General features: G+C 38.2%; 1 protein-coding gene across 3 annotated transcripts; it reads left to right on the plus strand.

Annotated features, from left to right (window-relative positions):
• The first annotated feature begins 845 nt into the window (after positions 1 to 845).
• CEP170 (centrosomal protein 170) lies at positions 846 to 88318 on the plus strand. Of its 3 annotated transcripts, none has more exons than XM_059829763.1 (19): positions 846 to 983; positions 5954 to 6043; positions 13188 to 13266; positions 13903 to 13961; positions 14072 to 14234; positions 19508 to 19642; positions 27919 to 28395; positions 30974 to 31144; positions 31325 to 31620; positions 46675 to 46824; positions 53185 to 53311; positions 59615 to 61444; positions 67362 to 67596; positions 72438 to 72585; positions 74039 to 74206; positions 74517 to 74605; positions 81796 to 81889; positions 84224 to 84275; positions 85964 to 88318. In XM_059829763.1, exons 1-19 carry the CDS (start codon positions 879 to 881, stop codon positions 86248 to 86250), a joined length of 4755 nt encoding a protein of 1584 aa, XP_059685746.1. In that variant the 5' UTR covers positions 846 to 878; the 3' UTR covers positions 86251 to 88318. The 3 variants fall into 3 exon arrangements, with proteins under 3 accessions (XP_059685746.1, XP_059685752.1, XP_059685758.1); XM_059829769.1 differs by lacking the exon at positions 31325 to 31620 and adding an exon at positions 31654 to 31655 and having other exon boundaries at positions 30974 to 31138; XM_059829775.1 differs by lacking the exon at positions 31325 to 31620 and adding an exon at positions 31654 to 31655 and having other exon boundaries at positions 30974 to 31138; positions 67470 to 67596; positions 72438 to 72615.
• The last annotated feature ends 55861 nt before the right edge of the window (positions 88319 to 144179 follow it).

The following is a 144179-nucleotide window of genomic DNA, read 5'->3' on the forward strand; positions in this document are numbered from 1 at the left end:
TTCTTAAAGGCTTTTCCAAGTATCAAGTGAATTACTCTGGAGAGTGCTTTTAATCATATTTTTGTCTAGTGTCAAGTAGGCCATGTTAAGTGAAGTTTTCCATAAAAGATTTTATCCAGTTTTCAAGTTCTGTTTTCTTTTGTATTTTATGACATTTTAAATCGCTGTGGGTTTTTTTCTGTGTCAGTATGTATTGGAAAATTAAGGTAAAGTATTGTACCAACACTTTTCAGTTTTATTCCTTATAAATAACTTCTAAATTGTTCATTTTGCTCTACTTTGTTTATAATTCTAAATGTGCACTGTTCAATTTCCAAGATACAAGTTTTACTGAGAAAATCTGACATTAAATAAGAAGCAACACTTCCTTTAATTTAAGCTTTCACTTGGTGCTGTACAGAGGACCTGAGCTTAAAATCAAATTTTCGCAGGAAAATGTAACGACACACATGCAAGTTACGTACTGTAATTTGTGAACGTTTGCCACGTTGTTTATTTATTGTGATAGTGAAGCATTAATGTAGCAATTATCTTGATAGTAAGCAGTCAAATGTTAAAAGCTTTCTGACAACTTGATGTATGACTTTGGCATTAACTAGCTGCTTGTTCATTTTGAAGAAGCTTACCTCTGATTAAATTTGCCTAGTTGCATGAAGCCTCAGACTATGTAAATCTGAAGCCTGTCACTTCCTGTGATTGCTGGATTCAGTACATGATATTGAGAACGCCATATTTTCAGAGGCTTTATGTATTCTGCTCACAGTGTTTGCTGAGCAGGAACTGTAGCTAAAAATAACTAAAATGAATTTCTCTGTCTCTCTTTCTTTCTCGCTGCAGGATGACGTAGCTTTGCCAAGCATTTATCAGCTAAGCAGAAAATGAGCTTAACATCCTGGTTTTTGGTGAGCAGTGGAGGCACCCGCCATAGGCTGCCACGAGAAATGATTTTTGTTGGAAGAGATGACTGTGAGCTGATGTTACAGGTAATTGCATCAGCCTTCCATGTGCAACTGCTCAAATCGTGAACTAATGCACCAGTTTTATATTCCTTTTGAAAATTAAATTCCCCAGATGTTGGGGGAGCAATTGTTTTGATTAATCTTTTGTGTTCATAGAAAAAGTTAATTTAAATATATTGCCATCAATCATACAGTTACTGTTGAAGCGCAGAGTACCACATATTATTCATATAAATCGCATACTTAATGCAAGAATAGAAGATGAAATAAATTTTGCAATATGATCAGTAAAGTAAGTAGACTGTGTACTCCTTAAATGTGATAATGCTAAGTGCACTGGATGCTCTGAAAAGAGCTTTATATTTTTCTGCAACTTGTACTCTAATTTAGTCACATGATTTGATGCAGCTCTGTCCCTGTGTCCTCATCTTGTTGTACAAAGGCAAATGAAATTAGAGAAGAGTATCTCTCTATCTCTAAGGAAGTTGAATGACTCAGTCTCAGTCATGCTTTCAGTGGAACTGTAAAAATACAAGTCTTAGTCAAAATAGTCTGATACTTCAGTAGCTTCGTCAACTTTCAGGATCAGTATGCGGAACTCTTAGAGGTATGTAACTGTGTTGTTATGTAGCCATATAGCATGCGCTTTGCCCTATCAAAGCTGTAGTCCTCTGAGATACTTCTTTTTAGTATATATATTTTTGAATGGTTAATGGTAATATTTTCAGAGTTTCTTCTTGAATTCTAGTCTTCGGTTACTGTAGAACTCTTAAGAGGATTGAACTTCAAAGCTAATATTCTCAACCCTTCATACCACTCAATAAAATATTTTCTTTTGGATTTTTTGTTCCCAAGAATTGTGTATGCAGCCATTAATGGCCCAATTAGAATCTCACTTGCAAATGAAGTGCCTAGAAATCTATTTTTATGTGTATTACTCAGAATGTAATATCTCTAGTAAACTGCATTTGGCTCTCAACCTCAGAAAGCACCTGAAGGTTTTATTGGTGATGGAAATACTTTGTCCTGTTAGAATGTAGTGGAAGGTACTCTTAATTTCTCTTTGAAGACAGGCAGTATGATGTCTTGGTGATTTATGAGGGAAGTATTAAAAAAATCCCCAAACAAAACAACAAATAAACACAAAAAATCCCCGACACCCAAAACCAAAAAAAGCAAACAAAAAACCCCACACCATTGGTTCCTGCCCAGAAGATTATAATCAGAAAATGCTTTTATTTTACCACTGGCTTGTTGTAAAGGGTTGTTGTCTCTGAGTAAGTGAGCCTTTTCTTCCTTCTCTCTCCCCTATACCTTCTCCTGTCTGTGGTTGATCAGTCCTTAGAGTGAAGCTGAATACTCAAGCATTTATTATCTTGTGTTACAAAACTGCAGTCATCATCACTTTCAAATCACTTTCTGATTAATTTTGTGAATAGATACCGGTCATTTGTAAATGTTATTTGTTGTGTATTGGGTTCAGAGATAGTAAAAAGAATAAAGGGGCCTGGCAATTTTCAAGAATATTCTCTTTAGTCGGCTGTTATGTTAGGTCTACATGCCAACACGACTGTAACACCACATACTGCTGAAGGGGGAAGGAACCTACCAAAAGAGAAGCTAATAATGTGTTCTTGTTCTGTATGTATAGCTCTTTGTGTAGGCCCTTCCTTTCCACTCTTGACAACTTGGTTGTTCTCTTACTGCAAAGCATGTGGACAATGCATGATAAAGAAAGCAGAATTTAATGCTTTTATTCATAATCTCTTGACAGAAAACATGTTACAAAAGCCTTATTAAAAAGTATTTCAACTCTGTTCCATGCTTGATAGAATTAGACCTCAGAGCTGTGCCTAATCACTGTTCTTCTAACAGACTTTTTTTCATGTCTGGGAAGATGGATTTACTTTAACTGGGTTATTTCGTAAATATGTTAAACATAGTGTGCAGTCTTTGCATTTAGCTAGCTACTCCTATGCATCACCCTGCTTGTGGATAAATACCACGTTTTCCCCTTCTTCCGCCATTATGTTTAGGAAACATTTTGAAACTTGATGGGGGAATCATCTCCAAGGTGAAAAATTCTACGTTATTCATAATATCAAAATTGTTTCCAAAGAATACTCTTACTTTCTGTATTCTGAACATTTTCTTAGTGGTCTGGATTGTATTGAAGAGTCTTTGGCTAAAGTAATGCTAGTTACAAATTTATTTTAACTGAGGATGGAGTTTTCCTCTTTCTATTCATACAGCTCTTAGCACAGTTATTCTGTGATATTTATTATTTCTGTAGTCATATATAAATCTTTGTACTGGGTCTTGCTGGGACGGAGTTAAATTTCTTTATAGAAGTCCTTATGGTACTATGTTTTGGATTTGTGACCAGAACACTGTTGATAACACACCAGTATTTTAGCTGTTGTTGAGCAGTGTCTGCACAGTTTCAAGACATTCTCTCGTTCTCACTCTGCTCTTCCTACGCACCCATGGCTATGCTGGGGGTGCACAAGAAGTTGAGAGGGAACACAACCAGGCAGTTGACCCAAACTGACCAAAGGGATATTCCGTGCCATATAATGTCATGCTTAGCCATAAAAACTGGGGGAGGGGACTTTGGGGAAGGTAACCACTGCTCGAAGACTGGCTAGGCATTGGTCTGCTTGTGGGAGGTGGTGAGTGATTGCCTTTGCGTCACTTGTTTTATGTCTTCTTTCTTCTTCCTCTTTCCCTCGCTACTTAAACTATCTTTAACTGTACCCATGAGTTTTCTTGCTTTTGGTCTTCCTGGTCTCCTCCCCATCCCACTGGGACAGGGGGAAGTGAGTGAGCAGCTGTGGGGTGCTTAGCCGCCAGCCAGGGCACCACAGTCTTAGTAATCTGATAGCACTTAAATTTGAATGGAAGGCTGCAATAACAAATCAGAACTAAAAAAGGCATTTGAAAGATTTGCACAATCTTTGCACCTGTAGAGATTGTTTGCAATGAATAAAAATGTGTCCAGTTATATGCAAGTAATCTGAGCCTGAGGAGAACCTTAATGTCCTGCAGAATTTCAGGTGTTTCTCTAAAAGTCACAGACTTCAGTAATCATTCTTACCATTTCAGAAGATGTGACAAAATATCATGAACCTTTAAGGCTCTTTTGGGTCATTTCCATTTTAACTTATTTTTAATAGGAAGTAGCACATAAAGATGATAAAATAATTGATTACTAATACAATTTGTATTTGAATAACATTATTGAAAGTAGTTCAGAAATTTTTCCCATAACCTAGGTAAAGATAGGGTAATCCCTGTGCTTACATTGCTGCATCACTTGACTGTGAAAAAGTGTAATCTCTGCTTGACGTCGTAGGCTCAGCAGAAGACCCCCCATCAGTGAATTTGATTTTACTGAGAGAGCTTTTTTTCACTTGAAGAAGGGTTACTAAGTTAGTAGAAAATGAGCTATTCTGGTATATATTCATCTACCATTAAGAACACTTAACTGATGTAGCATACTAGTGCAGCTTTTATTGGCGTGGACCTTGTTGTTCATTGGTCTGTCTCTTCCTTAATTCTCCCCTCTCCTTTTATGTCCTGGTCCCCCTTCTATACCCCTCAAGACTGCAGAGCACATTGGCTCAAATGAAAAGTCTAAAAATAACATAGTAAGTATAAGCAGAAGAGGATTGATTTCACTTCTTTGAAGAGAAAGCGAAGCAGTCTTCTTAGCAAGTCTCAAGAAATCAAGAAGGAACGAGATGATAAATGTGGGATTCTGAGAAGAGAAAGCATTTCCTTAGGAGTCACGATTGCATAGTCTGATGCCTTGAACTGGCTAATACACTGGTAACCTGGGACTCCTAGAACTGGCAGGCTGCAGGTGCTGGTACAGAAATAACCACAGAAGTCTTGGACAGAAATTAACCATTCTCAGTACTATATAGTCCTCAACAATGAGTTGAGTAGGAAGGATAGAAGATGCAAACCTGAAACTGGAAAGAATACTCTTGGAAGAAATTTGCTGCTCTGCAATCATGCCAGGACACTGCACTAGCAGAATAGCCAGTGAACAGACTGAGCTCAAGTGTGCACGGCTGGGGAAGATGAGCTGTGGGCTCCATCCAGTTGGGAACTCTTCTAGATGTCAGTGCTGACCACATGCATGCGTGAAGGAAGCATACATCCAGCCCCACCTTGTCCTTGCTTGAAGTCAGCACCTCAGGCTGCAAACACTGGACCATGAGCAAGTGCTAAAAGAGGGACTTAGCTGTTAGGGAGGTGTTGTTCTCAGAGAAAATTGTAACAAAGATTGTTCCTGATCTATGGGTTGACATTTGGATGTGAAGTAAGTAAATAAATAAATAAATGCTTAAGTGCTTAAGGAAGGACTGATAAAAGGAAGAGTCAGAACTGATGGGAGTAGTAATTCAGGAACTGCTCAGACATGTAGTGAAGAAGCTAATTTGTTTAGGAAACTGAGATCAAGGACAAATTATTTGAATGCTTGTATACTATGGTAAGTATCCAAGGCAGCATAATGGAAGATTCACTGATGCATGACAGGAAACGGTATGTTTCAGAGAGAACAGCAATGCCATAGAATCGTATTCATGTTTTGAAAGATGCATATATTTAAGAAGAGAGAGAGAAATAAAGGTGAGGTTGATGATGTTAGATTAAATGTCAGTGATACTATGGTGAACTGGAAAAAAAAATATTTTTGCATAAGATATGGCTGGATCTGACTTATAATCACATCGGGGAAACATCAAGAAAATAATTTTTCTGAATTAATTTTAGGATTCTGCTGTGCGCACCCAGAACCAGAGTTGGGTATGGTTAGAGATTGATTTTTTTTTTCATATGCGGGACTAATTTTTTTATATAATTTGAAGAAATGTGTTATGTAGAGAGAAAATAATCATGCCACTCTAAGAAATAGCTATAAATGCTATCTTGATCTGTTTTTGAAATACCTTAGCTCTTTTTCTTTTTAATACACATTTTAGTCACGAAGTGTGGACAAGCAACATGCTGTACTTAATTATGATGCCTCTATGGATGAACACCTGGTGAAGGATTTGGGCAGCTTGAATGGGGTAAGTTAACATCAGAAATGGATAGCTCCCCATAGGCTTTTGTATGTTTGATTTGGGGTTTTTTTTGAGCAAGGAGAGTATGATTTAACAAGTGTACATTAATATCTTTTTTAATTCAAGAGCAGAAATGGGAGATCATTCAAAAGGAAATAGTTTTTGTGGGGGTTTTCCACTGCACATTATTTAAAGGGCTGCAGTAAATTCCATTAATAAGAGGGCCTTGGCAATAGGGAAAAAACTCTAAAGAATAAAAAGGAATATGTTATGCTTCTGTATTTCAGAAATGTTGGGGGGGGGGGGAAATCTTTATTCTACTGTAAAAAAAAAAGGCATTTCAGTCTCTAAAATGTCTTGTTAAGAAATGGATTTTTATTTCATATACGATTCCTTTTTTCTCCTTTTTCATACAGAAAAGAATGTTAAACTGTACTTCATATGTGGAAAAAAAATAACTATGCAATAACCATGGTACAAGTAAAATTACTTAGCTTATTCTATATTTGCATTTAGCTTTTTAGTATCCTTTGTGTCAAAAGGTCTATGAATAATGTGTGTCAAGTTATTACAAACTAATATAGGAAAAATGTAAAGTTATGAGCAAAATATAGTTTCTTTGTCATATTTTTGTAGCCCTTTAGATACTTCTTTATAAGCTGTCTATACACACTAGTTATGGTTGTTATTTTATGTAACTTCAAATGTTTGGCTGTGTCATGAATATGTACAGAGTAAAATGCTGAGTTCATCTGTGATAGTTATTCACTACCAGTAACTTTCTAAATATTAACTCAAATAAGCATTGTCAAATGTTTAAAAAAAAATAGAAACTGAAGAAGAAATCTCAAGTTTCTGCCTGTTAGCATTGATTTAGGTTTTGGTGTTTGATCTTGCAGTGCATTTCAAAATAAAAACCTCATTAGTCTGCCTCTATTAGCTTTTCTGTATTTTAAGGTAACTAACTCAGCCTTCCAAAGAGTCAGTCTCAACTCCGTATGAAACCAGTGTAACCTGAAGGGTTATTTCCTTTGAACAGTTGCAGACATATAGGAACTTTGCTCCTTAAATATTTAATATACCTCTGTGTTTTGAAAGTCAGTGCACTGCTTCAAGGCAGTGATCAGGAATTAATTCGGCGCATAGTAATTTTTTGCTGAGCCACTTGATTTTATACCCTAATTCTGTTATTCCTTTAGTTAATAGGCATACCTTCAGATTTTCCTTGCCTTGTCACAAAACTTGAATTTAATATGTGTTAAAAGGCCTTCATTCGACTCCTTTCTTTTCCTCTGATAAAGAGATTTCAGTTGTTTGCTTCACTTGATCTGATTCATTTTCAGGTTTGAGGTGTCAGTTGCTCTATAGCTGTTTACCCAGAGACATCAAATGAACTCTTTCTTCCCACAGTTTTGCAACAGGGAATATTAAGTCTTAGGAGTTCAGTCCTTGCTCTTTATCTTCTCAGTGCTTCCCTTACTGTTTCTTCCCAACTGTGCTTTTCTTACATACCTCTACCTACCTGGTTTCAGGTTGAAAGAGGAAACACATAATTTTGTAACAGTGTACTTAAGCCAAATTGTGTGGCAGAACAATATACGCAATGCCTCTATACCATGCGGTGTACTACTAACTAGACAACAATTCTTTTAATCTAGCTACTACGTCCACTGAGAACACCACCTCCCTAACAGCCAAGGCCCTCTTTTAGTGCTTCATGAGCTTCTACCAATTCCTATTTTGCTTTCTTCATCAGGAGCAAACATTTATTTTGGGTCTCTCCAGTTAGTTCCATTTCTTTGGAGAACAGATGTATACTTTTCTTAGTATACAGGACTACTCCATTTTTCTTTTGAGTCTCAAATACTTTCACGAGAAGAACTGTGATTGCACCTGATGCCCTAATACCTGAATATTCTTATCTGTATGGTGGATTCACACTCAGTTCAGTGAAGAAGTTGCAGCAGTCTTCATCCTGGACTTCTTACATCTAGATTTGAAAATAAAGCAAAAGGAAATTTCAAGCAGATTTACACAATGTAAAAGTTTTATTTCCAAAATAACATTTTATTTCCATTTTATTTCCATCATGACTCCTTCTGGTCATTCCTGCTTATCTTTTATTTCATACAAAAAAGATTAAGGAATTTTATCTTTTCTGTAGAAAATGTGTACAGTTGCTGAAATATAACCTATTATTTTACCAGTATCAACAGAATTCAACTGTATTTTCTCCTTTGACTTGTGACATCAAAGACATGGAGAGCAAAATAAACTCCCCGTGATCCAGGAGGAAGCAGTTAATGACCTACTATGCCACCTGGACAATCACAAGTCTATGGGGCCCGATGGCATCCACCCAAGGGTGCTGAGGGAGCTGGCAGAGGAGCTTGCCAAGCCACTCTCCATCGTTTATCAAGAGTCCTGGTTAATGGGGGAGGTCCCGGACGACTGGAGGCTTGCCAACGTGACGCCCATCTACAAGAAGGGCCGGAAGGAGGATCCGGGGAACTACAGCCTGACCTCGGTGCCAGGGAAGATTATGGACAGGTTCATCTTGAGGGTGCTCACGGGGCACGTGCAGGACAACCAGGGGATCAGGCCCAGCCAGCACGGGTTCATGAAGGGCAGGTCCTGCTTGACCAACCTGATCTCCTTCTACGAGCAGGTGACCCGCCTAGTGGGTGAGGGAAAGGCTGTTGATGTTGTCTACCGGGACTTTAGTAAAGCCTTCGACACTGTCTCCCACAGTATTCCTCTGGAAAAGCTGGTGGCTCATGGCTTAGAGAGGTGCACTCTTTGCTGGGTAAAAAACTGGCTGGATGGCCGAGCCCAGAGAGTGGTAGTGAAAGGAATGAAATCCAGTTGGTGGCCGGTCACAAGCGGTGTGCCCCAGGGCTCAGTTCTGGGGACGGTCTTGTTTAATATCTTTATCGATCTGTATGAGGGGATTGAGTGCTCCCTCAGCAAGTTTGCAGAAGACACCAAGTTGGGAGGGAGTGTTGATCTGCTCGAGGGTAGGAAGGCTCTGCAGAGGGATCTGGACAGGCTGGATCGATGGGCCAAGGCCAATTGTATGAGGTTCAACAAGGCCAAGTGCCGGGTCCTGCACTTTGGTCACAACAACCCCATGCAATGCTACAGGCTTGGGAATGAGTGGCTGGAAAGCTGCCTCGCAGAAAAGGACCTGGGGGTGTTGATTGACAGCCGGCTGAAGATGAGCCAGCAGTGTGCCCAGGTGGCCAAGAAGGCCAACAGCATCCTGGCCTGTATCAGAAATAGTGTGGCCAGCGGGAGTAGGGAAGTGATCGTGCCGCTGTACTCGGCGCTGGTGAGGCCGCACCTCGACTACTGTGTTCAGTTTTGGGCCCCTCACTACAAGAAGGACATTGAGGTGCTGGAGTGTGTCCAGAGAAGGGCGACGAAGCTAGTGAGGGGTCTGGAGCACAAGTCTTATGAGGAGCGGCTGAGGGAACTGGGGTTGTTCAGCCTGGAGAAGAGGAGGCTGAGGGGAGACCTTATTGCTCTCTACAACTACCTGAAAGGGGGTTGTAGAGAGGTGGGTGTTGGCTTCTGCTCCCAAGTGGCTAGTGATAGGACAAGAGGAAATGGCCTCAAGTTGCGCCAGGGGAGATTCAGGCTGGATATTAGGAAAAATTTCTTTCCTGAGAGAGTGGTGAAGCATTGGAACAGGCTGCCCAGGGAGGTGGTGGAGTCACCCTCACTGGAGGTGTTGAAGGAATGTGTGGATGAGGCATTGCAGGGCATGGTGGTGTTAGTTGATGGTTGGACTTGATGATCTTACAGGTCTTTTCCAACCTTAGTGATTCTGTGAACATACCAGAAAAATCATCAAGCATCTGTGGCCCTGTTGAATAACATTCTTCTCGGGGATAATGACAGAATAGTGAAGTCCTTCCACACTGATATTTTAGGGCTGGACTGAAAAATGCTCAGCAAACTTTGTGATGGCCTAAACAGAGTTGACTCTCACTATTTGAAGACTAAAGCTTTGGAAACCACGTGAATATACAAAAATGTGTATAGAGTGATTTAAAGAAGGAAAAGGTTTCCTTATTTACATAGTAACTAGCTTTTTCAAGCTACCTTTGTCTTCCATCCCAAAGCCTGTGGTGGGATTTCAAAACTCCAGTGAAAAAGTAACTGAGGCTTGGTTGTTGTATGCTATCAGTTCAGTCATGAGGATGTCTGCAGACTGCACACACTGCCTTCAGAGCTCTCTGGCTTGAGTATACTGCGTGCACATGAATTTAAGAACTCTCACCTGGGAGAAAAAATGCATCTGTACATATATACATTCATGTCCTCAAGACAGCCTAAATTTTGGTGATTCACTAAAATTCAGGCTGCCTTGAGGATATTCTTCATATGGGTTTTTGCTCTGGACTCTCACAATGTTAAATTGGAATAAATATACATGAAACACTTCATGCTTACAAACCAGTAAATAGTGGGACCTTTAATTCCTATTTCTCATGGAAAATATTGTATATAATGTAGCTAAGCAGTTTTGTAAATAATGAAATAAACATTATTTTCATTTAGAAAAACAAAATAAAACAGAAAATCCCTTTACAATTTTGGGGAAGGACATTTTTTCTGTCTTCCCAGACTTCACGTAGTAGTAATAGATTTAGATGAATAACACAAGCATTCAAAAATTCAGATTCTTGGCTTACTTAATCATTCAAGATTTTGTGTGTGTGCGTCCCTAACTTCAACGTGCTTAAGAAATGGCATATTTCAGCTGCTGCATTCCTTAGAAACATGTACATGTTGTTGTAGAATTCTTAAGTTTGAAGTAGGATGATCCTGTAGGGGTTGCAATATTTTGAGTCCCCATGGGCACAAACCCATAGTAAATGTCTTTCAGAAAGGCACCCTGGATATTTAATCTCCGATATGTAGTATTAATATGTAGTTGTTATGAAAAGTGAAAATTAGCAAGAAGCTGTAAATTCTTTAAGGTATGGGAAAATGTACAACTGATAAATAATTCATAAAATAATGCAACAGTCTCATACCAGCTAAGCCATAAATATTTTATTTGCCTTGAATGTGCCCTAAATTAAGGCTTCATTTTGGATTTTAAAAGAAGATGAAGGAAGTAACACCAAGGAACAAGAGACTGATCACATATAGCTGATGATTCGTATCTCTTACAAGGAAGATGCTGCATTCTTAGAAATTCAGATGTTACATTCTTTTCAGGTAAAAGGAGCGGGAAGATTTCAAGAAAGCCACGGGAGAACGTAGGGGAGAGGAACTTTGAGTATAAATTGTAGCTTCTTAATGCAGATTTGAATTGAACCTTGAGGAACAGTTTAAGGCAAGATGCTGTGTGGAAGTTTTTTGTCAGCTCACACTGTGGATGGATTCTTCAAGGATCTGTAACTCTGATAGTGTCTTAAATATTATGCAAAGTTACATTTACTTTTTTCTTTTTTCTTTGTAGCCTGATCTCTGCTTTTTGTAATCAAGAGCTTAATAGTCTATTCTGCTAGACAAAACATCTATTCACCCTTTTATATTTCTCTGTCACTGAGTGAATTCTGAAGATAGTGACACAATATAGAGTTTTCTCTGAAGGTAACAAATTCAGTTTAAGAAACAATTCACTTTCACAGTTAGAGGTTCAACTTAATTTGGAAAGTTCTAAGAGCAGTGGTATAACTCGGGATGAGCAGAAGGGTCAGTTTGAGAGCTGTCATTGGGAGGTGGCAGGTTCTGGAAGAAGTCTCTACCTGAAAGTTTAAGCAACCCCTCCAGTAGCAAAAGGGCAAGTTGTGAGGAGAACACTCTCAGTTCCTGACGCCCACTCCTACCTTAGTGTGTTATCATCCTTGGTTTCTGGGATCTGATGTCACCACATGAAACTTCAAATCTTGCTGATGTCAGTAACCTGGGCAGTTTGCTTGACACTGACAGCCTACCTTCCTAAAACTGTAAATTAGTCTTCAAAGATACAGATCAGTTCCAGTGAAGGAAAAAACTTGGTTTTCCCCAGGTTCCTACAAGGGCTTGTGTCTGATTTAGAATTTTGTGTAGGTGACTTTCTAGAATTTTCTTTAGGGCTTGAATAATCCAAGTTCATTGAACTTATGTTAATTTAATTTTTTTCCCACAGAGATTAAATTGTTTTCCAGCTCTTCTAAATTACATCTCTGAGATGCATTTTGATTTGAATGTATTTTATTCTTCCTCCTTGTTGCCTCTGTAATTAGTCATAGTATATATCTCAGGTGTTCTCTTGAAATTTATACCAGCATGTTTTTGGAAATTTCTTGTTATTTTTTGCTGTTAGGTTTAATCCGGACCTTGAAATTGGAGTGATTGGTAATCTGTACTGCCTCTAACAGCCAACTGATATGGCTGGTGAAATTGGGCAAACTTTCAACTACCTAAATCCTTCTCCAAATCACTGAAAGCTTGTCTGGTTTCTCCAACTATGTTTCCAACAGTGATTTCAAGGAGGAGGGGATTACTTATTGTACAATAACTGAATTTTCAAAAGGTATTGTCAAGCCTACGGAATTTGCTCTGCTTTGCTGCTAGTTGGTGTAATAATGTTATTTCTGCTTACAAATGTTGTTATACCTACTCTTTCAAGAGTCGCAATATATTGAATTCTTTATTGCTGCTATTTGGAGTTACTCATGCGCTAAATTGGTCCATTTTTCCTTTAAGTCCTTTGACAATGTTTAGAAATTATAAGTTACCTCAGAACTCTCACATCAATGCTAATTGCTGTACAAATGTGATGATAAATCAATTCTAACAGCTAATTCAGATTGAGAAAGCAACTTACAAGAAAAATAATGAGTAGAGGTGCTAATTTGAGAAAACAGTAATCAACAATTCAGTAAATACTGCTAACAAGATTAAACTTGTAAGAAACGTTTCAAGGCCAGTGTGATGTCAGCAGCCTGGTTAGTGACTGGTATTTAACCTTTCTTTTGAAATATTTTGTGGCAGGTGGCAATTTGAGCTTATAATTTAATTCCCCAGTGACTCAGCAGTAGAAAATGTGTGGTGCTGAAAACTTTCTTAGAAAATTAATTAAGTGATTTGTCATTTTATTAATTTGGAATTTAACAGTATCTCTTTCTGTCCTCATCTATTTCTGTAGACATTTGTGAATGATGTGAGGATTCCAGAACAGACATACATCACTCTGAAGTTAGAAGATAAACTGAGATTTGGATATGATATCCTTGTCATAAAAATGCATAGTGTCGGGACACGCTTTTCTTGTTAAAAGTACGGTTGTGTTAAATGAAGGGTTCTCATACTATTTGAGAAGTGACTTTGAAATATTTATTGCTCTTGTTACTACAAAAATTGCCTATATTAGAGAAAATGGCAGATTTTAAAATACTGTACCTTGGTCAGAACTATTGATAAAGTGCATTTCATTGTTTCTCACCGCAAGAAACCTCAACTTCCAATTACTGTTTAAAACTTAATGTGTAACTTCTGTGTTGCTAAGAAACATTACTTTTCTTTGAGGCAAATACGCAAATATTTGTATCGTATGAGATTGTATACAAGTAGAGAAGATAACAAGTAATTATTCAGCAAACTACCAAATGAAAAAAAAAAGAGAACTTGTATTATTACGGCATTAAGGTATCTATCTACTCAATGCTTTATTTACAAATAGTAAATAATTGTATTGTACATTTTCTTTGATGAGTACGATTGTACATGCTAGTCCTAACAGTGACACATCTGTAGATGTGTCACCATTCCAATGGCAGAATAGGCTGCAGAATTGTTGCTTTCCTGTAAAATCCTCTTGTGAATTGAGAAATCTTCCCGGTATTTTCCTTAGCATTTCCTACATACTAATCTTTTTACTGTCGTCAGGGGAGAGATGAGAGTCCCTGAAGAAGCACTTAAGGTAACAACGTGCAGTTCCTAGATACTCTTCTGTCATGGTGTAGTTATTGGTAACATAGGGGTTTTTTCCATGCTTTGAGGGTGTTTTTTTCTCTATTTAATGTCATGTAGCATGAAAAATTCACAAGCCAACTCCAGTTATCCCAAAAATCTTCAGAGGCAGAAGGATCAAAGCAAACCAGCTCCAAAAGCTCAGAGTCCAAGATAACAGACTCCACAGCTGAAGTGCACCACAAAACTACAGAAGCACTGAAATCTGAAGAGAAATCAATGGGTAAGGTTCATTTTTGCTGCAGGAGCCCACAGGCTTAGAAGGAGTATTCATTTGCTTTGGTAGGATGCTTGTGAAATTCTATAGATAGTAAAAACTCCACATACGTGAAATTTTAAACATACTTCAAGTGTAATTAATAACTTTCAGAATTTAATTTCTGCCTTTTTTACTGTAGCATCCACATGTTAAGAAAACTTGTAAAGGGACGTTTAATCAGCTTTTATCATATTTTTGCATTTCTCTTTCCCAGAATCACAAACTCCCAGCATTTGTGGGAGGAAAGTGCTATTTTTTGCAGTTTAATTGAAAATATTTGTTCAGGAACAGTTTGTACTTTTTACCACCACTATTGTCAAGTGCTCTCTTTTTTTTCTTTTTTTCCTCTTCCCTTTTCAATGGGTGGGGGTTTTGTTTGTTTGTTTTACAGATATTAGCATTCATTGTTAGTTGCATCGGGATAGAACCTAAGTGTTCTATTGTAGAAAATCTAGCTTTGGTCTTGTTTCTACATCGTCTTTCATATTTATGTAATATGTCATGGTGGCTCTGCTTCACGTGTCTTAACTTCAGTGTGAGGCTTGCTAAAGTTTCTAGTAACTTGCTGTATTACCTGTTACTACAGGAGATAACCACAAGAATGAGAAAGGAAGGTATTGTTGCTTCCTTAGTATGGAACTGACTAGGTCTGACTCCTTAGGTCACAGCTGTACAATTTTGTTTAGGTTTAATCCATCCTTCTGGAAGAGACACTTCAAAGAGTTCTCTTCCCCACTTACAGGATTCTGTGGTATAACTAATTAACCTGTTTGTTTTGTTAGCTGATCTAGCATCTTATTAACAGTACGTAAAGCCTATCCAGTATTTCAGCATTCATACTCAATATGGCTTTTCAGCATTCAAGTCCTCTTAAATTTTCGTAAAGTAGCACAGTGGGGTTTTTTTAATCCTCATCTTCCGTTTTTCTCTTCCATCTTCCAAAACGAACAGTCAAAATTTAGTGATAGGGATTTATATTTGAGTGCAATTCTCCGAAGCTTTATGGGGATTGATTCTCTCACTGTTGCTGTATATATGCATAGCTGTTTACTATTGCTAATTCAGTGCACAAGCATCAGCCATCAAGTTTTTAAAGACAAATCAGTATTGACTACAGTGTAATGCTGTTTAAAAAAAAAGTACTTAGTATCTTCAAATCATATTGAAACTTTTGGCATGGCTATGAAATTATATATCATCTTTGGAATGGCAGTGAATAAAACATTGAATAAAAATGTTGAAATGCATGATAGGCAAAGTAACAGACAAGCTACTAAGCTGGATTTGAGCAGATCATGTTATTTTATATAAAGGCTGTTTAAAGTATCTTCAGAACATCTGTATGATACTAGAATAACTAAATCTCAGTAGCGTGAAGTATTCTTCCAAGGCATTAGGTCAAAACTAACCCAGTCAATTTATCACCAACGTTGTCGTGGTTTAAGCCCAGTTGGCAACTAAGCACCACACAGCCGCTCGCTCACTCCCCCCCTGCCCCAGTGGGATGGGGGAGAGAATAGGAAAAGTAAAAGCGAGAAGGCTCATGGGTTGAGATAAAAACAGTTTATTAAGTGAAATGCAATAAAATAATAATAATGATAATAAAAATTGTAATGAAAACAACAACAAACAAGAAAGGCAAGTGATGCAAATGAAAAGAATTGCTCACCACCCTCCGACCGATGCCCAGCCCAAGCAGCGGTCCCCCGGCCAGCTTTCCCCCTAGTTTATATACTGAGCATGACATATGGTATGGACTATCTCTTTGGTCAGTTGGGGTCAGCTGTCCCGGCTGTGTCCCCTCCCAACTTCTTGTGCACCCCCAGCCTACTTGCTGGTGGGGCAGTGTGAGAAGCAGAAAAGGCCTTGACTCTGTGTAAGCACTGCTCAGCAATAACTAAAACATCCCTGTGTATCAACACTGTTTTTAGTACAAATCCGAAGCACAGCCCTATACTAGCTATTATGAAGAAAATTAACTATATCCCAGCCAAAACCATCACAAACGTAGAAATCTCAATTATAACAGTGTTTTTTTTCTTATTTAATCTTTACATTTAAATGTGTTTAATCATGTGTATACATCCTATATAAGAAATAGTATCCTTAATTGTACAATGTTGTGGTTTAGTCCCAGCTGGCAACTAAGCACCACACAGCTGCTCGCTCACTCCCCTCAGAGTGGGATGAGGGAGAGAATTGGAAGAGTAAAAGTGAGAAAGCTCGTGGGTTGAGATAAAGACAGTTTAATAGGTAAAGCAAAAGCCGCACAGGCAAGCAAAGCAAAACAAGGAATTCATTCACTACTTCCTGTTGGCAGGCAGGTGTTCAGCCATCTCCAGGAAAGCAGGGCTCCATCATGTGTAACGGTTACGCACAAATCCAAAACGCAGCCCCATACTAGCTACTATGAAGAAAATTAATGCTATCCCAGACAAAACCAGCACATTCTCCACCCCTTATTCCATACCATTTACGTCATGCTTAGGTCTCACACTATCCAATACATTCTCATTGCCTACCATCACCCTTCCCATCCTTTGATACAGTACACAGATACCATTCCTTTAGTCTATGGACCACACCTGTTAAATGTCTCTAAAATGTCCATAAATGTCCACAAAATGTCCACTGAGTTCATTTAGTCCATGACTTTGGGCTCCATCTGTTATGGTGGTCACTCAGAACAGGAGAGGTGGTGTATTGCATGGAGTTATTGGGCACCAAAGCCAGCTCAGGTTCGGTCACTGCTGCACTTGCACTGCTTCTTGTAAGGCTTGTCCTCCATTGTTTCAGGCAGTTCCTGCTATAGTAATTCCTATAACACGCAACTCCAATCATGGGTTACAACAATTTAAACGTATTTCCATTACAGTCTCCTCCCCTAGTCCCTTTGGGCCAGGTTATAGGGTTTAACATTGCAATGAACTCCTCCCCTTGCTCCTAGCCTGGCTAGCAACAAGGGGTTCTTGCTATAGTAATTCCCATAATATGCAACTCAAATCCCGGGTTACAACAATGTAAAGGTGTTTCCATTACAATCGCCACCCCTGGTCCCTTTGGACCAGACCATAGGGTTTAACATTGCAATGAACTCTTCCCCTTGCCCCTGCTTTGGCTTGGACTTGCCCACAGACTGCAGTCCCTTAGGGTTGTACCTGCTCCAAGCGGAGCCTTATCCGTGTGCCACAGTCTCTTCAGGGGTATACCTGCTGCGGCATAGAGTTATCCACAGCCACAGTCGCTTTGAGGTCCGCCCTTTCCAGCTTGGCCTTATCCATGGGTCACAATGCCTTCAGAGATATACCTGTTCCAGCGTGGCCTTACCCACAGCCACAGTCCCTTCAGAAGTAAACCTGCTCCAATATGGCCTTTCCCACGACTGCAGTCACTCCACGGGTGTACCTGCTCTCTCGTGGGCTTATCCGTGGCTTCACACTTTGAGGTGCTCCAGCATGACCTCATGCACAGCCACTGATGCTTCCAGGTGTACCTGCTGCAGCATGGACTTATCCACAGCCACAGATGCTTCAAGGTGTACCTTCTCCTGTGTGGGCTTATCCTTGGGCCACAATCCCTTCAGAGATACACCTGCTGCGACACAGACATCACCATAGCCACAGACGCTTCGAGATGTACCTGCTCTGATGTGGACTTATTCATGGCCACAGACGCTTTGGGGTGTCCTGTTCCCACATGGACTTCTCCACAGGTCACAGTCCCTTTGACTCGAGTTCATACTGGAGTTCCAGCCTGTCCAGTACAGCAGCACAGAAACAGCAGTGATGCCCTGGCCATCTGCCAGCCCAGGCGCATGGCCACTGCTCTTATCAAAATGTTCCCAGGCACAGCAGAGCAAGATGATAAGCAGTACAGCAGCACAGCAAGCAGCGAAAGCAAAAAGCGGCCACTAACGAGCACTAGACTCTAATATACAGTAAGGCAAGCAAGCCCCATGGCAAGCACAGGAGCCTGCCGATTAATAGCTAAACAGCAATAACAGCTATAAATTCGATCTAGCATATTCCAATCAAACCTGTCGTTATCTTGAACCCGTTGAGCCCCACGTTGGGCGCCAAAAAGGACAGTCGTGGTTTAGTCCCAGCTGGCAACTAAGCACCACACAGCCGCTCGCTCGTTCCCCTCAGAGTGGGATGGGGGAGAGAATTGGAAGAGTAAGAGTGAGAAAACTTGTGGGTTGAGATAAAGACAGTTTAATAGGTAAAGCAAAAGCCACGCAGGCAAGCAAAGCAAAACAAGGAATTCATTCACTACTTCCCATCGGCAGGCAGGTTTTCAGCGATCTCCAGGAAAGCAGGGCTCCATCACGCGTAACCGTTACTTGGGAAGACACGCCATTACTCCGAATGTCACCCCTTTCCTTCTTCTTCCCCCAGCTTTATATGCTGAGCATGATGTCATATAGTATGGAATATCCCTTTGGTCAGTTGGGGTCAGCTGTCCCGGCTGTGTCCCCTCCCAACTTCTTGTGCACCCCCAGCCTACTCGCTGGTGGGGCGGTGTGAGAAGCAGAAAAGGCCTTGACTCTGTGTAAGCACTGCTCAGCAGTAACTATAACAACCTGCTTTATCAACACTGTTTCCAGCACAAATCCCAAATGCAGCCCCATACTAGCTACTATGAAGAAAATTACCTCTATCCCAGACAAAACCATCACATACAGTAATTTAACTGTTGCCTTTTTAAAAAAAAAAAAGTAAAACGATTGTGCTCAGTAATGTTTCACACAAGCTAACTTTCAGCACTGTAGTAGCTGTCAGCAATTTGGAACCTTGGCAACATTGCAAAATTTGATCAGTTTTTCATGCAGCGAGGTCAGATTTCATTGAAAGGTCAGTGTGGGTAAAAGTGAGAATCTTCTCAAAGAAATAGCAACGGACAGCTTTTAGGAATAAACTGCTATGCTAATGAGTTCAAAGTGAAAGCAGAAAATAATGTTTACAGATATATCAGGGTAACAGTAAGAGATGTCAGCTGCCTTCACATAAACGTTTGTGCCAGAAGTTTTGATCAGGTCATTAGTAAGCTTTTATATTTAGAACCCAGATCAGTTATCCAGCCTCCAAGTTTGTTTTGTATTTAGGCAAACGCATGCAACTAATTCACTTCAGCTTCCAGGAGAAACAATCCAAGCAAATGACTGTTCATGTTATTTTAACATAAATATCACAACTAGACAGAAAAGTAATTTCCTCTGCTTTGGGCTGATCTTACAGATCTTTCTGCCATGCCTCGTGGGACACCTTTGTATGGACAGCCAGCCTGGTGGGGCGATGATGAAGCTGATGAAAAAAGTGGTTGTAAGCCAGAGAGCAAGCATGAAGAAAAAATGCATGAGACAGGGGCTTCAGGTAAGTCTTTTGTCTTATTTTAGTGTTTTAGTGTTTTAGTTTTAGGGTTTTTGTTCTTTAGTAAAGTACATAGATTCTTAACTAGGGAACTAAACAGATATTAACGTTTGGAAGTTTCATAGACAGTTTGCATAAATGAAAGCCTTTTAAAATTAAGTTAGTTTAAAAAAATTATTCTGTGAGAAACTATGCATTTCCAGAGACCAATTTCACATGTAATGTATCAGTTTTCTAGTATATAATACAATTTGTTATCAGTAGATATAGAAAATAATGTTACCTAAACCGGTGTGTCTTATTTATCAATTTAATCAATATCTGTCATTTTATATGCTCAAAATCAGAGGTTGCATAGGAATATTTTATCAAAATAATTTCTGAAAATAAATGGCACTGCAGTTATTTTCGTATTCGACTTATAGCTGTATAAGGTGATCTATGCTAACATTCTCTCCTGTAATTCAGTAATGGTGCATTAGTGGAAACTGCATTTCATAGTTCTTGCAGTAAAGATTTGAGTAGTCTAAAGTTAAATGGGTAATGTTTGTTTCCCCATAATACAGATTTTTTTTTTTAGTTAGCTTGTTTACACACAGTATGCATTGCCAACATTTAAATCTCAATGTCTATAATTAGGCTTCTAAATCTATTATCAGGCATATAAATAAAGTGACTGCTATTCTAATAAAGAGAATAACCTCAAAACTTACTCAAGTTAGGACAAAATTCAACCATGTTTGTGTAGCTGTTTAGATATGCATTTAAGGCCCAACAGTTTTACGTTTGCAGTTTTTTAAAGTACTTTAACCGAGGTAGGAATTTCTCTCTTCCTGTAATAGTAGTTGCCTTGCTTATAATGAATCCTATTTTGCAGGAATTGGAGTAAACTCTAAAAACATGTAAAATCAAACTAAACTAACACTTCGGTGTAATGAAGTCACCATCTTTGGAGTTAACTTCTTGTCATAGTCTTTAATGACCTTTTTCATATTAGTCTAAAGTTGTCACAACTCAGACAATAAAGCCAGTCCCTGAAGATTTGGACTAGTAGAAAGAAACCAGGTGAAGACATTTAAGTTAGTGTCAGTTTTCATGCAACTTAACTTCGTCGTGTATAAAAGAACTGTCTCATAATGCAGTACAGTTATAGAACACTTTCTTATTTGTTTGTCTTTTTGGTGAAAAATTTCTCTACCATACGCAGCATAAGTAGAGTATGCTATTGTGTGCTCCTGTGGAGGCTTTTTAAGTACAGGTTTAACGTCCTACATTAGTAATCTATAACTCCACAGTTCAAATCTTGTCTAGAAATGGGTTCTTCAGACACTTTTAAGCGTTCCTAAGGAATACAAATTTTGTTTCTAGTAGCAATAATAATGAGAGACAATGACTGTTAGATGTTTTTCCACTTCTGTTTTTCTCAACAAAAAGCAAAAGCGTGTATGTCATCAGTTACAAGGAAAAAGAACTAAGTCCTTGCCTTCAAGTCATGCCATTGATAGACTTGCTAGCCACATGATTCTCCTTGCTTTCCAGATTACAGGAAGCATTAATTATTGGCTATGAAACCTGTGACTCTGTATTTTGCTGTATATGCCAAAACAGGGATGGTAAAGTCTCTAGTACCTGTGTTTTTATTGCTTAGATGCCAATGTCTGTAGCAAACTAATGTAACAAAAATAGGAATTCATCGAGCTTTTTATACTCACGTCTATCTATCTACTTTGTTTTAATTTAAAAAAGTGTGTTATTTGCCCTCATTAAATATAGGATTATTAAAAATTAATAACCTGAAGTCTGTGGTTTTGATGCCATGCCGTTAACAAGGTATGACACAAGATTCTAGCTTCTATTTAGTAGCATGCCTATTCTTATTTTTTCATAATTTTAAATTGCTTTTTTAGAAGCAATATTGCATCAAATGGTTTACATGCGCTTGTATTTATTTTACCAAGAGATTTTTCAGAAAGTGATAGTCCCTCTGTCTTAGTTCCTGAGTTCAAAGAAAAATAACATTCCAGCTTCTTCTCAAACTAACCAAGGAGGTGCAATCTGTTTTAGTAGTAGACAAAAATAAGTTTGTTCTAGACAGAACTTCAGTGATGGGGATATTTTTGACATGCTCTGCCTTAGTGAAGTCATCATAAGGTGAATGATGAATAGAGTAGACGGACTAGTATTTTCTACAGTGTTTAACTGATTTTGTTTGTTTGTTTTCCATATACATACACTATATATAAAATAAAATCTGGGCCTGGAGGCTTCTCGGCAAATGCAACATTTCCTTTTTTTAACATGTACAACATATGTTAGAAATTTCTTTTGCTTTATGTTGTTGTTTAATCATGAATTTATCTCCTACAAATAGAATTAATTTGAGTAGAGTGTAGGAATAGCTTCTGTTTCCTCAAACTGAAAGACTAATAAATCTGCAAGAATCGAATTCAGTTTGAATAAGCTCATACTAAACAAAAGTTTTTGTGTGAAATGCTATAGGAATACACTGCTGGGGAAAAAAACAAAACCTGATATTTTTGCAGAACTATTTAATTTGGGAGGATATGGAACTAAAATCCATGTATAGGCAAGTGTTTTATTTATATAGATCACTTAATCTCTGACTAGATGTTAGTTGTACATATTACTAGTCTGGTTTTTGACTGTTGCAGATGTTTTTTAGTAGTGTTGGCAGACAGCCTGAGAAGACAGACCACAGAAGAGTTGACATTTGCCTCTATGGACACATTTCCTCAATTTCAGAACACTAACTATGTCTGTGTAGAAGTATGCAAAAAAATACCCTGAATTTTTTCATACAATTATAAAATAAACGCGTAAGCTTTTGGCCTACATTACATTCCATGAAAACATTAAGTTAATTTTCAGCAAGTTAGCATGTGTTTTCTTCATGTACTTAGGTATTATACCGTAGATTAATGTAACGATTGGAATTCAATATAAAGAAACACTTTAAGGAAGGGAAATTGGAAACTTCACATGACTGTCATGTTTGGATATTTTTAAAATAAAAAATAAGTTTCATTTAATAAAAAGCATTCAAGGTTAATGCAGTTATTTGTTCTTTCATGGGCTAAATTGTATTAAGTATCTAAAACACCAATTTGAACACACTTCTTGATATCAACTTCTTAATATAAAAGTAAGTGCATTACAGGTGAATTCACGTACGTAAGTTCTTAAACTTTCTGTTCGGTAACTCAAATTGATAAAGCCTGATATCATTTTAACAAATTAATCCTATGAAGAATCTGCTTCATGCTTTAATGATTTGGTACATGATTATTCACTGAATAGAAAAGAAGGCATGAATTATAACAGATGGGGCAAGGTTTAATGAGGAGATTGAAATAGATTTGTTTCTGCTAAGCCAACTATAAACAATTAGTCTTTACAGTCTCATGTTAATAAGATTATTTCAATGTTACTGTCTTTCTATCACAACAGAAACTCACTAATGGAAATTATTTGCAAACAGAGCAGAATAGCTTGGAAAACTTTAAGAAGAAAAAAACCTTTCTGCTTTTTTCAGACATGCATGTTGCTCTAATTTAATGATCTGTAGATCTATTAGTCCATATAAAAATGAACATTTGCATATACACTTACGGTGTGACTTTATCTATGCTGCAGCTATTAAACTTACCTGTTATTGGCAAATTTACTGGGTGTGTAATTATTATTATTGCCACATGTTACACTCTCACTTCCTGGAAAAGCAAAAACTGTTCTCTGCTGATCTTGGTAGTAGTTGTAGAATTTTACATCCTGAATGACTTTACCAGAAGTCTAAGAAAAGATAGACATCAGTTCTTAAACAGGCTTTAAGAATCTAAAGTAATTTTTTTCTATTTACAGCATTGTGTAACAATATATCAGATTAAATGTTCCTTACATGTAAAAAACAGTATCATTTTCAGGTAAAGCAGGCTGACTGTTATTTTAGAAATTCCAGTGTAATCAGTATGTGTAGGAGATTACACACACATGTTTAATCACTAGTATTAACATTAACGTTCCTAGAAGTTTGTTCTAGAATTTTGCTGAGTTTTGGCCTGGAATATGTGCAGCTGCTGCTTATGTAAGGCTTGCTTTGCAAAGCTGTAGCAGCGAATGTGCATGGTATGTCATGGGGAGCTTACAGAACTTTTTAGAGCCATCACAGCAGTATATTTAAGTAAGATTAGTTTTGCACTTTTTTTCACTTAACTCCTTCAAAGCATGCAGTTAAATGATTTATTATGAGGTGGGGATTTCTATACAGTATTATTTTATATTTTTAATTAGATAAAGCAATTTTGATATTATCTCATAAGAGAGATTATGACCACATAAAAAGACAAAGATCATCTTATTTAATACTAGGTGAATCATTACATGTATTTTTCACAATCTTGTCTTTAAATAACAAATGAAAAATATGCTTCAGCGATAAAGCAAAAGAAGAACCTAAAAGGTAGGTGGGAAATAAAAAGTAGCAATATGGAGAGAAGGAGAAAGGAAAAAAAGAAATTCTGTTAAGCATTTGGAAGTGCTAACTTCAGCTTATTTTCATTAAACGTATTGCACAGTATCAAATATAAAGCTAACTTGTAAGAAAATATTTTAAGGTATTGTGTAAATACGATATTTTGGCTGCTTCTTACACCTTCTGCAAATAAATATTTTGCTCCAGGTTTACAGACATTTTTTCAAGAAGTGCTTTGTAAATTCCAGATAATTTTCTTTTACAAGTGTTGTTCTTAAAATTGTATTTTTAAGGCAGTAAAAAAAAAAAAACATTTCTAAAAAATCTGAAGACTGAAAAATATTTCCTGAGGTTTCATCTTATCTTTGCAGATGATAATATATTCACTTAAGATTCTGACTATTTGTGTGTGTAACAGATTAAGAAATAAAACTTAAAAAACCAAAAAGTCCTAGAAAGTGTAATCAATTCTGCTAATGTCACAAAGTGAATGTTGCTTTTCTGATGATCATCTCTGAGATTATCCTAGTAAAGAATCTCCCTAAATCTCTGTTTGGCTAGGCCTATGATTTTCCAAATATTGCATAGTTTCCCTCTTAGCCTCTCTTAGACTCATTATTTCATTAATAGTCTCACTGCACCTGTGTAGCAGCCACAGTTATTGCTTCCGTACTTACCTTGTAGAAGCTGTTGAACAGTTGTCTTTTGTAGCTCTAGACCTTTGTAGAATGACAGCTCCTTCTTTACAGATACCCTGGTTCTTTTTCTGCCCCTTTCCTTTCACTCTTGCCGGTTCAGAAATCTCTTCAGTTCCTGAAGAGATTGCAGTTCACAACCCACCTGTCCCCTCGTTTTCCTAAAACATACCTTCAATTCCACGCAATTGCCTTTTTTGCTGTACAGATGCTATGCTGGTTCTGTTTAAAAGTTACACAGCTGTGATGACCACTGTCTTCAGTATTTACTTGAAGGTTTTCTCTTAAAGCTATCTGTATTTAGTCTGATATATAATTTCCTTCCTCCATCTTGGCAGATGACTTTTTATTATAGGATTTCAAAGGTAAGGCTATTTTATAGATCACTCTTTGTAATATTTACAAAGCTGTAAGGACTTGCATTTAGAATTTGGGTGGAAAATTCCAAAGGGTGGTTCAGATCAGGATCTATATTAATTTTTTGTTTCTTCATTGTTTTCAATTCCTTATTCTAATCAATACTGATATATTTCAGTCTTCTAAAAATGCAAGTACTTCGGACTGAAAAATAGGATTTTTAAGTAATTAAAATTAACTTGTACTTCAGATATTTTTTATTATGTCATTTCTAAGAATTTTTCTAGTTGTAATCCAGTTTCTAATTTCTTTTGATTAACCTCACTCTGTCATAATTTAGATTCAGATGATATTATAGCATCTGTTTAATCAAAAACATTAGCATCAAATACTGGGCATATCATTATAGTTATAAACAGTTTATTTCAAATGTTAAATCTGGTGCAGGCAAGTTTCACAGGGAAATTTTTTTTATGAAGTTGTCCATCAGTGCTGAGAAGCCAGTATTACAGATCCCCTCATCCTAGGTCTGCCATACATCTGATGCAGTTTGGCTACAGTCTTACAATTTTCAAAAGATGGTGATGAACCAGTTATTTCATATTTACTGAAAAATACTGTTTATTGTGTGGCCAGTAGATTGCTCTTGCCTGGCCCCAAAGTAGAAATATTTCTCAAAACATGCTGTATTAGTCAGGTATCTCTTGAAGGAGCATTGAACACTATATCTTGCTTAATTATTGGTTACAGGAATTGCATGAAATTGTAGGTTTAAAGCTCTGAATAGAACCATAGGGGAAAAAATAAGGTACATATAAACTGGCTCCCTGGTGGGTTACTCTCCTGTTCAATGAGTGTTGCACACTGTAAGGATCCTGGCTCTAGATTTGATCCTACTAGAGCCTGATCCATTCCAGCTTGTTAGCTGGATGAAACGAACACAGAGTGATGGTAGTTTACCTAAAATCTAGTAGCTGTAAAATGTGACTTTTGTTTCTTCCTGTACATTTTCTGTCTAAACATAGCAGCCTTTTTAATGACTTTTACATCAGTAAAATAGGTTCATTCTATATTGTTTGTCTGCTGGCATGTTTTCAGGGAGGGGAGTAGTGAGTTGCTGTTGTAGTGACTGAAAACTACCCCACAGAGATGAAGTAGCTAACAATGCAGTGAAAAACATTAGCTAGGGTATTCTTGGAATGCAACAGCACAATATAAAAACTGACTGAATTCTGAACATCTTTTGTATTTGTAACATCTGCTTTTAGATAAAATAAATTAAAACAGCTGTGTTACCTGCATCAGAGATACTTTGTCCTGTTGGTATCCAAGCATGGCAATAATAAATAATGTGTACTATTTTTGGTATCACTCCATAACATCATTCTTTTTTAACTTTTTCAGCTATTATGCTGTCCCTTAACTGGTTCTATTTCTCTGTATCAAATTACCATCCTTTTTTTAATTCATTTTTTAACCTTTTCCTAAATGTTCACAAGATGCATGTGTTTGTGAAGAACAGTATAGGCGCATTATGCAGTCCTGCATCCTTTACCCCTTAAACTCCTGACTCCAGTATAAGTGTTTCTATTGCTACCTTATTGCATAATATTTTCATCTACAATTGTTAACTGTCTCAGCTGATATAGTGTGGCTCTTTTTAGTGCCAGAAATCTCTATTGATTGCATTCTTATTCCTTTACTTGGCAACCTAAAATGATTTCTTAAATATCTTAATGTGGTTCACGATAAATCATGTAGGAACTATTCAGAATTCTTTTGCTGGAATGTAACTTGCCATTGCTGCTAACGTCTCAAGCATCTGTTGCTTATAGCACACCTCTACACCAGATATTTTGGCTAGCTTACTAGTTCATGAAATGCAAACAGAAGGTTTGTTTTCTTGAAGGCACGTTGGTAGCTTTGCTGCAACCACAAGAAGCTTTAACCTCTGTTCTGGCTATGCAGTGGGACTTTCAATTACTACCATGTGCTTTTTCCACATTCTGCTTTCTTTACCCAGTTAGAACCTGGTTTGGTAACATTCTGCATGCTTCCAGCTATTGTTGCTTTTTCTGTTCATCTACAGATGATGGAAACAAGCAAAGTAAGAGCAGATGACAGTAGGATTTAGCTCGATTCTTATGTTTCTACAAAAGATAAAACCAAAAGTCTTTGAATTCCAAAACACTTTCCAATGCTTATCAGTGTTAAACTTTTCAAGTCAGAATTAATGTTTCTCTTGCGTTAATGTGTGAATTGTTTTTCCAAAGAATTTTACCAAACAAAATTATACCAGCTATCCATTGCAGGAGATGAAAGCCAGATCACTAGCACTTGTTTTGGGGGCACCTTGATTTTATGTTTTTCCAATAGATTGGAATTGCAATAATGATCATCTCAACTATTTCTCTAATGTGATTTACCTGTTTTCCAGGTGCTAATAACTCATCTGAATAATCTAAAAATTTTTGGAATGCAAATTTCCTTTGGCAAATTCTAAGTGAGCTTTTTGCCACTTCGCACTCCTACAGCCAAAGCTCATGCTGTCTTTTCAGTAATATTTTTAATATGTAATTCTGGAATTATTTTTCCAGAACTACGTTGCTCAATCTTCTCCACAGTCTTATGGTTTATTCCAGAAATTACTCCAGTGGCCTTTACAGGACTTCAAAAACTTCTTCAAGAACCTGAAGTTCCCGAGTATTGTGAAATCTATTTTTTATTTTTCTTAATAGGATGCAGCACAGATGCCAAGCAAGCTGAGGAGCAATCTGCAGCTGCAAGTGAAGAACTTTATCCTTTCTGTAGGGAGCCAAGTTATTTTGAAATCCCTACAAAAGAATTCCAGCAACCTTCACAGGTAGCAGAGAGCACTATTCATGAAATTCCAACAAAAGACACCCAGAGCTCCCATGCAGCAGGTGCAGGGCATGCTTCCTTTACCATTGAATTTGATGACAACACTCCAGGAAAAGTAACAATCAAAGATCACGTGACAAAATTCACATCGGAACAACGTCACAAGTCAAAAAAGCCTTCTTCCTCCAGCGGTCAGGACCTGCCTGGGCTTCAAACGGTGATGATGGCCGCAGAGAGCAAAGTAGCAGATTGGCTAGCACAGAACAATCCTCCTAGAATGATATGGGAACCGACAGAGGAGGATTCCAAAAGTATTAAGAGTGACGTTCCAGTGTACTTGAAGAGGCTTAAAGGTAAAGTGAATAATTCCAGCTATGCTTATTTCTGAAAGCAACGATTCCTCACCAGTATCCAGTGAGTAGATCCCTGAGCCCTTGCGGAGTTCAGTTGAAATGACAGATACTTCACATGCGTGCAAGGATCTGTGCTGGGAAATTTTATTGCAGTATTAAGACTTAAAAAGAGGATAGAAAACCAAATCCTAAATAATCTTACAATAAGTGTACTATTTGGAGATAGTCTAGTAAGCTGAAAGCATGATCTATTTAAAACATTGATCTTGAAAGGGAAAAAGAAAAAAACAAAACCTCAGTTAAATTTTATATATTTCACTTTTTCCCATGCGTTACTTTAAAAAGCTGACTTGCTTTTTACAATCAAAGCTCTGAAGTTCAAGTTATGCTTTTAGCAACTCTTCCAATAGCATATGTTCTGTGAATATTCATGTGCTCTAAGAAAATAATTTATGGCAAAGAATACATCCTATAGTTACTCTCCTTAAATCGATCATGTATGATGAAGTCAGGTTTGAGTAAGGAATCTGAAATAGACCAAAAGCTTCAATTTTTATACTAAGCTTGCAGAATATTGTATTTATAAGAATGCTGAATGGAGTTCCATGTGATTATACGTGTTCATTTACTGCAGACAGTGACACTTCAAATAAAATTAAATCAAATTTTAAGCATTAAAAGTGTACTTGCTTTTGGATGCCACTTGGCAGAATAGAGAAGAAAGTAGTTTTGATGTTCAGATGAAGATTCCAGCAAGATTCAAACTTTCAGAATGAAAACTTCTGAAGAAATTTTTCAAGTCTCTCATTCTCTGTTTTAATTTTTTTTTTGATTCTTCAACATTATAATGTCTAGCTCTTAAACCAGCTGGGACTGGGTACAACATGCTTTGTCTTACTGATCAGAAGTCTGCTTTTTAAGGCTGCCTCTTCCAAATTAAGCTAAAAAATAAAATTTTGAAAACAGAATTATATCAATGTACTAGCATTAAGATAATAGCATAATATTTCTTCTAGAGTATATCACAGAGCATTCTTCGGTCTTCATGAAACCCTATTATATTCATGAACATTCTTTAAAATGATTAGCCATGTCACTTTGATAAATAGGAAGGGCTCTGTTTACAAGGCCTTAGCCTTTTCCTGGCAGAAATTCCTCGAAGTATGATGAATTTTCATCTGAGAGAGGTGTAAGTTATGGGGTGCATATAGCCATAATAAATATCTGAATTTTGTAATCTTCTAGGATCTGTTTGAATTCTTACTCATTACTTGTACTTTTTCAAATCAGAAAGGTAGAGAATATACCTACCTGCTTTGAAAATTTGTTTTAAAAAAAAAAAATTAAAAATTTTAACATGTTCTCCTCAGCTTTTTTTTCCAATATCCTGTACTGAAGTCACACTGCTAAAATTATGTTATATGACTTTCACTGTGGTGTTGATATTTATTGTTACTATTTGGAAGTATATGAACCATCACATCACTTTCTTAGGCACTGTACAAATAAATAGCAAACAGGAATGTAAGTTGGGATTTCAGCTGTGTATTCTGTGCTATTAGTCTGATAAGTAAGGTTTCCCAATATGTGATTACTATTTAACCGAATAGTAGCTGCCTATCCTAACTGTGTGAGAAAACCTTAAAAAAGCTATCCTTTTGAGAATTAAAAAAAAATAAATTATACATTCTATGTATACATGAGTAAGACTTGATCCAAAAGAGTTCAAAGAAGGTAAAACTGTTACTTCCCAGGAACTGAGCTAAAACTTAAAAGTGTAGACACTGTCATTGTACATGAAGTTGCTCTGTGTTAAATGTGTGTGAGTATCCAGCCTTCCATGCATTTTCAGGTATCATTACAAAGTATATTTATAGGCATGTATATGATTTATTAAATGTGTAATACTTATTCATAGATCTCATAGTGGTTATTGGAATGAATAACAGTCATTTTACGTGTATACATCAGATGCTGAGGGGAGTGAATGATGGAAAAAGTCATTGTAGTTCTTGGAAAGAGTAATAAAGAATTCATTCCAATTTTCAGTAGACATTTCTCGTGATAAACTGTTGTAAATGTTTGAGGAATCCAACAATATGAACTGTGGCTCTCAATGGGTATTTTCAGCTACCGGGAGGACTATTTTAGGGTTTTCTTTTTCCTCTTAACCCTGCCTAGAGCATTTCAGTAGTCATTTGTAATCAACTGGCTGTGTAACAAAACTAATATAATTAGGGAACATACTATAGTACAGCTGGTAAAATACTGGCTTTTGTAAGATGTTGATAAGTATTCACAGATGAGAATATTGGTGAAAAAGGTAATTAAAATGCACTGCTGTTACTGATCAGCTTATAAAGTGTTTCGTTGTTTGACTCATAGCAAGTTGAATGCATTGCAAGGAGCTGTACAAAATTTGCAGAGCCAGGTACTGAAAGCTGTTGGAGTCTAAACAGAAAACCAATTTAAAATTCTTTTCTTCATTAGTTTGCCAGTTTCTTTTGTATGTGTTGGGTTGGGGTTTTTTTTGTTTGTTTGTTTCATTGTGCTATTTATTCTTTTGCTTTGATTGTAGGGAATAAGCATGATGATGGTACACAAAGTGATTCAGAAAATGCTAGTGCACACCGGCATTACAGTAAGCGGGCAGTACTTGAAGAACACTTAAGGCATCATCATACAGAGCTGAAAAAGTCGTATCAGAAAGTCCATTCCACAGAAAAAAAGCAAGAGCAAGCTGGTTTGAGTCAGACTGCCTTTATGATTGAGTTTTTTGATGAAGACCATCCTCGAAAGAGGCGTTCTTACTCTTTTTCTCAGAATGTAGGAGCTCTGTGCCCAGAATCTCCATCTCCAGCACCTCATGTGCGAGCTGAAAGAGTGAAACCTGCGTCAGGAGAGAAGGCTGCCCCTTCCTCAGTGCAAGCTAGCTCATCACATCACAAAGCAGTACATGGCGTTCATGCAAAACTTCTAAAACAAAAATCGGAAGAACCCTCTGCTGCATTACCTGTCTTACAAGCTGCATTGTTAAGGAGTTCAGGAAGCCTTGGCCATAGGCCTAGTCAGAACCAGGAGGTGGATAAAAAGTTGAAAAGCCAACATATTTCTGCTGCTACTGAAAAGGACAATGAGGATGACCAGAGTGACAAAGGTACTTACACTATTGAGTTGGAAAATCCCAATTCTGAAGAAATGGAAGCCCGTAAAATGATTGACAAGGTGAGAAACCTAAAACGTATACTGATATTAAAGTGGTATGAGATGTGTGGGCAACAGTCTACCACTTCAATTCTACTTATTAAAGCTGCTGCAATAATACAGGTTTTTAAACCCGTCTATAATGATGAAATATGGAATGTTATAAAAGCAGCAGCAGGCATTTGGCTAAAAATTATTCCTGTTTGATACCGCCATTTTTTTAGTTTGGTAATTTTAATGCGTTTTCAAAAGATTTAAGTACTGTAAGAATACTAGGCAAGAGAATTCAATTAACTGATATTTTTATGAGAGTTGTTAGATTTGAATTTTTATGTCCCTTTGGAAATACTCACCTGTTCTTAAAACCCTATGGTCTCTGTAGTTTTCGGTATACAAATTGGTTCCATCCAAGTTATCATATAGAAATAGATTGCAAATCTTTTCTATACTTATTAAAAAGTATATTCAATAACAGTAACTTAAATTTCAGCATCCATTATAAAGAGTAAGTATAAGAATGCTTTCATTTTCCAGAAGTGTTTCTATGACAGCAATGTCATTTCCCTAGTCTGAATATAGGTATATGCTTTGTTAGGCTTAGGCATCTTATGATGACCAAGTAACTTTTGCTTCTTGGTAGCAATATAAATAACGATACAAATCGTATTTGCAGTTAAATAACTGCAAATAAATCTTTCTTTGGATTCAACAGGAAGATATGGGTAGGAGAAGCTGTGTTTAATGATTTGGCTTAACAGACTCTTGAAGAGGATTTTTTTTCTGTTATTGTTGTGTTTTCCTAAACAACCTATTGTGGTAGAATGCTGGCATCCAATTCTAGGCAATTTTTTGGACTATTTAACAGGAAATTCATTGCTTACTTACAGAATTATCTAAGGATTGGTTTTGTGTGTCTAAAACTCTTTCAGAGCTGAACAAATACTTTAATACATTTAGAATGAATTTTGGCTAAACGTTGAAAAATATTTTTTGAAAGACAAACTATCTTCACTGCTTTTATTTTGTAGAAAAATGCTGGCATAGTGGGGAAATGGGAAATTTTATTACAGATGGTTTTATTTTATAAAAGGTGTTTATGGAGCATTTGGGAGGGAGGGATTAAAATAAAGAGAATTGCCTTCAATAAAATCATAAAGATGATGGTTGCACCTTTTACGGATTCTGAAGAGGAGACTTGACTTCTTTGAGTCAGTACCCAAAGAACTTCTGAGAACTAAAAGCATTCCAAATGAAGCAAGTGAATATTAAAGAACATCATTGCTTTGACTTAGTGATTACAAATATCTACATTTAATTCTCAAGTTATAAATCTTCAATTAAATTGCGTCAGAAAATGTGTAGGTCCTGTTTTTGCTAAGTATAGTTGTGCAACAGGGTTTATTTGGAAACCAGAAAAAATAGTAACATTTAGAAATAGACTATTTATGTACTTTGTAAGAATGTTAATACTGTCTAATGTTTAATAAGATTTCAAATTATTTGTGGTCTTCAATGTCCATTCAGGATATCTGCAGTGAGTTTTTTGTTTGAAACAAATCTCTTCTGTTACAGGAGAGATTAGGGAACAGGAGGTGCATGTAAGCATTAGGGATGGTAGTAAAGTATTGGTTAATATTCTTAATTTTGTATAAAAAGCTTTTGGATATCATAAATACCCCTTACTGCTAACCCAGAAAGTGTCACCACTAGACATTAAAGATTTACTAAGGAGTAAAGCAGAGATGTTTTTTTCTTTGAGGTCTTCTGTATCTTTTCACTTAGTATCTGTACTGAAGTATTATGAACAGTATATTTTACATCCAGTTCAAAGAATCCTGCTGTACAATTCTTATTTGATTTGGTAATATGAAAGTAGTATGATATTATTTTTATGAAGTGCAGAAAAACAGCCAGTGAGGAAAATCAAAACCAAACGGAAATCAAAATTTCTTCTTCCAGCAGAGCTCAGGTTTGCTTCCTTCCTATTTTAAATTGCTAATGCTGTGAATTCTGTTACTTTGCTGAAGGTGGATAAGTGAGGAATAACACAAGAACTTTTGTTAGTCTGTTGACTGCTGTGCTGCTTTATTGAGGATTTAAGAGAATTACTGGTATATGTTTTATCAGTAATTCCAGTATAACCTCTCTTTCTTTGCAAGTCAGTCATTTTTCTGAGCTGTTATGATGCCTGCTCAGTTGAGTCTCATTTAAGAGTGTCTGTTGGCTCAAAAGATTAACTGAAATTCAAGAGTTGCATTTGCTAGGATGGGGGTGAAAATGCACTGCAAATAGCAAAGATAACTTTCTAAAACATTTGCACAAATAATGCAGTCTTGTCAGTAACAATTTACATTGGAATGGTGCTAAGATTCGTGTCTGCTTTACCTGAAGAATTTCCTATGGAATGAAATACTTCTGGTTTGGGTATTTTTTCCTTTTTACTGGAAGAAAGGATGAGAATGACCAAAATATCCGAAGATTACTTTCAGTGTGACTCATTCACTTCGGAAACCTTAGCCTTAGCCTTACTCCTGTAGGCAGTCTCTACTCTTTTCTCTGGCAAGGAACATAAGAGCAAACCACAAATGCAACAGTGGCATTAACTTGTCAAAAATCAAGGCATGATTAATAATGCTTCTTTGAGTTGAGAATCTGAGAGGTGTGCAGGAAATCAAAGTTAAAATTGTCAGAAAAATAGGAAAAAACATCTATCTGTATAATTTTTTAAAAAGGGGGGGAAAGACCTTAACGTTGAGCTGTATTGTTTCCTTCAAAAGTACCATTTTTGCTTAATGTAGCCTTTTACTAAAGATTCTAGGAAATAGACTCACGGAAAATAGATACTTATGTGAAATGATTTAAAAATCCAAAAAGGATGCTGTCCTGCTTATCCAACATCTTGATTTCATTTAGATTGCTAAGGATCTAATTCTTCCTCTGCTACTCTTTCAGTCTCAAAGAAAAAAGTATTGTGTCTACAGCAGAAAAGGAGTAGAATAACAAACAACATATTCTCTTTTTCTTGACCATTTTAAAGCCTGGCTTTTGAAAAAAGAATTTGAGAAAGGTACAAAAAGAATCAGAAGGAAAGAGGAAGTAATTTTCAAAGTAACAGAAAAAAGCTTTTTAGTGAGATACTTTTCCCTAAGAGAGAGGTATAATCATTTATCTACGGTGATGACTGTCTCGGAGTGAATGTCTTGCCACTTACCTAAAATGAAAGATTCCAAAAACATTGAGGCTTGTGTCTTACACAACTTTCAACACCTAGATAATTTGCTGAGCCAATGAAATTAAAATCAGGCAAGATATCAAGATCTGACAGGCAAAGTCAGTGGATTAAAATCAATTTCTATAAATGCCTGCAGAGACTGAACTGAGCAGGAAAAGAGAAATTTGTTTAATTGTTCGCAAATTTCCAAGATTAAAAAAAAATAGATTTTATTATAGGGCAAAAAAATAAAATACATCATAAAAATAGTAAGCAGATAGTTTTCAGTTGTAAACATAAAAAAAGATGCAAGACCTGTACACGCCTGGAGTCCTCCAAAGTTTGTTCCTGTTTCACTTGTATGTCAGTTAATAATTTGGATTGATTGTATTTTACAATCTTCTATGCTTAGATCGGCCGTGATAGGAAGTGATGTAATTACTTAGTATTTCAGGAATACTAATAGTTATTTCTTCTGTGTTGTTATTTGAATTTTATTCATAAATATTAAATATGTCAGAGGAAGTAAATATCACTGCATTGTGTCCAGCTTTGAACAGGTTACTTATGCTTAGAATTGGTGTGTCATGTCTCTTAGAACAAAACTAACATTTTGGAAAATAACTAAAAAAATAAATTTTAAAAATCAAATAAGCAAAAAAAAATCAAAAACAACATCAAATTTTGTAGACATTAGGAGAAATTTCCAGCTATATTACTAAGCAAAGACAGAAGCAGTCATCATAAGAAGATTTCATAGTTGTTTCTGTTTTAAAATATAATAAATATACATATACATGTCCAGGACAAATGTCAAAACATGAAACTATTAGAGAAGGAAAATGGGAATGGCTTAGGGGTATTTTTGTTTGGGTTTGCATAAGCAAATTGAGTTTCATGATATTTCTGAATAGAAAGATTGGTCAGAGTTCCCATTGGAGAGAATAGCACTTATAATTTGCAAACAGTTGCAATCTTCAGCAGTTACCCACTGTAACTGCCTTCTCTCTTTAGTCAATCAACTGGTGAGAATGCTATCTCCGCAATATTCCTGTGCTTACCTAGGATCCGGCTGTGCTTTTCACAAGTAACACAAACCCATGTGCACAAACTCCATGTTGTATTATTGACATTTTCTCAGAAACACATGTTCTAGGACTTCTGACTCATTTTAGTTTTTAGTAACTTGACATTATTACTATTTCTTTCAAATCCTGTTGTTTTTTTGATATATAGAGACTGAGTGAATACTGCCAGTATTACTGGTATGGAAATGTGTGTACATTTCCCTCTTCTGTCACTAGTTTACTTGCATTTTTATTGTATTATGGGTTTCCATATGGTCCTCTGTTACCTTTAGTTTACAAAATATAAATGGTAAGCAAGATTAGTGCTGTTCCTCAGAAGCTCGTGCTCTTTTCACTTGTTCTCTGCAGTATAAATGTATGGTTGTGTCTTAATGTTGTTTATAAATAGAAAACACTTGAAAAATTGCAATAAACCTTGCTTGCTAAAAGTCTTTTCATTAGCCAATGATATCTCTGCATCCAGGTGTTCAAATGTCACTATGAGTGACATTAGAGAAGTACAAATTGGTTAGTAGGCAAACACGTTTAGAAAATAAATACATTAATAATGTGAAAGAAAGTTATGATTGAATAATAGATGCTGTCTGTCTTTTTATACTTGTAGAGCTCTTTTTAAAATTACCATTGAGAGCAATTTCACCAATGTGTAAAGAAGAAAAGCTACTCTTACATACTACAAAGACCACCTTGAACATACCGGGCATCCAGTATTCTCTACTCATATAGCTTCAGAAAGCCACAACTCTTTGTAGCAGAATGCTACTCTTATTGTTGCAGCTAATGGCTAAGTACAAAATAAAACAAATTCAGTGCCTTGATTTGATTTAGAACTTGTTTTCAGTGTTACTATTAACACATAAAATACACGAGTAAATGGGGCACAGTTGTAGGATTTGTTTTTCCTTTACACCCACCCGTTCTGACCTTTAGATAGGTTCAGTGCTTTCTGTTAACACTCAGCAATTGGTCTCTATTTTGCATTGAGTTATAAATTTTCTATATGTTTCACATTTTTTTAAATAATCAAATTTGTTCTATTAGAAGGAAGTTGTTCTCAGCAGTCATATCAGGTTAAAAAGTGTTCCTAGGCCACCAAAAAGGTAAGTCTGTCAGTGGGTGAAAGAATTCAAAATTATGTTTCTGCAGTTCATATTCCTATTTGTTGATATAAAAAGACTGCATATTGTCAGGCTAATGGGTTTCCTTTTTTCAATAAAGCAAAATACCACCAGTAATAAATTTTAATAAATGAATGTGCAAATAATTCTGGATGTGTTTGGAATATTAAATACTTTGAGGCTATTGCAATAAATAAAAAGCAACTCAATCAGTTTTTTACAAGCTTTTGGGGGGTTCCTTTTTTTTTGTTCTGTGTATGTTTTTTTTTTTTTTTGTTCTTCAGCCAATTTCATTTCAGGGTATTTCTGAATGGAAATACTTTGTAGAACTTATTATATCAGAGTTAAACTCTTCTATGCATGTGTGGGAGGGGAAGGAATAGAATAGAAGTTGTATGTATGTTTCAATTCTCATCAGCCTACCTAACCAGGAAATCTAGAATGTCATAGCAGCTCATATTCATATAGAAACATTGGGCTTAGATAAAGTTTTCTTTGGTCCCAAAATTGGTTTCTTCAATTATGTTTTATTTATTTAAATTTCCTGATAAATAATTGATTTTTTTATCAGCAAAGTAATTTTAGATCTCAAATTCAACATACTAATTACCAGCTAGAAATAAAACTTGCAAAAAAAGTACGAAAATGAAACCTCGATCCACCCTTCGGCCATTTTAAAAAATAATTATTGTGCCCATTTAATGATTTTGTTTTCATTGCAAAGTTCATATTTTAGATCATGTTCCAATTTATTTTAAATTGGAAAAGGATGCTGGTTTAAGGTTTTTGTTTGTATAGATAGGCCATAATAGTGATGACTTTGTTTTTAATGTACATGCTATCATCTTTAATTTTACTTGATTATATACTATGCAAAAAGTATACATAAAATATTATTCTATTGCCACAGTCTTGAGAGAGACTCTTTTTTTCCTCTTTAAAAATTTGGAATGCTAATAATTTTGAAGGGAAAGTTGTGTTGGTATTCTTATAGATGCCAGGTTTTCCATTCTCATTTTCTACATCTTTCTGCTCACGATGATACTTACTTCAGGGGTTTTTTTACTCTCTTTTTTTTTTTTTTTGAGTATGTGTATAAATGGGAATCTATTCTGAAAGGCAATTACAGTAAAATGTAATCTCTTTACTCTTCTTGCTCCCAGGGTATGTCTGTTCATACCATATTATGTTACAGGCTAATGTGTTCTTCAAGGACTGTGTACTTTTGAATTATTTGTTGTTTTTGCTTTAAGTGTTCATAAAGCTTTTTTACCAGATCTTGTCTTCTCTGTTGCAAACCGTAAAGTTTTATCAATAATCTTGCGGATAGCGTAAAACATTGTATTAAGCATAAAATAACTGCTAAATGAAGAATTCTGGACTGACAAATTTAAGATTAATGTTCTAAATATTTTGAAAGTAAGAGTGACAAAATCGTAAATAGGTATGTTATTACATTGTTACATTTGTATATATCAATCTAGTTCTGTGAGAAGTATAGACTAATTCAGATGTTTTCCATCATCTGTAAATAGTGTGCAATGCACAGCAGGGATTGATTTTAAAACATGGAGCCATATAGCAAATCAAACCATTTTTTAAGATCTGCAAGGTTTATTAGAAAACGTATATTCTTTTACTAAAACTATGTTGATCCAAAAACTTATATTTACAGTGCAAGTGGCACAGGGAGGTCAAAATGTTTTTCATTACAATACTTAACATACATGTTATTATAACTGCTCTTGTTATGGACTTAACACACACGTTATGGAACTCCTCTTGGCAAATTTTTGCAGTATTATAAATGTCAAACTACCTGAAAAGAATCAACGGGCAGGGAGTAAGTTAGGAGAGAAAAAAAAAAAACCTCAGCCTGTTTCAATGACTGACTAAGGAACCAAGACAGATGTATTTTCAGAAAATGACTTTTAGGTCTTCTGTCTTTCCACAGCCTCTGGGTTTAATTGCTTTTACCATTGCTTCAGCAATTTCTTCTAGAAAGAGTGCCTTTTAGCCCCACAGAGTGTCTTGGTTGCAGAATGACTGTATTTTATGAATACAGTGCTGAAAAAGCAGTAGAACAATTGAAGCCTATCAAATCATCTGAGCATATAAATTTTGTCAAGAGGATCAGAGGATGTTTGTAATCTTTTTTCTTCTGAGGGGAGGGGAGGAGTCTTACAGTCTCTAAACTTATCGTTTCCTTTTGAATTTGGAATTCTACAGAAAATTAATCCTTCACTGCAGCAAACAGGTACCAAATATGTATGCATGTAAATATGTTGGAGTCTGGTAAGAGGAGGTTATTAGACTTGGCACGTTGATCCTTTTCATTTGCTTATGCAGCTTTTTTTATACCAGAATGTCTTGCATCTGATTCTATGTCTTCAATATATAGTTAAAATGACATAAACGGCTTCTGTGAAAATCCATGGCTATTCATGAGATATGCCCTGCACAGAACACAGTCTCTTTGCCTGGGATGGCTAGAACAAGCAAAAACTATTAAAATCAGACTTCTCAGAAGCCGCTTGGTTAAACACAGTTCATGCAGTAACTAAACACAAAATGAGCTTAGGTGTTGTACTCTGGCACATCACACTTTCTCAAAGGTGAGAAGAAAATGTTTGCCTTTTGTCTTTTCTGTCTGATCAGTAACTCTTACTTTTAACAACCAATTTACTGTATATTATGAATGTCTGGACTGCCTTCTTTGGGAGAATTACGAGGACCTCAGTCTGAACACTAAGCACAGCATTGCCAAGATGATCTGCGATATGGATCTGAAGCCATTTCTACTTCCCTGCCCTCTGGAATCCTCTCTTCCCGTCAATCAAGCATCCTCTGAGTGTGGCATATTTACATTTTCTTCTTCTTGCTTAGTACATCCAAACTGTGTTCAAATCCTGCTTGTGTTTCCAAATTCATGTCTCTTCCATCTTCTTTTTTTTTTTTCTTTCTTGCTGGTCTGACTGTATCAGTTCACAGCTCAGTTACTGAAATTTACTTTTATTTTACTTCCTTGACAATCAAATATACTTATCATCTTCCTTTCCCCTAAAAAGTTATGAAACATAACTGCTATTATAATTTACATTCCCATCACTTTACAATGGCAAATACCTTATTTCAAATTTAATCACTTGATCCTTGTTTTATTTTGCCATGGTCCTGCCTTTAACGCACTGTATAGTACAGCCCCTTGTCCTTTACCTGTGCTCCACTTTGATTTAGTTTGCTTTTTTAACTGTTGATTTTTTAATTCCCTTTTACACAATTTTTTCTTTGGGTTTTGTTCTGCTCCTTGTATACAGATTGCCTGCACTGAAATGAGTATCATTTAAATCATCATCCTTTTCAAATTTGTCTCCAGATTGAGGCTGTAATTGTTGTTAGGATCTGAAAGAATAAAAGGAGAATTATTCAAATACTTTTAGTTTACAAATACCGTCATTAATGGATAGGTTTCCAGTTACAGCTTTCTGAATTGCAGCTAGAATCCTTATTATTTATTTGTTTGTTTTCTCTTAATCTTATTATTAGTAATTGCTCCATATCCTTTATAGTTAAGACTGCAGTGGTAAGACTATTGGGGAAACTTTAGAAACTCAAAATTTTAAAACTAGATAGAATTCTTCATATTTCTATATTGAATAAAATGTATGCTCCTAGTTTGTGTTTAGTGCTCTTAGAAATGCTTTCTAATGCTTTGTGTAGCAAGTATGTATGCAGAACAATAGAATCCCTGTTCTAATATATATAATTGTGTATACATAACTGAGTGAACATATCTATTAGGAGTCTCAAATAAGACCTTTTTTTCCATTGATACCAGTATCTAATGATTTGGATGAGGAACTAGATCTGTGGACATTAAGTACTGAATAATTATAATATTGTAGAACTGCAGTGTGAACTTCATAAACCATGAAATAGTTTAAAAAAAAAGTCCTGAAATTAAATAAAAGTAAGTATAAAGTCCCAACATTAGGAACTCTGAAAGGCATGTAAATGAGATACAACTGGAAAAAAAAAATTCTTACTCAAGAACTTTAAAGTTTGTAAAAAGCATGTAAGGAAAACATCAAGTGGGATGTGGGGGTTTTTTTAGCTAACCTGTTTTCTTCCTTTTGAGTCAGAAAAATGGTTCCTATTGCCATTAATTTTTCTGACCATATTTTATTTTAATTTCTAGAAGGTCTCACACATATATATATAAAAAAATAAAGAAAAACGACTTCTGTGGTTTTAAAGATTCATCACTTCTGATCATCCTAAAGTCACTATACTGACCTCTAGTGCAGTTCATCTGTGGTACAAAAGATATTATTTCATCTGCTGGGGGGCAGGGGAGAGGGGAAAGGAGAGTGAACAAGACCAATTCACCATCACTAAAGCTAGCTTGTGTTGAAGCTGTGTTTCAGCTATAGTGACAAGCAGGTGTGCTGTGAGTCATGAGCTGTTTTCACAGGGAAATGCATATGGCCTGCCAAAACAGAGTACTCTGCTTTCTACAGAATTAGCCCTTGCAGAAGAGGACAAGGCACGTGCTCAGACTTGGTCCTGTAACTCATGCTGTCTCCAAAAATACGCAAGATTGCATCTTGCTTGTATTGTGTTACATATTCTGTTGATTTTTGTTTATTGGATAAAGAATTTTTTAAATTACTGTTTCTGTAGATAAAGTTATATTCTCAGTTACAATACTGGAAAAACTGTTGCTGAGATAAAATGATGGAATTTATTAATATCTACGTCAAGGTGCAATTGTTTGGCCATCAGTTATTTTATACTTCGCCTCTGTAGTTTTCAGGCTGAGTTTGCATTCCAGCAAGTAACCGCATGATGCTTTGGGACTTAGAGCTATATTTTTAGCCTGCTGTTTTGTCCCTTTGTTTTACTGGTGGAACCACAGAATGTAAATGGAATATCACAGGGGGATATTTGGAGAACTTGCCAATCATTGCTTTGAAATTGAAAAGTATGTTTCAGGAACTCACTTTTTCCCCTGCTGATTTAGGAGACTTCATTATATGTCAGCCATAGTGTTAGCAGTTCCACAATTGAGAAATTACTGGATTCCCCTTTGGGCTTTCTCAAGACTGACTCTTTGAGCTGGAAGGCTGATCTGAGATGCTAAGTTATTATCTAGGATCACTGTTACTAAGAATCATAGGATCACATAAGCTGGAAAGGACCTTAGGAGGTCTCTAGTCCAACCCCCTGCTCAAAGCAGGGTCATCTTTGAGGTCAGACAGGTTACCCAGCACTTTATCCATTTGGGTCTTCACAGCCTACAAGGACAGTGACTGGGCAACCTTGCTTGGCTGTCATCAGAGTAAAAAAGCTTTTCTTTATATCCTGTCTAAACCTCTCTTGTTTCAACTTATGCAAGTTATCCCTTGTCCTCCTGCCATGCAGCACTGTGAAGAGCCTGGCTTTCATTTTGATACATTCACCATAGGTACTGGGAGCTGCTGTTAGGCACCTGCAAAGCCTTCCCTTCTCCAAACTGATCAAGCCCAGCTTCCGGAGACTCTCCCCACAGGGAAAGTGCTCCAGCCTTGACCACCTTGGTGGCACTTGCTGAGCTCCCTTCAGTTAGACAATGTCTCTTCTGTCCTGGGGAGACCAAAACTGGATGCAGCCTGTCTATCACCTGTTAATCCATTTGTTTAAGAGGTCAACTGGATTGTAGGTTAAACAAAATTATGTTGACTACATCTCATAAATGGGGCTTGACTTTCTACAGCAATGTTGTTGTTGTTGTTCCCTTGCCATTGAAAATGTCCTGATTTGCAATGGAAATAGTTTCATGCTTCATAACAATAGTTATTTTTAAACACCACCACCACAGTTTATACAATGTTGCTGACAGTTCCACCATTACAGTCCTGTGGCAGAGACCCTGCAGGTTGGTGCAGTGCCTAGATTTTTCCCCATCAGTCAGGTTTCAGGGATTCTGTGAAAATTATTATCCTGGTTTTTGTTTTGTAACTTTATGAAACTTGAAGCATTCAGGATGAAATAAGCTAGTCTTTCTGCTAAAATATAATTTCATAAAAATAAACAATAATAGGACAGAGCAGGGCAAAAAACTTAACTTTCCAGAACAATTGCTTATAGGAAGCTGTTAGCTTGGAAATACGTTTCTCTGGTAGTTTCATTTTTAAATTACATCTGTTTTAAAAACAGCATTAATAACTGTGGGGTTTTTTTAAAAAAAAAATAAAATTCTAGGAATTGTTTTCTTCATGATACATACAGCTACCTAAGTTAAAAAATAAACGCATTACTCCCCATTCCCGAGACTCTCCAAAAATGCAAGATCGTGATTTTCATAGAATCAAAGAATCCTAGAATACCAGGTTGGAAGGGACCTCAAGGATCATCTGGTCTAACCTTTCATGGCAAAATTTTGTGAAAGTCCTTATTGTTTACAGTGATATTAAAAAGTCTAAATTATTTAGGAAACTTCTTTTTTTCGTTGACAGCTGTGTGCTGGATACCTGCGATTTGAGATGGTTAGGAAAGTTCTTGAAATCATAAACGAGTGCATAGACTCCCTTTACCTCCTTTATCAAAAATAAAACAAAAAAAGGCATTCTTAATTTTCAGAGAGCTTACTGTGTCCAAACCTGTATCTTGGAACCTGGCTTCATCTTTTTCTTCCCCAAAATGCAGTTAATCAAAATACAGACCATAGTTGCTTCTGTTTAAAGTTGTAACTGCTGCTTCTGACACATACAAGCTTTACAGAAAAAACTTTAGTTTTCTTGTATAAATAGATAAGAGGCGGAGCAATGAATGTCATCAGCATTTCCTGGGTTGTTTTTTTTTTTTGTTTGGTTAAGTTATCTCCTAGACTTCCCTTAAATGACTTTGAAACCATGAAGATATTTAAAAAACAGAAAATTCTGAAGAATTGGAAGCCTTGAAGAATGTCATTCAGTCTTTGTAGGAAAGTACAGGTCTCTGCTCAGGCTTCAATCACAGCAACCCACTGTTTGCACACATAGCTCATCATAGCAACCCATAAAGTACCAATCACATTTTTCTAAATGGTAGAGACATGATTTCCAGCAGAAACCTTCAGGTTATTCCATGGCTGTTTCTGTTGAGGGTATATTCTCATTATTTGGTGAACAGTGTAAGAGGATCGGTTAATCCTGAAATTCTGATAATATTTTTTGCGGATGTGTGACAAGTCTATAAGTGATGTTCTAAATTTTGTCAAATATTAAACATGAGTCGTTTTGCATATTTTTCATATTTAAAGTCTTGATTATGTATTGATGGCTTTGTTTTCAAAGGGGTTTTATATATCACAGTTCTGAAATTTAGTCTTTGGGCTAGTTCACACTTGTGTGAATCTCTTCTTTCTTGCTGAGAAGAGGAGCTTTGCAGTTGTGTAGCAATGGAACTTCAACAGGACAGGTGCATGCACATGCCAGTGCTCCTAGATGTAGAATGAATGTGTAGTGCAAAAATACACATTTATTGAAGAAGATACTTTCCCTCTCTTTCTACTAATAGTGTACCCAAATATTTTGCTTATCATTTCTGGCCTATGATATCCCCTCTATATATACAGAGGAATCATGAGGAGTAGTATTAGGAGGTAAATCTATTACTTGAGTCTTATTGCTACCCATATTACCTTTCACAGAAAAAATAGGCCATATTCAAGTTTGGTTTTGCAGTAATTTCAGTAGTAGTAGAAGAACAAAATTTGCTTAAATAGGACTTCAGTACTAGAAAAGGTAAGACTGAAAGAAAGAAGCCTTAGGTGCTGTTGTTTGTGGTACGAGTAAAGAAATTTGACACGGTAAATGAATGTGCCACCAGATAGTATGAAGCAATTTACAGGCAGCAATTTAATTCTGTAGTCCTGATTAGATATGGAAGTGTTGAATTCATATTTTCCTTCAGGTGCTTATGTGATAAAATGAGAATTTCCTTTCATTTAAAGGAACACATAAAACTCTGTAATCAATGAAACTACATTAAACAAGGGGAAAAGTGGCTGCAGAATAGCAATATATTCAAAGAAAGGAGGCAATGGATGATAAGTGATTTGTATCTTCAAAAATTGCTTCAACTGTACAAATCAGAAGTATATCATTAAAGAGAAAACATACGACTTTTTAAAAAGAAAATATTTATGAAATACTCCTAAGAAACTGGCGCATAGATGTATCTAGACAAGAATTATGTTTTAATTGAAAATTGGGGAGCATTGTCTGAGTTTTAGAATTGCAGAAAGCAGGCTTTTTGCACAAGAGCAAAATATAAATCCAACGCATTTGAAAAAACTTCCTCAGTTAGGAATATATGAATGCTATAGCAACATCTTTCTGGACATGCAGAAGAGCATAAGCAGGAGTTGAATGACAGGGTGGATTTTTGTTTTTTGGAGTTTTTTTAATCTGCTTCTCAGATTCTAAAAAACGTTATGGTTTGTGGCCATCTAGTGGTGAATCCATTTTAAATACATGAACCTTGTCCAGAATTTTAATAAACCAGTCCTCTAGCTTTACTTTGCAAAACAGTTTAGGGGAAAAAAATAATTCCATATATCTTTTTCTCTTTTGCACTAATAAATTTTTTTACAGGGTGATAACATCTGTGAAGGTCATTTCCTTCTTTCCTTTTCTTTGTCTTTCTCTAAGACAAAATAATTTTTGATGTTACAGTTTCTTTTCAGCAGCTGATTTTAATGTATGTGTGCTTTTTCCATTTTTATTCTGTATTTTTTTTTAATATTCAAGTCCTTAGTAGTAGTGAATTTGTCATTTCTTAGGCAGAAATTTATACATTTTATAAATTATATGTTTCCAAGTTACAAAATAGTCTCTAAAATAGCTTTGAAGTATTCTGAAAGCAATTCATATTCCTTAATTTGACAGACAATATGCTGTCTCTCTTGCTTAAGTCCTTATTACTGCCTTATTACTAAATTGCCTTGATAATAATATTTTTCTAGTATTTTTCTCTATAACCAATGGTTTTAAATGTCATGGGGTAAATTATTCTATCACAAGTGGAAGGGATTAATGTAAACATCAGTAAGAAACAGTGTATGTAGTAGAACAACTATGGCAAGTCACATCTTGAATGAGATGAGGCTACATGGTTTGTGAGAGCTGATGGACTTCTAAAATCTACCAAGTCCCTGACAAATGAAAAACTGAAATTTTTTTTGTATTACAGAAATAATTCAATAAGTGTGTTAGTAGCAGATGTAAGCATTTGTATTTCTTGTTTTCACTAGGTAATGGCAAAAATCTGAAAATTTGATGGTTCCAGTAATTTTTTTTTCCCTTAATTGGGAAATGGACTGTAAAATGGTTTTCATAATGATTTTGGCTTTACCTTTTGTTTCTTTCATCAAAGTGTCATTTTTTCATATCTGACCATTCCAACTAGCAGTTCCTTGAATTTTCAGTGTTGGCATAGACTTCTGCTCTTTTTTTAATTGCTGTAGATATTTTTTCTATTTAATTTGTAGATTTCACAAAGATGACAGATAAGCATAATACAACAAAAATTATTTAAACTCACTATGCAGCATGCCACCATCCATCCATTAACATTGAACATTGTATCAGGATGGTATTGGGTTAATGTGTGTAATGGTTTGTTTCATTTTCAGGTATTTGGAGTGGATGACAGCCAGGATTATAATAGGCCTGTAATCAACGAGAACCAGAAAGATTTAGTAAAAGATTGGGCTATAAATTCTGCTGCAGTAGTGCTGGAAGAAAAAAGACCACTGAGTACAACTGGATTTCTTGACACAGAGGTAGAATTTAACTTTTGATGGTCTTCTTTTTTCTTCCAATAAGAGAGAGCACTAATAACTGACCAGTGTTAAACAGCAAACAAAACCTTGCTTAGAAAATATTAACTCAGATCTGTAAGTATTTTATTTTTCTTAGGCCTTTATTGCATTATCAAAACTTCTCTGTTAGAGATAGGCACATAATATTGTGAAGGTGTTTTAAACTTCGCTACCTTTCTATGTGCACGAACACCAGTGTATTGGAAATGTAGCAGGAGCTTCCTTGTAACATTATATTTGCAACACACATTGGCACAGTACACACTTCTTGTAAGTTATGCAGCAGAACTGAGGAAAAGCTGGTTATGTTTTATAGCCCAAAGCAAGTAACTATATTAAAATTCAGAAACAAGGTGTATGCATTTAATGTGCAATACAAGGTCAGCTAGGAAGAAAAAATGGTGGATAATACATTTCAGGTTTTGTTCTGAAGGCAGAGGACTTCAGTTTTTTACATTCACGGTGTGAGTTTTCAAGTGAGATGCCACTCACAAGAAGTCACTTATGTTAGTTGCTTCAGAAGTAGTATAATTTAATCAGTCAGTGAAAGATTAGGCAAAGGAAAATGCCTGTTCTTTGTCTATGACTCAGAATATACACACAAGCTAGATGTTAATCGTACGTCATTGAAATCTTGGGAGACATTGTGATATCGTTGTGATGGATAAACTAGAACTTGAAATATTTTGGGAAGAGAACGGCCTCACACTGGTACAGAATTAATCTGGTAATAGTAACGAAGCACCTCACACTTCTGCTTGCCATGGAAAACTGTTTCTGAAGTATGATCCTGTAAATTAGCAAACTTTATAAATAAGCAAATTTTCTGGAATATATCAAAAGCTTAAAGTACGACTTTCTTTACCTGCCATGCAAATACATTGGTTTTAGTATCTAGGAATCTGTTTCTCCTAGAGAAGGTGTTCTTTACATGGTTGTATTTTAGCTACTGTGCAGTCTTGATACAGTAAATATGTTACTGTATCTAGATTAGTATCTTTGAATAGTTTCTCTAAGGTTACTGCTTCAAGTAAATTATTGCCATACAGCATGGGCATATTGTGTGGAAGAATTCAACAAACTTTGCCTTTTACCTTGCTTCTTTGCATGAATCTATAACCACAATCTTTCTCTCTCTTCTTTTTCATGCCTTTTGCAGCATTCAGCTCTTTTCAAGATTATTTAAAGTATGGATATTTTTCCATTTCTATAAATTCATAAGCAGCAGAATAATATATGATTTATTTTATTAACATAATTGAGCTTTCCGTGTGTCGTATTTTGAAAATAACAGGGTTTGGTTTTAGAAGACTGAGATTTCTGCAATCATAGGGCAGCTTTAAGAATCCTTCTGGCAATGGCATACCAAAGGTTGAAATTACAAGAATAATGCCTTTTTATTATTGCAGATGATTTGTTGAACAAAAAGGTCTTAATATATTGGGAAGAGAATGGGTTATTTGGTATAGTCTTAATTTACAGATTATTGCGAGGCATGATAGGGGAAGGTAGGTAAAGGAACAAAACTGACATAGCAGTGTGGATATAGCAAGAATTGTGTAAGAAGAGATGAGGACAGATGAAGATGAAAAAAAGATTGCCAGAGAAAGTTAAAAATAGAAGTTGGTTAATACATATGTAGAAGTAAAAGAGAAGCTAATTCAGAAAAACAGAGGTGTGTTTTGTACTATCGTAATAGGAAAACAATCATGAGGATAACTATTGAGAGAAGATGGTAATATTTAAAGCCTTACTACCAAAACTTACACTCAGTTTGTTTTATCATTAGGAAAGGGAGAGGCAAATGTGTTTGATTTGCAGCGTACGTGGGTATCATGTTCTCATGATATACAAACTTTTCTGCTTGTGGTTTTTGGAAGACTTACCACATTACTGAGCTGCAGATCATAAGTTAATAAACCTGATTGAAGATCTTGGCTGAATAGTCAGGTAGCCTCAGGGTAGCTCAGTGTTCCAGGCTTGCATCCACTCAGATTGTGCAAGGACCTTGTTCCAGCTGCCCATCACAGTTGTACCTATAGATGATTTAGAAGAGTGAGGCGAATTCAGAACATGATTGACATAGAAAAAGCAGAGAATAAAAATTTAAGAGATTTTAATTAAGGAAGATGGAAAAGACGGCTTGGCAAATAATGAAGATTTTATTAGAAGTTATAGATATCTATCTTTTATACATAAGATTTTGGGGTTGAAATATTATTCTGAACTTAAATATCTTAACTTTACAGGGCTTCTGAAGTATCGTGAATAACATGCTTGGAAAGGACCTAAAAATTGTTTTTCTTATAAAGAAATTCTCAGCTTTTCCTTTGATGTGACAAACTTTGGTACTTTAAAGTAGCGTTATGTCATGAGACTAAATAAAATGCGGAGTGTATGTCTGACATAGTTGGATTGAGCCTGCATGCCCTGGTTCTTGCCTTTTCACTGATTACAGATTAGGCAGTAGAAGTACTAAATCCATCTATTTAAAATATTTAAATGTTTTTATTTTCTGTATTATAAGCTGCCACTTGCCAACCAAGGTAAGTGTGATTTAAGAACAAAAATTAAGTAAGATAGAGAACAAAGAGAATATTATTGTTGCTGCTGTCATTATTATTCTTACTATGTGAGCTTGATTAATAAAAATACTGCAGACATTTTGGCTATGATTTATCCATCCAGCTTCCATTTAATTTTCAGTGGCCAGTTATCACATGCTGACCACAGTTCTTAAATCATGTGCACGGTTTATCAACATTGTCTTTGATGTGCTTCTTAGGGACATACCTGGTTTTTGTTTGTTTTGTGGGTTTTTAAAAATTTTTTGTTAAGACTGCAGCGCAGTTAGAAACCATGTTCTGCATCTGCAGGGTCATCAGTGCCATTGTCTACAATGTTCTTTTCCCTGTTTTGAATGCCCATTTTATGTCTTTCCCACTGAAGATAAAAAATACTACTGACATTCTGAATACTGAATAACTTTATTCATGTAAATACTTACTGTCTTGCTGTATTGCTTCTTAGAAGTGGAGAACTGCTGTGTGTATTTAGAGACTGTATTTCCTTTTGTTTGTCCGCTCTAATTACACTAATTTCTTACCCTTCTGTAGAGCAAACCATTCAGTCTGAAGTTTAATACTTCCTCTTTGTTTGAACTTAGATGCTATGCTAAAACATAGGATGATTGTGTCACCAATGTCATACGGCTGTGAAAAAGCAAATATGACCCTTGGATACCCTGGAAAATGTATTGTCAGTAAGAAAAGGACAGTGTTGTTGCCATGGTAGAAAGTGTTGGTGAAACTTCCTCTGAAATATTGGCACTAGAATTGTTACCGTTCTTGGTTAAGAAGGGTGAATACAAGACTAAAGAAGACTACTCAGTCTGCTAAGGGAACGGAGATTTGCCTTACAAGAACAGATTGGTACAATTCATTTAGTCTAGCAAAGTAGTAGCTGAGATGGGTACAGTTGCTGGGTTTTGCTGTGTAAGTGGTGTAAATGCAACAGAAGGAAAAAAACCTATTTGAGATAGAGGTCAATGTTGTTCCAGGAACAAATGTGAAGACATTGGCTGTAAATAAAGTGAGTATGGAAATTTGAGAAAAAAATCATCACACCTGGAGGAATATGGAGGAAGCATATAGAGGGGGGAGGGACTATAAGAACTGCTTTCAAGTCAGCACTTCAGTTTATGAAAGGATGGCATAATACGATTTTTACAACATCAGATGACTGGAGTATATGTCTGAAAAGACTTTTTTTTTTTTTAATTGTTGAAGTTTATTTTAAAAAGATATTATTCTGCTCTGAAATGCCAAGTATTGGAGATGCTTCCAGGTGTTGTGTGTGTGCTGTGGGTTTTTTTCTGATGTAGAGCCTGAAGCCCTAAGTCCACAGAAATCTGTTGGTACATTTTCTGAAGATCTGTTACTCCAGTTTAGTTTGAATACACGATAAGCATAAGGGAAAGCAGATTTAACACAAAATTAAAAGGCTGGTGTCTTATGTAAACCCAGATTTTCTGAAAGACTAGGAAATTCCTTTTGATATTCAATAGAAGATTTGGAGGATTGCTTACTTGAGAGCCTGTAAGATGCAAATTGATATGGATTATAGGAAGAACATGAAGATAACTGAATGTGACTTTTTTTAATGCGTGTTTTATAAACCTTTCTCCTTTTGGATGTGCTTAAACTTCTATCAAAAGAAACTGCTTTTCATAGCTTTGTTGTTTTGTGCTTGTACATACAGAGAGTTGGCAAAACACACTTTTACATCCACTGCTATGTAGAAAGCATTTTTTTGGCAGTGTAATTACTTTCAGAGAAAAGTAATTTATCACGTAGCTTTACTACAGTTAATCTGCAAAGTCGTAATATATTTCTTTATTGTGAAGTGGAGTTCAGATTTCTGATACATCTGATATCTGTATCTCTGGAATTGGTTAGGTGGTACACAAGGAACTGGTTGGAGTTTTCTATAGCAAAGATAATTGGGACTTCTATCATGTTTGGTTTTGGTTGTAATTGTTTTATTAAAGGTGGAAGTTCACTAGCACAGACAGGAAATAGAGAAAATAATTTTTAGAGATACAGAAGGAAAATGAGGCTTCAGCAGTAGTTGTCAATGCATAAATGCACATTTTTTGCATGAGGTTTTTGTAATATTCTTTCTGGCACCCTTTTCCTTGCATTGTGTTCAAAAATGCCTGTAAATAACAGAAATGTTTCATTGCCTTCCTTTGCTGTTGTTAGACTTGAATTTTAAAACATTTTGATTCTAAGAAATGAATTCACAATGTGGAAATTTGTATCATAGTTCAAACAAATGACTTGGTGCATCTCTGACTTCTACATTCGTAATACTCTGAAAGATTCATGATGTTGCACTCGTCTGCATTAATTAGGGTCATTCATTTGATCAGGAGGAATTCAAGATCATCATAAATTCAAGTCTTCTCAAATGTCTAGGTAACTTTTAATTTGAAAGAAGTCATGATACACTAGATGACATTGTTCACCATTCCATTTCTGCTAAATAAATTTTATAAAATTTATAGAGTTGGTTCCTGGTCAAAGACTAGAATCCCAGAGTAGCCAAGTCATTAGGCAAAAATCAGCATTTTGAATAGAAGTGCCAAGATTTGAACAGACAGCAGAGCTTCACCTAACCTTTGAAATAGCTCCTACAAATTTCCTTATTAAGCAAGTTACTGGTATTTCCATGTCCTTCCCATCTCTTTTGTTGATCTTGAATTGTGATTTCTCGTTTGACTTGCCTAGGGTTATGTAACTCCTTTGGAACTGTAGTCAATGACTTCTGTCATTTGCAGTGCTTTGTCTTTTGAGTCCAATAAATTAGACTATGTAAACTTCTATAAAGCCTTTGATAGTGTACAGCCCATGTGTGTGTGTATATGTGCACATACATATGCATCGAGAGTTGCCTGTTGCCTTTTTTGGGGATGTGAGTGAGAAAGACTATAATATATTGGATAAAACAGTAATGTTGCATTATATTTAAAAATCAGTTTTTGAAAAAAGAATACTTAAGATACTATAGCAACACAACAAAAGGAGAAGGTTAATTTTATATTTACTTTTTTAAAATTTAAAAAATTTTCAAGGTTTCTGAAGGCTTACTGTCAAGAAAGTAAATTAATTTCCTTTCTAGGTCAGTTGCAAAAAATGATCAGATACTGATTACATTGACTTCACTATTACCCAGTAGGATGGTTTAAAACTTACCTTTCTTTCTTTTTTTGTTTAGGCCAAACAAATGATCTGATCTTCCTTTCCTTTCCATCATAATTATCTTATCATCATTATCTTACTCTTTCAGTCCTTAAGGTAGTCTTTCTGTAATGAAGCAAATACAATATTTCATCTGGACAAGAGGGTCTTCTAAACTGGTAAAATGTCACTTTCTTGTCTCCCTGAAGCACTTTTTTAATTTTTGAAAACACACCCACACACATCCCATGTTTTTTTCCTGCTCTTCTGAGCTGAGGACTGCAATAATGGGGTTTTCAAACTAGCACATGTTCTAATATATTTTATATAGGTTCTAATGTTTAAAACTTCACTGCACTAGGAAATGCTGTTTATTCTGTACTGATTCTGGCACTATATAGATGTTGTTTGTTTGATTGATTGCCATTCTAGAGCTGGTAACTTTAATTTATTGAGGTAAACTTTTTCAACTTCCTCCAGGAAAATAGTGTCTGATATGTCTATTCAGGAAAAACCTGGAAAGAGGACATGCTTTTTATCAAACAGTTGTAATTTTTCTTCTGCTTTTTTTCTTCCTTAGGAAGGTTCTACTGCTCCTGGAAGTAAACGTTGGGTATCACAGTGGGCCAGTTTGGCTGCTAATCATACACGTCATGACCAAGATGACATCAGATTGGAATCATCTGTGCCTGCTCCATTAGAAAACGGTATTAAAAGCTGTTCTTGTCATAACTTCTGCTGAAGAAACCTATGAAAGGGAGAAAAGTGATTATGTACCTACACAAGCAGCTTTCTTATTCTTAGTACCTCATCTTCACCTGAAATTGTTTCATGTCATTGAGAAGAAACAGCGTAAAAATGAACTTGTTTGGCATGGCAGAAGAGTGCCATTATTAAACTGAATTTTACTAAAACAAAAAATATAAAAACTGTTTAATATTAAAGAAACTTTCCTTGAATGCAGCGTGTGTTGGTCTGCATAGTATGTTTCTTTTCTTACTTCTTTCTCAGTACTGGCCCGAAATTGGACTTTAATGGATTGATTGTTAAACAGTCCAACCTCAGACTTCAATATTTAGTCATTATTGAGCTGAAGCATTGCATACTTCCTTACCTTGGAAACATAGAAAACCTTCTATGTTTCTTGAAAAGCACAGAAGCCTTCTCCTCAGCAATGAACAACTTTATCTCCCTTTCTCGTGAGTGCCAGATATTCAGGCTATGTCTCTCCTTAGTTAAACTATTCACATTTCTTATTTTAAATGGTTTGTTCTTGAAGATCTACACTCTTGACTATAAAGTAGTTGCTTACCTTGCTTCACTTTTCCTCTGCTGTTTTCTTCCTCTCAATTTCACCTTAGAGATGATGATTTAACACAGAATTCTAGTGTAATTTTTATGCTGATACTTGTGTATTGAGGTGGGGTCAATGTAGCTCTTCATTATGAAATTGACTGGTGACTACAAAGGGATGTCACATATGCTTCATATTCTGAAAGTGATAGGCTGTTCAGTGATCAAGAAGTAGCTAATTATCAGTCTACTACCTGACAAAAGGTTTTGTCCCGCAATTCCAGCATTTCCTCTTATTCCAGCTGACTTTGAAATTTTCAGCATCAAAGCAACGTTTAAAAGATTTTTTAATTAGGGGAAAAAAATGTGGTTTAAAAGTAGAAATGCTTTTCTGTGTACAACACTTCTGAAGATTTACTACCATCTACAGAACATGTCCAATAACCTCTTGTTAGATGTTGGTGAGTAGAATAAATTATTTTTTTCTATAGTTCTGAGCATCTTTTTAGTAATGTGTGTTCTCTACTTTTTTGTTATAGCTGCTGGCTTTCTTCAGATTTTCAAGAATCCATGTCTGTTACAATTTCAGAGCAAGCTACATCTTGCTATATGTAAGACCTATAAGTTAGTCTCTCAGAAGACTGCATTTTCAACTGATAAAATTGATAAAAAGTCTTTACTGCTTTCAGAGTGGAATCCTGTGATTCTCTCCCTGCTTCTACTGCAAATGTGCAGAAAAAAATGCCTATTACTAAGTTCTTTGGTTTTTCACTGTTTGCCCCCACCTTCAGTCCTCAGACCACAGTAAAAGTGTAGTGACAGAGATTTCTCTAAAGTGTTTATCTATTCCACATGACATATTAAAAAAGGGGGCGGGGGGGGGGGCAAAACCCAATAATGTCCATATTTTTCTGCCCAAATTTTAGGTTTCTTGTTAAGTTTAGATAACTCCCTTTGTTCCTGGCCCAGATTAGATGAACTGAACCATTGTCTAAACTGCTCAATCTTGAATCCCATAGGTGGTAATTATTTTTTTTTTCTTTCAAATTCCCTCTGTTTCTCCTACACCTTAACTTAGACGTAACTAATATATAAATTTCCTAAGTGGATTTGTGATAGATTTATTTTACTGTCCTCAGATTTTACATAACACTAATAAATCAATTCAGATACTTTCTATGTTCTTTACAGAGCTCTTACCTGTACAATTTATTCTTTACTAGAAAAAAGCCAGTTAGCTTCTTCACAAGAGTTAGCTTGTAATTCTGTGTATTGTTCTGGCACAATGAAAGGAAGAGAAAGAACATGACTTTTAATACTAAAGTTGAATAAATAACTGGACTACTTTAAAAAAAAAAGAAAGGTAAAACTGAAATATTATTGAGAATTTCTTCCAAAATGAAGCTGCTGTTATGTATTGATTAGTAACTGAATTTCTATTCAGGTTTGTATTCAGCAGATGAAAGTATATGTAAGCATGTTTAATTAACCGGTTCATCAAATACGGTTATTTTTCTGATAATTTACTTTTTGAAGTAAGCTCACACGGTTTTAAAATCATAGAAGGTGAGGCTGTTTATTAAAGCAAGCAATAAAATACATTCCAACTTCATATCTTCATCTTACTTTTTGGGGAAGTTTACAAAGAAATTTTGCTTTTGATGTTGTATAATGCAAACTTCTGTATCAATACATGGAAGAGTTCTTACCAGTAACTGCTGCTTCTATAGTAGCTTTTCCACCCCTCGTAGCAGTTGAACTTTGCATAGGATACTAAAAGTCAGAGAAGATGGAAAGGGGAAAAATTTACTTATCTGATATACCTTGTACATAGAATAATGGAAATCAAGAGCAAATTTTGCACTACTTGGAAGAATGAGGTATACATATAAGGCACTTAAAATCATAGCTCTTGACACTGATCCGTTGGTAGTTAATCAGGGGCTTTGGTGGTCTTTTGTTTTTTGTGTTGTTTTAAGTTGTCACTTTCAGATGGAACACTAACTAGGATCTTCTTCAGAGAGATGAATGCTTCTCTTACCATTGTAAGAACTTCATGATTTAAGTGAAGCAACTACTACGTAGTGCATACCCGTACTGCAAGAATTCTAAAATACTTAAGGAGAAATCTAGAAAGCATCAAGCACCGAAGATGTAATGAAAATACGATTTGATATGTATGTCCAAAGACCAATTCACAAAATCTGTCTTGTTGGCTCAGACACCTGTATTTTCCCTACAAATCTTAGAAGTTAAACTTCACATAATATGTATATAGACAAAGACAATGCTGAACAGCTCCATACCTTTCTTCTACTAAAGACTGTTTGAAATTCACCAAGAAGCAAGTTACGTGCCTAAATGTATATAAAAGATTTGCTCTGATAGGTATGACTGACTGAAGTCAATCTTCACAGATAGCAATCATATTGATTTTCATTGAACCTCCAATTTTTTTATAATTTTCAAGAAAAATAGTCCAGGAATTAGAAAACCTTGCTTAGATTTCAGAGATACATCATGCTTCTCAAATGAGTGTCCTAACACGGACTATACAAAAAGAGGTGTGAGTGATTTTGCATTCTTCATCAAAGGTGTGACACTGTGCAAAGAGAAAAGAAAGATTGAACAGCTCAGATAGAAAGTAGCAGATATGTACCATTGTACAATATGTATACATACATACAGTATGATTGCTGCTATTCAATTAAGTGCTTAGAGAATTCTTGCAGAGGGGGAAGCCCTATACACCAGTTTATATTCCTGGAACAACCAATGTTGGTGGCAAGCCTTGATAGAAAGATCCCAACAGGGTATGCAGAGTAGTTGTTTATAGATTTCTCCTCGTGAAAATCAAATTGACAGATGTGTGTTAGTAAGCATGTCACTTTATGATCTGGATGAGGGAATTGAGTGCTCCCTCAGTAAGTCTGCAGATGACACCAAGTTGGGTGGGAGCGTTGATCTGCTCAAGGGTAGGAGGGCTCTGCAGAGGGATCTGGACAGGCTGGATCGATGGGCCGAGGCCAATTGTATGAGGTTCAACAAGGCCAAGTGCCGGGTCCTGCACTTGGGTCGCAACAACCCCATGCAACGCTACAGGCTTGGGGATGAGTGGCTGGAAAGCTGCCCTGCAGAAAAGGACCTGGGGGTGCTGGTTGACAGCCGGCTGAATATGAGCCAGCAGTGTGCCCAGGTGGCCAAAAAGGCCAACAGCATCCTGGCCTGTATCAGAAACAGTGTGGCCAGCAGGAGTAGGGAGGTGATGGTGCCCCTGTACTCGGCGCTGGTGAGGCCGCACCTCGAATCCTGTGTTCAGTTTTGGGCCCCTCACTACAAGAAGGACATTGAGGTGCTGGAGTGTGTCCAGAGAAGGACAACAAAGCTGGTGAGGGGTCTGGATCACAAGTCTTATGAGGAGTGGCTGAGAGAACTGGGGTTGTTCAGCCTGGAGAAGAGGAGGCTGAGGGGAGACCTCATTGCTCTCTACAATTACCTGAAAGGGGGTTGTAGAGAGGTGGGTGTTGGCTTCTGCTCCCAAGTGACTAGTGATAGGACAAGAGGAAATGGCCTCAAGTTGCGCCAGGGGAGGTTCAGGCTGGATATTAGGAAAAATTTCTTTCCTGAGAGAGTGGTGAAGCATTGGAATAGGCTGCCCAGGGAAGTGGTGGAGTCACCCTCACTGGAGGTGTTCAAGTAACGTGCGGATGAGGCATTGCGGGACATGGTTTAGTGGGCATGGTGGTGTTGGGTTGATGGTTGGACTTGATGATCTTACAGGTCTCTTCCAACCTTAATGATTTTGTGATTCTGGATTATATTGCAACAAGTGGCAAATTAACTTGCAAAAAGAATTATTTTCTACCCAAACATTCAAATTCAGAGCAATTAATAGAGCAATTCATATTATCTCTGAGTAATAAAGGCTTATTTCTGACAGCACAGCTGCTATGTTTGTTAAATGGGCAAGGAGGGCACAGTCATCACTGTGGAAAAATAAAGTTTGGTTGCTGAAATGGGGGTATTCAGCATCAATTATTCCTTGCAACAGTTCATGGGATGGCCATATTTTTCTGTCTAAAGAGCATTCTATATCCACTAAGAATTCAAGGAAAGTGCTTTCTTTTGATGCTTTTTATACATTTTCTATATATTTCTACACTACAGTGTCTTGTTTGGGTTAAAAGCATTCTTTTTGCTCTCTCAACCATACTAAGTTCCTTCTTCATGAGTAGGGCTTTTCAATACTGCTGAAAGAGTGTCTCCCAGCACTGCAGCCTTTTCCTTGAGGGGAGGTCTTGCAGGGAGAGGCTGTAGCCCCTTGGTGAGACAAGACCTTGAGCTGTGGAACAGGCAAGTAGGGAAGAAGGAGGTGGATCTTACTCTATTCAGTAGCTTTGAAATCTGGTGCTGAATGTGTTTAGGAATGTAAGACTTGCTTTCCATTCCCTGTTGTAATGATGTGCTGATATAACAGTGATTTGTTGTGTACCTATTTTAACCTACTGTGAGACCACAAAAACTTTAGGTTCATATATACAGTCCCAGTGTACACAGCAGGCTAAAAGGGTTTGACTTCAAAGAGAGCATACCTTGTGTAACTCAAATTTTTTATAACTATGAAAACTTCCCTTTTTATATGAGAGCGATCCTAGCCGATATTATGCAACATATGTCTTGAAATTACAATGAAGCAGGAAAAAATACTATAGTCCCTCTGCAAGAATGACACAAATGTTCATGAAGTGTTCCCTTTTCCAGTATGCAGTCACAAGAGTGTCAGCAAGGTAGTAATTAGCCCAAGATGCCACACAAACAGGTGATTGTTTAATCACAAGCAAAATTATCCTTGTTTGGGAAGAAATTGTGCCTGTTTGTTGCAGAGCAGGAGGAAGGGATGTTTTTCTGTCTTTGCACTCTTACCCTGCTTCTGAAATGACTCCTTTCCTTTTCCTGCAATATGCTAGTTTTAGGAAGTACACTTTTGGAAGATGGCTTTTTCTGTCCTGGGCACATCTCTGTGATAAACCAGATTGCAGTAATTCCATTGCAACCTTTTAGACATTGCTTTGATAGACATATGCTTTGTATCAGCAATTTGGATTCTGTAGATTGAACTGTTCTTTTGCATGACACTCTTAACATTCTACTTCTAGTAATACAGAAATATTTTTTTGATACATGTAATCTGTTTAATCAGGAGATAACCTGCTATAAATTATGTTAGCACATGATTTTGTTCGGGTTTAATTACAAAATGTATTGTAACAATGAAATTAAATAATACAGCTAGTTATGTACAACTTACTTGTTATAGTTTGAAGGCAGTTAATGTAATTCACAAACAGAGTTTCCACTCTATAATAAGAGGAGTGTTTCCACTCTTCCCTGTAAAGAGGAAATGATGCCTAATAAGGATAGGACAAGCAGTGATGGGCTAAATTGGAGAAAGTACAGCTCATTTTAAAGAATAAGAAAATTATTTTAAGAGTTATCTACCCAAATAGCTGAGATTTTTAAGAACTTGTTAAATGTTTTTAAACATATATTTGTCTAAGTGTAATTATCCTGCCGTAGAACAGAGGGATGGAGTAATGACTTTTTTCAGTTCTGTTTTACATTGTTTTATTAGTCTTGCGCAGTCTTAAGAATTTAATGTTTCTATTTACCTTGCTATTGAATGACTTCTCAGCTATTTTTTTCTTTTTCATTTTTAGACACAGACATCAGTGAGTCTGGTATTTCCATTAGAAGCACTGGTTCAGCTGCTTCTATGACCACCCAAGGTGAGCGAAAGAGGAGGACGCTTCCACAGCTTCCCAAAGAGGAAAAAGTGAATGAAAGCTCAAAAGCAAAAACTACATCTCATCAGAGGTCAGAAATAGGTGAAAAGCAAGACACTGAACTTCAGGAGAAAGAAACTCCAGCTCATGCCTCAGAAGCTGACAGCAGAAGTATAGCTAAGTCAAGCAGAACAATGAATGGTCTTTCACCCAAAGCTACTGGAGACAAAGTTTTTTCTTTGCCCAGCTCTTCCAGTAAAGAGAGAGTTGAAACTGGTAGAGAAACTTCTGTGGTGAAACAAGCTTTAGCAAAAATTCAACAACAAGAAAGAAAGGAGCAAGGACACTGGACACCCACAAAATTATCCTCTACAAAACCTGCTGCAAACCAGGTTGAGAAAGGTAGGGAGGAGATTGCTACGTCACCCAAAACTTTGGATAATCAAGACAAAGCTCCTGGACATGTTACAGGTAAAGCAGAAATTAAGTTGGCACAGACTGAGGGAAAAAGAAGAAAAAATGAGGACACTATTAAAGGACAAAGTCCTAAAGCATCCGGAGGAGAAAAAAAGGAATCTTCAAAACCATTAGTGAGGCAAGGTAGCTTTACTATAGATAAGCCTAGCACAAATATACCTATAGAACTTATTCCTCACATTAATAAGCAAAGTGGATCTGCTGCCCCTTTAGCATCTGCAAACAGGATACGTGACAGAAGTGATTCAATGGAGACTGATTCCAGCCTAGATACAACACTCATTTTAAAAGACACAGAAGCTGTAATGGCTTTCCTTGAAGCTAAATTGCGTGAAGAAAATAAAACTGATGAAGGTCCTGAGACTCCTAGCTATAACAGAGATAATTCCATATCACCAGAATCAGATGTAGATACAGCCAGCACAATCAGTCTCGTTACTGGTGACACTGAAAGAAAATCCACGCAGAAGCGGAAGAGCTTTACAACCTTGTATAAAGATAGATGTTCCTCTGGTTCCCCTTCAAAGGATGTTTTAAAATCTTCTGCAACAAGTGCCAGAGAAAAGATGGAAAAGAAAACTAAAAGTCGATCTTCAGATGGTGGGTCTAGAGCTGATGCTCGCAAAACTGTGCAATCCAGTGGACGAATGAGACAACCATCAGTAGATTTGACAGATGATGACCAAACATCTAGTGTACCTCATTCTGCTATTTCTGATATCTTATCATCTGACCAGGAAACGTACTCTGGCAAATCACATGGAAGAGTTCCTTTTGCCTCAGCAGATGAACTTTTACATTCCAAAATGGAAGGAAAGTCAGCTAAATCAAAAACCTCTCCTGTTGCACTTGGGCAATCTAGTAAATCTACCACTCTTCCAAGACCTCGTCCTACAAGGACTTCTCTCTTGCGCAGAGCACGGCTTGGTGAAGCCTCGGATAGCGAGCTTGCTGATGCTGATAAGGCTTCAGTGGCTTCCGAAGTGTCCACTACAAGTTCTACGTCAAAACCTCCATCAGGGAGGAGAAGTATTTCCAGAATAGACTTACTTGCTCAACCTCGCAGAACTCGACTTGGCTCTTTATCAGCACGTAGTGATTCTGAAGCAACAATAACTAGAAGCACTGCCACATCTCGTACCCCAGAAGCTATTATCAGAAGTGGTGCAAGGTTAACATCAGCAGGAGATAGTAGTAAAGTTTCTGCTAGAACTCGGGCCAATAGCATTTCTCGACTTTCAGATTCAAAATCCAAATCTTTGGCTTCAGCTCATAATTCTCCTTCAGGTATGTGAAATTATTTGAACTAGTCTTATACAATACTACATGTTTTTCATCTGTGGAAATTTTTTTTTATTTATTTATTTTTTTAAGGAACCGTTTTTATGAAACATTCGTTGAGTTTTACTTGATGCAGTCTTTCTCTTTGGAGGAGGAAGAGGATTCCTTGGCAGGGCTTGTGGATGTTTCTCACTTAAAATCACAGAGACAAGAAATTGTGATCCTTTAACTGTTTGGATATTTTTTTAACTGGAAACCAGTAACAAAGAATTGCATTGAGGCATTCAGATGTGGCAGCACTGATTTGCATTAGTACAAAAACAGAGCAGAGATCTCTGCTCAAGTCATAGTAGTAGAAGTTCAGAAAGTCAGCAGCACTTTTTACTACATAGACAATGGAATATTTATTTGTAAGGTAGGCTTGTAAATATTTTGAACAGCAAGTGTTCCCTGAGGTATACCCTGAGCATCTGTAGGGTAATTATAATTTAAGATTAGCTTCCACAACTACAAAAGTGAGATTTATTTGGTAAGAATAATAACAATGAAGTAACAAATGGAAAAATTAAACACAAACTCTACCTAACTAAATATCGTAAAGTTAAGTAATTAATATTAAAATGTTTGCCTTGCCTTGCAGGAAGTTTCTGTTGTCTGTTCCAAATCATGACGATTTATGATTTCGTCATGATTTCCAAATCATGTTGATCTTTTTTTTGTGTGGTAATTCCTTTGCTCTAATATTATTTTACGTATGGAAGGAAAAATCTGTACAATTGATTAATTTTAACCTACTATTCTGTTACAAGTTTACATAACACTTTAAGTGCAAGCAGTGTGAAAGGCTGCTAGTTTTTTTTTCCAACAGCAATGTTAAATCAACCAAATTAAAATGTGGTAGTTCTAAATAAGTCGACTTTCATGTGGAATGAATATCTAAAATTTATCTCCTCTTGCTTTTTGAATTGTCATGCTACCAGCGTGACGTTATTTGAAGCCGATCCACAATCTAAGAAAAAATAAATGGAATAGCTGCCAGTGTTGTGTGTTGCTACTGAGATTATATATTCTCCTTTACTGCTTCCCATTCAGAGTTGATACAAACATCTGTGATACTTAAAAGGGCAGTAGGACTGTGGGAAATTTGTTGCTTGTATATCATAAATGTACCTTCTTAGGATTCTTAGCAGTGTTTATTCTGCAGACAGGTATCTTTTGGGTGCATCATTTATTAGCTGAACAGAAATTTCTGTAGAGATACAAATCAGGTGTTCATTGAACTACAAAGTTGCATCTGTTTAATATTATGACAGGTGTCTACAAAGATACAAAAAAAAGGTGAAACTTCAGAGAAAACCTCAGTCTTTCTTTGTAAGATATCATTGGAAAAGTAGCATGTTTTAATTCTTAATCAAAGTTTTAAATTGATGTGTGCAGCCTGAAAGGTGGCAACATTAGGTCAGGGAAGAGTGTTAATTAAGACTGCTTCTATATGTTTACTTTTATAATTAACACTAGTTTACATCGTGATATTGCTGATTTTTGAAAAGGTAAACCCCAGTTGTTACTCGTCACTACGCTTCCTCTTGTGTTTTTCACAAAACTATGTACGGATTTTGAGTTTTGTATCTGTGTGAACTATTGCATGCTTCCTGAACTTTTCCCAGGGTGATGGATTGAAGTGGTTTGCTCCATCTGTTCAAGGGAGCGGGTGTATTTTTCTCTTCCCAGTCTACTAGTCTATCATAGTCATCTTTGTTTAATGTTCATTTCATTTACCTGCATTACACAGTCAAAGTTTACTGTAGCTTGTATATAATACTCCGTTTTCAAGAGAGAAAAGGTGCCATCTTCTCATGAGCTACCCCAACATAATCTAGATATTTTAAAAATATAGTTGTTAGAAAAATCTACAGTAGAAATAGCTTTTGTCATAAAACGCTTTATCAGTTTATATATCAAAATCAAGGAGAATCCTGTATCAATGTAAAGGTAGAAATCTGAAAGCAATTAATAAAACAGTCAGATACTTTCAAAACAAAATCACGGCTTAATAAATCAATCAAGTCTTGTTACTATGTAAGTAACGAATATTATTGCTACTGTTTAGGATTTAGAGTTCAGGATTTTGTCTGTATTGGTAAGCTTATTGTGTAATTTTTTTACTGGACTATTGAGAGTATACTTTAGGAAAATCTGAATTGCTTTAAAAGTGCAAATAATCTCTCTTATTATATATAGGCCACTACTCAGTACATCCCCATTTTCCCATTAGCATCTTATAAAATGATGCTAATAACTACCCAATACATCAAGTTATTAATAATACGATTTAGTATTTTATGCATAGATAAATGTATTTAAAACATCTTTGACTAGAATGTGTTACTTGTATGCAATATATAAAAATGTAATGTAGCAGAAGTTTTTAGATCCAAAGCATGTAATTCCTGAATTTAATTTTGTTTCTAGAAAAGTCAACAATTTGCTTAATTTTAGCATTTTTGGAAATTACTAATGAAGTGCCTGACAGAAGTGCCTCCACTGTTTGAACATGTTTTACTTCAGGCACATTTAATCAAGGCATAACAGTGATGTATTTTCTTATCTCCCTGGACTTAGAAAGACTGGAAAATGAATGATCATTACTACTATAGGGTTTTTTTTTCCTTGTGCCAGAAGACTGGTTGCTATTGAAGTGTTAAAAATGTTCCATGGGTCTTCTCATCAGAGTTCAGTTAATGTTACCACATTGTAGATCACTAAACATTGGCAGCAGAATCTTGCTTCTTAAATCCAGTCTACCAAAAAGAAAATTATTTCCACATTTCCCAAATGTTTTTGAATGTTCAGACATACATGCCTGTAAAAAGGGGGCAAAAAAAAGCTGTAGTCACTGGATTTTTTTATTGTCTTGTACTTCACGTGGATGAATTGCAATGTAATAGCGTTAAAATTGTCAGAGCTGTCAGCAAGTCCATGATTTCAAGAATCTTTTTTAAGCCTTGATACAGTTAAGTATTGCTTACTTTTAAATGAAAGAGCAAGCAGATAAATGGAATGTCTTGGATGAGAAGTACCAGCATTAAAAGTAATTACCAGGGTGTTTCTGTGGTAGGAGGCTTGATAACTGACAACACTGTGAAGACGTGTGAAGCAGAATTAGTAATTTATAGTACAAGCAATGGAAGATTTAATCAAGGCACTGAATCATCAAGCAGTAGAACGTGATCAATAAAAACAGAGAAGACCAAAGACCTTTTTTCACAATTGCAGAGGAAAATTGAAGATCATGTTATAGAAGGAGCTATGTATTGGGAAAACAAACAACAGGATCAGACCTAGTGCAAAAGTGCTAAGCTGCACCTGTAAAATTAAGCATTGAGTCAGAACAGAGAGACCTTGAGTTGTGGTCGGCAGCTCTGCTGGCTTACTGACCTAGCTGTCATGGCAGATAACTAGCAGATGGGTTGATCAAAGCTGTTGAGGTATCTCTGGGGAAAAAGAAAAACAAAAAAAGGTTTGAGCATGGAGAGAAAACAACCCTTATTAAATGCACTTTAGCATTATTGCACTACTGAGCACCAAATTTTAGGATCTTTGAAATGGATGAACCTTGGGAAGGCAATGCATCAGTGACAGTAGAGTATTTTATAAGGGATATGCTTAATAAGTCTGTCCTCAGATCCTAAAAGTGAGATTATGGTGTCCAAGTCATTAAACTTGCCAGCTTAAGGTGTTGTCAACACATTGTACTTCTCACAGAGTAGTCACCAATGAGGTTTTTCGTCTGATTATTTTAGCGAGGGTTTTGGAGGATTTTCTAGTTATTGGTGCTGATATTCACAGTCTTCGGTATCTGAGATAACTAATTGCACGATAGCTTTCAGAAATCTACATAAACTACAATGACATTTTGGGGCTGCATAATTTATAAATAGTAATAAAAGCATATATGTGCAAATATATAGCTAGCTTAATGGGAAACATGCTTGGATATTGCTTGTCATGAATCATACAACTTTGAGATTTTTACTGTTAAACCTACAATAACATATTAATGAGAAACCTGTTGATAATATATAAATAAGCAATGTTATAAGGCCTTAAAATTTAATGGTCTTAAAAAATGTAGGGGGGGTTTATGGTACTATGTTATTGATGTCATTTCAGTTAGTATCTCTGAAATGTTTAAGCTTTTACAAAATTCATTATTTTTGATTGAATGTATGATTTAAGAATCTTTTCCTAAAAAGTGTGGGTGGAAAAGAGGCCCTAAGATTAATCTCATCAATATATTTTATTTAAGCAAATGCTTCTAATCTGAATGTTTTAATACGAATTAACATGATAAAACACTATTTTGTACACAGAGAAATCCAAGCTTCTCCCAGACCCAGATCCTGATGTTGAAACTTACAGTGGTAGAGTACTAGAAATCAAATCTGTTTCTGATATTTCACTTCTCATTCAATTTTTAGTTTTTAAATATATGACTACATATGCTCATTGTACAGTGCTGAGCTGCTGGACTAGCTCACTTGAGAGATTTTAAGATAAATTTTATATTTATTTTAATGCATATAATTTGAACCAGGACAAAGAATGTAAACAAAAATTGATGATAAAATGTGGGCCCAACTCATAAAGCTCTTTGGACTTCGGTCACACATTGCTTGCATGCTATTGGTGGGGAAATGTGCTTTTTCTGCTTATGTTCTACTTCCCTAAGATCAAAACAAGTTTGAAACCTCCAAAAAGCGTATATTTGTTTTCAGTGATTAAAAATGCATTATTTATATGAGGGAAGGGATGTAAGCTTATACACCAATGTCATATTCTACATACCGTAATCTTTGAGAGCATTACACAAATCTTTTCTCAACTAAAAATTACTTTCATTATTTGTTACTTAAATCCATATTAATGTATACCTAATTTGTATTTTTTTTTTTAAACGTTTCAGGAGAAATCATTCTTACGTCTTGCATTTCTTATACTAAACCAATATACATTACTTGAATCTATTATTTTTTAAATTACCAAGAGGCGATCACGCACTTCTAAAAATTTCTACAGTAATTATAGAACCTCATGAATGTCAGTGAGTTTGGGGAACTAAATCCTCTGCAAGAATTTAGCAGGTTGTCGTGATGAGCATTCCTTTACACTTAGTGATATCTCTTCCTGCTGGGAATGTTTGAGGACAGCATATCTGAAATGCTTTTTCTAGACTTTAGGAATTCATAGAGGGATGAGAGCCTGCTACTTAAGTTTCAGTTCTCTTATACTTCAGGCAGTCTTCAGCAACATGGCTGTAAATGCTTTATGTGCTACATGTGAGAACATATGCTTTTTGCTCTGAGGCTGCTGTTTTTCTAGATGTGCTGCTGATTTTTATAACACAGTATGAACTTTAAAATTTTTTTTCTGTACTAAATACATAATGCATCACCTAGGATTTTTATGCTTTCCTTATGTAAGCATGCATTTCAGTCTTGGTGCCAGCTCCATCCTTCCTTCATGTCTCTTCATTGTTTTGTGTATCACGTAAACCTTGAATGAAACTTGGGAAAAAATCTGCAGAAAAAGTGCAATCTGACTATATACTTAAATGTTAATGAATTGGGCCCTTGTTTTGTAATACAGTTTGCTTGAGCTCATACACAATTACTGGCCTTTACATCTTTTTTCACTCATCATTATACAAAGAGCATCTGTTTTATGTTTTTATTAATCAGTATTTATTATTTAACACAAATTTTGTAGCTTTCTTTTTAAGATATAGTAAATAAACCTTTTGTGAGGTATCTGGGGATTGATAATGAATAGTTGTGTATTTTTGTGATATTACTGAAATAATACTGGTTTTTATTATTAAATATGCAATAATAATTCTTTTTTAATAATTAAACTAATTTAGTAAGTGCAAGATGGAGGCGCTTTCCTACAGATTATGCTTCCACCTCAGAAGATGAATTCGGATCAAACCGTAACTCCCCTAAACATACCCGTCTACGTACCTCTCCAGCCCTGAAAACCACACGACTGCAGAGCACTGGGACAGCAGCTCAAAGTAGCAATACGTTCAAGCACAGAATAAAGGAACAGGAAGACTACATTCGTGACTGGACTGCTCACCGAGAAGAAATAGCAAGGTTGGTTTTAAAGGAGTGCCTCTAAAATAACAAAGATTTGTACCCAACAGTTATACAGGTACATATATAGGAGAAGGAGCGCTGGTGGATTTTCTGTATCACTTTACTTACCATTTTCATTCACTAACTGAATGGGTAATTTAAAATTCTTCTTGTGAGAGACTGGCAGAGAGAATACTCATGTTACCAGCACATCTCTTTCTAATGCAGAACGATAGTAATTTCTGAATTATGATAGCCAGATACCAAAATATGAACTTCTGGTTGCATTAGTGGGACTTGCAGAGGTACTTTGCGTAGAACTCTTAGTTGCTAATGGTGTATTTCCTGAGGCTGAAGTATATCTGATTTTGTACTACATTTACATTCATATTGAGGTAAAATTTGAGATCAATGTATAGGTGACGGAAAGAGGAAAAAGTGATTTTGGCAATGACCATGTTCTCATTTTAATTTTTGGTTTATCTAGACATGATTTCATGTTAGATATTTTCTGATTTAAATCATATGTATTCATCAAAAAGTAATTTCTTTTGTTGCGAGTCCCTGAGATTAGTATAGCAAATCCTCCATTATTACTAATAGCGCTCTGCTTCAAGTGAACCAAGGAAAAGGTAGTCAGGTCTATGTTCTGGTAACCAGTTATTCCCATATCATGGAATATCCAGGCAGTGAAAACTTCAAATAGCTTGCACTAAATATATAAAACTATGTAAGTATATAAATGTTATTTAAAACTTAGATGCCAATGTTCAGGTTCTGAATCTTTTCACAGAACTTAATTTGGAAGCCTAAACAAGAAAAGTGTTTTCCTTTTAAAATTAATCTTAACACTGTGGCCTCACAGATGTGAAGCATTGTGTTTTGCTTAGTGTGATTAATTATTTTTTGTTTCCTCTTTTTGGTAATATTTTTCAACATTTGTTTTTCTCGTGTGGTCTGTGCAAAGGGAAAATACTTAAGGGAGTCTGATAGCATCTTGATAAATCATGAAATAAACATCTTGAAAGGCATCCTCCTTAATCATCTCTTTCTTTCCAAGAACCTAAAGTTAGAGATGGATACAGAGAGGAATGTGTGTATATGGGGGAAAGAAAATTGAGGGTAGCCATAGCATATTACTTCCTCCTTATAAAAAGTGCTGCTGAACCTCTACTTCAGTGAAACTTCTTGGTGTACTTTGCTCATCTAGGAGAGATTGACACTGGAAGTAATTCAGTCAAAACGTATTTGATGGTTAGGTTTGCAGGTTTTTTTTTTCCCCTTGGGCTTCTTACCATTTTCTTCATTTAGATACTGGTTTTAAATTTGTTTTGAAGGCTATGTACTTACCCTACATTTTTCAGCTTCTTTATTTCCAGTGGAAGTGGTGAGAGGCTCAAATCGGTGTTGCCAAATTTGTGATTGCGTATAGAAATTTCACACAAATTGCATTAAATGAGGATATTTATGGTTAAGAAAGCTAGCACTCAGCAGTTGAGAAATGCCAGACTACTGTCATCTATTTTCACTGCTTCCAACACCAATTCCCTTGTTTAGCCTCTGCTGAGCCCCCCTCCTCTAGGTCATTAGTTGATCCTTTCTGTGCCTCCAAATCTCTTTGTACTGATTCAGAGTATTGCTCCCCTGGCTTTAAGTTTAACTTCCGTCCTTTATAAGATAATTTTTGTCTCTGCTCCCTTTGCCTTGCTGACCATAGTCTCCCCTCCATCATTGTCTACCCTGGTGGTTTTTTTCTTTCCAGCCCTCAGTCCAGCCTCTATGATCAGAGTCCCTTCAACTCTGTTTAGAGTTTTAAAAAAAGGAAAAGATAGTTAGTTATACGATCTCATTAAAATTGGTTGATGTCATTTTTTTTTGTTGAATAACTGTGATTAGATTAGGCAGGTGTGAAGATAAGTATTTCATAAAATAAATGTGCAGCTGAAAGTGGTGTAGAGACTATATGACAAACATTTCATTGCATCCATGTTGCCATCATATTGTATTTTAACTGGTCTTCCAGCAGTGACCCAGTTTGCACTTTTCACAGACTCTACAATTTACAGATGCTAATAAAATTGAAAATTGGGAAGACGTGTTTAAAAAAACTTAATGGAATAAATAGATTTGATCTAAAACCACTTTGGCCTGGAGGGGATATACATCCTCAGAATAACAGGAGCTTCACATATATTTTATTTAAGGATTTTAAAGTATCATTAGAAAATAAACTGACTCAGTGTAGGAAGTGTGATGTAGTAGACTAAGCATAAAAATGTTTTCCAGCAGTTCAGAACTATTATAGATATCTTAGAAGTATTCCTATTTCATTGTGTATTTTCTAATACTATGGGTATTCTTTCACTACAGGTAAATAAGAACTAGAGTTCCAGGCTATTGAAAAAGATGGTCATGCTCTCTCCTCATCCCAAGCCCCTTGGTTTTCCCTCGGGTTGGAAACTGTGTCTGTCCCTTATGTAACTGTGCAGCTGCGGGATTCTGCTCACTGAGCGAATCTAATAGCAACATTTCCTGGAGCGGGTTGGGGGTGTTAGGGAATTTGAGGTTTCTTTTACTTTTGCCTCCCTGAATTGATTTGCCTTGTATGATTGCTAGGTCTGATGCAGGAAGCAGTAGAAATCTGCAAGGCAACCTACTGTTGCAACAGAGTAAATAGTGTGTATCTAAAGCCTAAGTCTCTTGTCCTTGATTATACAAAACATACTCGTTATACTTAAGCAATACTTTCTGTTTCAAAAAGTTAATGTAGAATGACTTGAAAACTTCATTTATGAAGAGTCAGGCCCAACTCTCAGCTGGTTTCTAATTTTCATAATGCTTTTTGTTTAGTGCTCTATTTATATTGTTGCTATACAGAAACGTTATTGAGTACTGACTATAGCCTACTATCACATTGAAACTAATTCCAGATTTTGTTGACTTGACTAGTGTTTGACTATAATGATTGTCTAACAACTTCCTTGCCATCCATGTTAGAGTGGTTTATTATGATATTTTCAGGATTCGTTTGAATTCATTTTTATGTAGACATCTGACATTTTACTGAATTTTGACTGCTTGGTAAGAACTCAGTTGAAGTGGCTGTGGCATGTTGAAGCATTCTGATTTCTGTGGAGAGTTAAGTCTTCGTTGATTGATAACTACTTTTGATTGTGGTGTTTAATGACATTTGTGTTCTGGAGGATTTACTGATAATTGAAATTTCCTGGGTTTTATTTTCTTCACAACTATTCATTTAATACCAAAATTTGTCCCAGAAATTCAAATGTGATTATTAGCAAATTCTCTGTTTAAGAAAAAAGTGGTGTGGTTGTGTGAAACAAAGGAAGTAGGTGCTCTACTATCTCTGCTACTTAGAATATTAGCTCAAACCTTGGAGTTTTAATGGTAGATCTATATAAGAACATGAAATATAAATTAAAATTGACCCCAAAGATGTAGTAATTAGGTTAAATTAGTTAATGTAGTAATAGGTACTTACCATATTTTAATTTCTAAAAATGAGCAATTGACTTGGTTTCTTAGTGTTCCAGTCTTTGATAGTTTGAATTCAGAAATACTGTCTTGAGTGGTCACAGGTAATTGCCACATATTCTTCTACAGCCTTATTCCAATTATATGTGTATTTATGCTGCACAAGGTTGAACTTTATTGGGGATTGCTGATGCCTAGCCATAAAATCCAGTGTTGGAATTTTACTGCATATTTCTCTAATCATGTTTGCCTTTCTAGTTTAAATTCTGCTCACTCAGTCTTAAACTATCGCTAGGTCAATGGTGTCCATTCTTTTTCACTTGACAAAAAATAAAGAGAAGGAAGCTCACCTTTAACAAGCACTGGACAGCACAGTGTGCATCACTGTCACATGGCTGTGCAACTCCTTCCACTTAAGTGGCGGGTGCTGCTGTTCACAGAGTCCTTGGTGGTGCAGAATTAGCACTCTTGACTTGTATGCCTTCAGTCCTCTCAGAAGTATGAAAGGGGATCACTTGGTGGGCTGCTCTGAATTCTAGGAATTCTGAACAGCCTGATCCAAGCTGGAGATTCAGGGTGCCCTAGTTAGTAGGGGGCTTTTAGCTTTTGCTGTGGTTTGGGCCCCCCACCCCCCTTCTTTTGGGGTGTCCTGGGGGGGGAGTAGCACAAGCAGAGCTAGGCAAGCTTCCTCCCTGTGCCGAACAGAATACAGAGCAGAGCTATTTTGTGATGCAGTGGATCAGAAGAAAGGAAAATGAATCTTCAGCTGAGAAGTCAGATGTATTCGTGTAGTGCAGTCATATCCAGGTTTTTACAGGCATGTTCTGTTTTTCCAACTAGAAAGCTTGTCTTGATTAAATTTAAGGATTGAGGGTACTGGTCTGGAATTTCAGACACATAAGCAGCTTGATCTGAGCAAGCTGCAGGGATGCTGGATAATCAGAGGTCCTGAAGAAGTTCTTCGCAAGTCGGTAAACTGAGGTATAAATTAAATATGTTCGGGACATTTCAGATTTACTGCATGTATACAGATCACCTGTGCAGTATTTTCAGCGTATTTCCAGTGCATCCCATGTGTGCATGTTGCACACATCTCTGCCTGGGAATCCTAGAAAGAAAACAAGGATGCTCTGTCTTTTGAGATTGCCTTCTCCTTTCTTGTTCTAGAAAGGCATGTTATTAAAAGCCTCATTTAAAAATTTGCTTTTATGATTCTACAAATAAACTTTCAGTTTATAACGGGGTACACATTTTCATAGCACAGTTATCAGGAACTAGAAATTAGAAGCTCAAAGGCAGCAGGTTGGGCTCTACTGGTCCAGAAGTATTTGCAGGGAAGAATGTAACACTGTCTTTATTACTAGGATCAGTCAAGATCTGGCTCTCATCGCACGGGAAATCAACGATGTAGCAGGAGAGATAGATTCAGTGACTTCATCAGGCACTGCCCCCAGTACCACAGTAAGCACTGCTGCCACCACCCCTGGCTCTGCCATAGACACTAGAGAAGAGGTAGGAGATCTTCATGGAGAAATGCATAAGGTTCTTCCTTTTCTTTATTTCTTTTGCTTTTAGCATTTTGCATAGCCTTTTTTAGTTATTTCCACTCAACCCGTATGCATGATCTCTACATTGTTTTTTGATTTAAAGTTCCTTTACTTTTCAACAAACAACCCAGAAATTACTCTGTGAACACAGTTTGTCAAAAGGGTGCATACTATCTGTCTGTCTCTTTTTTTCCACAAAACATAGGACAAGATAGTTATTTGTTTCTTGCTTGCCTGTAGCCTTAGATACTGTTGGATAGTATCTAAGTGCATTTAAAGATACTAGTGTGTATGCACAAATATATATAAATGTATATATTTAATACTTTGCGTGGGTATTAAAAACAAGAGAGTCCCTCTTTTCACAGGTGACGTTAAAGTTTCGTCTTCTGAACACTGAAATACTTAGGTATCATCAGTTAACAATAACTTTACATTTTCTTTCTTATTAACATTGTCAAAAACTGCCTTGAAATAAGTTTGCCTTGTGCTTCTAATAATTCTTATTTTCTTTGACTATCTCTGGTGTGCTGTTCTATGAATATATTGACTAACTTGTTCTAGTAACCATCACAGGTCTAATGCTGGTGAACATGTTAATCTGAATTTAAATTACCACTTTCTACCATATTAGAATTCACCCTACTATGTTGTAAATGTTTACTGCATTTTTTTCTTCATAGTATTCCTTTCAAAATGTGTTTATTCATTTTTGTGTGCATAAAGTTTGGTTAATACATTAGTTTACTGTGTTTAGTATAATACTGTCTTTTTCTGTGGAAAAAAAGATATAAACAGTGATAAGAAATCTGTGAGTTGCGTACTCAGGAAAATTGTAACTGCACTCACATAGATTTTGGTTTTAATTCTTGTGGATTTATGGCTAAATTTTAAGGAAGTAAAGTGTTCATTTTCTCAGATCCAGTTAGATCACTCTGATTTTTATCTTACAAAATAATTATTTTCTTCTTAAAAAAATATTGTACAGTGTGTACATCCTACTGCAGGTGGCAGTATCTCCTTTAAGTAGGTGTAGGTGTTTCTGTAACACTATGACTAATCTGGAAAAACCCCTAAATTTGATAGTACGGTACTTAATTCCACAGATGTATTCCATTAATCAAAGAAATAAATTATTCAGTACCAGTTTATAGGTAACTATTATGTTACCTGGCCATAAGCAAAATTTCTGTGGGGTAGTCTAATTTTGCCATGTATGTCTGGTACTTGAAAAAAAGACCTTCATTTTTACAAGGTATTGTTACATAAAAGATGCATCATTTTATACTATGCAAGACAACAGAATGATTTTTATTTGATAGGCTTCTTGTCAACTGTTTCAGAAGGAAAAAAATATTAATCTGATCTTGCATGTATCCGCTAGGTTTCATAAACTGCATTTTTCTTTTACCCCCTAGCTGGTTGACCGAGTATTTGATGAAAGTCTCAATTTTAGAAAAATCCCTCCACTAGTGCATGCCAAACCACCAGAGGGGAATGGTCGGCCTAATGATGCTCGACCTCAGCTAACAGATGCCCTCGATCCCCCAACAATTACCCGGAGAAGGACTTGGAGCAGGGATGAAGTGAGTACACAACAGGATTCTCTCTAGTAATGTGTCTATTTTAAGCTTTTACAGTTGTCAGCCCACTTTATATTCTAGACACTATCTTTTCTTTCCTACCTGTAGCATGTGGCATTAACATTGGCAAAAAATATTTGTATATTATTTAATTTGCGAAATGTTCAAATATGATTGTTTGTATATGATACTGATTAGAACACAAGTATGATTTTTGTTCGAAGTTTAGAAAAGATGTCAAAATATATGGAATTGTTTGTATTTAATTTCCATTAAACTAATAATACCCTTTTTTATTAAAAACTTATTGCAGGTTATGGGGGACAATTTGCTGTTGTCCTCAGTCTTCCAATTTTCTCGCAAGATAAGACAATCCATAGACAAAACAGCTGGCAAAATCAGGTGGGTTTTTAAAAACTATTGTTATTACTGAAAATGTTCTGCTCTCATCAGCATTCCTACTAGTAGAAGAGATATGTATAATACAGATAGAAATGCATTTAGTAGCAACTTGTGTTTTAAAAATGCAATGTTACCTATGGCCTTTCTAGCATTCAGAAATATTTGGGATGAATAATTTTTCCATTATTACTGGTGTGTATTTCACATTCTATGAAGGTAAATATCGGCAAAGTTTACACAGACAGAACAATAACCATCATACTTTCAATAGAGGAGCTGTTCCAGCACATGCAAACGCTGTGCAAAATCTGCATGACCTCTACGCAAGTCTTGTAAAACTCCCTTCCTTAAGGTTAAAATGTTGCTGAACTGTAAAATCAGGCCCTGTATGTTTGCCAAGTTGTTGTAGGGATCACCCATTTGAAGAAGAAAAACAAATGGTACAGAGGAGAGCAGTTTCAGTAAATCCTTCTGAAAAAGAACTTGCTCTGGAGACGATGTGGTCACTATTGAGTTCTAATTTAAAATAACAGATGTAACCATCTGTTATTTTGAATTAAAAATCCTGCTTAGATACTTAGATTCCTGCATAAAATGTCATAGTAGCTAACAGGAAGTATAGACATGTCAAAAATGATAACATGTTGCTCTACCAACAGCTCCATTTAACTTGAATGAGTGAGTGTACAACCATTTGGTGACCACTGTCGTTGACAAGAATAAATGAAAATTCTGAATACAAAGTTCAGGATTATATAATTCACATGTCCTTCTTCACGTCTATGTGCAATTAACAATTTAAAAATAGAGTACATTAAAAAATAAGAAAGTCATTTGGCTGAACTTCATGTATAATTTTCTGAATGTGAGAAAATATTGCAGTTGATCAGTTTGTCTAGGAAATGTCATATATTGAAAACTTAGATGGGTGACAGATTGATCACCAAATCACAAATTTATTTCAGCATAAGGTGATGTAACTAGTAAAAGCAGCAAAATACTAACATATCTGAAGGTTGTATTCTTGTGGGAGTATCAAGAAAGACTTGACCATAGGAATCAAGAAGAAAAAAAAAGAATCTATATAAATAGGTAAAAACTGTAGGTTATCTGCTATTTCTAGTCCTGCTGTTTCTAGTAGGAGGAGTATCACTGGGTGAAGATTCAAGTCTTTAAAAGCCTGCAGCCCGTTCTTATTATTTCTGTTCTAAGTTTTTTTGTGTTTTGTTTTTACCGGTGGTAAGGTGAATACCTTATTTCCACTGTCTTGGAACATGTTCCTGGACTGACATTCATCTCATTCCTCTTTTTCCAGCTCACCATTTTGGGGCTGCAGGATTATAATATTGGAAATATGCCATTTGCTGTCTTTCCCTCTTTGATTTCCCCAGATAAATTCTTTTATATATCGTACTATTTATTTGAATATCCTTAAACAAAAGACATAAATGTCTTTTGCTATGTAAATTTCGGATACCAATGAGTTTCTGAAATGCAGCTGTACAATGCAGTTACTCCCAAAAGCTGTGTCGAATTAACAGTATTAATTTGGAAATAGAAAGAAAATACTACATTAAGTTTTGTTTTGCACATAATTCTCAGGGAAAATACAGTGACATACATAAGGAACTTTGCTTACCAATATATTTTTTCTCCTTTTGAAGCTGCATCATTGGAACAAGAATCTTGCTTATTGATTGACTTATTTGTGGTAGGCCTCTAGGGTGATATGTATCTTAGAGTCATAGAATATCTTAAGTTGGAAGGGACCCGTAAGGACTTAAATTCCTCAGAAACAGTAGATAGTAGATACTCTACTTTTTGGTCATGCTGATTTTTCTTGATGGTTGGCAGTTTCTGATCTGTAAATATGTTGCTAGCACAGCTGGAGTTGACTTACCATGAAAAACTGAGTTCAGTACAGTGAGTTAAGACAAATTTATGTATGCAAATTCATTCTGAGAAAAGCAGGTAACGATAAAATCAAGTGTTACATTTTTCTGATTAATTTTCTGAGCTTAAAAGGTAAATGAGCTACATTGTAATGAATGTAATAATGATGTGAACACGTATGGTATTATAAATATAAGCATACCTGTAAACACTTTACAGAATCACTAAGGTTGGAAAAGACCTGTAAGGTCATCAAGTCCAACCATCAACCCAACACCACCATGCCCACTAAACCATGTCCCACAGTGCCACGTCCACAAGTTCCTTGAACACCTCCAGTGAGGGTGACTCCACCACCTCCCTGGGCAGCCTATTCCAATGCTTCACCACTCTCTCAGGAAAGAAATTGTTCCTAATATCCAGCCTAAACCTCCCCTGGCACAACTTGAGGCCATTTCCTCTTGTCCTGTCGCTTGTCACTTGGGAGAGGAGACCAACACCCACCTCTCTGCCACCTCCTTTCAGGTAGTTGTAGAGAGCGATAAGGTCTCCCCTCAGCCTCCTCTTCTCCAGGCTAAACAACCCCAGTTCCCTCAGCCACTCCTCATAAGACTTGTGCTCCAGACCCCTCACCAGCTTCGTCGCCCTTCTCTGGACACGCTCCAGCACCTCAATGTCCTTCTTGTAGTGAGGGGCCCAAAACTGAACACGGTAGTCGAGATGCGGCCTCACCAGCGCCGAGTACAGGGGCACGATCACCTCCCTACTCCCGCTGGCCACACTATTTCTGATACAGGCCAGGATGCCCTTGGCCTTCTTGGCCACCTGGGCACACTGCTGGCTCATCTTCAGCCGGCTGTCAATCAACACCCCCAGGTCTTTTTCTGCTGGGGAGCTTTCCAGCCACTCGTCCCCAAGCCTGTAGCGTTGCATGGGGTTGTTGTGACCCAAGTGCAGGACCCGGCACTTGGCCTTGTTGAACCTCATACAGTTGGCCTTGGCCCATCGATCCAGCCTGTCCAGATCCCTCTGCAGAGCCTTCCTACCCTCGAGCAGATCAACACTCCCGCCCAATTTGGTGTCGTCTGCAACCTTGCTGAGGGTGCACTCAATCCCCTCATCCAGATCATCAATAAAGATATTAAACAAGACTAGTCCCAAAACTGAGCTCTGGGGCACACCGCTTGTGACCGGCCGCCAACTGGATTTTGCTCCATTCACTACCACTCTCTGGGCTCGGCCATCCAGCCAGTTTTTAACCCAGCGAAGAGTGCACCTGTCTAAGCCATGATCTGCCAGCTTCTCCAGGAGAATACTGTGGCAGGCGGTGTCAAAGGCTTTACTAAAGACCAGGCAGACAACATCCACAGCCTTTCCCTCATCCACTAGTCGGGTCACCTGGTCATAGAAGGAGATCAGGTCAGTCAAGCAGGACCTGCCTTTCATGAACCCATGCTGGCTGGGCCTGATCCCTTGGTTGTCCTGCACGTGCCCCGTGAGCACCCTCAAGATGAACCTGTCCATAATCTTCCCCGGCACCGAGGTCAGGCTGACAGGCCTGTAATTCCCTGGATCCTCCTTCCAGCCCTTCTTGTAGATGGGCATCACGTTGGCAAGCCTCCAGTCGTGTGGCACTACATATTTCTATAAAAATACAGTGGAGAAACTTTAATTAATAAGCAGTTATTTAGCATATTCCCCAGAGCTGTGATAAAATCTTCCTGCTACTCAGAATGGATTTGAATAATACGATGTTATTCATAATGTCACCATAAAGACTAAGCCAGTAAGCCTGACTGTGTTTTCAAAGTCCTGTCTCAAATTTTCTTGTTCACCAATGTAAACCTCTCTCCTGAGAGCACAGACAGTATAGGGTAATAACCGTCCTTACAAATTGCATCATACATATTAAAAAATTGCATCCTTCCTATCTGTGTCCAAATGGAGAAAGATGTGCTTTTTGTGAATGTGAACACTCTTCTTTCTGTTATATTTTAGTTGCAATAGCTAGCTTTATAAAAAGACCAGTTTCACTTCGGCTAAAGTATTAAGAACTTAAGAAATATTTTCAGTCATTCTTGACAAGCAGATCTATCAGAAATTAAAATAGGCTGAAATCAATCATGAAAAAAAATTAATATGAGGATATAAGGAAATATATATCTTTTTGCTTGACTGGTTTCTTCCCCATTTCATTAGAGCTGCCATTTCTGTTTTCTAATTTATAGATAATGTTCCAAGTTCCACAGAGTTCTGTCATTGTTCCTATCTTATATTAAGAAATAGGATTGAGAGAAGTTTTTGATGCTGTATTCCTTGGCTAGTTTCTCCCAGTGCTGGCCAAACTGTTTTTTTTTCCCCAAGTCCTAATGTGATGTTTAGATTGAACCAGATTCAGTTGCTAGGTTCTTTTCTTTCACCAAATCCTCTATATATTTTTGATTTTCTTCTGGATAAGGTCATAGCTTGGGTATTGCAAAGTTATTTTTTTATAATTTATTTTTATTCATTATTTTGTGTAATCAGTTAGGTTTTTATCTGCTGGTGTACACAAAACTACATTATATTTAAAAATTCTGCAGCATTCTTGCCATGTATCCTGTAACCTGATCTTTGCTAACAAATCATTGTGGTGACTTCTCAGGAAGCAGATATGCAGTTTGTTTGCTTTTCTGTCTTTTATATGTTATAATGAGTTTGCAGGAATTTTCAGAGATTATGGAGGGAAGAGGTAAGTAGGTTTTGCAGTGAGGAGAACCTATGTGGTTTTATCAGTGCTCTACAATGTGAATGCAGTGTTATTGGCTTGCTTTGTACCAGGAAAGTAGCTCTTCAGTCAGGCAAAATCTAGGCAAAGCATTTGGGTCAGTGCAGATACTACTTGTCTCTCTCTGCAGTTTGCTGTGCATCCTGCAAAGTGCAAAGAAAGAAAAGTGGGGACTGAGCACAACCAAATGAGAACGTTCAGGCAGATTTGCCCCAGGAAGTAGGACTGGGAAAGGCAAGAGCAGAGGGCGGCAGGCGTTTATAAATATGTTCTTTTAATATAAAGAGTATGGTTAGAAGAAGGAAGAGCAGAGGAGACAGAGATGAAGACCCCCGGGAGGTTAAAATGTACTAAATGAAGAATTGAAAGAAATGTTGTAAAAAGGAAATAGGCTTCCTAAAATTACAGCAAAACCAAATTGGCCTGTCTACTTTATAGTGGAAATAATAACATTTTTTAAATTACTGTTTTCATTTTTTCCTCTTTTTTTTTTAATAAAATGACCTATGAAATGGAAAGCTTTCAAATTGTACAGAAGAAGTAAGAACATTAAAAGAGACTAAGACTGAAAACACACGTACACAAGCAGAGGCATTAATCACAGACATAAAGATAGAAGTATTTTAATATAACATGAGCAAGAAGGTAAATTAAAAAACCAAGCAGTGACACAATAACATCTATATTTTTCCTACTAGTGCTGTTTACTGCTAACTAAAGCCTTATTTTCTATGTTCCTGCTGATTTCCAGAGTGATGTAAATGCTATTAAATTACAGAAAGCATAGCTGTGTAAGATTCTCTGTATACTGAATCAAAATATTTCCAGGAGTTGCCTGTTTTTAGTGTAAGAGCCTATAAGGGATTTAACTGGCTCTGCTTTTTATTTATTTAAACTCATCAGTGTCAGGCAAGTCCTAAATTTCCACTGTAATTGGACTTTGTGGTATCCAGGTTTGCAGCTATATGGCTTTGCAAGCTTTTGCACTCCTCTCCAGAACACAAAAGCAATCTTGTCAGATCTCTGATGATCAACGTTGTTACAAGATGATGGCGCTGCTTGAGACCATAAAGTGTTTCATGTTTTATTCACTGTAGTTTTGATTACTTACAGTTTATTTTTTCCTTCCTCAAGAAGAAGTATGTATTAATGTTTAATCTTTGTATGCTTTGTACATTAATACACTAAAGTCATTCGCAGAAGTGGTCATTTGTCTCAATTCCATGACATTATGTCATGAGAGTAGCACTTCCTCTCAGTGAAACATCTGAACAAAAACATGTGAAGCAGCAGTGAGTGAAGACCTCAAAGACAGAAGAAGAGTTAAAGCAGCTTCTGGATGGGCTGTCTACAGACGTCTCTGTACTGATAAGATAATACAGGGCACACGTTTTGAAAAACTAGACTTTCTTGACAGGATAATAATAGAGGGTAGGATTTTCCATAGGGTATAAATAACTGAAGAAGGATTAACAGAAATGCAGTACTAAGTCTCCCAGCTTTCTTTCAAATTCTTAGTCTTTATGGGATGCAAGGTATCATGAATGGAATTCCGTGTTAAAAATTACTTCCTCAGAGACCTACCTACACTAATAACTTCTTTAAAATGTACTACTTTTCTGTCACGTTTTTAAATCATTTGGTTTGTTTGCCTAGCAGTTTTACTGCAGCTATTTTTGTACTTTAAACTCTGAAATACCAGTTAGAGAAAAAGTGGATTTGGACTTCTCTACGTCATTACAGTGTCACTTAAAAAAAAAAAAAAAAAAATAATACCCTGACCTTAAATATCCACACATTCCTTTTTTTTTTTTCCAATTGTGCAAATGTAGACAGATTAAATGATATTTTTGATATGACAATAAAAACAAAAATTATTTATCACAGCACAGAAGCAAAACATAAAAATGGGGAATCTCACAGTATGCTTTGGGGTTTTACAAATAATAGAAGTGACTTCTTAAAACATGTAATACAAGTGATACTTATATTACTAAATCATGTATATATAATTTGTGTGTTGAGACTTTTCAGTGAAAAATTCCTCTATGAAATGCATTTTTCTTTTAATTTTCTGAAGTGTTTGATTTTTTGTTAAATTAATACAAAATACAAATGTAAAAGAGTTGCATTTATTTACCATTGTTAATCTTTCTCTTCTGCTTTGCAATTGTTGTAAAATGCAGTGTTAATGGGGAATTCTCTGACTACTATAAAATAGTTGGATTTTTAAAAAAATGTTTCAGTGCTGGAGGAAAGAATCAGCTGTGTCTTTTCAACACCATAAGCAAGTATTTAGCTACAGAACTACCATTTTAATGTCAATAGTAACGATATTGCTGAAACCCTGTATGCCTCCCTGAAGATTTAAGCTGTATGGTTGGATTCTGTCAGTTTTCAATATTTCAGGTTTTAGTTTTATTCAGTGCTCCCTATGCTGCTTTCTTGTATCGTGTAGCTAATCTTTCAGGTTTAGTTTGTTTATTTTTGTCTATTTTAAACATACTGTTCTTGAACTTCTTTCTTCTAGAATATTATTTAAGGACAAAGACAGAAATTGGGAAGAAATTGAAAACAAGTTGCGAGCTGAAAGTGAAGTTCCTATTGTGAAAACATCGAGCATGGTATGAATAGTTCTTTTCTGGGATTGAATGAACCTCTTATCTAATTCCTAAATAATCAGTAGAGGGATGTGTTATTTTCAATGATATAAAGGCAAAGATCTTTAAAAGGTTTTATTTGGACACTCAGTATATTTCAAGAATAAACCTAATCTTCTTTAATAATTACTAAGACTTACTATCTTATAAAGAAACAGTCTTAAAAAATTGTTCAGGGGAAATTCTCAGATAAAGAATGCAATAAAAGGGGCTCAGACTGTATAGACCATCAGTACTTTTGTTTAACGAAAGGTAACAACCATTAGTTTGAAGGTTGGATTGCTTTCAAATGAACTTGTTTTACAATTTAAAGACTACTTTACTTACTAATTATTAAAACTTAATATAAAATACTTAATACTATTAATACTGATGATTCATATGTAGATAAATAGTTTATTTTGCTATATGTGAATGAAAATAATCTGTAGATACATTGCAATAAAAGCACTCTTCAATGAAAAATAATCATGTTGATTTTGTGTGGAAGTGGTAACTGTAGGGTACCAACTACAACTCTAGTTGATTCATGTAGTCTTCTACCCCTGCCTAATTAGGGCCATTTCATGACCAGACTGTGTAACCATGTGAGGGAACGGAGCACACATGTTGTTTCCTAGTATGCTGCTCCTCTGCTTCTATACACAGATTGTAGGGTTTGAAAAACACCTCTGCATGTGAGAGCAAGCGGAGAGTCTAGCTACATTATCCTGTCTGGAGTATCTGTTAAGAATGTCAACTTACAGAGGCAGTTTTCTTTTTGGAGGGAAAGGTGGGAAAGGAGACGCCTTCTAACATACTCTGCACTGGACTGCTCAGAAGCAAAATGTGAACATGTTTCCTCTGGCATTGAAATGGCTAGCACTTCTCTGTTAGCTCATCATGAATCATTAAACTCATCCGGATTGATTTTTCCTGTAAGAATTAAAAACTTGGCCTGCAATTTCTGCAGAATGGTATAGTTATAATTTACTAGCTACACTGACAGTTTTGGGGTTTTTTCCAAAGTTTAATTAAGCAAGTTACTCATGGAAGATTCTAATTTTAGAAATAAGATAATATAAGGAGATTCTCTTATCCTATCCATTTCCAGAATAAGATCAGAGTTTAGTGGTTTATATTCTAAATGCCATGAATATGGGGTTTTAAGGCATTCATTAAAAAAGAAAATATTAGTTGTATATTTACTCCTAAGTTCAGCTTTTTACACAATTATTTTCAATGCATTAAAGCATCTCACTTTTGTTTTGTTGCTTGAAAGTGTATAGGGTTTTTTTTGTTTATGCACTGATTTTCAAGTTTCCACTCAGTTTTCAGAGCAATATATGGCTCAAATGCAGTGCTTATTTTTACCACAGAATGTTAGTAAAAGTTAACAGAAGACAATTGTAACTGATGTTTGTTTTGTCCTTGGGACACATGTGGGATCTGCTTAAAGATAATGACTGTGTAAAATCCAAGGTAATCAATCTCTTTGCCACCCGCAAAAATCACATTACTTAGTACAGAATGGGTTTCTGAAATGGGTTAAATGGGTTTCTGAAATCAGTGCCTTTGAAAATTCTCAGCTTTTGAAGACCACTGATAGCTTTTCTCAGCAGTTGGATTAACAGTATTCTTCAGTGTAGGATCCTTCAATTGTAGGATTTACATATTTATAATTTCAGATGTGGTACATTTAATGATTGTTGTGTTTCTGAGTGCGTTGCTGTGGCTACGTCTGTATAAGCAAGTAGTGCAGCACAGAGGAGAAAAATCTGTAAGGCAAACGAGTGCTGAGGACCCAACATTGGTGTGCTGTACAGGGTCCCGTGGGCACAGGGACCAATGGTTGCAGACAAAATCCTGATCCAGTCATCTTACTGTTCTGACTCACATCTGAACGAGGTTATAAATCACCCTATTCTATTAATACTGGGTTTATACTGTAACTTTCCTTTAAAGGTTTGCTGTTGCTTTACCCCATTTCTACAGAACTGTGGTGTCTGTAAGTCTGTGCTTGAGAAGAACTAGCGCAGGCAGATAAGCAAGGGACAGAGTGAGGTTTTGTTGACCCTAGCAATCAGCCAGTGCAGAGGAGCTTTTGATTTCTGAGTGGACCACGGGTGTCCAGCTTCAAGCACTGCCACCCAGGACCCATGGTGGACATGGCTGGGACACCACCAGCAAGGGTCTTTTTGATACCGGGACAGACAACCCAAATAGCGTATTGCAAATGTTGGGGAGGGGGATTGTTTACTACTGATAGGTAGTTCGAGTCTCTTTTTCCTCAATGAAACAAGTTTGTTTCTTTCCTAGGAAATATCATCAATCTTACAGGAACTGAAACGAGTTGAGAAACAGCTGCAAGGTACAAATCTTTTTTCACTTTTCTCTTTCATTGTTGCTTGCTTTAAATTTTTTTAATATGTATCTAATATATATATGTATATAATGAAACAAAGTTATCACATTTTATTAGAACATACTCACAGTATTATCAGTTACATACATTAATCTCATATAATTGCTGGCACATTTGGTAAAGAAACATCACTAAATTATTTTAAAACAGGACAGTCATGATACCTTTTTATATGGGTGAGAAAAGGCTGAACTAAAAATTAAATAGTCCAGAGAATCCCAAAGGAATTATTTGTGAAACATTCTTAATAGAAATATTTTTGTGGGTAAATACTGAAGCGTAGGTGATTTGAGAATCTTGAGATTAGGCTGTATAAAATAGTCCTTGCACATCAGTAATACCCTCATGGGCAGCACAATTCAGTATAAGGAATGCACTGGGACTAAAATCTACACAAAATCTCCAAAAAACCCACCAACTTTATCTGATAGAATAAAATGAAAATTTAGGATTAGCTCTTGACATCTTCCCTTCACACTGCTGAATCCACTCTGTAATTGTGGAGCCCACAGATTACAAAATAGAAAAGTTACTTTGCTTTTCATATGCAAGGATTTACCTATGTATAAAATGGAAAGAAGTCTGTTGTGCTTACAAAGTCTGCTATTTAGATATATATATTCCATTTATCTAAATCAATTTAGAAACTGAGTGTATATTAAAAAGAAGTTGCAATCTTATTTGTGTATTGTTTATGCTTAGTTTATTGTTTAATTTAGAGTGGTCAGATGGATTAGTGGTCCGTGATTATATATAATCATTGTTGTATTCGTTGTAAATTTCCTATATTTGTTATTTTTAGTACTCAGATTTAATCCTATAGTAAAACATGTTTTAAAAAAGAATGTTTCAGGAGGAATTATTATCCACCTTTATAGACAAATTAGTATTTGTTTCATGCTCAGCTATAATTAAAAAATGTTTATTTATTACAAATTATATTGTGTTTAGAGAACATAACAAAGAAATAAGGCCCAGAGAAAGAGGCCAAATCATTTCCTTATGTACGCGGTGGTGTTCAAATAGATGTTATTACAGTTCTGGAAATAAAAGAGAGAGGTTCTGTTAAATGTGACGACATGTTAATAGTACAGTAAAATGAAATTGTACTAGGTGCTTCAGTTTGCCCTCACTACATGGAGGGAGAGGGACAGTAAGTCCATCGTTATGCATTGAAAAGGATAAATGATTACTCTTTTACACAAATTTCATTAAATAATGGAATTAGCAGCTATGGATATTGGGGGGTGGGGTTGAATGAAGCATAATACAGTGGTAATATTAGAGAAAAAGCGCCTTAAACATGACTAAAAATCCCATCTTTCAGTCCCTATAAGTTCATCACAAACAGTTTGTCACCTCTCTTCCCTGTCCACACATCAGACAGTGTTTAGTTTGTGCAGTTTCACTTACTCTAATGTTTTAATATATGTGAATGTTTTTAAATGTATGTATCAGCTACATATATGTTGGATACACCACTCCTTTGTAGTGGGCTACACACATAAAAGCTCATGTCTGTCATCATAAAAATAGAAGTGCTAGAACAGGATTTTCGTATTTTTTATGGTAACAGAGTATCTTATTTTTTATGGTTTGTTCCCTATCCCTTTCATCTTTTCTTGACTGCTTAGCAATCAATGCTATGATTGACCCTGATGGTACCCTGGATGCTCTGAGCAACTTGGGATTCGCCAGCCCCATCTTACCAGCTCAGCCGAAGCCGAAGTCCAGTCCCGTTTCCCAAAGTACCCGTGCTCAAGTGCAGCCAAACTGCCAGCCCGAAGCTCGGGCTTTTCGCCCTGCCGCCGTCCCTGTTGCAGCTGAATTTGAGAATGCTGAATCTGAGTCAGATTTCAGCATACATTTCAATAGGTTTAACCCAGATGGGGAAGAGGAAGATGCCACCCTGCGTGAGTGACATCTCAGTGTTGATACAAAAACCTTTCATGTGGAATGTTTAGGAATAAATGAAAAATTATAATAGTGGTTTTATAATTAAAAAAAAAAGGCTTGGTCAAACAGCAGTTGTTTTATTAAACCAGTTTTCTTTAACTGTGATGCTTTGATTGCCACACAAATCCTTTTCAAATCATAAAAATATGCATAGATACCAGTGTAGGAAAGCAGATTGTGGCAGGTTTGCCCTTTGTGGTTGTGTGCTTTGCAAAATAATTATTATATCAGCAGTTTTCCCTTAATAGATTTATTTCTTTTTAAAAGCCATGCAAGCAGTCTAACATTTAATGTTACTGAAACCCCAGATCTCTTTGCCAAGCTGCTCTAATGAATGGACTTCCTCCACTAAAGTTTGTACAGAACTGTTGAACAGTTACATTTGATTCTGAATTAGATGATTTATATAGGAAACATTATCTTTGACTACAGTGACACATTACTGCAAAAGGTAAGACAGATTTTGGAAAGCATTCATTCTTGTGTACTGAGTATCTCAAACAGTTCTGTGGTTTATATAACCTTGTTGCTGCGTAAATTGTCTTGGGGTTTACAAAGTCCAGATATTATGTTTGCACTAAGATTTGCTGGGAGTGATAGGTGAACATATCGATATCATTAAACAGCAAGCAGTGTTTTGGTGTACATAGAAAACTGGTAATACTGTACTTGTATTATCATTGCAGTGTTTTAATCCACTTTCTGAAAGGACTATCTGGCACTTTTTGATCTTCAAATGTCTTTTGGTGTTAATGAAAGTAGAAGTATTTCATATCTGATTTCTGTCCAAATGTTTGTTGAAACTAGGAAACATTTTAAACATACAGCAACGTGGGACATGTTGAAGCATATTGAGGCAAATGGGCTTTCAACAATTCAAATGCAACATAAGCTTACAGAAGAAATTATCGTTCCTTGGAATGATCACGAGATGTAAAATTTTCTTTAGGGGACTTGGAAATAGAGTTGTCATAATTTGCCTGATCGATAGATGCACTCCCAAGCAAATAATTTTATTTGCTTCTGTATATTTTCCTGTAGTCTTGCTAGTAAAGCTGTCTCTGTCTTACATATTTAAAAGGATTCTGGAAGACGACTGCTAACATAGATGTTTTGCTTCTACCACTGAAAAGCAAGTCTATTTAAAGTTTCCTATATAAGCCTATTTTCCTTATAAGTTGTCCCAGTAACTTAACATTTGGAAATAATAATAAAAATAAAAGTAAATTACTTTGTATTTCCAGAACACTGTAATTTGGAGGAATGTTATTTCTGTTAAATGTAACTAATAGACTGGAATTTTCCTATGTTTGCATCAGTCTCTCTATATAAAGGTTAAAGATACAGTTTTGCAGCTTTTATGAAATGGTCTTTAATATTTCAGCAATAATCCTATATGACATTTGTTTAAAAAAACTACTTTCTGTACACTTTTAAATTGTACAGGCTTTCAGAAGTCAGTGAAAGTTGGACCAGTTAATAAAAATGCAAAAACGTTTTTTGTAGAGATGTAAAAACAAAACCACTAATCTGTTGTATAATGGATTTCATATTTTCTTTAAAAAAATTAAAAAGCAAACAGCCTTCATGTATGACTTAATATGCTCTGCTCCAGCTAACTGTGGAAGCCTGAACTACACTAGTTTACAGAGGCTACAAGAAAGGTTTTAGAAGGTGCAGAAGGGCAAAAATGAATCCACACTAGAGCTAGGTGTTGAAAACCAAGTGTACCAAACCATCACCATAATTCCTTCTTTTGCGTAATGCTTGGGAACATAATTTTTCTGCAGACTTGAGTGGAAAGTAGGAAAAGGCTAGGAAAGATTAAAGGTGCAGGCTCTTCGAGCGAGATTGTGTTTGTGTTCTTTCAGGCTTTTATACCTTTACGTTCTGTAATAAGCATTTTGCATTTCTATGTTCTTATTTTGTATGAACATGTTCTCCTTATTTATTTTTGTTACATTTATTATGTATGTTATTTTGTTATATGCATTTACAACTCCATTTTTAAATAAAGTGTTTCTGGAACTTTATAGATGTGTGAATATGTAATTGAGAGCTGAGAAGTTCACACCGTCTTCCTGCAGTCTAATTTACCTTTACTGAAATAAGAAATGACATGTTTTCATAAACATCTCTTTTCTCCAGAAAAAGTTGTATTATTGCTGCTGCTGCATCATGTATTCTGTGCTGACAATATTGGCTCACTTTCCCGTACTCAGGTTCATTTCCACACTTGAATTGATTTTTGTGTGCAAAGCTAGAGGCAAAAATAATCCAGTGTGCCAGTCACCAAATAGTGACTGTGTTTCTCTTTGTAGAATGAAAGTGAGTGAGTCTTAATGCATCTGCCAGGTGCAACAGTAGATGCTTTTCAACTGCTTTCCTTCTGCTTCGTGTATTGGAAAACTGTATTGAACATTCTGATTTGGTTCCAGACTGGTGCCTTTTTTTCTTCTGTCCCAGCCTCAACTCCATACATACTTTCCTGCAAGACACTAAAATTCCTTTTCTTTAGCTATCTTCATGCAAGAACAAAACTGTGAGTTTAGCATAAAGCTCCAAGAATTTCTTCCCAGCTCACGCATTTCAGTGTTGCTGAGCTTTGCTGTGACTTGGCAGCAGCCAGCTCTGATCTTGCTTCTGTGCACTTGTTTTTCCTTTGTATCCCCAGGCTGATGGCATTAAGACTGCACTAATGGCACACAGTAATGCTCCATAGCACTCAGCTCTAGAAGGGCCAGAGATTTTTACTGATGTTCAGAGATGCCAGTTTGGTATAGTCAAAAGACATGAAAGTTAGAAGGGCTTTCCATGTGCTCAGGACTTTTTCATATACCCCCTTCATTGGCTGGTATTGTTGCCTCATTTGTTGCCAGTATCCCTCTATCTTTGCAGAAGTAAGGGGTTAATATTCTCATGCGCAGAGCCCCATTTGCATAAGTGATAGTGTAGCAATTTGTTATTTCTTGCCATGTAATATTTTCATCTACCTGCTATACTTTGAGCCAAGGTGATGCAGAGATGTTTTTCAGAAGTACTTAGGAAATCCAGCCAGATTGCATCAGTCCTCTGCTTCCTTTTGACATCAGCAAGTGGGGCTGACATGTAGCAGCCCAGAGAAAGCAGTTTAAGCCTTTTCTGATGAGCACTGTTCATTCCGCCCTTAACTACATGTACTGTTCTAATTATACACCCAACAAATACTTCTAATGACACTCACATCTAGTGGTAGCATACAGAAATAAAGCTGAGTAGAATTTGTGTTCCTTACCTGACTAACAGCAAGATGGTGTTCACTACAGCAGGTACATTACATCAAAAGCAACTGGTACTTCAGTCTCGGAAGAGAATGCTGCTTCATACTGAAAACTGAATTTCAGTCAATGCCTATTGGAAGGCCTTGTAGTTTTAACTGGAAATATTTCAAGCATAGAAAAGATCTACAATTACTGCTTTGACATGCAACCATGAAAAGAAAGGTTATGCAGGAATGCATGAAGCATTCTGTGAAATGGTGTGTACAGTAAAAGGAGACCACTCACTATGTGCCAAGGAGATCTTATACCACCAAGTCTTTTGTATCTGAAGAGAAGTACAAGGAATAAACTTAGCTGCTCACCATACAAGTTGCTTAGCTTCATCTTGATGAATAATCAGATTTTTAAAAGCTCGAGAAAGTCATCTTTGACTTCAAGTAGAGCACGTCTGTAAATGCTGACAGGGTTACAGTCCTGGTAGTTCAGCCATGCTTGCCAGATACTAAATACATGCGACAATATCAGTCTTGTCAATATTGCCCAAGGACACTTGCCTAATGCTGAAGAACAGCATTTCCAGCTGCACTAGCTCAGTAATCTTGTAAAAGCAATTTCTGTTTTCAGCTTGGTAAGTCTTACGCAGTGCTGTTCCTGCAAGTGACAGCCAACAGAGAAGTGGTTGGGGAGCAAGGTATTTCCTTTTCAGATTCTTTTCACAGAATCACAGAATCAGTACGGTTGGAAAAGACCTGTAAGATCATCGAGTCCAACCTGGGGGGAAAAAAAAAAAAAAAAAAAAAAAAACCACCACAAAACCCACGCCACACAACAACAATAACAAGCCACAACCCACCCAACACCACACAGCACCATGTCCATCAAGCTACTTTTTCCTAATGTCTAGCCTGAACCTCCCCTGTCGCAACTTGAGGCCATTTCCTCTAGTCCTGTCACTAGTCACTTGGGAGAAGAGACCAACACCCACCTCTCTGCAACCCCCTTTCAGGTAGTTGTAGAGAGCGATAAGGTCTCCCCTCAGCCTCCTCTTCTCCAGGCTAAACAACCCCAGCTCCCTCAGCTGCTCCTCATAAGACTTGTGCTCCAGACCCCTCACCAGCTTCGTCGCCCTTCTCTGGACACGCTCCAGCACCTCAATGTCCTTCTTGTAGTGAGGGGCCCAAAACTGAACACAGTATTCGAGGTGCGGCCTCACCAGAGCCGAGTACAGAGGCATGATCACCTCCCTGCTCCTGCTGGCCACACCATTTCTGATACAAGCCAGGATGCCGTTGGCCTTCTTGGCCACCTGGGCACACTGCTGGCTCATCTTCAGCCGGCTGTCGATCAACACCCCCAGGTCCTTTTCTGCAGGGGAACTTTCCAGCCACTCATCCCCAAGCCTGTAGCGTTGCCTGGGGTTGTTGTGGCCGAAGTGTAGAACCTGGCATTTGGCCTTATTGAACTTCATCCGGTTGGCCTCAGCCCATCGATCCAGCCTGTCCAGATCCCTCTGCAGAGCCTTCCTACCCTCAAGCAGATCAACACTCCCTCCCAACTTGGTGTCGTCTGCAAACTTGCTGAGGGAGCACTCTATCCCCTCATCCAGATCATCAATGAAGACATTAAACAAGACCAGTCCCAAAACCAAGCCCTGGGGGACTCCGCTTGTGACCGGCCGCCAGCTGGATTTCACCCCATTCACCACAACCCTCTGGGCTCGGCCATCCAGCCAGTTTTTTACCCAGCGAAGAGTGTACCTGTCTAAACCACAGGCCGCCAGCTTCTCTAGGAGAATACTGTGGGGAACAGTGTCAAAGGCTTTGCTGAAGTCCAGGTAGACAACATCCACAGCCTTCCCCTCACCCACTAGGCGGGTCACCTGGTCATAGAAGGAGATCAGGTTGGTCAAGCAGGACCTGCCTTTCATGAACCCGTGCTGGCTTGGCCTGATCCCTTGGGTAACCTGCACGTGTCCCGTGAGCGCCCTCAAGATGAGCCTCTCCATAACCTTCCCCGGCACCGAGGTCAGGCTGACAGGCCTGTAGTTCCCCGGATCCTCCTTCCGACCCTTCTTGTAGATGGGCGTCACGTTGGCAAGCCTCCAGTCATCCGGGACCTCCCCCGTTGACCAGGACTGTTGATAAATGATGGAGAGCGGCTTGGCAAGCTCCTCCGCCAGCTCCCTCAGCACCCTTGGGTGGATGCCATCAGGCCCCATAGACTTATGAGTGTCCAGGTGGCATAGCAGGTCGTTAACTGCTTCCTCCTGGATCATGGGGAGCCTATTTTGCCCTCCATCCCTGTCATCCAGCTCAGGGGGACGGATACCCTGAGGATACCCGGTGTGGCTGTTAAAGACTGAGGCAAAGAAGGCATTAAGTACCTCAGCCTTTTCCTCATCCTTCGTGACAATGTTCCCCGCCGCATCCAGTAGAGGATGGAGATCCTCCTTGGCCCTCTTTTTGCTGTTAATGTATTTATAGAAGCTTTTTTTGTTGTCCCTTGTTTTCTCTCTATTCATGTATTTCTGGAGGAAAAGATGTAGGTGGCAAACAAGTGGGATTATGCAGCCCTGGAAATACTTTAAGGCAGGATAACTGGAAGCCTGCTGTCGAAGATCTTGATCTTTACCTGTTCCAACAAGACCAAAGTTAATAGTGAAAAAATAAACCAAGTGCTCACTTTGTCTTGCTAACTTCACAAGCAGTTACTATTTTGTGAGGTAAGTTAACATTCTTGCCTCACATCTGAGCAGAACTCTGAAAATGACAGGGTATTACCAAATGCCCTCTTTGGGGAGGCTGTATTAAAATAGGATTTTGTGGTTATTGAACAGGGCAACATTTTCCAAAGTTATACTTGCAAAAATTATTCCAGCACTAGGGCCTTAGGGGTGCAGTGAGGGGATAGAGATTTGTTCATTTCAGGGATAAACCCTACATTTTCACTTACCAATTAACACGTGTCCTTGCTAAGTTCTGTTGCTCTAGTCCATCAGTTCCTTAGGGCTAGCATTTTTAGACCTCTTTTAAAAATTAATACACGTTTATAATTTATAAGGCTTTCTGCTCCTATGGAGTAGCTAAAAGCACTATCGGGGCTCTAGAGGTCTTTCTATGATATTAAAAAATAACAGTTTAGCAGCAGCATGACTTATCTTTCAAGCTAACTGTGGTCTTTCTTAACAGAAAAAGCTGAATTAATAAGGATTTTTAAAAATGTGCAACATGAGGTTTCTAAGTTCTGTATGTCTATTCATGCACACATGGACCTGTATGAAGCTGGGCACAAAGAAACAAGGTTATGTATAAACTTCTAAAAAGTTAATGGGTGACTTCATATTTCATTCATAGCATCACCTCTGATGTAGTGTTATTTATAAGTTAAGAAAAATTCATTGAGGAAATAACACAGACATGGATGTGATTTGTGGTTCAGATTATCAGTGACTGATTTTGTTAAGAGATATGAGAGGTGACTGCAGTTAATTCAGGAGATTTTAAAAGTATTAAGAAATAAAATGCCTTAGTGAAGTTATTGGAGAAAATTACATAAGTGGTATTTCCCAGTATGACAACTGATTAATAAATGAGCAGGCAAAATACCATGTTCTCAAGAGACATTGGATTAGGAGACTCAATAAAGTGCAAAAGGCTAAGCAAGCTTTTGTAAAAACTCTGGAAAGAAATCAAATGGCAGATGAACAGAAGTCAGTCCGGGTGGGGGGGGAATACCGAGTCCCAGGCCAGGGTAGTACGTGTTACTGAGCAGTGCAGTTAATTTGAGGCAATTTTAGTGCAAAGGAGAGCTGGGAGAGGCAGGTGGCATGTAAGAAGTTGGCCACGAGAATGGTGCTTTCAGAGCTGGTCAGAAGCTGTGCAGGGGTACACACTTCCTACTCCAAGATGTGCCTCAGCTGCAAGAGAGACTGCAGCCTCCCTGCTCCCTGGCAGAGGATGGCAGCTGGAAATACTTAGGAGTTATTATGTGTGTTAGTAATCACATCATTTTCTCTTTGCAGAATAGCTGGGGTTTCTCAAATAAACTGACTGAAACAATAGAAAGCTCTTTCCTATAGTGGAATAAAAAGCCGCAAACAAATTCATATCCTCCAGTGCAGGGGTTTTTTATGCTGTTTTCCTAAAATCATTTTTGCCCCTCACAGCTGAAGTTTATTTAACTGACTAAAGATGCAGGTCTATAATACTGTGATCTTATCACCTGCACACTTGAGAACTGAAGTGCTACCACAAATTTGCCGCACGCCCCTGTTCATTCTTTCTTTGTTTCCAAACATGCAAGGATATATGCAAGCCAAGCTCCACATGTCATTGCTGCTGTCAGTACGTTGGATGGCTGATAAAATGGTCATTTACAAAAATCAATTTTTTTTAATGGAACTTATGCAATGTTCTTAACATCTTACAAGCTGCTTTCTTCCCATTGCAAGTCCCAGGTAAAAATGTTGCTTTAGTGATTGCTTGAGTTAATTTCCTAAATGTACAACCTCCTCAAAGATAGCCCCTCTCTAACACCTTTGCACGTTTAAAAATGCTGATTTTTATTGAAAAGCATGTCCGTGGCTTCACTGAAACTGTTATTCCGAGGGCAGCAGAAGTTCAAATACAAATCTGAAAACACAGCTTAGTGGCTTATCTCAGTGCTGACATTAGCACCTGGCATACTGAATTTAGGAAAGGTGCTATGTTTCAATCTACGTGAGCAGGGTTTGCTCTTTGGTGTAAGCAACATTTGGAGTTTTTGAGAATGTCCTTTTAGGCTTCCAAGCTGCCTTTTGAGAATGTGAAATTCTAACTTTGGCCAATGTAAGTATTTTTCAAAGTTCAAAGTGATATTAATGTAAAAAGCCATAATTTCCTTTTTAATGATGAAGTGATTTTATCTGAAAAATACGTGGATTTTATGCAACTAGAAGAAAAGTATTCAATAAAATCAGGCACTTGTCACCTAATGCTCCAGCACTCAATTGCAAGTTAAGCAGAGCTGGTCTCCCTGAAGTCAGTGGAAAGGTTCATATAACTGAAGTTACATACTTGCTTAGCTGAGTGCAAAACTAGATCACCACATTTTGGGTTTTGCTTAAATGCAGTTTTGTAAAATTCAGAAAAGCTGCCCCCCCCAGCACAGGCATTTTTTAAAGCATTTTAAAATGAGTTGATTATGAGCTTTAACCTGACATTGCAAAAGCAATTATTTTAAAAATTAGTAGGAAGAAATCCATCCTAGCTGACATCAACGGTTTCTTTTAACTGATACTTAAATTCCTCCAGACAAGGAAACGTGCTGGAACTTGTCTTACTGCTTAAAATGCAGTGAGCCAAAAAATGGAAAGCATAGGGTAGTAGAAAAAAATCTATAAAGCAATAGGTATTATTAAAAAGCACAGCTGAAGGAAATTTCTAATTAAGCATTTTCTCCCAGGAGACACAGTGAAAAGCTTGAAGCTAAATGAGCTTTGGAGAATCACTGCGGATCAATGAACCGGCCTTGCAACTTTCTGGAGCCTCCGAGACGGCAGCGCTGAGGTCTGGCCCGGATAATTTTACAAATATCAATATTGTTTGTAGGCCTGCACTGCAGTACTAAAGCCAAAGAAACAGTTACAAGATTCTACCCTCCAGTGGTGCTTTCCGTCTGAAATCTTTTAAGCACTTCACAAACGTTCATTCTGTTACGAAATTTCTATGAGGAAATAGCTTCAACCCGGTCTTACAGATGGGGAAATAGTCTAAGAAAAACCTTACTGTATTTGCTGTCTAGGAAGCGCTGAGGCAAGGCTTTGCCATGACTGAAATCTCGGTAAGTGACAACATACAGCCTGATGGTAGTAATAATGCACCATTTGATCTGACAGTGCTCATTTTTTAGTATCAAAGTTATCCCTGACTCCCTAGTGGCTGTGACAGAGCCAACAGCCTGTCTCTTTCCAGCCAGATCAATTTTGCTCGCTTCTGCCTCTCTTTCCCCCGTCTGGGTTCCTAACAGTGCTCCTTGCTGGCAAATTTGGAACTGCTGAGATGTAGGTATCTCTCCCAGCGAGCTGCATTAGCTAGCTGGTCTTGGCAGCCGCCCCAATGATCGGTCGGAACAGGAGGGTAACTTGGCATTTTGGGATAGTTTCTTCTTTCTGTTAAACATGGAGTTGCCACGCGCCTAATCCTTAGTGCTGTGCATATCTCAAAATTTTCACAGGTCTCCTGAAAATTTCTTTTTCAGGTTTATCCCTATTTCTGTCCATTAGACAATACTGAATGCAGTGATGTGTATCAGTTTTATTTGAATTCATATGGTCTGCCTGTGCTTGAAGTGCTCTAATTCTCCATGCAAATTATCTTGATTTCTGTGCATATACTTAAAATTGTCCAATATTTTTTATCTTAAGATTTAATGGACTAACAGAGATCATATCAATAGAAATTTTCAGCTACCGATACTTGGGGCTTTAGAGTTGCTGCCACTTTTGCAGCAGTGTGGAAGCACTGATGTAGCCATTTGTTTTAGTTTTCTAATATAAGGGTTCCATTTCTAAATGTATGCAGAAGCCCAGACTGAAAGGCATCTAAGCACCTATGTTTTGTTCAATTGTCCAAAAATTATCAGCAACATAGGAAAGATGGTATTTTGTGCCTCCACATAGTTACAAAGGAGTTCCCCTGTAGGACAGCATGCAGCTGTAGACCCCAGATGTTTCTGGAGGGGTTTGTAGAAACACTCTGGTCTAGAGCCTTGGTTACTGATCACGTGTGTATTGTTCATTTATGTTAAATATCCACAGGATTGTGATACCAAAAAAATAATATTGGTATTTAGAGTATATACGGTTCAGAAAAGATCTAAAGCTATTCACCTGCCTGTCAACTTTTCAGGAAAAAAGAAAAATGTGGTGGTGTACCTTGTTGAAGCACAGCATTACCTCTAGAAGAAAAAAATAAATCTGAAGCCTCTGAAATTTTCTAGTTAAGCTGCCATTTTACCAAGAATTCAGATGTTAACGTTTTCTTGAGAAAGGCCACATGGCCCAAGAAATCTGCCTTCCTTTGAAAAGTGGTCAAATTTCCTAATTTCTTCGTCACAGCTACCACTGAATTATACGAAGTTAATGACAAACCAGGAAAGATTTCGTTTTGCTCTGCGGTCCAGAAAGACTGAACTAAGTGGATAATCCCATGTTCTGTATGAGGTTTTTTGGCATCACTGTCAAAGGAGAAACCAGAGGCAGGAGAGACAGTGATCATTTTAAGACAGTCAGGTTCTCCCTGGCCCCTCCTGTCTCTAGCTGTGCCTGCAAGTCTGGCTCTCCTGTTTCCCTCTTGCAAGGCAATTTCGCCAAGGAATATACTAGATTTGTTTCACTGATTTTCTCTCTGATAGAAACCAGTGCACTGAGGTCCAACAAGTAGATAATAACGACAAAGCAGTACTGCTATTCATAGCAGCAGAGCTTCTAAGAAAAGAAATTAGGACCTGGTACCAGGCTGAACCAAGCTACAACAAATAATGCATGGTCTCACTGAAATCAAAGCTTTTCAAAGTGCATTACGATCATGGGAGGGGTAAAAAAAGAAACTTCCCAGAAAACATTTTTTAAAGGATTGAAGTTTCCCAGAAAGAACTGAGGAAAATAAAGCTTTGATTGGACCAACCTCTCTATCAAATTTTCAGGTAAACCTGCAAACCCAGCTACAACTTTCCCAGTCTGTATTTTGACAACTAATAGGTCACACTGCAAAGAAATTCAAAGTGTTGGAGATTTCTGTGGAAGTTGATTGCCTGATAGAAAATCAGACTATCCGGAGGAGGCTCTCTCCTCACCCAGCAGGACTCGGGTAAGAGGGCATGCTGTGCTTTTCTAACTCACTCATTAATTTTCTAACTCGGGAACAGCGAGGACTGCAGGAGCTAGCAGTTGGCAGAGCAATTTCTGTAGTTCAGCAGACCTTGGGCACAGGGACAGAGGAGGCAGCCAGAGCGGCTGTGGGCTGTGTCGCTCATGGGACGGGGACAGCCCTTCCAGCCCTTCCAGCAGACACAGAAGAAGAGGGAAATGCCAGCAAGGGCTCTGGAAAGCAAGACTTCCTCTACATCTAATTTACAGGATAAAAAGAGGGTGCTGATCTTGTTCATTACATTCTGAACACTCTTGAAAGCTTGAGTAAATGCTTACATCTGTTTTCTAGAACGAGTGAAACTTTTTTGGTAATGCAAAAACGAGGGCAGATGTTCAGTTAAATGATAGATCTGTGAAATGGTGGTTCTTACACGGGGTTACTTGAAGCAACTAAAGAAAATTCTTCAGGGACTTTGTGAAATCCCTTGAACTGGTTCAAAAAACATGAAAGAGGGAAGGAAAGGGCCATTGCTACACTGAGATACCAGAACCAGTCAGGTGTTATTGCTAAATCTAGAGTGTTAAAAAATAAAAGGCGTTTGACAAGTGAGTAGGAGCCACAGAATCCAGAAAAGCAGGGGATTGGCTCAAACACAGGAGTTTTTTGCCCAGATGTACAAATAATGCTGACAAATGGAGACACCAAGATGCTATTGCTTGGGGTCAAACAGGGAAAATGACAGGGAAGTCAAGATACTAAAATCAGAAAGCTGGACCCTGAACTTTGGGCAAGAAGTCTTAGTAACTGAGCTGGTAGAATGCTAACAACCAGTCAGGATTTAATTATGGGAAGTAGTTGGAGAAAAAATAAATGGAAAGGTATCTGGAGTATTCCCTGCATGGAAATGCCCCTTTATATGTGGTCCAGGCAAAAATAATTTTACTCCCCAAATATAAAATCCTTTTGCATTTCAAAGTTTCTCAAAAAAATTTTTTTTTAAAGTGAAGTTCTCACATCAGAGCTATAATTTGAATCATTCTGGCTAAATTTACACATTTACTAGCTCATCATTTCTATGTTTATTTTTGACTTAGTGGGAACTTCAATAACTGGAATATTTTTATGCCTTCCATGTCAGCACATGACCTACGCATGCATAACAAAGAGAATAACTTTGTCCATTACTTTCTTTTCTAGAAGTACATTTTATTTGCCTGCTGACAGATATTCAGAAGAAAAATTAGTTATGAATTAACAGTTTCCAACTTTTACCATGCAGAAAGATGCATGTACAAGCAGGTCAGAGATTGCCTGATCAGTTGGTGCCTTTACATACATGCCCCATCACTCTGAGGGATTAAAGCTCCCATTGTAGCTCTGTGGAGTATCTTCCTCATTCTCCAGCTGAGTTTATGAAGATAAACAACAACATACAGGAAGAATTTTGTAGAGCCACTACCACTGAAGCAGTGCAGTGAAAGCCAATGGGACCACCTCAATAGTGATATGTTTCCAGAAGTGCTTGCATGATTCATGGCTGCTTGTCACCTCCTCACATGTTTGGCTGCACTTGGCCTGGCCAGCAGGATTGAACCCAGCAGAAAAAAGCAGCCTCTTTTTTTCCACTAGAAAATTGGATTATAGGGATTTATTACTGTTAAATTCTGGTGAGCAAGGGAGAAAGAGATTTTTTTTTTAATTTTACAGTTTCTCTTTGTCTCTGGGCTGCTTGTTCTGATTTTTTTTTCCCTATTTTTAACAAAGGAAGTTATTCTTGGTGAAAAAAAGATCCTAATGTGCTTTGCAGAGAATTCAAGCCAAAAGAAAGCTGATAATCTGGCTATCAAATCCCTAATACTAACATAATAAGTGAGCAAATAAAAGTTTTCCATGGCCTACACAAATCTGGATTAGACTGATTTCTCTGGTCTTTACCCATCATAGGATTATTCAAAAAATTACTGCTCATGCCCAGTTAACCATGACATTCCAGTCCTGAATATCCCTGCATTCAAAGGAATGTCACCGTCTCAAGAGCTCTTTGAAGACCACTTTATGGGCCTTTCGTTACTCTCACAAACTTCCCACGCTCTCCACTCTTTTTTTCAAAACGCTATAACAATTTTGGGTCACCTTGTTGCAAAGAAGTGAGCACACACTGAACATACAACCCTACACATAAAGGCAGTAAAGAAGGACAGCAATGTCCTTAGTGGGTGGAGTGGAGCACCACGAGCTAAGATGTGGACACAAGTAGTTTCTCTGTCGAGGAGATATTTTCAAGAGGCAGATCTTCAGTAGGAAGGAGTATCAGGCAGCTGCTCTCTAGTGATGAAGCACAATAACTGCAGGGTGAATGCACAATAAAGTGCTGCATTGCACAGTACATCAGCAAAATTTCCTGTCTCTGTTACACCGAAGTTAAGGGAGTTTGACCAGATTTTCACTGATAGCTGTATGTATATCTTAACATTATATTTTTATCTAGGTCTACAATAATTATGTAATGGGATGAACTTATGACTAAAAGCAAAACCTGTCTTAAAAGACTCAAGAGAACTTTCCTTGGCTGCTTTTCTTTGTGTTGTTTTAAACCATAGCTTATCATAACAGATTAGTCATTTATTTTCCTTTTATTATCAAGCAGCTTTCTGAAGAGCAAAACAGGATCACATATTTCCATTTGGGTGTTTAAAGAGCTCTTTCTAAAGCAGAATCCACAATAAATCAATTCTTATCCACAGGATAGAGATGGATGTAACTTAATTCTGCAGTCCTCAAATTCTGTCTGTGTCTGCCAACTGCATGATGGTCCCTGAAGCCTTTCTATGGAGTTAGAAAAGAGGCTCCTCTTGTCCAGAATATTTAACATTTTGGGATTGTTTAATAAGCCAAGAATTCCTGTATCCTGTATAATGAATCCTGTAAGTTCACTGCATCTCAAATCTGAGTCAAATATTGACAGCTGAGAGTGCGTTTGTCAGGCTGGTCTCTACACTTACAAACAAAATGGAAGGAATTTGTTATTTTTTTGCTCCTTGACTAAATATACAAGTTGACAGTGACATCTCAAGAAGCTGAACAACCCACCGGTCTTGATTTTATTCATATAGAAACAGAACAGAAGCTGTGAAGGAGTCTGTCCTAGTGAGGCAGACAGCCTCTGGGACATGCCTCCTTCTCCTGAAGAAGGACAGAAAGGGCTGTTTGAGCAAGGACAGTGCCAGGTCCATTGAACACCCCCTCCTGCATCTGCTATAACTCGACATGGCCAAAAAAATCTGAATTTTCATGGTTTTGTTATGAGTCTGAGATCAATCATGAGCATCCAGGGCTTTCCTGACTTTGTCATCTGGTGTGTGAAGGAAATCTTCTTATGGAGTTGACCACAACAGCAATGGAAATGGGATGTTGGGACAGAAAAAAAACCATACGTGGGGAACTAGGAGCCTCTCTTATTTGACACATTTCATCTGTTTGCAGGTTGTTTCTGTATCTGACACATTTACCAGCAGCTCAGGCTCTGCGTTTTCTTGCAATTTATCATCCTTATTTCTAGATTCCTCTCTGGTTGCTGGCAGCTCCTTTAGGCAGTCACTTCTAAGAAAGCCCACACTGGAGCTCCTCAGGATAACTGCTTCTCCCACAAGTTCAAACCATTTCCTCTGTCACTGCATCCATTACACAGGTACAGTCACAGAGACTCCATCCCGCTGACACCACACAAGCAGCAAAAGCAGTATTTCAGCTTGATATTTTTGTGCCTGTACTTATTCCCTAACTCTCTATAATGTTTTCCAGGGGAACATCAGTAAGAATTAATAGATGTCAGCTGTGCTGAGCAATGTAATTAAGTGCTCATGTTGAGAAGCTAACCCTTTGCTGCAAAATGCCATTTGGTACTTCTCTTGGTTTCCAGATTTGTTATGCTCTCAGCAACATATATTATTTACATCGAAAGGCGAATCATAGAATCCTAGAACGGTTTAGGTTGTAAGAGACCTTTAAAGGTCATCTAGTCCAACAACCCTGCAATGAGCAGCGACAACTTCAACTAGATCAGGTTGCTCAGAGCCCTGTCCAACCTGACCTTGAATGTTCCCAGGGATGGGACACCTACCACTTCTCTGGGCAACTTGTTCCAGTGTTTCACCACCCTCATCGTAACAAATTTCTTCCTTATATCTAGGCTGAATCTACCCTCTTTTAGTTTAAAACCATTACCCCTTGTCCTAGCGTTACAGGCCCTGCTAAAAAGTTTGTCCCCATCTTTCTTATAAACCCCCTTCAAATATTGAAAGGCCACAGTTAAGGTCTCCCCAAAGCCTTCTCTTCTCCAGGCTGAACAACCCCAACTCTCTCAGCCTTTCCTCATAGGAGAGGTGTTCCACCCCTCTGATCATCTTCATGGCCCTCCTCTGGACCCACTCCAACAGGTCCATGTCTTTCCTGTACTGAGGACTCCAGAGCTGGACACAGTAATCAATGACCTATAACTGAGCTTTCAAAAATTATGTAAATGAACAGGGTAGTCTATCATGTTTGACTGTTTCCAGGAGTGTGAGTTACCTGAGCAGTGATGAACAATAGCTATTAGATGAGAAATGCCAAGCAGAATTAATTTAAATTAGCTTGAGATAGCTTTAATAAACTGCTATAAATAAGCAATTTGTGCCATGTAATCTCAGCAGTGGAACACATGAATAGATTGTGCATTAAGCACTTAAATACTGACATCATTATTGCTATGTTGCTATGGCCAAATGCTTACGGGGGCTGAACAACAACTCTTCTTGATTTCAGTGCAGCTGTGGAGAGCCAGCTCCTGTAAACAACCTGCTAGTAAGGACTAAAACAAGTCTGGCTCACTCAGGGAACAATAGCTGTAGCACAGGTCAGGCTTTGCCTTGGGCCAGGAGGAAGGCTGGCCATCACCAGCCAGGTCACATAACAAAACTCCTGGTGATGCAGGTTGCCCTGCTTTTTTGAACTGCAGAGAGGTGAAGGAGGGAAAAATTTGAATTTGAAGGTTTTGAAAGAAGTCCGCTGCAGGCAGGATACTTACTGTCCATGAAATGAAAAGGTAAAAAAATGTAAATCAATGTCCCCAACCTTGAGACTGAAAGAAGCACCAGCTTTTACTACTGTTTTTCTTGCTCTGCCTCCACTATTTTCTTCTTAGACACAATTGAACCGTAAGCCCTGGTAATTCTTTCACATTTCAGCACACCTAGAATGGTCCTAGATATGCTGTGGCTTGTTCAGCAGGACTGCCTGGTCCTGATGGTCTGACAATATAATTTCATATGAGAAGATGAGAGTACTGGGTCAATCTCCTAGTCTGGCTTTCCTTCACCTAGAAGGGGCTCCTTTGCTGTCAGAGAAATGAAACCAAGACAGTTACATCTGTCTCCTGTTTGATACTAATCTTTGATACTATAATCTTGATATCAGTGGCCTTTAATTTCTCCTATTCACATTTACACTTCAGAACAACATGACACAAGTAAGTTCACTATCTAATTTTGGGTGTGGTGCTCTCATTACCTACAGGGTACTTTATTCTTTGTCTTACCTATCTTATGACACTTTACTGAGCTTGAAAAAAGGAATCTGACAACGTGATTTGTAAGAAAGCTACAGGCTGTTTTTGGTTATAACTGCTTAGGCATTTTCCATCATACAACAGAAGGATTAAATCTGCCTGTGTAACTCTTACATTTGCCATGCACATTTGAGAAACTACAGGCAGAGAGGATAACATGGTATCTGGTCATTAGGGAATTAAGCTTGAAGCCATGAGAAACAGGCCTTAGGATTTCAGCATTAGTTATGGAGTACAGTTAATGATATCAAATTAAAGTTCAAGCTACAACATGGCTTTTCTCAAATGGCATTAAAACCACCTCCTGATTCACAGTGCAATATGCAATAGCTCCTGCTAAATTTCAACTCTCCTGCCTCACTGCACAACCAAATATAGCAATTCAGACAAAGATAATTAGCGGTGAGGCTATGTAAATGGCTGACATAAAAAAATAACTGGTGCCTGTGGCTGCAAATTTTGGCTATGGTATGCCTTTGGGCATGCAAGGTAAACTGACAAAAACATTAATTTATTTTGCTTTGTCTTCAGTCCTGCTTCCCATACACACTGTGAATTTCTGCCAGTTTCTTCAGATTTGTGCAAATAAGAATCAATGTCTTGAGGAATGGGGAACCTCTCTCATCTTTCCTCCTGTTTCTTTTTTATGGTATGTATAGCTAGTTGCCTTAGCTTTATGAAATTTTTCCATTACTAGGAGAAATTTGTAGTGAAACACTTAAAACAACTAGATAACTTCTTGCAAGCAACTTCTTGCAAGCAACTCCCTGTGGCTTTGCCAATGAACTTTGATGATAATTTGTAATGTGAGCTAGGATTGCAAACCATAAATACATATATATTTCTGGTGCTAAGGAAGGAACCAAGACTTCTGCTAGCTGTGAAAAGAAATTGGACATATCAAACTCATTTCACACATGACTGACATCTGGAGATGAAATGAGTTCACCACACTTCTGAGTTAGTGATTTAGATTTTTATTCTATACACATTTGGAATATGGCATATGCAGTTAAGAGAAAACATGTGAAATCATGTCTAAAATAATGATTTCAGATATGATATGAAATCATTATTTTAGATTTTTCAGATCCAAAGAACTTGCAGTTTTTCAGTTTCCTGTCTTCATTTTTTTGTTTCCCTTTAACGCCTGTTCATCTCTGGAGACTATGCTGAGACACAAAGCTGAAGTACAAAGTGATTAGCAAGATTTGTATTATATTGATTTACCTTCTAGTACTTAAACCAAGGGTTCATACGGCCCCATTTCAGCTATTTACCCTTCACTGACACTCACTCCATTACAAGGCATACGGGTAATTAGAACTGCTGAAAATGAGGTCGATTACTCTAGACTGAGTGCCTGCACTACACTCTATCAACTCAAAATGCTATCCATGTCAGCCTACATTCATACTGAGCTTTTTCTAAACATTTGTAAGGTTATCCTGGCTATTTACCATGTGTGGACTTCGAGACCGTTGCTGTTGTGATTCCTGGCACAGATACTTGGCTGTCTCTTGCTTCTCGATCATTCCCAGCCCAACAAGAGAGAAAACCTTACAGAAGAGGAGCAGATGCTCAGGTTTTCTTTTCTCTATGCCATCTACTACCGCTGTTCAGCAGCTATTTATTCTAGAAACTTTTCTGTCTCAACTCCACACAAGTAACTCTCTGGCTCACCTTCTACACATCACCAGATGATAAACTAAGGTGCTATTGTCTTTGGAAAGAATAAACAGATCAGACCAGTTTCTTTAATACATGTATATTGATGGAAGTGTTTCTATGCTTACTTTCTTTGCAACGCAAACATACCCAGAACTCAAATGCTCACTGTAACTAAAATGAGGGAGTCAGCAGACTGTGGTGGCAGTTGGCAGGTCTCTGTCCCCTCTACTACGTGCATCTCACCGGCACACGCTTTTGTTTGTCATCAAAGAGCTCAGAAAAGCCAACACGTGTCTTACACACATTAGACGCACCAGCTATGCTGCTGAATGAGCACTTGGGAGGTGCTGAAATAGGACATTATTGAAGGAAATAGAAGAGCAAACATAACCTCGAAGAGACTGGAGATTTTGTGCCTCTGCACTAATACTTGTTCCCTTCTCCCTGTCCCTCTCTTTTCCTCTGTCTGTCTTTCAGGAAAGCTTTACCTGTCAACCTTCAAACCAGCCAGTGTGTGACACAAGCCATCCAGCTGTGTGGCAGATGGCTGAACTGTGCTTTGTCCTATATACATCCATGCATCCATCAGACTCCAGCTGAACTCAGCAGGAGTTCTGCTCTTCCTTCTGTATGGCATTGGTATCTCCATAGTTTTGGGTAAGAGAAATCACGGAGGGCAACCTGAGTCGGATCTGACCAACCTCTTAAAGTCGGATCCAGCATGCCCTTGGTGTCTCAGGATGCTTCTTGGAGTGCATTGCTTCAGCTCGCAGAGCACTGTAAACTGAAGAACTACAAATCAAGCCACAGCTTTACTGGGAATGCAGATTTTACAATTATATTAACATAAAAGAGTGGTGGTACTACCTGAACCTATGCTATTAAAAAAGGTGTTTCCCAAAGGGAAACAAAGATAATATGCAATAAAAGGAAATCTGGCCTTCACTATTGTCTGTCTGCATACAGATACACGGCAGGTTGTGTAGCTCTTTTACTGTTGTAACTGCTGTTTGCTGTAGTAATGTCTCTCCAGCTGTAAATTTTCACAGGTCTACATCCTTTCCAGGAGAGATACCAACTATGACGAGGTATACCACCTGCATGCTGCTCGAGTCAGGTTTAGTAACTTGCTGTTGTCAGTCAGTCCCATCCTATCATTCCTTGAGAGAAGAAACTTCAGTGAAGACAGTGAGAGGAGGGGACTGGTCCACCACTGGGTCCAAGTCCCACCAAAAGACTTGGTTGAGACCACGAGCTCTGGCTGGCTGCTAGCTCTAGGCCGTCACAGAGCAGGGAGAGAGGATTTCATGCTGACCTGGACTTTCACAGCACTACAAGAAGTCATGGTGTACCACATACTTGACAAAGAGAGCGCTATCATGACCATTTCTGCCTATTTTTCTGCTCATGGCTCTGGAAGAAGTGATTTTCTGTGGGCCTGTCTGTGAAGCTGCATAACCTATGACTGAAGTATGCAGACTAGAGACCGAAGTACTCAGACTAGAGAGTGAGTCAATACAGTGCCCTTTTAGTGCTCCAGGTCATCCTTGGGAAGGGAACACTGTGCCTCTGTAGACTATAGATATCTTTCTGTATCTTCACTGCTAAACATCCTCTGTGTAGAAACTTCAACTCAGAAGATGAAACAATATTTCTTCTTCTTTTAGGAATGTTGTACCCATGAAATCTTGTGAAAGAGCAGTTTTGCAGTTTTGCATGCTTGGAACCAGCATCACCTGTCATCCCAAACAGCAGCCTGCACCTTTTTTTTAAAGTTTGATAGTACCAACTGAGAAATGATAGCAAAAGGCAGCAGAAACCAGGCTAGTCTGGCCCATGAAGTTTGTCATAGAGATGCATCCATTCATCTGGTCCATTTTTACAAGCTACATACAGTATGATTTTAGGATGACTTGGGGATTTGCAAAATATCTTGCTGGTTGTACTGGATACATGACTAAAAGGACAATGTATTTACAAAGATGGGATTGTTTAGCATATTCAAAGTTAGATCTTGTTTGTGGGGAAAACTGGCATATTAAATGGAGCTGATCAGTACACTACCCTCTAGAATCAACAATCTTAGCCTGCGAGCTGCTTAGGATTGGCACCTGACCTAATTCTGATTTCTGAAATCAATAACCAAGACTTAGTGAGAACAGGATTAATTGCTGGGTCTAGCCAAAAGAAAAAAAAAAAAAAAAGGCAGCTATATAGTTCTATGTTGAATTTTAATAAATGACAAGGCTAAGGTACATTCAGGTATCAGCTGTGCAGCGCATCCTGTAAACTGGAGTCTTTGGATGCCAAAATTAAAGGTAACCAAACTCACTGGTCACTTTAAAAAATTTGTGCCACCCTCTGGCTAATATTTAAATTAAGGACATTTTTCAGAATAAAATGTTAATCTCTCCTCCCTCATCTGCTTTTTCTACACCAACTTCCTGGCAATTGTACATTTTCAAATATAAATGAACCTCATTATAAACAAATCAAGCCATTCTAACTGCAGGCAGGAAAAAGAGAAAATGAGGAAAAGACTGTTAAGGTCCAGTATAGCATCTCAAATACCTGGAAGGTTCCTGGACCACTATAAGGGGGGACTTTCTAAGTATGCGGGTAGTAAATATAACTTGAAATGCTGGAGAAAGCAGCCACAAAGTTGTCCATTGCAGGCTAAGCATTGTTTCAAAACACACACATAGGTTTGTATGGAAACTCATGATTACAGAATCCAAAGCTTTTCCTGCAGCACAAAGTAAAAACCTGAAAACACCAATCTCTTCCAAAATGAAGTGGGCTCATGCGGCAAGAGTCAGTGATTTCTATTTCAGGTAAAATGGTAGAAAGAATCTGAGTTTGGTTTTCAGGATCATCTGTGTTGTCACTAGATGGCACATCGGTCTAAAGTTTCAGAACCATCACTGTGGTGTTGCTCACAGTTACAGCAACTGCATGGACAAACATCAGGTTTTAGATGGGAAACAGCTAGGAATTATGTATGTAACTGCTCTGTGTGTGCGTGTGTGTGCACGTGTGCCGGTGTGTAGAAGCCCCAGTATGTGGTGCAGATGTATACAGCAATACAATTATGTGGATGCTTTTTCTGAGACTTGCTCTGTGTATAATACAGTTATTTTACATACAGACACTTGATGTTTAGGTATTCGTATCCAAGATGGGTATGGGGAGAGAAGAAAAATCAAGATGTCTGTCCGACTACCATCTGTACGTACTGGTCTGTTTTGTACTTGAAGCAGGTGAAGATCAGGTCAGACTGCATGTATCAGTGCCTCCTTGAAGCAGCTTTTGTTATCTAGGACCTGATATTTAACAGAACATGCAAAGGACCTTAGGAATCCTACCTGTAAATGACTAAAATAAGTGGCCTGTGGAGGATAGATAACATGGATTTTTATATTAGTTTTCAGATAGGGAGGTGTAGGCTCCCTCCAGTATCTCAATAAGGTGCTTTGAGATGTTAATTTAGATGTTTGTTCCTGAAATTTGAAAAAGGGCAATGAATCAGAGCCCAGCACACTGTATTGTGTGTTGTCTTTGTTTTAAGCCCCAAGTAAGTGTCTCATAACCTTAACTACTGCCCTTTCCCCCTGCCACCTGCCCCTCCCGCCTCGTTCTTTATGAAGAAACCATTTGCCAACTTTGAGAAGCCCACTGCAGCTTAGTGGAATGGGTAACTTGAACATGAATTTCTGCAACGCACTGTGACTAGCAGCACATTTCAGGGATTTGTTTTCTCATTTGTGGGAAGCACCTTCTTTTCCAAAAATTTCCAGTGCAGTCACCTTCTTTTCCAACAATTTTATGCCTCCTTGAGGAAGATACATACCTTGCATGCTGTCTTTTGCTTATGACTATCTTTTTCTTTACCTGTTTTCTGCTGTGGTTTACCCCATGAGACTGGTATTCGTATACTGAGAAAATGCTTGGGTTTGGGATTTGAGACTGCTGGGAGCTTTCATTATCAGAAGTAATTTCAAGTTCTGGATTGTCAAAAAAAGGCAGAGGGCTAATAAATAGCAAAAACACAGGACTGAGGTCTATCTGTGGCGAAGGTGCTGGATTTCTTTTATTAATTGCATAAGCATTCAATTTACCCTAACTCTTCCTGACTCATCGGAAAAAGCCAGGCAGGTTTGGAAGCTTACTAAAGTATAGCAATAATTTTCTGTCTTGGTAAGGCTGTTCTGTAATAAAGCAGGAAATCCACGGGAGAATCAGCACATCAAGTTCATTTTGAATTCTACTGTGCAGTAAAACTGATCCTGAACTTAGATGAATTAAGCGTCTTTCTCTCCCCCCCCCCTTTTTTTTTTCCTTTATGTATTATGCATTGTTATACATTAAGTATTTTTGTCCTAAGATGTGGGACTGGCCATTTATAATAGCATATATTAAATAGAAATTTAGATTCAGTTAAAATCCAGGGAAAAGACTATTAATACAACAACTGGGTTTTTTTTCTTCCACATTACAGAAACTGATTTTGATAAAAGATCTTCACAATTGGTGCAATTTGAAAATTAGTGGTGCATCTTTGTAATTGGATTCGTTCTTCTTTTAGGGTTCAATCCCAATTCTGAAATATGATTAGATTTTACCAAGTCTGGGAAAGTCTTGAATTTTTAACCTTCAGGAATGAGCTAACAGTTCTGCTATGACCTTTGGGTAGGAATTAAAGGACTGCCCCAGTTCTTGAGCCAGAGGAAGGCTGTAGGGACAGCCACCATTGGTAGTGGTTTTTACCAGAGATTTTTTAAGATGGGCTGTATCTTGCTGAGGGTGATTCTCTCAGTTGATATACTCAGGAGAAAAGTCACAAAAGATATATGTGACCACATGGTGCAAGTTGGGGTAAATAGAGGGATGTGTCAATAACACTTTTTTGGATCAGTGGAGAGTTTATCCTTTGTCCTGTGGAACAGAAACTAAAGATGAGTCTTCCTTGTCACCTGTACCTGAGCGTGGGAAGGTGTTAAGATTTGTTGGTTTGTGTTTTACAGGCTGCTTCTACATGGGATGAAAAACTTGTATGTCTTTGACAAGTGAGACTTCTTGTCCTGTTTGGTGGGACAAAACTAGCAACCAGAAAGAAGAGGAAAGTCTTTCATGAATAAACCACTAGGAACCCTGACAACATGGAGATAATCTGTCTTTTTAGGGCTGTTCATCCATTTTTTCTTATAGTTCTCAAACTCTCACTGAAATCAGTGGAAGATTTCGACAATGAATCCGGGATCGAGTCTTAAGATCTCTTCTAAGAGACATTCATCTGATCCCTTTTCAGGAACCTGAGAAACAGCACGCTTACGTTTTTGCTCTGATTACTCATAGATAATAGATATTTTTACTCTGGTCCACACATAATCAAAATTTACACCTTCACCAGCAAAGAAAAACCAGAAAAGATAAAGAGAACACCCAGGCAGATGAGAAGCATAGTGAAGAAAAAACTCAGTGCCAGTACAGAAACTAGTATGGCTGAATACACACTAAAGGTTAAGGGACTTGTTTTGTAACTTCTATAGGCAACTTAAAATATTGGAAACAAACCTTTCTCATAGATGATAAATAATGTCAGCCCAAATCCTTTCCAAAACTATTATTTGCGTATTAGATATTGAATATATCAATAGTTTCCCTCCAATACCTTTCATTACTGCAAAGTTAATGGAAAAATTATTGATTGGTAGTTCAAGCCATATAAATGAACTTTGCTGAATAGTAGCATACAGAGTTTAACTACCCATGAGGAAGCGCTTCACTGGTATAGACATTCCTGTTTTAGGTAACACAGCCATAGCAGTATCTTTCACAGTATGTATAATACTGCAACGCAGGCTTTGTTGACAACATGCCTTAGTTAATTTGCAGCCTGCGGAATAATGTTACTGGTATGGACCACACCTATTTTATTATGAAGAAAATGTTTGCCATCTCTGTGGTTGTGGAAATATTTCTGAAACTTTAACCCAAATACCTCCAAGAAGGTTCAAACTGGAGGGAAAAAGGCTGCTTATCTGGAATGCTGAACTTACTCCGTGTAACACCTTTTCTCATATTCTTCAGTATGAATAACTCACACAAGCACTGTGTGGCTTAGGCAGTAGCTTGTAACAAGGTGCTGCTGGAACTCATTTCTAGGCAGCAGCCCAGCTTCATAGCTTTCCTGTTATGTGAGCCTGCATGTGTATGATATGTTATGTGCATTCCTTGATGGTGGCATTCATATAAATTAGGAGTTCTATAAAAAAACCTTACATTTCTTAGATTTTGGAGATGATTTTCTAAAACCTTAGTATCAGTCATATCATCCGCAGTATTAGCAGCTTCCCCTCTGTACCTAGGAAAATAATACTCTGTGTTCTGTGCCCACGGAAATGAAGTAAAATACATTAATTAAGGTTTAGAGAAGTAAGAAAATTAACTAGTGTCAAATACAGGATTTCAGAAATCTTGCATGTTCTTCAGTTGCATCAGCCTCTTTCCCTCTAGTCTGCTTCTTGGGGGTACTAAAACAGTGAAATCATGTGAAATGTACATTCCTGCTCCCTGTTTTCTTAGGAAAAACATGGCAGTATTCTGTATCAACACACTTACCCCATTTAAACTGTCATATAAACAAATAAGGTAAAACAATGAGGGCTTTGTATCCTAGGTTTCTTTCTGTCTTTCAGGAATGCCTGGTGTCTGAACTGTCATCCACAGAAAAAAGAAAACACTTCAGCATAGGTTCAGCAGCAGGCCAGCTACTTGTCAGTGTAAGAAAAAAGTCTTCATAGGTTCCAGTTCAACAATATAGCATACTTATCAGTCGATCCTCTTTTGAGCAAAACATCTACTTCATAATATGACATGGATTATGTGACATTTTAGGTGACAGTTGATTTAGAAACACAGCTGCTCAGCCAAATTCTATCTGCTGATGTTTGGCTACAACATCAGTTTTATCTTTGCTTTGAGCTGTTTATTACCAGTTGGTCATTAATCACTGATAATGACTGATACCTTGAAGGTTAATGCTTGAATGCATTCTTCTAAAATTGAAAAATATTTCTGTGTTCTGGTGTATTCCACTGCCATGCAACACAGAAGCAAACAAATGTTTCGCTCCTGTTCTAACGGTACTGCTGATAGATGTCTAACATACTCCAGATGTCAGCACTATTAAAATCTGTCACTCATCTACATAAACTGGTAATTTGTTATAATAAGCAAAATACCTGGTTTTCAGATAGCAAGTTTTTTAAAAAGCAAAACAGTTACATTTTCATCCCAGAGCATAATGAATACCAGCAGAAGAATCGTACTGTCAGTAAGATTCATGCCACCAGGGAAAGTCAGTGCTATCCTGTCTATTTACGTCAAGAAATACCTGATTTGTGTTTCAAGACTACAGAGCCTGGCATTAACTCTCCCCTTGCTACCCCAGATCTTCCAAACACTCATTTATTAACAAATATCACCACCCATAAAATATTCATACTTCATAGCAACAATAATTCATTATGGCTCACCAAATAAATACAGTTAAAGCATCAGCTGAAGGCCTTCTTGCCCCCACTGACTAGCTTAACGTAAGCTTTATTAAGATGTCTTGGTATACATGCAGTGCTATTCGGTGATATCATGGCTATGTTTCAAGCTCCTAACAAGGCAATTCACATCAGGAGAGTGAGGTGGAGGGATTATCATGCTGCCTCATGCAGCTCCTATTTATAGACTCTCATGGTGTAGTCCACGTGCAGACTCTGCACAATATGGAACGCAGCAGTGCTCCATCTTCTTTCTACTGACAGTACTACAACCTCCAGAGCTTCTGGAAGAATCTAGCCAATTATCTCTCAGCTATGAGAATACAAAAATACAATGAAAAACAGCTTTAAGATCTGTTCTCATGCCATAGACTTGAAAAACAAAATTAAATTAGCACAGTATGTCAAAAGTTGTCACACACTCAACAAGGGGTAAAAAAGGAACTTCAAAGATAAGCAAGCAGAGTATCTTTAAATAGTTTAAAGGTGGATGAAGTAAACAGCTGCTGATTAAATATCTAGGTCATTAATAAAAGAAGGTTCTTGAATCAGTCATCCCCTTTCTGACTGTGGGATATTAAAACAGTTGCAATGCCATGCTAAATATGGAGGCAGTGCAACTGAGGATCAGCTCTGATTTGAGACCCTCTCAACAGCGTGAGATACAGAGCAGTAACTCTACTGATTCTGCTCTTGCTCACAGTAGTTTTATAGTGATGCAACTCTATAAAAGTTTTACCTTGCTTTGGCTCTGAACCATCAAGTTACTCTCACAAATACAAATACAAATCAGGGGTCTCCTTCACTCCAAAGTACCTTGCTTCAGTGAGGATCTTCCTGTATATAGTTGACTACTGACAGCAGACTGGGGTGTAGGATGGAGAGATGCCCTTATCTAAAGTGAACTTGATTCCAACTGTACTTCACAGAATTGTAGATAAAATAATGTTCACCAAATCAGAAGGGAATTCAAATTATTTACCACAAAGAGAGTAATAAATATTTACAATATCATACGGATTACTGTTTTTCTATTTAAAATACATAATCTTTCACGGCATGCATCTCTTCACCCACATCAAACTAAGATGGCCAAAGACCTGGGAGCTGCTATAGTTACTTCTCTACATAATTTATCTGCAAAGTTTTACAAGGTTATTTATGAGGTTTTATGAGGTTATTTTCCTCCTCAAAGTCAGTTGTCACAGGAACAGCCTGTAGCAATGATGTTTCAGGCTCTGTCCTGAGGCTTTTTCCTCCAACCTCAAGTACATGCCAGTCTCTTAATTCTGGCCTCTCTATGTGTTCAGCTTGCAACAAGATTGTCATGAAGATGCAAGGGACAGCCTCGAGTACAGATGACACCTGCCCCAGTCCCTGTTATCCCTACAGCTCCTTGATTCTGTGTCTTCTGACCATTCTGTCAATCTACTTACTGGAAGATGGATGGCATTTTAGAAAGCCTTATTCAGCATGAAAGTCCTCATTTTTCGTACATGGTACCGGCAGATACCTGCTGATTCCTGATGGGAGCTAACACCCGTTATAGGAAGCAAAGGTTGTGTTTCTATGTAGATAATTGCACAGAGAAGGATACTTACATTTTGGTGAACAGATGAAGAGAACAGGCCAAGCACCATAATTTTGGCTTCAGTAACAGAACAATTAATCTTCATAATGCAATCTCACTGAGCTAGGCATTCGTAGGTCTGGGTAGCAGCGCCAAATGAACAATCATGACAGACAAAAGACACTAATCACAGAATCACAGAATCACAGAATCACTAAGGCTGGAAAAGACCTGTAAGATCATCAAGTCCAACCATCAACTAATACCACCATGCCCATTAAACCATGTCCCACAATGGCACGTCCACACATTCCTTGAACACCTCCAGTGAGGGAGACTCCACCACCTCCCTGGGCAGCCTGTTCCAATGCTTCACCACTCTCTCAGTAAAGAAATTTTTCCTAATATCCAGCCTGAACCTCCCCTGGCACAACTTGTCCTGTCGCTAGTCACTTGGGAGAAGAGACCAACACCCACCTCTCTGCAACCCCCTTTCAGGTAGTTGCAGAGAGCAATAAGGTCTCCCCTCAGCCTCCTCTTCTCCAGACTGAACAACTCCAGTTCCCTCAGCCGCTCCTCATAAGACTTGTGCTCCAGACCCCTCACCAGCTTCGTCGCCCTTCTCTGGACACGCTCCAGCACCTCAATGCCCTTCTTGTAGTGAGGGGCCCAAAACTGAACACAGCATTCGAGGTGCAGCCTCACCAGCGCCGAGTACAGAGGCATGATCACCTCCCTACTCCTGCTGGCCACACCATTTCTGATACAGGCCAGGATGCCATCGGCCTTCTTGGCCACCTGGGCACACTGCTGGCTCATATTCAGGGGGCTGTCAATCAACCCCCCCAGGTCTTTTTCTGCTGGGGAGCTTTCCAGCCACTCATCCCCAAGCCTGTAGCGTTGCCTGGGGTTGTTGTGACCAAAGTGCAGAACCCGGCACTTGGCCTTATTGAACCTCATCCAATTGGCCTTGGCCCATCGATCCAGCCTGTCCAGATCCCTCTGCAGAGCCTTCCTACCCTCGAGCAGATCGACACTCCCGCCCAACTTGGTGTCATCTGCAAACTTGCTGAGGGAGCACTCAATCCCCTCATCCAGATCATCAATAAAGACATTAAACAAGACCGGCCCCAAAACTGAGCCCTGGGGGACTCCGCTTGTGACCGGCCACCAACTGGATTTAACTCCATCCACCACAACTCTCTGGGCTCGGCCATCCAGCCAGTTTTTTACCCAGCAAAGAGTGCACCTGTCTAAGCCATGATCTGCCAGCTTCTCCAGGAGAATACTGTGGGAGACAGTGTCGAAGGCTTTACTAAAGTCCAAGTAGACAACATCCACAGCCTTTCCCTCACCCACTAGCCGGGTCACCTCGTCATAGAAGGAGATCAAGTTGGTCAAGCAGGACCTGCCTTTCATGAACCCGTGCTGGCTGGGCCTGATCCCTTCGTTTTCCTGCACGTGCCCTGTGAGCGCCCTCAGGATGAACCTCTCTATAATCTTCCCCAGCACCGAGGTCAGGCTGACAGGCCTGTAATTCCCTGGATCCTCCTTCCAGCCCTTCTTGTAGATGGGCGTCATGTTGGCAAGCCTCCAGTTGTCCGGGACCTCTCCTGTTAACCAGGACTGTTGATAAATGATGGAGAGCGGCTTGGCAAGTTCCTCCGCCAGCTCCCTCAGCACCCTTGGGTGGATTCCATCAGGCCCCATAGACTCATGAGTGTCCAGGTGGCATAGCAGGTCGTTAACTGCTTCCTCCTGGATCATGGGGAGTTTGTTTTGCTCTCCATCCTTGTCTTCCAGCTCAGGGAGCTGAATACCCTGAGGATACCTGTTTTGGCTATTAAAGATGATGTTCCCCCCCACATCCAGTAAAGGATGGAGATTCTCCTCAGCTCTCTTTTTGTTGTTAATCTATTTATAGAAGCATTTTTTGTTATCCCTTACGACCGTGGCCAGATTGATCTCTAGATGGGCTTTTGCCTTTCTAATTCCCTCTCTTCATGACCTAATGAGACCCTTGTACTCTTCCTCAGTTTTCTGCCCCTTCTTCCAAAGCTGATAAACTCTCCTTTTTTTCCTGAGTCCCAGCATAAGCTCCTTGTTCAGCCAGGCCGGTCGTCTTCCCCACCGGCCCTTCTTACAGCACATGGGGACTGCCTGCTCCTGCGCCTTTAAGATTTCCTTCTTGAAGAAGGTCCAGCCTTCCTGGACCCATTTGGCCTTCAGGACCATCTCCCACGGGACCCTCTCAACCAGTGTCCTGAACAGGCTGATGTCTGCCCTCTGGAAGTCCATGGCAGTGGTTTTGCTGACCCCCCTCCTTACTTCGCCAAAACCTGACAACTCTATCATTTCATGGTTGCTAAGCCCAAGACGGCCTCCGACCTTCGCTTCTCCCACCAGACCCTCTCTGTTTGTAAACAGCAGGTCAAGCAGGGCACCTCCCCTGGTAGGCTTGCTTACCAGCTATGTCAGGAAGTTATCCTCCACACACTCCAGGAACCTCCAGCACTGTTTCCTCTCTGCTGTGTTATACTTCCAGCAGAAGTCTGGTAAGTTGAAGTCCCTCACAAGAACTAGGGCTTGCAATTGTGAGACTTCTGCCAGTCGCTTGTAGAACGCTTCATCGGCTTCTTCATGCTAGTTGGGTGGTCTGTAACAGACACCCAGCAGGATGTCTGCCTTGTTAGCCTTCCCCCTCATCCTTACCCATAAGCACTCAAACTTGTCATCACAATCGTGGAGCTCTATACAATCAAAACACTCCCTAACATACAGAGCCACCCCACCACCTCTCCTTCCTTGCCTATCCCTCCTGAAGAGCTTATAGCCATCCATCGCAGCACTCCAGTCATGCGAGTCATCTCACCATGTTTCTGTGATGACAAATACATCATAGCTGTCCTGCTGCACAATGGCTTCCAGCTCCTCCTGTTTGCTGCCCATGCTGCATGCATTGGAGTAGATGCACTTGAGCTGAGCTATCGATTTCGTCCCCGACATCGGCACACCACCCCTAGGCTCATCTCTAGGTAGGCTGGTTTCATCCCCTTCCCCCTTCAAATCTAGTTTAAAGCCCTCTCGATGAGGCTCATCTAACCAACAGTCCAGCAAAGCCTCCTATCTATGCAATTTGAAGATGTGATTGACAGTGCTCCCAGCATCTGATCTTGGGCAACAACTCCCATCTGGCCTATGATGCATTAAGATTGTTACATTTATGAAGCAGTACTACATTTAGTGCTTAGATTGTGCTTTTCCCAGTTTCTTTTTATGTGGGGAGTGACCACCTTGGAGTGGGTGATGCTGAAAATCCAGTGTTGGGAAAGAGATGCAGAATAGTTTACCCAAACACACCTGGCAAAACACAAATTTTCCCTTTCTAGTGAAGTAAGTACTGATCTACCTGGAAATGCTTGTCTCTTCCTACCAAAGATGCCTTCCCATCCATTTTTGAATTTTGAGTTGAACCTCCTTTAGTGATTGAAGAACGTTTACTTGTTGTCAGTATTTTTCTGTTACCATGTTCAACCACACATTCTCAGTGCTTTAAATTCAAGGAAGAGGAAGCCACTGATCTGCAAAAAGTTTTTATTAAAATGTACACAGACACACAAAAAAGCTCAAGCAATTTACATGAACCGATTAAATGGCACCTCATGTCCGTAATGAGCAAGCACAGAGATACAATTAACTGATATTTTATTTGCGAAATGAATCGACCTTTACCAATACAATCTATAAAATCAATTTGGCATACTGTAACCTTGCAGATTGACAGTCCATTCACACCAGGCGTCTAAAAAATAAGCACAACAGGCGTTTCAATACCCTGTAACATATCATTAAAACATGTTCCAAGGTATTTCACAATCCATAAAACAGTACAAGCATTAGCAATCAATTACTCATTACAACCACCACATGTGGCACAAATGTTAACTTGTAAAGCATCTTAATTTTCCTTGACCCTAGCTCCATATTGCTTGGGAGAGGGCACTTGTGTGAACTGGTGGAAGAGTCCTTCAACAACAGCGAACTTCAGCATGCAAAATACTTCTCTTTAGTTTTGCAGATAAGGTATCCTGGTGTGAACTTGCAGTTCTGTGCAATGTTTGTAATATTCGCATTTTGTGCTTCTGAATCAAGAGCCACTTTTCCTTCAGACTCTCAAACAGGTGTTCCAGCACCAAATGCTGAAAGCATATTTGAATTTCTTTGCAGTCCCATGGTTTGTACGCAGGGTTTTGGCATCAGCTGGGAAAGAAGAGACAGAAAGTCCCAAAATAATGGTGGTCAAAAGCATTCTCATGATTGCTTCATCCATGCTTCTGCCAAGAAAGGTGGGACCAGATGATCCTTGAGGTCCCTTCCGACCTGGTGTTCTATGATTCGATGATCACTGGCAAAGTCAAAGAACATGAATGCTGGATATTCTGAGAATCCTGTGCTGCAACTTGCCAGTGCTTTGTTTGCAGTGATGTTCATGTGATTTCCCAAATCCATGACACAGTACTCTTCTTGGTTAACATGCCTCTTCGCTTTTGTCTGAGCACAAACTATATGCATCTGAGTTCTTATGCTACAGTTGGCAATCTACTTTATCTGGAAACCATACTTAATTTCAGGTACATTCTTAAAATAAGAGTTGCCACAGTAATATAACCCTTCATCACTAGCAACAAAACTGCTGCCTGCCAATGGTTAGTTAGCCATGCAACTAGAGCGGTCTGAGGAAGCTATATCTTAGACAGCAATAGAAGCCCACATCTGTAAGACCATGTCCTTCTTTATTTGTGTGCTGTGGTGCAAAAGGTCTTTTTCAGGCCCTGTGGCTTTGTCTATGTTGTGAAATAGATCTGGGTTAAGACATGAGATTGAGTAAGCTATCATTAATCCTTCACACTGCTTAGCTCCTGACACCATTTTGGTCTGTGCCAACCAGCACTCTCTGAGATGATGCCCAGGAACAGTCCAGGGAAAAACATGTGCCAGAGACCATTTCCAATATGTTGTGTGACCAAGACTGCACTAGGCTTGCTTCCTTCAGCCTTTCACTATCCTTCAGCGCTGTCCAGCAAGCTTTGTACGCTCAGATGCTTCTACCTGCCATCGTGTCACATTCAGAGATGCAAGAAGAGACACATTTTGTCTCATCCTACAAAAACAGCTCTCTGAGGTATGGTGGCACAGCCTCTGAGAGCTGAAAATCAAACTCCATGTAGAAGCCAGAGGAGAATGTGGGTCAGGTGCTAGTCAGTGGGGATGTAGCCCATGCCACTTGGCCTCGGGGCCAGTGAACCATCACTGGCTTTGTTTTATTTAAGCATATAGAAGATAGCTTGCCCATCTACTTTCCTGGAAGAAGGAGCTACTCTTAGCCAACTTGTATCTGCAAATGAGCATGATTCCACTATGCTGCAGTTCTTCAGTGAACAGACAGATTGACAGGACAGGGAGTAGTACTTATATTATATGTTTCAGCTCTGTTTTGCAAAGTACTTTAACGACCTCAGTGTCCATTTTCTTTCTATTCTGCAATATTAAAGAATCCTCTTTTATTTGTCTGAATTATTACTCCCACAAACCGAAATGTTAAGACTGTGCTTAAGCAGAGTACCACCAGAAGACACCTGGTATGGCCCAGGAAATACCCTCAGTGTATTAAGCCAAACAAGCTCTACACAATTGACGGTGGACTGAAATAACTTCTGCCCTAGAGGTTGTTCAGGAAAGAGTACACATGCACATTTCTTGAAAAGCACTGCACTGGGTTTGGCTGGGAGGGAGATAATTTTCTTCACAGCAGCCTGTTTGGTGCTGTGTTTTAGATGGTTGACCAAAACACTGTTTTAGCTATTGCTGAACAGTGTTCACACAGTGCCAAGGCCTTCTTGGTTTCTCATTCTGCTGTCCCAGTGAGCAGGCTGGGGGTGAAGAGAGGTTGGGAAGGAACAGCTGGGACAGCTGGGACAGCTGACCCCAGCTGACCAAAGGGATGTTCCAGATCATATAACATCATGCTCAGCAGCAAAACAGGGGGGAGTTTTTCCAAAACAGCTGTTGCTTGGTGACTGTCTGGGCATTGGTCTGCTGGTGGTGAGTGATTGCTTTTGTATCACTTGGGGTTTTTCTTCTTTTTTTCCCCCTTCATTTATTAAACTGTCTATCTCGACTTAGGAGGTTTTTTCCCTCACTTTTGCCCTTCTGATAGTCTCCCCCACCCCACTGGGGGAAGTGAGCGAGGGACTGGGTGGGGGCTTAGCTGCCAGCTGGGGTCAGTCCATCACAGACATCATTGTCTGTCTGTCTATCTCTTAGAAATCCTTTAGTTTTGAATCCTAACACTATTCAGAGAATACCCACAAGCACAGAATGGAAATAGGTAAACATGGCTTGGTTACAGTAGACAAAACAGTGAGGATGAAAGAAGGGCAATTTGCCTTCTCTGAGTTTGCAGACCACACACCTGAGTATGCAAATACTCATCCCTAAAGCATGCAGTTCCATTTTGTGTCTGAGTTCAGGAATACCTGCCTGGAAAAAGTGAAAAGAATACAAATATAACAAGGTCATTTAGAGGAAACCAAAGTAAACTTTTCACTTACAGTCTGGAAGAACTGTAAACTCTACAGAGACCAGTCAACAACCTCTGCAGTCTTACAGAGCATCATAGCTGCAAAAATGCTGGTGAATGGAATTTTTATAAGATATCCTGTGGCTGTTTTCCAGGTTGTACAGGCATTATGCTTTGAAAAATTACCCATATCTCAGTGAAGGACAGCCAGAGCTATTCTATACTTACCAATATTGGCTTGTGGAAATGAAAATGATGAATTGCTCAAATTTGGTTCCATTCATTCTTAACCATACTTAATAGTGCTTTTAATCAAAGAGACTTGTTGTAAAAACTATGAAAATTCAAGACAGAAAAAAATCTTTAGAGAGTAGGAAAATTATTTATTAAAGACAATTCTGGGCATAATGCCAAAAACTGTTAAACTAATCAATATCATTTTGGGGGAAGTAACTGGGGATATAATTTTGTCATCCATACAAATTTTGGGAAGGCTGCCATCTTGATGATAGTAGAAAACATGACATTATGTAAGTACTAGAACTCTCCAGGTCTCCAGTCTGAAGGCAATGAAGTTACTCTGACTTACACTTCAAAAGTGATATTAGAATTTGACCTAATTTTATACGAAGTATATGCAGAGAAAATATTTAATTTTCAGAGATACCAAATACTTCAGACTGTAGAGTTAAATTGTCTTCCCCAGACTAAGGGACTCTGGTTCACTGTACAGCCAACCGAGATTTTAAAAAGGGCTTCTAGTTCCACGTGGAAAGCATTAAATATTGCCAAATCATAACAAGACTTTAAAATGCAGAATATTCAACTTCCTTCTATTTCTTGTTTGGCTTTTCAAAACCATATAGCTTGTAGAGAGACTAAAATAAAAGAAATCATTTTAAAGCAGTGACTTAATTTAGAGTAAAATAATTCAGCATTTAATCCCCAGGTTTCCAGATAAGAGTGATTAATTCTGAGTTTCCGAGCTACTGACTTCTCTAATGCCAATAATATTTCCCAATGACTGAATATGCTGTGAATGAGTATTTTCCTTTACACGGCTCTGTACAAACAGCTAAGAACACGAAGAAAAAGTGAGAATGAAAACACATAACTGTGTACTGGTCCACAAGTATGAATATACTAAGCCAAACTAAACAAAACCAGACTTTGATTTAGCTTTTATCTTCACCAAGATCAGATTCATGGGGAGGGCTTTGAAGGCAGGCAACCCAGGTAGTTTTGCCTGGCAAAAGTTGTCCAGGCAGCATGGGCCAGCTGCTCCCTGGCACTCCAAGGAACCAGGAGCTGCGGGGGGCTTCCTGGGCTGGCAGGGCAGGGCATCACCAGCCAGGGTCTGTCCCACCACCCCAGCCAGACAGCAGGTCAGGCTGGGGGGCAGGCAGGGGTAGCCCCAGCCCTAGGCACTGGGCACCTCCCTGGGAAAGTGACGAGGTCAGGATGGGCCATCAGCTCACAGGTGGGGGCCAGGATCAGGACTGGTGAAGGCAACCAGAATCAGACACAGCCTCAGGGTGGTGATAGGGTCAGGCTGAAGCCAGGCCAGGAAATCAGTCCGTGGGTCAGAGTCCGGATCAACGGGATTCATGGCCAGCCACATACATGGCTGTGATACCGCAGGAGCAGTAAGTAGCTCAGGTGATACATTGGTAAAACCTCAGCTCCAAATCAAGTGAAGGGGTCTCGAGCCTGTCTGAGGCCTCCCCAAAGTGCTGCCTGGGAGCTTTCCTCCAAGGGCACCAGAGGAAGGGGGCCACGCTCAGCAGCACCAGCTCTAAACTGGCCCTTAGCCCTGAGACCCAGAGCTCCCAGACAAGAGCTGTTCTCAGGGCTCTGACACCTACGTTTGAAAACCTCTTTAAACACATAATATTGGGGCATGGTAGAAAGTTTTCAGCTGCTTGTATGAAAATTCAATAGATGGACTGGCATTGTTGGCAGAGGTCTATGTTTCAGTGGTGGAAATGAGTGGCGTGGAGATCCATCCTTCCGCTACTCAAAAGGGAAATTGAGTTCTTTGGACTGGTGAAGGAAGAGAAACCAGCAGGGAGACAGGGAACTGAGCTTCCCTCAGCATTCTGAATGCACGAGAGTGGAGTAAAACATGTTTGTGAAAGCCATAAAAGAGGAGGTTGCAGTGTGTAAAACAGAAGATGAAGAAGGCCTGGGTGCGTGGTGCAGAAGACTTTGTCTTAGAGATATTACGAAACAAGACCTATTAGAGCTTTAGGTGGGACCCAACTGAAAAGCCTGAGGAAGGGCCCAGTCATGGCTAATTGCAGAGAAGCTGCTGAACCAAGTGACAGTGACAAGGCTGGTGGTGTTTTTCATTGCTACTGAAGAAAGGTTCATAAGCCATTATGAAAAGCTACAAACCATGGCATGGTTTGCTACAAAACATTGAATGGGTGCATACTTTTTAAACAATGATTAAAAATGGTAATACCATTAGCAGAATTTAATATCACTTAGATGCAGGCTGGCGTTTTTCTGCTGTCTGTATATGCAAAGACAACTTAGTTCCAGACATCACTGGTTTAAATTCAAAGAATGTGACAGAAAACAACATTCTGAGATCAATGGCTGTCATCCTATGGAAAGTGATAAATACATTTCCCTTCCAAGAGACTGTTTCTAAACAATGTTTTAATATCTCTATGGAAAATAGATGCAACTCATGGCTAATCTGGAAATGCAATTGACTCCTACATGAGGGACTGACATTAATTTGTTGGTGTTTACAAACTTAGAAGTTGTCTCTGATATACTGCAGTGCTAAGAAGAAATCAGATGCATTAACAGCTTGAGACACATGCAAATGACACATTTCTCTTTACAGTATGGTGGCAAACAAACATATTTTAAATAAGAATCCATACTAATTCATTCCCTAAAGTAACTTGATTTTACCAATAAAGCTACAAAATTTTACATAAGCCTACATTCTCGTTTATATCTATGGTAGGCAAGTTTAAAAAGTTCTATTCAATCAGAACATTATCATCTACTTCATTTTGCATTGGGGTAGATAAGTACAACCGATTTAAGATCATAGAATCATAGAATCATTTCGGTTGGAAAAGACCTTTAAGATCATCGAGTCCAGCCATAAACCTAACACTGCCAAGTCCACCACTAAACCGTGTCCCTAAGTGCCACATCTACATGTATTTTAAATACCTCCAGGGATGGTGACTCAACCACTTCCCTGATGATGAATGAAGTTTGTGCCTTTATCACAAACATATCTGTCAGAACCAGCCACGTATGACTGATACTGAAGGAAGCAAATGAGCTGACAAAATGGCAAGAATTTGGAGGAACTGTCATAACAGTGTCTTGTTGTTAAAAAAACATTAGTCGAGGGAGGCTGAAGTTTGGAATTAGTGCTTTTTGTTTAGTGACTATGGATTCAAACACTTGGATTATGTCTTTTGTGGGGTTATAGTTTCAGAATGCCTTGGCTAAGTAATTTGCTTTAAAAGATCTTACTTGGCTTCATTAAATGATGACCACCTTTACATTGAGTTTTTGAGATAATGGCTTCACTCAGACATATAGCCAAAGGCTGTATCAGGAATCTGATTCTTACTGAGGGTCTTGATATTAGGTGGATTTAGCTTCACAGCTATAAATCAAAGTGATAGTTGCTTCACTTGTCTTATCATATACAGATTCTGGCTGATCATTTAATCTCAGTGGTTGTGTCTTTTGTTAACTTCAAAGGTATATTGCTGGATTATAGTAGTATTGCTAGTGGGGCTGTTCACTGCTTTCTACACAAAAGAACTCGTTACTGTTTGTTTGTGTCATTTACAGTCTGAATGCCTGATGCTTCAAGGAACATTATAGTAGACATATAAACTAGAATGGTTCTACTACAATATCATACCTTTTTATCTGTATCTCCTTCCACATTTGTTATTGCTAAAGAAATTTACTGTCTATGTCATCACCTTATTATCATCCAGCAAATCCTCATGGATATTTCCTGCCTGAAGTCATGACCAGAGCATTGCTACAACAATTGAAAAAGAAACACAGAAAAACTGAAATAAGCAGCTGTTTTAGACAAATTCCTGAAAGGTTGGTGAAATTTAAAGTTAAGAACAATTTAGAGAGGCTAAATGTCAGGACTTCTATTGTATAATTAGCAATTTTTTCATTCTGAAGGGAAAAAAGTTATAATTCAAAGCATATAGTTTCAAATACGTTCATTGAATTAGTAAGATGAGCCAAAGGGCTCCCTGAGGTAACTGAAAAAGCTATCTGCATATGTTTCTGCTGCACAAAGTCCTTCTACTTTGTGAGTCATCAGCCACTGGGAGGTCTTAAGAAGATCTCTAGCCATTTTTTGCTTGAAAGGATGGGCTGGAGAATTAGAGAAACATAAAACCTTGTTAGGATTATGAGGGGAGATCTTATCGCTCTCTACAGTTACCTGAAAGGGGGTTGCAGAGAGGTGGGTGTTGGTCTCTTCTCCCAAGTGACTAGCGACAGGACAAGAGGAAATGGCCTCAAGTTGCGCCAGGGGAGGTTCAGGCTGGATATTAGGAAAAATTTCTTTCCTGAGAGAGTGGTGAAGCATTGGAACAGGCTGCCCAGGGAAGTGCTGGAGTCACCCTCACTGGAGGTGTTCAAGGAACGTGTGGACGTGGCATTGCGGGACATGGTTTAGTGGGCATGGTGGTGTTGGGTTGATGGTTGGACTTGACGATCTTAATAGGTCTTTTCCAACTTTACTGATTCTGTGATTCTGTGATTCTGTGAAATGTAGTTGATGCTATACTTAAATGTGTTCCAGCATTCAACTAGACTTTACAGGATTGCAGATACTGTTATCTCAGAGATATGATAACATTTCACCACTGCAGAGAGATTTATGCTCATTTTACATAAGTTTGCCTGTTTTTTGGAAGCAGTTGAAAGCCCTCCATTGTAAGGAACATTTTCCACATCTTAGTTATCCTTGTGATTTATTTTCTCTACATCTTCTGTAATTGGTTTCCTACTCTTCTTGAGGTTTAGCCATTAGAACTGGACACATGACTCCAGTGGCATAAGCATGGATACGAAAAGTAGTAATGTTTTAACTTATGCAATCGTGAGTTCCAAGCTGTATATGCATCATTTCCTTACTGCTTTTGGTCACAGCTTCACAAAGAGCATGCTTGTGTTGATCTGACCATACAGTGCAGACATAGTCTTTTTAAGACATAGCATATAGTCTCCTGTCCCATAAGTAAAACATCCCATATTCTCTTGGTGAGCATGGGCTCTTTATTTGGTTGCTTACTTTTTTTTCCCCACTTACGGACAGTTTATCCAGTAACCTGGTTTGACTTTTGTCGGTAATCTGTCCTTTTAATTACTTTCTAGCTCCCCAATCTCACTTGTAAATCTTATTAGCGATTTTGTATCTTCTTTTAGGTTCAGAGTTTATACTTCAGAGTGAGGGATTAAAACCTGAAGAAATTAATTATAAACATATCTGCTGTATCCAGGCTTAAATGTGAAGATTCTATACATGTAATTTTAATTCTGTCGAAGTTTTTTTTTAATAAAAATACCACAAAGCAATTTACTAAATCAACATTTTCTTTTTTTTTTTTGAGCGGGATTATTTACATCCCAAATTGTAATGCCATTAAATAATCTAGTTAATGAAAATATCTATTGTTTGTAACCATGCTGCTTAGCTTTAATTACATTGTCATCTTTGATTCCTCAGTAATAGAGTCCTTTCCAGCCATTCTAGTCTCTTGGCCAAGACTGATGTCAGACTGATAGTCTCTAATAAGTGTTTTTAATATTGTCATAGCATAAATTTTCTTCCATTATCTAGAGTTTTGCCAGTGTTCCAAGAGTTACTAAGCATGAGCATGAATGATTCAGAGGACTCACAGAATCACAGAATTACAGAACGGTTAAGGTTGGAAGGGACCTCTGAAGGTCACCTTGTCCAACCCCCATGCTCAAGCAGAACCACCTAGAACAGGCTGCCCAGGACCATGTCCAGATGCCTTTTGAATACCTCCAAGGAGGGAGACTCCACAATCTCTTTGGGCAACCTGTGCCAGTGCTCAGTCACCTGCATATTAAAAAAATGTTTCCTGATGTTCAAACAGAACTTCCTGTGTCTCAGTTTGTGCCCACTGACTCTGGTCCTGTCACTGGACACCACTGAGAAGAGTCTGGCTCCTTCTTTACACCCTCCCTTCAGATATTTGTATACATTGATGAGCTCCCCCCTGTAACTTCTCTTCTCCATGCTGAACAGTCCCAGCTCGCTCAGCCTGTCCTCATAGGAGAGATGCTCCAATCCCTTAACCATCTTCATGACCCTTTGCTTGACTTTCTCCAGTAGCTCTATATCTCTCTCATATTGGGGAGCCCCAAACTGGACACAGCACTCCAGGTGTGGCCTCACCAGTGCAGAGTACAGAGGAAGGATCACCTCCCTTGACCTACTGGCAATGCTCCTTCTAATGTAGCCCAGGATACTGTTGGCCTTCCTTGCCACAAGGGCACATTGCTGGCTCATGTTCAACTTGGTGTTCACCACGACTCACAGGTCTTTTTCTGTGAAGCAGCTTCCCTCTACTAACCTCGCTGGAACTCACAGAATTCTTAGCCAGGTCATTAGCCAGATATGGGAAAACCTCCCAACTTCAGAACCTACTGTTGACTATTTTTCTGGATTACTTATTGACGGAATTAAAAGTGTTCCATTATCATTGAAAAGATACTTATATTTAAGTGTAAGTGATTTGGATATACTTAGTAATAGCAATAACTAAAATACATTTTTTAAAACACAAATTATTTGAATCTTTTCTGGATGGACACATCTGAAGAATAGTAATGAGAAACTGCTTCTTTACTAACAGACATTTTCATTATGAAATCTCACAATGGTCACTTTTACCCCAGTCCTAGGCAACATCTACATGCTTCCAGTAAATGAAATAGGTGAAATGGTCCTGAAAACCACCAATAAGCAAACGTTTCCCTGCTATGCTTCCTGCTTTAAACCACATATATACACACTGCCATTACTGGGATGGTGCTGTGCTTGAAAAAGCTCTGTCTTTAGAAGATAAATATCTTATTGCAAATCTGAGCAAGAGAGAGGTGATGATGAAGCTTGTACGAATCCATTTTGGAGAAGCCACAGTGTAGTCTGCTTTGGTTAAGGGTTTACACCCACACTTGAACAATTTGTCTTTGACTTATGAGAGTCCCTGCAAGCATCCAGAACCCTGAGCAGTGGTGAGTAACACTTCCTGGGAATTCTTGTGGGCTAGGAGACTTTTCTCACTCTGAAGTAATAACCTGGCTTCAGTTATTCATGTCTTTGTTACATCTTCTGAGGTATAACAGGACATTATAAATGAGCAAGAAACCTTAAGTACTCAGGAAAATCCATCTGTTGCAGCATGGTGCACTATTTCTCTTCAGCAACACAGCTTGCCACAAACTCTTCAGATCTGTTGTTCATTGCATAGACTTCCCTCCAAGGGGAAAAACCAAGGTCAGATTCTTATCTCCAAGCACTTGCTAACCAGAGCCCAGGAAATATGAGAGATCAACTAACAATGATGAAAAACAAGACTAAGAATTTTACTCCTCTGATGCAATGAAGCTGTCTTCAAAAAGGTTAAAGCTTATTTTTGTGCTGTGTGAGGAGTGATCTCCCCATTGTTTTTAAAAGGACATTGTAATAAATCAGGCAAGTCTAAGAGGAGGAGTAGCAGCTAATAACTAACTGCTGGAACTGCCATTATCTCACATGGCCTGAGTTTTCAGCTTTCACTCATATAACTCTATCAGCTTTACTGGGAAGTTTCACTTGTGTGAAAGGACAATTAGGTGCATTGTTATTCAAATCTCTTTGAAACCTTGTAACATAATTATCAAAGGAAAAATTGTGAATCTCCATTTAAGAGTAATTGCTACAGCAGATTCAATTATATTTTGCAAGGCAGAACTTGTCTTACAAAAATCCTAAACTTGCCCTCTAGCTTCATTTTGGTGTTGATAGCAAGAATCAAAACTATGCTATGTACCTCTAGTCAGTGTTACATTTAACATCTGGATAGTGTCAAATTCAAACAGTCCATTTCCTTTGTTTGATTATACTGTCATGTACAATCTCGTTTGTTGTTTATCTTATTTTTGCTGAACATACCTATGTTTATTTATCGTATCTAGAGACTTTAATTTAAGCCCTGACATTGTTGCGCTGTATGCTCAGTGGATGTTGCTCAGTGGATGTTTCTTCATATCAAAGGCATGAGTATTACAGAATTGCATTTGCCTAGCAGAGACAGAATATCCATTATTTTTTCTTTCAACTTAATAGTGGAAATGGACTGGAAATCTTCATTAAGATGGGGATCTTTTTTAAGTCTCATATCCAAATTAACGAGCAGAATCCTGGTTGTTTAGGATGTTATTGTTTTGTGTTGCCATAAATTGGTTTTATTCCTTATATGGTTAGTTGTGACACCTTCATTATCACTTTGATGGAACACATTTTGACTAAGCACAATTTTTGAAGACAATCTTCTAGATTCATAAACAGTGTGACTTATATTAACCTCTCCCAGTATGCACATCTAAATATTTTTTTGTCAAATACTAAAGGCAGACAGACTGATTCTTCATCCTTTCCATTCTGAAATAACAGAAACCCAATTTAACTAAGTCACTTATTCTGCTGATGGAAGAATAGTATAAACAGATATAATAAGTTGCTTGTTCCTTTGCAAGACGTTAAGTTATAACGGACATTTTTATATTCCTTACTCACATAACATCACTCACTGATAGGAAACCCATGATCTCTCTATTTCATAATGTTGTTCCTTTTGCTATGTACCCAGTTAAAATATATCTTCACATTCCTTTGATTTAGCACTCTTTATGATCATTATATCGTCTCCTATCAAACAAGGCAAAGTTCTAAGCAAATATTGCATCTCATTTCAGTAGATTTACTTCAACTGTTTGTTCTCATAAATGAAAAAAATACAGGTCCTTGTAGAATCAAAGTCTCTGTGTTACCTTCTGGAAAACCATTATTGAGAGAAATGCATTTGTGTTCACTCGAGGCTTATACTAGTTATATTTAACCTGACATCAGGAGTACAATAGTATCTTTTGCTTTTGAATGTCTGCATTAGCAACATGGAACTTGCCATAATTATTTCAACTGATTCATTGCTAAGACTGAAAAGCCTGTTTTCATGAGTTAAATTCTAATCTGCTTATGTATTTTCCTTTTCTTTGCGGGGGAAGAAAGAGAAGTACGAAAATAAGTGGCTTTCCCTGACTTTGGTATGGCAGTCATTTTTACACATTGGTCTCTTAAATAGTACCGGAAACTACTCTAAAATTCCATTGTCTTCAGTATGACTAATGTGCATAAACCTAAGCCTGAGTATAAAGTTTATAGTATCTAGGCCACAAGTTTCAGAGCTGCTATTGATGGACAAGAAATGGAGGCATGCAGGCAGTCACTGGTTTTCCTTTTTTCCTCAGTTCTTTCAGTGCTTTGACTAATTTGTCTTCTCCTTTAAAAAGCAGATATCATAAATCAGGAAAATACTTGCATATAGTACCTGCTTTTAGCATATGATTCAAACCTATTGACCTCAGTTGTTCCACTAGAATTAAAAGGCAGAATCTAAAGTCTGGCATAGTCTCTAATCCTGTTTACTTGCATAAAGTCATGTTTCTTTAAACACAGTGGGCAACTGCTTTATTTCAAAATCGTCACATCTGTCATACCCTGACCTATACAAGTTATATCTATGCTCTCAATTAGTCATGCTTGCAATTGCTCCTGCTGGCTTTCTCATTCAAGCTGCACAGGCTACAGCCAGTGACCCAGAACCCTTGCGTTTGCAATCACTGCACCCACTACTGACATGGGTGGTTCTTCTCTGCACTGGTTATGCAGCCCTGTGTATTTATTTGGGCTGTAGCTCACATTTGTTGTTCTTACTACAGAATGGGACTGGGTTACTCCTGCTGAGGCAGAAAGTGCTCATGGTATCCACTGGCCTCAGTGAGCTCTGTGAATCACTTTGGATCCCAAACCATACCGGTCCTCCTCCCCACTCTTACTAGAATTTTTCAGGATAATTTACATAAATCAACTACTCGTGCTTAATGGAAAACCTAGCTGTGAACTGGATTCTGTCTGTGACTGAACACATAACTCAGTTTCACTATATTCTATATTCCTTATATATAGCATAAGGATATATTATCTACTCTTTCTCTTTTGCGGACTGTTACGAGAGCTAAATAGCCTGTTTAACCCATTCTGCATAATGGATTTCATTGAAAATCTACCAATATTTGGAGAACTAGCAATATCAATGCTGTTAGTAAAGAAAGATGTGCACTGGTTTCTTTTAAGTGTAGGAAGTAATTGGTGCATGTCCCTCTAACCTCACACTCTTATTGATGAGGGGAAGATACGAGTCCTGGTGATTGTCCCAACAGCTTATATATGAAAAAGCTGTAGGATAAAATGCATGAAGAGTCTTTAGAGAAGGGACTGGAGCTCAGGTCTCCCTCCTTTGATCAATTCTTCTAATCCTAAGCACTCATTTGCAGAGCCATATCCACTGTGTTTTCCAAGTGGTTCTTGAATTAGTTTTAAAAACAGAGCGGTTTCACTAGTGGGTCTTGGTGCTCTCCACTGCAGAAATTCACATAGCTTGATAGTTGGTATACTCATGGGAGAAGATCTGCCAGACAGCCAGAAAAGAATTTAACTCCTGCTACTAAGCTGCTATAAAATCTGACTTATTTTGCTGCTGTGTTCAGGAGACACATTTCTGCACAAATGACCTGACAGTACTTAAGTCTGGAAGCAAGATCATGGCTTCACAGCCATGTACTTTGAGGCACTATCATGTACCTTAGATTTAGGTACCCAAATAATGTAGAAATAACTTTTTCATGGCCTGAAGTTTCAGGTTTTAAGACTGCAAATACCAGTTCACCCAGAGCTAGTATTTCTACACGATACTGCTTTGAACTGCCCTGTAACCAGTATAAATATATCCTGGTTAGATGCTGTAGTATTGAGGATGACAGCACCTAAGTCTGATGACAGCACTTTGTCCTACCCTGAATTTCGGCTGTCAGACAACTTAAAGAGCACATGCTTCTTATGGCATGATCTGAAAAAGGAATTAAAGGTTAAATATTGTTTGAAAGGATGGTGGTTCTCCAGCAGTAGTAAATCTGTGTCCACACAGGATGGGTATATGGAATCATAGGTTATGTCCAAGTATAAGGGTTGGGGTTTAGAACAGCAGGCACTGAAGAATTTATGATTATGACTGAATACTGCAAGACATAAAGATGCTGAAGCCAGCAAGACAATTGCTTCCTGATTAATTCTGAGGATAAGGTTAAGGCTAGTCACTAAATCCTGCAAGATACATAGGAAAACAATAAGGAATGGTGCTGTAACAGCTGTAACCTAGATGGCTAAGTTTAGGGTCAGTGACAGAATGGGTAAATTCACTACCAATAACATGGTAAGGTACAAACCAAATCTATGTTTAGAGTTGGATCTTATGTTAGAGTTCAGTTATGGATGGAAGTAGGAATGAAATGAAGTTTTAGGTTGATTGACAGGTCATGCAAAATACCCATCAGTAGGATAAGGATTAGTAAAACACAGCCAACGGTTTTTATGATTAGTTGCAGAGTGAAGATATATTACTGGACCAGCATATAGATTTAGTTGCAGTATAGGGTTTGAGTTGGTATTCACAACAGCAGGGACCAAAAGGATTGTTCTTCTGATGGATTCTGCAAAACACCCAAGTGCTGGGTGAATAGGTTGTAGAATAAGCAAATAATGGTCTTACCTATGGAATAATGAGTATATGCATCCATGAAAACTGAGGCCTAAACGGGGTAACCCCATCCTACCTTTAACAAGTCACAACCCACATCCCTGTACTTCTGCAGTTTACATCTTACCTCACAAATACTGCAAGATGCAGCAACAGTTTTGCCCTTCACTGCCTGTTACTCAAACTCTAGCTGCTAACCTACCATCCAGCTGTAGCCTGGTATGCTGTATCTGCTCCAGAAATATCCATGAAAAGTTGCCCATGTGGGTATCAGCCCTCTTCTTTGTTGTCTTTGTTCACCTAATCATAAACTGAATTTTATCATCTTTCTACTAATCCCAACTCTAGTCTAAACTCAGCTTGAATGGCAGCTCAGCAGTACTTCAGAAATAGCAACAAGTTATTTGGCTGTACAGATTGCCATGTTCATCTGAGCCGTTCTTAGGATGATGGCTGCAGATGGGGTTAGGTATGGCAAAAAGGACTAAACTCCTTGTTTTTTCAGGGCATCCTATGAAGTGAAGACTAGTTATGAATTACTGCTGCTAGCATATGATGATGCTAGTACCATTCCTCATGTTAGCCTTTTTCCATTGCAGGATCCAAATTAAAATCCTAACATTGCCCACTGAGAACTTTCTAACTATTGGGGAACTAACCTTAAATCATTTGATAACAGACACTATCCTGCTATTGTAGGCCTTTCAGGAACCAGAACTAAAGCAAGCTCCTTGTCCTGCTCTGTTTTGAATTCTTATGTTAACCCTAATATTATTAGTTGCAGTCCTATGCCTAGGCATGGATTTAGCCAAAATGCACTGAACTATAACAGCCTACAGCTAATCAGAAGCTATTTGTTCATGACACATCATTTTTCCTCCTGCTCCTGAAGGCCAGCAATAAACCGAACTCCCAGTCCTGTGTAGTTTTGAACCTTGGCATCACCTTTGCCATAATCCAGCAATTGGCACCAGTGCAATTTCTATTTTTAAATTGCGTGCCAAAGCCATTACCAGCTAGCATCCTAGACTGTGGATCTCACATAATCCAGCAATTCAATTTATGAATATGGGCCATAGTACTGTAAAGGTAGGACAAAATTCTACTGAGATAAGCCCAGACACAGGAATCAGAAAACACTGAATGACATCCATCATAATTTATTTATCATGGAAATCCACAAAGCAATGGCAATCTTAGTTCAACTATTCAACTATTTCACTGGATAGTATTTCTAAAGAGTGAAAAGACATCCATTTTTGCAATAAAGTTAAATATTTTTATATAGTCTATTTTCTTGGTCTTTTTGTAAATATGTGAAAACTTTATATATGCAGGAAAACTACACAATAAGCAATAACTTCTTAAGAATGGAATAACAGATAGTAATTTGTAGATGTGTTTCAGTACCTGGTCAAACCTAAATATTTCCTTCATTCTCTGTACCCAAGTACTGCAAAATTTTTTGGGTCCAAATTCACTGCTGATAGAATAGAAATGGAAGAAAACATTTGGCTTAAAGCGATTATAATTCTAAAAGACTGGCTGTCTCATTTACTGTAACTGACTCCGCTAAAAGGGGAAGCTGACACAAAAAGGACTGCCCATGTTGAAACTCATGAGAACGAGGAACATGACAGCTGGAAAGACTATAAAGAAAAAAGTGCAATAAAGTAGACAGGTCTGGGCCAAATGTATTATGAATTTATTGTAAAGGAAGAAGGGATAAAAGCTAAAATGTGAAAATACTAAGTACTGAATTCATGCAAACTCCCATAATCCTCAAATATTTAAATAAAACCAATTTAAAATCTTGGTTACAGACAGCTGGGAGTTCACATTTCTTTTGCAGTTTGTAATTTGTTTTATTTACTTTTTTACTGGTCAACTCATCAACAGTGTATTTCCTACACAATAGACTATTCAATTGTTGAGCCTTATCTATTGTTTCTCACACATTCTCCAGCTTGACAAGCTTGGGGAATCTAGGCCACTATGAAACAGTGTTTTTATTTGCATTTAAATAAAATGAAAATCTGTAGAAGTTTTGCTTTTATTTTTATACTCTACTGATAGTGGATTGATGCAGTTATAAAAAAATGCCACGGACTCCAAGTATAAGTCCAGTATTTGGTGTTGCATGAGTGAAGTCTCATTTCTTACATGAAATACATATGTGGCACAATTTTTCCTGTAACTACAAATAAAATAGCTTAGTTAGGAAACCCGTATCATTCAGGACACTGTGTATCGCTTTTGTGTCAGGAAGAGTAGTTAGCCGGGACAAAGCACCTCAGTGACGGGGTGTTACTGCATTTGGAATGTAAAACCTAAATCAGTACAGTACTTCAGAAGTAAGAGAATGCGGCACCACTATTTTCACTGCTATTTCTAAAATTGTCTGATCAGTGCTCTTATCAATCAAAAGAACAGATCAAACACTAGGAACTTTTAGTAATGTGTCTCTGACATTGCGTACATCCATGGTATGCTTGCACCTCTAATGCTGTAAGGCATTCCTCTCTTTCCCTCATCTCAGAAAGGATGCAATAGCAGAGATCTGAAGAAGGGCAGCAAGAAAGAACAACATATAGAAGAGCTACATATTGGAAATGACTACATAATAGAACTGTAAAATCATGAGCAGCATGGAAACATGTAAGTAAGTATCACTTGTGTACAAAAACTAAGGACATGAAAAGAAATGCATAGGAATCTGTTTCCAAACACAAAAGGCAACTTTTTGTGCAGTGGGTATCTGAGCTGTTGAGTTAGAGGTTATTTTGGTGCTAAAAGTCTATGTGGATTTATAGGAGGATTGGTCAAGTTTGCAGATAAGAGATCTATTAATGGTTACTACAAACATAAATGTAGCCCCTGAGCTAAAAGTGTCTGGAGGGTGGAGAAGCACTGTTGAGAAGTAGCGTATTGGCTTGCCTTGTTTTTCTGCTGCTCCTGAGACAGCTGCTCTTGGTCTCTGTTGGAGTTAGTCCTGGGTTTGGTCTGCCTTTATGTAGTTACGCTATTCACATTAAGTACCAACTCAGAAAATACCTACCAGTATTACTCAAATCTAAGTAATACTTGTTAGCAAGTCCATGGAGCTGTTGAATTTGTGACTTTTTTGAACGCAATTAGAAAACCCCACAGAAGTTGTTAACTGGACCAAGTACAGGATGGTTCCCCATGACTGTATTAATGGAATGTTAATTGCTTGCACTTTCTGAGGAATATTCATGGAAATAGTGAGGCTAGTTTATAGAAATATGCCGTATCTACCTGAATCAATTTGAAGGTATCATAAGCTTGTGGCAGATGGTGAGTTAGGGAGAAGAAATGTTCTTACTTATTTTTGTTCACTGGTAGGCTTTTAGATAGCTCTATCAATTTAGTAACAGTGTGAGTCACACAAAAATTAATGAACATAACCTGTCAACAACCCTCTGAGGCAAGTGAGTACTATCATGTGATATCTGCAGATCTCTGAGGTATAGCTTTACCCTCCATCTCCTCCAGCTACAGGCACAGATAGGTTCACAACTAGAAGCATGGATTCAGTTCACGTTCACAGAGAAAAGGGCATAGGTCATAATACTTTTTTTTGTGGACCTTGCGGGTGAGGTTGGCATCCCTCAGCTGCACAAAACTGAAACTGCAAAAAGATGATCCCAGCTTTGAGGTGATCTGTACCGTTAAGCGGTTCAGATACTGTTCCTTTAGACTTAGGACCTAGCACAGAAAGTTGCAATGCAGAGGGCTATAGTCAGAGCATTTGGTTTTTATTATTATTTGTATCTTTTGGCACTGTCCTGTTACTGACTTTTATTCAGTCTTTCTCTCAGTGCCCTTTACCATGGGAAGCTGATCATTTTAAGTCCTCTTACACAGACTCAGAATTAACCTAAGTCTATGGGCCCACATGGTAGATAAGAAAGTCTGTATTTGTTCTCCCAATAGGAGGGATCTTTACCCGGTATGCAAGCCAATCTACACAGGGTCGAAGCATTTATTACAGCTTTGCACGGAGCTAGGTGATATTTCACAAAGCTAGCTCTGCTCCATACAGAAACTACAGCAGATTTATCCCGTTACATGATTAGTAGAAACCCGCCTAAGTTTACACTCATTGGTTAGTGATTAACACTACATTTGTTATTGGCGAGTCGCATTTAAATCAGCGCACATGGCCCTTGAAGGTTTGTGTGGGGGTAAGTCAACTCCGTCTTTAATTGAGTCGGAGGTCGATCTCCCCCACTGTCTTTACCTTTCTGCCAGTTACTGCTGATTTCTGCTGACTTTACACTTGTATGGCAACTTTTCAGCTTCATGACCTTCCACAGGAAGTTTATCCGCTTTCTCCGTTCCTCTTTAAAGCCTCTCTAAAGGGCTTTAAAGATTATCAAAGCACGCGAGTTTATACAAAACAGCTAGTTTTACAACAAGCCTGTTGGTTTAGCTTATCATAATGGCAGACCTCTAACTCTAAGGCATCTAACCGCAACACTTGAACGTACAACCGGAGGGGTTAAGCGGTGCCGGGCAGCCGCGCCCTCCCCGCCTTCAACTCGGCGGAAGGAGGCGGCGCCTGACGCTGTCACGTCTCCAGCGCGAGGCGGCCGCTGCTCGCCCCTCCCCCGACCCCCTCGCGCCCAACGGCCGAGGGCTGACGGTTAACGGCTTACGGCGGTCAGACCTCCGGACCCCAGCGTCCCCCCCTCAGCACCATCCACTCGTTCTGAGGGGAGGGCGGCAGCCGCAGGTGCCGCAGCCCTGCTTTCTCCTTTGTGTGCCTCCTTTTCTTTCTAGTCACTCACTCACTCACTCGTACTGTTTACTTGTTTGAGGGTAAAGGACGGGCGAAATGAGGACTAGGGAAGACGAATGACTACAGAAGTGTTTCCTTTAGCCCGGGACAGGGCATGAGGTAAACAGGCAACCTAAGGACGGTTTAGTCTTCCTTCACTGTTAATCCACACAGGAGCCATTGCAGGGAGCAGGGCAAGATGCAGGTGTGATCTGAATGCAGCAGTGGAAAAGCGGGCTGTGTAGATACTGCATGAGAGACTGTGCAAAGTGGGCTGGGTTTTGCAGAGGATGCTGTTGCCTTTGTACTTCCCGCTAAATATCTGCCTTGTTAGAAGCCTATATGATAAGCCGCAAATGTAGATGGTATGTTAATATCTGCCTAGTCCCGAGGAGAAGTTTTGTGACTGGGTGCACAAATGTTCGTAAAGGTGAAAACTCAGTTCAGAGTTTTATTTTGGCTTCCAGTGAACTGTGTAGGGAAGGGAAAGTACACATTAAAAATACTCACAAATCTTGGTTAGTAGTATAAAGGACTAATACACTTGACAAAAATTTATTTGGGAAAGCAGAAAGTCAGTATATTTTAAATAAATCGCTACAAACTTTTTTTAAATTAAATCTTCTTTCTCTACAATAGCATAACAATGTCCTTAGCACATGAAATGAAACAACAGTAACCATAAAGCCAATCTACAGCCTTTGGATGAATAGAAAGACTGTCGAGAGTATTGGAATATGTAAGTAGATTTTGATGTAAGACACTTAACTCTAAAATGTAGAAAGGCATGCCTGCCAATTACATTTTTGTGACAGGAAAGTTTCTTAAAAAGCAAAAGCAAACCTAGAGCTGATTAAAATCAAATTATTATCTCATACATCAAAGTGTCCATACATATAGTGCCCCCAGGACCTGAACAGAACATAAAAATGGCTAGTAAGTACGTACCTTTGAGTATTAAAGTATTTTTGTCTACATATCCAGATTATGCACAAAGTACAAAATCAAACAGCTAAATAAAAGTTTAGAAGCAAAATGTTTGGTAAGTTTAGACATGATTGATATGCAAATGCAGGCTTTGACATGATTGTTTTAAACATTTGCGCTTGGCAAGGTGGGGAAATAAAATAATGTGTGTTTATACTAGACGTAAATTATGGAATACAGAGTTATGGTTCACTGAGTGTACAAAAGCCATTTTTTTATTCACTCATTATTTTTGCTGGTACAAGCAAAGTATAAATCAGGACTGACATAAAAAAACCAGAGAAGCATTCACTGAAGGGCCACTTTTCATTTATCTAAAAAGAAAAAAGAAGAATGGGAAGGAAAAATGTGAGCAGAGAGAGATGAAGATAGACACTACAAGTAACTGTTGTCCTATATAATATACTTAAATATATTGGTAAATTAAGCTGGCTAAAATTTGAAGGCGACTTGTTCTTCAAGAATTTACCAGTCAGAGGTTACTTTCCGACATAAGTGCATGTTCATGTTTGTTACAGAAAAAGGCCCTGAATGTAGAAGAGAAATCATTACAGTAATTTTTCCCAACAACTCCTTTAAAAATGTTAATAAGTAATAATTTAAGAAGTGGGACTGTTTTTATGTTAGTGTTCTCTTAAGACCTTTTTCTCCTAGGTCAGCTAAATAATAAACTATGCTGGTGTTTGGTAGAGCCAGGTCAAGAACTGAATGGGAATAGATTTTTATTAACCCATTGACCCTTAGGGCTTGCCACCAGCAGAAAGTGCAGGGCATCATGGAGAAGTTTTTCTTTTCATTATCCATACTGTACTGTTCTGTTAATATACAGCATTACTCTTAAGGGCTGTTTTTACCATTTGAAAGAGGCACACTCCATGGGCCTGGATGATTGCAACATCTGTTGAAGAAGGGTGTGGCTCCCTTCCCAGATGCACATCTAGACTTTTTTTTAATAGCAATAAAAATGCATAAGGGAAAAAGGAGGGAATTGAATGGTGCGTTCTTTGAGCCTAATCTGATAAGGAATCTGTATTTGTGATGGCCAGGAGTTGTGGTTTTCAGCAGACTCAGGATACAGGAGGTGCACTGGTTCTGCAGATGGGGTACAGTGCCAGATTAGTAGAAGGATGCTATCTGAGTATCAGATACTTGGAGAGCACATACTCCACCAAATGCAAATAAATTTACCTGTCATGATCCATTATTTTGATGTGTGAAATAATCTCTCAGCTTTTATCTGCTTTTCTATTCTCTTTCCTCTCTCATTTATCTTCTTTTGCCGCTTCACCTATTTCTGCCTTCTATTTTCTGTCTTTTTTTTCCTCTGTATGCCTGATGTCCTGCTTCACCTTGTGCTCAGCATGTGAGGAGTGAGAATGACGTCTGTCCAGCATTAACACACTTGCCTATTTTAGCTTGATAATCGTTGCTATTGCTCATGTTTAATCTAGACCCCCTTACATTAACTGGGGGGTTTCATTAGCTGTTGGAGCAACTGTTCCCCCTGTAATGCCTTAAACTAAACTCCCTTCCCTGGTCCCCAAGAAATCTTCATAATTGCTTCTACCATTTCTCATATGAGAACCATATATACCTGCAAGAAAAATGAAACCTTCTGTATTGTATGTGGACTTTAGAACTGGAATAATTTGATATAGATATATGCTTTGTTAAGAGATACTGAAGGAGAAATATGAGTGGCATGTTGCATGTTTCCTGGGAGGTTATTCCAACTGTTAATAGGTGGTCTAAGGAGTAACATAACCAAGAATGGGTGAAAAATACAAAAGCAGCAGACTGAAGAGGAGAGGACAGAAGACAAGATTAACTGGGAAATGATTAATAAGATCTTTTGCCTAAAGAGAAAATGAGGAGTAATTTCCCCTGCTTTATATGTTCAACATTTAGGTGCCTAACCTGATCCTCTATAAGTAAGCTTGATGCTCAGACAACTAGACAGTCCATTAATATCTAAGCGCTTTCAGGTGTTTGAATTTGGGTGGCCAAAAAGCTCAGACAAGAAAAGAAATTAGTAATTTGAAAATACTAGAATCTCTGTTTTGAAACTGAGAAAAACAGTACTAGTAGTCCATGGTGATGTTGAACAATATTGGCCATTCATTTAATCTTTCTCCGACTTAATCCATGATGTAACAGCTCCATTAAAAAGTAAAGTCACAGATTGAAACCAAGGTTTGTTTTGTGCCATTGCTTCCAATCAAACCATATGGATACAGTTAGGCATCCTAATGAATTGAGCACTAATACATTCTTTGTGCTAAAGTAAATAAACTTTTCTATCTTAGACTCACAATAAGTAGATAAGTGATGGCATTAGCAAATCATTATTTCTGTCTCGTTCATATCCTCTATAACCTTCTCCCCCTAACACCTACAGAAATGCCAGGTTGTACCAATACTCCTACCTTCTTCTGCGTGCATACCTATTCACTAGGCAAAATGAGCAGGTACAGTGACTCTGTCAAAATTCGATACGTGCCTAAAAGGCAACTGTCATACAGGCACTGAGAGAGCAGCTTTCTCCTGCCAAGGAGTTTGAAAAAAGCTGATTTATTCCCATCTTTCATGCAGAAAATTGCTTTCTGTTGTTTTTCCTTCAACCAATTACCCATTTTTCTAGAATTTGTGAGAACTTTCCTTCTGAAAACCTTACCCTTCTGTTGAAAATTTAGCCCATGTGTTTAAAAGTCAGCTGGGAGGGAAAAACCACCAATGTGTTCTATAAATCTCATTTCATGAAGGACTAGACTAAAGCTAGGTTCAGCACCATATTTCAGGAAAAAAAAAGATTTCTTTTCAAATACTGACATCACGAAGTTCGTCTTTAGTTGAAGCAGTGTTTTATAATACCCATATGTACATAAAGATGCATCCCGGCCTGGCTGAACAAGGAGCTTATGCTGAGGCTCGGGGAAAAAAGAGAACTTACCACCTCTGGAAGAAGGGGCAGGCAAGTGAAGAAGAATACAAGGACCTCGTTAGGTCACGCAGAGAGGGAATTAGGAAGGCGAAAGCCCAGCTAGAGCTCAACCTGGCCACGGTCGTGAGGGACAACAAAAAAAGCTTCTATAAATACATTAACAACAAAAAGAGAGACAAGGAGAATCTCCATCCTCTACTGGATGCGGCGGGGAACATTGTCACCAAGGATGAGGAAAAGGCTGAGGTACTTAATGCCTTCTTTGCCTCAGTCTTTAACAGCCACACCAGGTATCCTCAGGGTATCCGTCTCCCTGAGCTGGATGACAGGGATGGAGAGCAAAATAGGCTCCCCATGATCCAGGAGGAAGCAGTTAACGACCTGCTATGCCACCTGGACACTCATAAGTCTATGGGGCCTGATGGCATCCACCCAAGGGTGCTGAGGGAGCTGGCGGAGGAGCTTGCCAAGCCGCTCTCCATCATTTATCAAGAGTCCTGGTTAACGGGGGAGGTCCCGGATGACTGGAGGCTTGCCAACGTGACACCCATCTACAAGAAGGGTCGAAAGGAGGATCCGGGGAACTACAGGCCTGTCAGCCTGACCTCGGTGCCGGGGAAGGTTATGGAGAGGCTCATCTTGAGGGCGCTCCCAGGGCAGGTGCAGGAAAACGAAGGGATCAGGCCCAGCCAGCACGGGTTCATGAAAGGCAGGTCCTGCTTGACCAACCTGATCTCCTTCTATGACCAGGTGACCCGCCTAGTGGATGAGGGGAAGGCTGTTGATGTTGTCTACCTGGACTTCAGCAAAGCCTTTGACACTGTTCCCCACAGTATTCTCCTGGAGAAGCTGGCGGCCCGTGGTTTAGACAGGTACACTCTTCGCTGGGTAAAAAACTGGCTGGATGGCCGAGCTCAGAGAGTTGTGGTGAATGGGGTGAAATCCAGTTGGCGGCCGGTCACAAGCAGAGTCCCCCAGGGCTCGGTTTTGGGGCCGGTCTTGTTTAATGTCTTTATTGATGATCTGGATGAGGGGATAGAGTGCACCCTCAGCAAGTTTGCAGACGACACCAAGTTGGGTGGGAGTGTTGATCTGCTCGAGGGTGGGAAGGCTCTGCAGAGGGATCTGGACAGGCTGGATCGATGGGCTGAGGCCAACCGGATGAAGTTCAATAAGGCCAAGTGCCGGGTTCTACACTTTGGCCACAACAACCCCATGCAATGCTACAGGCTTGGGGACGAGTGGGTAGAAAGCTGCCCTGCAGAAAAGGACCTGGGGGTGTTGATTGACAGCCGGCTGAATATGAGCCAGCAGTGTGCCCAGGTGGCCAAGAAGGCCAACGGCATCCTGGCCTGTATCAGAAATGGTGTGGCCAGCAGGAGCAGGGAGGTGATGGTGCCCCTGTACTCGGCTCTGGTGAGGCCGCACCTCGAATACTGTGTTCAGTTTTGGGCCCCTCACTACAAGAAAGACATTGAGGTGCTGGAGCGTGTCCAGAGAAGGGCGACGAAGCTGGTGAGGGGTCTGGAGCACAAGTCTTATGAGGAGTGGCTGAGGGAGCTGGGGTTGTTTAGCCTGGAGAAGAGGAGGCTGAGGGGAGACCTCATCGCTCTCTACAATTACCTGAAAGGAGGTTGCAGAGAGGTGGGTGTTGGTCTCTTCTCCCAAGTGACTAGTGACAGGACTAGAGGAAATGGCCTCAAGTTGCGCCAGGGGAGGTTCAGGCTAGATATTAGGAAAAAGTTCTTTACTGAGAGAGTAGTGAAACATTGGAACAGGCTGCCCAGGGAGGTGGTAGAGTCACCCTCCCTGGAGGTATTCAAGGAGCGTGTGGATGTGGCATTGTGGGATGTGGCTTGATGGGCATGGTGCTGTGTGGTGTTGGGTGGGTTGGTTTTTGGTGTGTTGTGTTTTGTTTTTGTTTTTTTTTTTTTTTTTTTTTTTTAGGTTGGACTTGATGATCTTACAGGTCTTTTCCAACCTTAGTGATTCTGTGATTCTGTGAAAAATAAAGCATTTCAAGCACCTTTGTGATTCCCAAGAGCCCTTTATTTGTATAAAAGGAAAGATATTAAATGTTGAGAAGTAATGCTATATTCCACTGCTGAGAAGACTCAGTAAATTAGAAAGATATAAATGTATTGTCAGAGATTTAACTTTGCAGTGATAGCTTGCTCCATAAGAGTCTATATACACATTCCCGAAGAGAAAAATCCATTGATGACCTCAATGCAAAACACGGTAAGGCTGTCCTCTTTTTTATGCTGATCTTTCATTCATTCTTTCAAAATTTATTTCATTTCTTCTTTTATTGAGAAGAGAACATACAGTATTGGTGTGTGCATTAATGTTTTCATTACATTGGCATACTTTATCAAGAGGACAAGGTCCACAAAAATAATATCACATCATATTAATTTGGGACAGTACCATGTCTGGTACCTCACAGTATTTAAAGAAATCGATCAAATAACCAACCTTGGTCTGACATATGCTGCCAGAGATGGGATGCTTGGCACAAGGCTGAGTTAGTGTTTTGCTATTTTGCTTTTCTCTCCTTTTCCTCACAGTCATGCAAGTATGGTTTCAAAGAATGAAAAAAAGAGCTATTTGGTTTCTCATGTGTTTTTTGAAGAGCTTGATAAGATTCTAATTAGGGGCTAATAAAGTGCAGTTTAAAGAGTACTATATGAGAACTGCAGTATAATGCTCAGAGAGCTAAGAGATACACACATTTCTTATCAATAAATAGTTTCAAGTGAGTCATTAAGCCCCCAAATTTGTGCCAATTTTTCTAATAGAATATTTAAAAATAGCAATTCAGTAAGACATCCATTCAGCATAGAGAATCCCTAGGCTGCTTAATGCTTTTGAACTTATTTCTCTCCACCCTGCTTTTATGGCACAGTAAAAAAGGTATCTGACTGCTGAGACCACTTTCAAAGGACATTGGTCAGCATAATTTAGACTGCTGTGAGATTGCTTAAGTTACACTGGGGACAAAAGCAGTGCAAACCTATTTAAGAGAGAGAGAGAGTAGTTACGGATACTTCCATTTTGCTATGTCTTTACTTGCGTCTAGTGCTCATGAGGTGTTTTATGTCCATGTTGTTACAGCAAAGGCTAATTTAGTCCAGGGAGTACAGGGAAGAAAAAAA

The sequence above is a fragment of the Gavia stellata genome, chromosome 2, assembly GCF_030936135.1.
Source record: "Gavia stellata isolate bGavSte3 chromosome 2, bGavSte3.hap2, whole genome shotgun sequence".
Taxonomy (NCBI): domain Eukaryota; kingdom Metazoa; phylum Chordata; class Aves; order Gaviiformes; family Gaviidae; genus Gavia; species Gavia stellata.

What these genes read in the sequence shown, in the direction of transcription:
- CEP170 (XM_059829763.1), top strand. Translation starts at nt 879, where the DNA reads ATGAGCTTAACATCCTGGTTTTTGGTGAGCAGTGGAGGCACCCGCCAT. An exon ending in GCCTGCTCCATTAGAAAACG is followed by an intron (nt 53,312 to 59,614) that starts GTATTAAAAGCT and finishes TTTCATTTTTAG; the next exon opens with ACACAGACATCAGTGAGTCT. An exon ending in AGCTCATAATTCTCCTTCAG is followed by an intron (nt 61,445 to 67,361) that starts GTATGTGAAATT and finishes AAACTAATTTAG; the next exon opens with TAAGTGCAAGATGGAGGCGC.